This window comes from Pelobates fuscus, chromosome 13 (assembly GCF_036172605.1).
Source record: "Pelobates fuscus isolate aPelFus1 chromosome 13, aPelFus1.pri, whole genome shotgun sequence".
In the NCBI taxonomy this organism is placed as follows: domain Eukaryota; kingdom Metazoa; phylum Chordata; class Amphibia; order Anura; family Pelobatidae; genus Pelobates; species Pelobates fuscus.
In genome coordinates this window covers 98,195,071-98,328,156 of record NC_086329.1, presented here as the reverse complement: position 1 = coordinate 98,328,156, position 133,086 = coordinate 98,195,071, and the positions used below count along the sequence as shown (strand labels likewise).

The following is a 133,086-nucleotide window of genomic DNA, read 5'->3' as shown; positions in this document are numbered from 1 at the left end:
GCCGCCAAGGAGTGATGGGAGTTTGAGCGCAGGACTTGCTTTTTTGTATAAATATACTCCAATGTTTGGTCCATGTCAATACAAAACTCTGTGGTACTCGAAAGATAGACAAGCTGTAACATATCAAGATGATGTCGGGGAGGGTTACTCAGATAAAGCATTGTTTAATGACTGTTTCCAGGACAGAGTGGGCAATGAGATAAAATAGGGTCTCGGCCACCTATACAGCCCAAGATCCAGTTATATTGTGTGGTGGACTAGAGCAATATGGCACCTAGAACAATGTTTCTAATCCTTAAGCCATGACTAGCACATCAATGTATCTTTGGACGAGATATTTGGAAGTTTGTTGAAGTCCGTGTTATATTCTTGTTACCATCTTACCAACTATAATGTTTTCTCTGAGAATTCCCTCAAGTCATTAATAAGCGAGATTATACGGGAGACGCTGACATCAGTCCAAGCCAAGTTAAATCATAGTTCTTCAGAAACAACATCATTTTTGGCTACGAGTTTACTCCTCAGCTGAACATGTGGGAGTAAAGTTCAGACACCTGTGGATTCTGGGTAGTCAGTTCAAATTGTAATACAATTTTACAGGGGTTGTTAATCTTGGGAAAACAGCTCATGAGTGCACTTCAACAAGTGGGCGAAGGAAAGGTTACTGATTGCAAAGATTTTTTTTTTTACGTTAAATCGTTTGTGTCAGGGGTCCGCGGGCGGCTAGTAGGGGAGGCTGCTCGCAGCTCGCAGCACTCACCCTCAGTCCATCGCCGCCCGTGGTCTCCCCTCCTCCTACCTGTCAGCGAGCGGCGTCTCCTCTCCGCCGCTCGCCGCTCGCATCCGTCACGCCTCCCAGCGGCAGCATGTATAACGCTGCACGCTGGAAGGCCGTTGATTTATGCAAACGCCGGGGTCACGTGAGTGACCCGGCGTTAAAGCAACAGTACCACAATCACAGTGGGAGGCTTAGATATCTCCCACGTGTGATTGTTAATTCTGATTGGAAGTTATCCAATCAGAATTTAACCTAGGGTATTTATACTCACCTTTCCTGTTCCTCCCTGCCCTGTTGTGGTCTTTGCTGTATAGTATTGATTCTGAACTTGTGATTTCTGGTTACGTACTCTCTGGCTTGTTATTCTGACTCTGTGACTTTCTCCTACCCTTTGACCTCGGCTTGTTTATCGTTATCCTGTTTTCTGGTTCCCCTGACTCGGCTTGTCTCCTGACTATTCTGTGGGTGCTTAGCCCGGCCACTCTAAGGTCCGGTACGGCATCTTTTCTGTGTGTGTGTGTGTCTGTTAGCGTGTTGGGTTCCCGGAATCGTGACATTACAACAGGGCCATTATGGAACCTGCTGACATTCCACAGCTCCTAGTTAATCAGGAGGCTAGAATGGATGGTTTAGACCATCGTATGGATCAGTTTTACAAACCATACTGGCTCGTACTGCCCACTTGCAACCTGCCGTTCAAGAAGTTGTTGCTGCTGGGCCAGAACCCAGCCCTGATCCGGTAACCGCTCCTGCTCACGTGGTTCACATGACGCCACCTCAGCGCTATAGCGGTGATCCAGCATCGTGCCGTGGTTTCCTCAACCAAATTGATATTCATTTGGTGATGAATCCGCGCTCATACCCCACTGACAGAGCCAAGATTGCTTTTCTGATCAACCATTTGTCAGGAAAAGCTCTAGCATGGGCCAACCCCATGTGGGAGAACACGTCCCCAATGTCCTTTGCAGACTTTCTAACAGCTTTCAAACGTACGTTTGATCAGCCCGGCCGGGTTGCTTCTGCTGGCAAAGCTCTGCTCAGGATCCGACAGGGCAGTAGATCAGTAGCGGATTATACCATTGAATTCCGCACTCTGGCAGCTGAAGTGGTTTGGAATAACGACTCCCTCGTAACAGCTTTTCAGGAGGGTTTGGCCGCTTACATATTAGACGAAATAGCATCCAGGGAATTGCCTATTCTTCTGGATGATCTAATAGATTATATCATTCTAATTGACAACCGTATAAGAGAGAGGCGTAGTCAAAGAAGAATGAATACACAGGGGTTACCTGCTTTACCCAGTACTGCACTACTAGCGTTACCTCCCCCTACTCAACCACCTCCCGAACCCATGCAATTAGGTGCTGTAGGCTTATCTGAAGCTGAAAGGACATACCGCAGAAGGGAGGGTTTGTGCCTTTATTGTGGTAAGAGGGGGCATCTCCGAAGTAACTGTCCTAGTTTGCAGGGAAACTACAGCACCTAAGGCCTAGAGAGGGGTCGGCCTCGGGAGTTATGGTTTTTTCCCCTCATGTGTCCATCTCCAGACCATTCATTACGGTTACTCTTTTGGACAATCAAACCACGATTACAACTAAAGCCTCGATCGATTCAGGTGCTGCAGATAACTTTATCGATGAGAACTTTGCTAAAACCGCAGCCTTGAATCTGATCCAAAAGGCCACACCCTTGGCCGTTGAGGCCATAGATGGTAGACCACTTGAGAAACCCCTGGTGACCCATGAGACCCAAGAAATGGTAATGGCCGTGGGTGCCTTACACAAAGAAAGGATAACCTTCCAAATAATTGACTCCCCTACAGCTTCCATCATACTGGGCTTCCCCTGGTTAGCTAAGCATAACCCGGTACTTGATTGGGGTTGTTTGGATATACTCTCCTGGGGGGAATCCTGTCAACGAGACTGTATGGTCCGTTTACGTCCCGTTTGTTTACTCAATGTCCCTACAGCTAAACCCCTTTCTGTTTCTGTCCCCCCTGTCTATGCAGACCTCGCATTGGTCTTTGAAAAAAGGGAAGCTGATAGACTACCCCCTCATCGGGATTATGATTGTGCCATAAACTTGTTACCTGGAAAGATGCCTCCTAGGGGCAAGGTCTACCCGCTTTCTGAGAAAGAAAACCAGGTCATGGAGGAGTACATACAGGAATCCTTACGTAAAGGTTTTATCAGAAGGTCCTCCTCTCCGGCTGGTGCTGGTTTCTTTTTTGTTGCCAAGAAAGAGGGCGATTTAAGGCCATGTATAGACTATAGAGGCCTGAATAATATAACAGTTAAAAATGCTTATCCTATCCCTCTCATTACTGAGTTGTTTGACCGTGTCAAAGGTTCTAGATTTTTTACCAAACTAGACCTCAGGGGGGCTTATAACTTGGTTCGCATAAAAGAAAACGATGAATGGAAGACAGCGTTCAATACACGCAGTGGGCATTACGAGTATCTAGTCATGCCTTTCGGACTGTGTAATGCTCCTGCTGTCTTTCAGGACCTCATCAATGATGTCCTTAGAGATTTACTACATGTCTGTGCCGTGGTCTATCTCGATGATATACTTGTATTTTCTCCTGATCTGGAGTCTCATCATGCCCATGTGAGGAAGGTACTTAAGAGATTGCTACAAAATGGTCTTTATTGTAAATTGGAGAAATGTTTATTCGACCAAACATCAGTACAATTCCTAGGGTACATCATTTCTGAACAGGGGTTCAGCATGGATCCTTCAAAATTAGAAGCCATGTTGTCTTGGCCTCTTCCTCAAGGCCTTAAAGCAATACAGCGGTTTATAGGCTTTGCCAATTATTACCGCAGATTTATTAAAAACTTTTCATCAGTCATTGCTCCTATCACTAAACTGACTAAAAAGGGTTTGCACCCCAGGGTTTGGACTCCTGAAGCCATTAAAGCCTTTGAGACTCTCAAAAAGGCATTTGCCACTGCCCCTGTATAACACCATCCCGATCCTTCCCTTCCCTTTGTAATGGAAGTAGACGCTTCAGAATCAGGTGTGGGAGCTGTATTGTCACAAAGACTATCCTATAACGAACCCCTCCATCCATGTTGCTACTTTTCTAAAAAACTATCTGATTCGGAGAAAAATTATGATGTCGGGAACAGGGAACTATTAGCTATTGTGATGGCTTTTAAAGAGTGGAGATACTTATTGGAAGGAGCCAGACACGAAATCCTGGTTATCACTGATCATAAGAATCTCTCCTATATAGCTGATGCTAAAAGATTGTCCTCTCGTCAAGCCAGATGGTCCTTATTTCTTTCACGCTTTCAGTTCATTATCACATATAGGCCTGGGTACCGTAATGTCAAGGCTGATGCTATCTCCCGACAATACGAACCTTTGGAGTCTATTGCTCCCGCTCCTGAACCCATTGTACCCACGTCTAAGATAATAGCCGCTACCCATTTGGTTATTTCGTCCCTTTTCCTGGATGGTATCAAGGCATACCAAACCCAAGCACCCTCTGAGACACCTGTTGATAGATTATACGTGAAAGAAAGAGATAGAAAGAAATTGTTAGTTTTATTTCACACCACCAAAACGGCTGGTCACCCAGGGGTTACCAAAACATACAAAGGTCTCCTTCAACAATTCTGGTGGCCTTCACTTAAGAAAGACGTAGTGGATTATGTGCAGGCTTGTCGTGTTTGTGCACAGTGTAAGTCCCCTACTGTTAAACCCCAGGGTCTCCTGATGCCTTTGTCCGTACCCAAGAAACCATGGACCCACCTATCCATGGACTTTATTGTTGATCTTCCTTCATCCGATGGAATGACAGTAATTTTGACTGTGACTGATAGGTTCTCTAAGATGGCACACTTTATTCCACTCAAAAAACTACCTTCTGCGGTTCAGTTGGCTCGGGTGTTTGCCAATGAGGTTTTCCGCTTGCATGGTATACCACAGGATATCGTATCCGACAGGGGTCCTCAGTTTGTCTCTCGGTTTTGGAGGGGCTTTTGTGCTGAGATGGGGATTTCCTTGTCATTTACCTCCTCCTATCATCCACAATCCAATGGAGCTGCCGAACGGGCGAATCAATCTGTGGAGCTGTATTTACGCTGCTTCACGAATGCACACCAGGACAACTGGTCTCACCTCCTTCCCTGGGCTGAGTTTGCCAGAAACACTGTGACTCATTCGTCCACTGGCTTAAGTCCTTTTTTGGTTGCTTATGGGTTCCAACCCTCTGTCCTTCCCGGCGTATTCTCCGACAAGGGAATACCCGCTTTGGACGAGCACCTAACCTCCTTATGGAAGATGTGGGATCAGGTCCATGCTACTCTTTCTCGAGTGGCTGTTGCTCAGAAGAGATTTGCTGATCGCCGTAGAGGTGCTGCTCCTTCTTATGTTCCGGGTGATAGGGTTTGGTTGTCCTCTAAGAATCTCCGCCTCAGGGTCCCCTCTCTGAAATTCGCACCCAGGTTCCTTGGCCCCTTCAAGGTATTGCGTAGGGTCAATCCTGTGTCCTACTCCCTGGACTTGCCTCCTTCCATGCGTATTCCTAACACCTTTCACACCTCCCTTTTGAAGCCCCTGCTCTGTAATCGATTCTCTGGTCCTCTCAGGTGTCCAGTTTCCATCCGCGCAGCCTCTAGTGACGTGTACGACGTGGCTGCCCTGCTTGATTCTCGTTTTTCTCGGGGTCGCTTGCAGTATCTGATTGACTGGAAGGGATACGGTCCTGAGGAGCGGTCATGGGTTTCTGCCTCTGACGTGAACGCGCCCTCTTTGGTCCGCTCCTTTCATGCGCGGTTTCCTTTGAAGCCTTCGGCTTCCCGCCCGTTGGGCGGTCCTCGAGGGGGGGGTTATGTCGTGGTCTCCCCTCCTCCTACCTGTCAGCGAGCGGCGTCTCCTCTCCGCCGCTCGCCGCTCGCATCCGTCACGCCTCCCAGCGGCAGCATGTATAACGCTGCACGCTGGAAGGCCGTTGATTTATGCAAACGCCGGGGTCACGTGAGTGACCCGGCGTTAAAGCAACAGTACCACAATCACAGTGGGAGGCTTAGATATCTCCCACGTGTGATTGTTAATTCTGATTGGAAGTTATCCAATCAGAATTTAACCTAGGGTATTTATACTCACCTTTCCTGTTCCTCCCTGCCCTGTTGTGGTCTTTGCTGTATAGTATTGATTCTGAACTTGTGATTTCTGGTTACGTACTCTCTGGCTTGTTATTCTGACTCTGTGACTTTCTCCTACCCTTTGACCTCGGCTTGTTTATCGTTATCCTGTTTTCTGGTTCCCCTGACTCGGCTTGTCTCCTGACTATTCTGTGGGTGCTTAGCCCGGCCACTCTAAGGTCCGGTACGGCATCTTTTCTGTGTGTGTGTGTGTCTGTTAGCGTGTTGGGTTCCCGGAATCGTGACAGTTTGGACAGCACTGAAATAAACAAAGTCCATTTACTGCTGTGTTCGTGCTCTTTCTTGCAGCAGGTACAATTCTCTTTTTTCCCAAGACTAGAAACATCTTTAGTTCTAGAACAAAAATACACAGTGGGTGCTAACAAAAGAAGTGTAAAACACTCATCCTAATACTCAGGGGATAAATTTGTCAGCAGCAATCTAACAGAGAATCCTCACTTACCTTGATTCTCCCAATGGCCACGAATCCTGACTCACAGTTCTCTGAAGAATACCTATGATTGATCTAGTATTTTGTCCACCGTTGCATTGCTTAGTATCACCTGTGATTGTTTGCTTTCTCGACAAATGACACAGCCTGCTGTAGACATCAAGGTGAGGCAGGAGAAGTAGATACTTTGGAAGGTAGACAGAAGAAGATAAAATATTGTAATAGGAAAAACATTAACTTTTTGGACATTACCACGAGCAATCATTTATTAATTTATAAAACAGAAACTGCCACTTTATGAAGTCAAAGAAACACTGCAAACACTATAGCACACTGTAGAGCAGGGGTGCCCAAAAGGTAGATCCCCAGATGTTTTCAAACTACAGCTTCAATGATACTTGGGATTTGTATTTGTAGTTTGACAATATCTGGGGATCTACCTTTTGCTACCACTGCTGTAGAGGTTATAGTGTCAGGAGTGCCCTGGTACACCCCCCCCCCCCCCACACACACACACACCACACCCGAATGTAAGAATGGCTTGGACTTCCTATCTAGGGTCCATCAGACATTGTTCATGGCTTGCTCCTCTACTGGGCTTAACTCTGGCAGAAAGCGTAAACTCTCACGGAGGCAGTAGGTGGAGAGGGGAGGTGGTGCCTGGCAATGGTGAATGCTCCACTAGCAGTGTGGTTTTTGAGGGGTGAGTTATATTTACCTGAACATGCCCATATCGGGTGCTGTCACCTTATTCCCACTGGTCCTCTTTAGCTCCTGGCACTTCAGCTTGCAAGAGTACAACTCTAAGGTCTGTGAAGGATGCTGCTTGACTGCAGGATCCTCCATAGACAGAGGCTTTTCCACCTCAGCCATCACTACATTCACAGTCATATAAACCAATGTATGCACACAGTCACATACACTATCATTTTACCCATGCATGCTCATGTATTTAATGATACACACATACAGTAATTTGCACATTTTGACAATTTGTCATTTTCCGATGTGTGCAGTGTAGCTCAATCATTTGATATCCTAAATATGGACATTTTATATATATGAGTCACACATAAAGGGAGCTAACTAGTAAACAAAACACTGATTTGCTATTCTTTAATAGGCAATTCTATATAAGGGTAGCACATTAGAGTAGCTATCTACTAAACAGTGCCCTAATTTGGCATCCTTAAATAGGCAGTCCCACATAAGGGTACCAAATTATGAGAGCTATCTACTAAACAGTGACCTTATTTGGTATCCTTAAATAGGCAGTCCCACATAAGGGTACCAAATTATGAGAGCTACCCACTAAACAGTGTCCTAATTTGGTATCCTTAACCCCTTAATGACACAACTTCTGGAATAAAAGGGAATCATGACGGAATATATCCGTTGTCTGTCCTTAAGGGGTTAAATAGGCATTCCCACATAAGGGTACCAAATTAGGAGAGCTACCCACTAAACAGTGCCCTGGGCATCCTTAAATAGGCAGTCCCACATAAGGGTACCAAATTAGGAGAGCTATCTACTAAACAGTGACCTTATTTGGTATCCTTAAATAGGCAGTCCCACATAAGGGTACCAAATTAGGAGAGCTACCCACTAAATAGTGACCTTATTTGGTATCCTTAACCCCTTAAGGACACATGACATGTGTGACATGTCATGATTCCCTTTTATTCTAGAAGTTTGGTCCTTAAGGGGTTAAATAGGCAGTCCCACCTAAGGGTACCACATTAGGAGAGCTACCCACTAAACAGTGCCCTTGTTTGGTATACTTAAATAGGCAATTTTCTTTATAAGTGTAGCACATTAGAGTAGCTATCTACTAAACAGTGCCCTAATTTGGTAATCCTTAAATAGGCAGTCCTACATAAGGGTACCACATTAGAGTATCTATCTACTAAACAGTGCCCTAATTTGGTATCCTTAAATAGGCAGTCCCACATACGGGTACCAAATTAGGAGAACTACCCACTAAACAATGGCCTTGTTTGGCATTTCTACATAAGGGTAGCACATTAGGGAAGTTGTTACCTAAACAGCGATATTAGCTGCACTTTTATTGTTTTTTTTTATTTGTTTTTGATGTTAAATTAACTTTAATATCTGTAGCACTGTCGCCAGCACTTTATTACTAGGATCAAGATGTACAGCTGGAGGAGTGTCACTCCACAAATTGACACTAGGTGCATAACCTTAGAGCCAAGGACCTGCAGGCTCTAAATAATGTGAGCATCCATTTTTAATTATATCCATAATAGATACAAAACTTTGTCAGACATACTGGCCTATTGTGATATTCCTGTGTTTTCTCTGAGTGACACGTCTCTAGATAGAAGAGAGGTGGAGTGCTACCTGGAAAGGCACAATTATCCATTAAGTGAGCTTATTATTTGTGGCTCAATTACATGTGAGTGTTTACACCCGTTTCTTCACGATTACCACTTTGAGGATTGCCAATTGTTACCACCTGCACTATTTGTTGTCTCTGTTTTCAACTTTTACATGCTGCTGTTTTAACATTGCTATTGTACTGCCTATTGTAAGGGAGTAGGATACTCCTTCCCACATAGTGCTCCACTTTGTATTATAAGTCGTAATATACATTGCTATTTCAGATTTTTTTTCCATGTGCATATGTCCACACATAAAAAAAACAATATCTGCTATTTAATATTTTGAAGATATATATGTTAATTAGCTAAACTAAAAAAGTAATGAGCACTGTGAGAAGTGTGCAAAAACCACCCCTTGTTTCAAATAAACCTAAAAACAGGTAAAGTGCTATAACAACTGCTAAACCAGAAAAAGACACCCATTGTAATATCTTATATGATAAAAAATAAAAAATACTGGTAGTGCTAAGCACATATGAAAAACTGGTAAAACCACTAAGTCAGTGAATTACTGTGTGGTTGGTAAAACCTCGCAAGATGTTCCTACAATGTTCCTAACCTAGTTTTTACGTTTCTTTTGGTCATGACTATGTATTGCAAACCACACCAGATGTTTAGGGTTGGATGTAATTACATCTTTTATTTTATATTTTTTTTAATTGATTAGATTTAGCTTTCAGTATGTGTGTGTCATTTTTGTCTGTAGACTTGCATGGTATACAGGTACTACATTTTTTATGTAAAAGTGTCGCTCCGCAGGTTGTTGTTGTATTCTTTGTATATGTTTAGTAAGGCACGCATTTAGATTTGTGGCGCCTCTAGAAATATTGGTAGGTCTATCTGGAAGGTGGAAAGATATTTTTAAGAGTATCGTCTTCTTTAGGATTTCCCTGTGAATATGTTACTGAATAATCTTTCTCTGTCGAGTTGTCCAATGTCCTCTATGAGTGATTCAATCTTTTTTTCTCCAAGTTTATTTTTAAGCAAGTTTGCCTGTTTGTGAAGATTTCTGTGATGCTGCAATTTCTCCTTAGCCAAATTAGTTGGCTTTTTAGGATCATGTTAAGTGAAGGAGCTAGTAGAATGAATAAATAAAGATGTAGGTATGAACTTTTTTTAAAAGGACTCATTGTTTAGTATATTATTTTCAATATATATTTCAAGATCTAAAAAATTGATATTAGTTTTACTAAGATTGGAGTTAAGAATTATTCTTCTGTTTTTGTTTAAAATAGTGATAAAATTATTAAAATAAGTACTAGAGTCATTCTAGATAAAAAAAATAAATAAATAGGTCATCGATGAAAAGCACCAGGACCAGGTTCTCCTTCTTACCTATGTTTGGTCCAGATTGAAATTTAAAGAGGTTGGCGTAACTGAGGACAAACATCATACCCATAGCCGTCCCATGTTTTTGTAGGTACAAGGAATCATAAAACCAGAATATATATATATTAAAAAAAAAACGAAAAAACCTTTGCACTCACGCTTAATTAATTCCAGCGCCGGGTACATGCACCAGAGCTCCAATAGACACAAATAGCAAAGAAGAATGGCTGCTCATCGGACTTAAAAAACAACATTTTTTATTGAATAATGTTAAAAAGTGACCAACGTTTCAGTCCCCGTTCGGGACTTTCTTCAGGGTCTAAATAACAGGACCTGTTGTTATTTAGACCCTGAAGAAAGTCCCGAACGGGGACTGAAACGTTGGTCACTTTTTAACATTATTCAATACATTTTTTGTTTTTTTAAGTCCGGTGAGCAGCCATTCTTCTTTAATATATATATATATATATATATATACACAATTGTGCTCATAAGTTTGCATACCTTGGAGAATTGGTAATACATGAACCATTTTTTAAAGAAAACATGAGTGAGCAGGCAAAACACATTTCTTTTATTTCTTATGTGATTCATATGCAACTGTAGGTTATAACAGAATAGCACAATCATAAAACAAAACATGGCAACAAAGAAAAAAATGAAATGACTCCTGTTCAAAAGGCTGCATACCCTTAGTTGTTAATACTGTGTATTGCCCCCTTTAGCATCAATGACAGTGTACTGTCTTTTGTAATAGTGGTCTATGAGGCCCCTAATTCGTGCAGGTGATATAGCTTTCCAATCGTCTTGCCACATCGCCTCTGGGTCATGCAAAGTCTTTAGACGTCTTGCATGAACTGCACATTTGAGATATCCCCAGAGTGGCTTGATGATATTAAAGGACCACTCTAGGCACCCAGACCACTTCAGCTTAATGAGGTGGTCTGGGTGCCAGGTCCCTCTAGGATTAACCCTTTTTTTTATAAACATAGCAGTTTCAGAGAAACTGCTATGTTTATACTGAGGGTTAATCCAGCCTCCAGAACCTCTAGTGGCTGTCTCATTGACAGCCGCTAGAGACGCTTGCGTGCTTCTCACTGTGAAAATCACAGTGAGAGCACGCAAGCGTCCATAGGAAAGCATTGAGAATGCTTTCCTATGCGACCGGCTGAATGCGAGCGCAGCTGCTGCCGCGCATGCGCATTCAGCCGATGACGTCGCAAGGAAGAAGGAGAGGAGGAGGAAAGCTCCCCGCCCGGCGCTGGAGAAAGAGGTAAGTTTAACCCCTTCCTCCCCCCCAGAGCCCGGCGGGAGTGGGTCCCTGAGGGTGGGGGCACCCTCAGGGCACTCTAGTGCCAGGAAAACGAGTATGTTTTCCTGGCACTAGAGTGGTCCTTTAAGGTCAGGAGACTGTGATACCACTCCAGAATCTTCACCTTTTTCTGTTGTAACCACTGGAGCGTCAACTTGGCCTTGTGGTTAGGGTCAATGTCATGCTGAAAAGTCCAAGAGCGTCCCATGTGCAGTCTTTGTGCAGAAGAATACAAATTGTCTGCCAGTGTTTTCTGATAACATGCTGCTTTCATCTTGCCATCAATTTTCACAAGATTCCCCGTGCCTTTAGAGGTCTCACCCCGCAACACATCAGTGAGCCACCACCATGCTTCACAGTGGTGATGGTATTCTTTTCACTATAGGCCTTGTTGCCCCTCTCCAAACATAGTGCTTATGGTTGTGACCATAAAGCTCTATTTTGGTCTTGTCACTCCAAATTACAGTGTGCCAGAAGCTTTGAGGTGTGTCAAGGTGTTGTCAGGCATATTGTAACCATTGGGCATTGTTGTCGGGCATATTTTTTGTGGCATTGGCGCAGTAAAGGCTTCTTTCTGGAAACTCAACTATGTAGTTTATCATCGTATTGTGCTCCTTGAAACAACCACACCGTCTTTTTCCAAAGCAACCTGTATTTCTCCTGAGGTTACTTGTGGGTTTTTCTTTGTATCCCGAACAATTCTTCTGGCAGTTGTGGCTAAAATCTTTCTTGGTCTACTTGACCTTGGCTTGGTATCAAGAGATCCCTGAATTTTCCACTTCTTAATAAGTGATTAAAAAGTACTGACTGGCATTTTCAAGGCTTTGGATATCTTTTTATATCCTTTTCCATCTTTGAACAGTTCCATTACCTTGTTACACAGGTCTTTTGACTGCTCTTTTTTGCTCCACGTGGCTCAGTGTCTAGCCTGCTCAGTGCATCCATGTGAGAGCATACATTCATTGCAATTTAAAAAGTCACAGGTGTGGGAAATTAACCTTTAATTGCCATTTCAACCTGTGTGTGTCACCTTGTGTGTCTGTAACAAGGCCAACATTCAAGGCTTATGACCAGGGCAAGTTCGATGATTTCTGTTATCATTAAGATTTAAAAAGGAGCCAAACAACTAAGTGATAATAAATGGCTTCATATGATCACTATCCTTCAATAAAATACATATTTTTGCACGATCAGTCATATTTTCGAAATCAATGCCCAAATTTCACAATTTCTGCCATGGTATGCAAACTTTTGAGCACAGCTGTTTGTGCCCTTCTGGCGCCCTACGTTTGTGAGTGCAATATTTGGTTTATATTATATTGGTCTATATGGTTTTACACTTTATGTATTTTATAAGGTTTAAGTTTTGAGAGATTTGGAAGATTTGTATCTTCACACTTGTGATGTTTATGTGGATCCTGAATACCATACTAAAAAAAATTGCATGTGTAAGCAATCCTTATAAATTTGCACTTACTATAACCTCCACAAGTTTTTTCCGTAAAGACACACCACACCAATTAGTTTTTCTTTTATATTTCTGTATAATTCAAGTTTTTTTATCGTGATCAGGGGTGTTGGTGTTTTTTGGTCACTATTTATGTGTGTTTTGGTTTCATCAAATTACAAGAAGCAGCAGATGATCGAGGGGATGGCAGAGACAGATACCCAATTGTGCATCCGGTGATGACAGATGATGAGTCGCTCCCTGAAGTGCAGCAACAGGCTAAAATATAGTGAGTTTGGTTTGGATATCAGCAGAATATAATTCAACATGGCAGCCCAGACAGGCTGACCTGCCAATAATTGTAGCCATCCACTGAGGGCAAGGCATGCATGTGGCACTATTTCAGTGCTTCCTTTACGGTCTCAGTGTCCTGAACACAGCATTAGTGCATGATGCGCTTGTGCTATGATAATTGGGGACAGTTCACTGGTGTCCCCAAAAGCGGGACACTAGAGAACTAAGGTGGGAAAAGACTAGAAAATTTGGACTGTCTTGCCAAAATTGGGACGGTTGGGAGGCATGCATATTGTTGGTGTGTCTGAGTGTATAACAGAGCTCCACAGCAATAATACTCCCAGTAATGTGTCTGAGTGTATAACAGAGCCCCACATCAGTAATACTCCCAGTAATGTGTCTGAGTGTATAACAGAGCTCCACAGCAATAATACTTCCAGTAATGTGTCTGAGTGTATAACAGAGCTCCACAGCAATAATACTCCCAGTAATGTGTCTGAGTGTATAACAAAGCTCCACAGCAATAATACTCCCAGTAATGTGGCTACAATGTTTAGAAATCAGTCTGTGTAAATAAGATCCATTATTCTTGTTAAATTACATTTCAACTGTATAAATTGTTATTAGTAAATCACCTAACATTTCTCAGAACAGCCCGGCACCTGGTAACACCCTCACTCACACTCCTAACATTAACCCCTTAAGGACCAAACGTTTGGAATAAAAGGGAATCATGACATGTCACACACGTCATGTGTCCTTAAGGGGTTAAGGGGTTAAAGGACCACTATAGGCACCCAGACCACTTCAGCTTAATTAAGTGGTCTGGGTGCCAGGTCTATCTAGGTTTAACCCTTTTTTTAATAAACATAGCAGTTTCAGAGAAACTGCTATGTTTATATTTGAGTTAAGCCAGCCTCTAGTGGCTGTCTCATTGACAGCCGCTAGAGGGCTTTCGCGTTTCTCACTGTGAAAATCACAGTGAGAAGACGCCAGCAGCTCTTGCCGCGCATGCGGATTCAGCCGGTGACGGAAGAAAAGGGAGGAGAGGAGGAGGAGAGCTGCCCGCCCGGCGCTGGAGAAAGAGGTAAGTTTAACCCCTTTCTCCCCCCAGAGCCCGGCAGGAGGGGGATCCTGAGGGTGGGGGCACCCTCAGGGCACTATAGTGCCAGGAAAACGAGTATGTTTTACTGGGACTATAGTGGTCCTTTAAAATGCCCCTCATTGTCCATTTGAAATGTTGAGAGGTATTGTTACCTGAAGAACTCAATATGCATGATATAAATAAATTAAAATGAAAAAAAAACAGACCAAAAGTCCAATAACCTTTTACAAGCGTATATTTAAAAAGTGAATGACAATTTTCCTTTAATAGTATTACTGTAACATCGCTGCCTTGATGGACGATAATGAGGATTTAAAAAAAATATTTATATATATATATTATTTGCCAAATTTAACAAAATGCTGCCCTGTATGTCTTAGATTTGTACATTATGTTAGTAAATATTTTAGGGGAAAAAAAAAAAAAAACTTCCAACACCAAATCCCACAATGCTCAGACAGCCATGCATAGATCCATTGGTGGCAGAAGCCAACGTCAGCTAGCTACTACTGGAAATCTAATGTTGGAATGTCTACTTTTGTAACAAAACATCATACTGTTCATTTAAATAAAGCTTGTTCGTAAAAAAAAAAAAAAAAAGAAGGGAATGCTTGCTGCTGCTTGAACTACAACTCCCGTGATGCTTTGCAAAGCTAACCTACAGAATCATGCATTTATCAAACATTATCTTATATCAAACCATTAATTTCCTTGGACTAGTGAATATAGTCCAAACTACTATGTGATAGTTCAGTAATGAGCTGCGGCTGCTGTGACATTGCTGAGGGCAAAGGGCAGCCGGAAGTGACGTATGACAGTTCCTGGGTCAGGGCAGAGCTGCATGCTTTGCACTGTGTCTGAGCTCTGTGTCCTGTAATAGAGGTGAGACCATGGACATGTCTGTGGGTGAGACAGGAGCCCTTTACCTCCTCACAGCAACTACATTACCCCCAGGGCATCCTGGCTGGCTGGCTGGGATTAATAGGGGCTGCAGAGGGCACTGGTTAATGTGATACACAGAGCTATGGGATATAATGCACCATTAATGGATCATGATCTGTAATATATACTATAATTATTACATTTAAAGCACCCACTATCTAGCTGATTTCACATTTTAATGTAGTTTTATTTTGGAGCAGCCTATACATTGGTGTTAGGCAGTAGAGTGGGGTAAAATGGATCATTCTGATTTACACAATATATTCCCAAGTACAAGTGTTCACCCATCCTTTGTACAGCGCTACGGAATCTGATGACGCTATATAAATAATAATTTGCAGTAGTGCAGGATTCCCAATAATTATCCAGAATCTTTCTGATCTCTAAGGAAATATGGTCGAAGTATATAACCAGGAAAGGTACAGAAAGCTTTAGGCCATTGGGTTCTTAGTAATATTTAATTCTAGAATTTACAGTTTTGTTGTATACAGTAATAATCTTGGAGCAAAAAAAGGTAAATGCTGCAGGTTAGGAGTGAGGGATAATATTTATAGATTTTTTTTTTTTATAAAAACAAACAAAAATAGACACAGCATAATGAAGTGTAGCCAATTGGGGTGTTAATTTAAGCATCAATTCTCTGCGTATATTGTCCGTAAATACTGTAATTTAATTTAAGATTTAGAACTCACTTGTCCATTAACAGTATATTTAGCTGTACATGTCATTTGTGCGGGAGAAGCAGAGTAAGCAATTCCTACCTAGAAAATAAATTGCTGTAAACTTCAGGTCACTACAGATACGTACTATTAAAAGGTATAAACAGTCATTGTGTTTAAATGAACTGTTTTGGGGATTTTTACATAGTATATTAAAGCTGAATGTTAACCCTCTGTGTACCAGTGGCATGTGACATTTAATCCTAAATTTAGCTGCATTTCCTTTGTATGGACAAGTTTAATAAGAAACTGGTCAAATATTCTAGCGCTATTTTTTGGCCAATATCTCAGCTATTTTAATTCCTTCTATACCAGATTTCTTCAGATTTCCATATTTAAAGACCATGAACATGCAATTATCATTGAAAACTCTTAAGTAAGCAATCATGCACCCTTAAATTAGCATCTATTTTAAGTGTTTTCCCTTCTTCTTTATGCATTGCTGTTTCCTGTATTGGTAAAACATTCTACAGAATGCCCAAACAATTTTTCACTCTTTATGTAGGTAATGCATTTTATTACATGTCTATAGTATGTGACACAGGAAGAATGCTAACATCCAGTTGTGTTCTGCAGACTTGTCCTCGACGGAGCACCTATTTTCCAACCTTGGCTTGAAGACATGCGTCTTACTCAGCTCCTCGCCGCTTCACATAAGATTACCCTTCCCCGTGATTATCGGTTTGGGATGAGTCGACCATCAACAGCGGCGGCTAAAAAAAAAAACCCTCCTGCAAAGAGACGAAACAAAATATTTGTAGATACCGTCAGCGACAGGGAGTGGAAGTATTTCCGTGGAGACACGGTAAGTCGAGGTGTTATTGGTAGGTTCATATGCATACAGTGGTGGTATCCTCAAAATACATTTCTGTAAGTTGCGGATTTGTGTCTTTTAGTTAAAAAGTATTGATTTAATTCACTTCTTAATAAGATTTTCAATTTAATTGTTTTCTTTTTATTTTTTCTTCAATTTATATACCATCTTCCAAATATTAAATATGCGCAGCAATAACTTACATTCCTTCCCTAACGAGACAAATAAGGAATGAGGATTCTCCTCCAAAAGAGTTTGCAATGTACAGGCAATAGAGAGAGGAGAGAATGCATAATATAAGTTAAATTGGAGTCAGCCTGATATCCGGTCAGGTATATTGATACATTGTTTCAAAACTCAAAGTTTTTACAGATTATTTGTGAATCATTTTTTTCTTGAAAAAAATAAATAAATAAAAGGCTTCACCCTTAAAGATCTTGTTACGTGCCTGCAATCTGTTAAACTCTTGTGAGTGCGATATATTCTCCAATGCTGCTTGGGGTCATACAATATTACACTATTACATTCTTCTTTCTATTTTAGATTGTATTTTTTTCTATGTGTTTATTCAGAAGATAAGAGGAGTCTTCTTACAATCTAAAGCTTAATTTAAAGGGTAAATTTATGTTTACCATTTTACCACTGCATATATCCACTGATTGTGTGCACTTTGTTATAGAGAGTGTTTTTGAATTTGAATTATCTGGACATGTTGCAAATATCTTTGGTCTGTTATATACAAGCAAGAGACCTGTTTATTATAATTATTATTACTATATTATCTGATTAAATTCAAATCTATCACTTACATTTCAAGGTTGAAGTACTATTTGGAAAAGATACCGGGAAGCAAGGAAAGGTCACACAAGTGGTGCGAGCACGCAACTGGGTGGTGGTAGACAGTCTAAACACGGTAAGATTGTCATTTTAATCTACGAATTCTTTAATCAGAATAAATCATTTCACTTGTTTTTTTTTATTTTTTTAAGTATCATGCTTCTGCTCATAAAACCTGTTAGAACATAGAGCGAATATATATTTTTAATGAATTAGTAAATGAGAAAACTGGCACTACTAAGTTTTTTTTAATATTTTAACATTTTCTCAAATAAAATAGTTTCCTTAATAAAAAAAAAATAAAAATGGTCATCTGATAGCATGCTTGATATGAGCTGGTATTATGAAATTTCACAAATCGGCTTAGACCAGAAGTGGCGCAGAATTCCGACAAAACCGGGTAAATATCAAGCTGTTACATAGCTGAAAAGAGACTTGTGTCCATCAAGTTCATGAATGGTTTAACAGTTTACTGTCTGTTTACACCAGTGAACTCTTGGCACCTTAACTAATAGAGCATGCTGATGCACATTTAGAGGAAAACTCCCCACCCCATAACAACGTCAGCAGATTGAAGTTGTTATGGAGACAGGAGTGTCTGGGTGATAAGCTGAGAACGTTACCTGATTCACAGCCTCTAACTGGCCATCCATTTATATAGCTATTCCCTTTCATGGGACTTCAAGAGAACATATAGGTATATACAAATGTCCGTTTCTAGGTTCAAAATAGTCAGAAAAATGTGCTTCCTTAATAGTGTTCTTTTCTAGAATATGCTTACCTGGTAAACCGTGGGGGCACGGGCTAAAATAATATTTTTTTCTTTTTTTTTTCATCTACCAGGTTTAATTTACAGACTTTTTTTTTGGGTGGGGGTTGGGGGGAGGAAGAGGAATGGAAATATGTAATGTACGATACACTGTGTACTTCATTTTTCTCCCTCATACAGCATTACCGCTACATTGGTCGTACTGATGACTATAGGGGAACCTATGTAGCGAGTGAAGCCCCTCTTCTGCTAAGCCAGGTCTCTCTCGTTGACCCCACAGACAAGTAAGACACAATCGTTATTAAAATCTGGTCCTAATCTGCAACTAGAACACTATAGCATTAGACATACAGGTTTCGATGTCTAATGCTGTAGTGTTTCTTTAAGTGCGTATTAACAAGGATGGCTACTAGTGGTGGCAACTGAACGTGAGAAGTACAAAATGCCACTTTACAGATCAATGGAAAGAGCATTTAAACGGTATGCGGTTTAGACGAGTATCCCACGATACAAGAAGAGAGGAAAATCTTGATCCCGTAGGGTACCCTGTGCTTGAATGGTCTCATGGGTGTATGGACAGCTGGTAATGTAGTCTGCTGCGTGGGTAGTTAGATCATGAGGAGGGAAATGATTCAATGCCAGAACTCCAGACATAGTGCATTAAATCTGAAGTAAAAAAATAAATGTCCGGCCATCTTGGGAGTCAGGTGATTTTTATTTTCTGTTGGATTTGGGTAGTGGAATGTCCCTTTAAGACTGACTTAAATCAATATGTATAGAATATATGGGCACGACGAAAAATAAAAAATATGGATTTCCCTTTTTCCTGGTCAAAGCCCCCCAAAAATATTTACATTTTAAACCCCTTAAGGACCAAACTTCTGGAATAAAAGGGAATCATGACATGTCACACATGTCATGTGTCCTTAAGGGGTTAAGGAACAATTTTGCCTTTGATACATAAAATGTAGTTTTTGAAACGTAGAACGTAGAAAAACAAGTTACTAAACGATTGTTGGTAAACGATTGTTGCCGCTGGGGTTGGTACAGTCCTATTGCATTTGCTTCTTGGTCAGCCAAATAGTTGAATGTGCTTGTACTATTGTACATGAAGTTACCATCAAAGAAAAAAAGCATCTTACATAAAATTGATAAAGAAATGAACTAAAAAAAAAAAAATCTTAATTGTAGATTGATCAGCAATACTCACAAGAGACGCATCTGTTTTTAAATTGTCGTCTAGACATTTTTTGTTTGTTGGTTATTTAGACTTTTTCCATGTAGGCATTGGGTCTGTCTTTGACAAATCAAACGGCAGCTAAATATTATTGAATATTTTTTTACTCGAGGAAACCTACAGATGTAGAATGGCGGTATACAGAGGAAGGCGAAAGGGTGAGAGTGTCCTTGAGAACTGGACGCATAATTCCAAAGCCTGTCTTGCAACGACGAGATGGGATCATACCCGAGCAGTGGAAAGGTAAATCTATAATCAGTTTAACAAAGGAGCTGTTATAGTCCCTTTGGTACAGCCTGTAGATTGAGCAAATAGATTTGTAAGAAAATGTACTTAAACAGTTCATTCCACCAAACGTCTATTAATTCAAATGGTGTTTCGCTAAGATTATTTGCTTATTGGGCGTAATGGTGATGGCCTTGAAGGGACAGAACATATTTTATTAATTTCTTGATCTTCACCCTTAGAAAGATTTCTACCGAATCCAAGATATTTTGTAGCTTGGAAAAAAAATAATTGGGGTTTAAATTCATGTATGACTTTTGCTTTCATTTAATTATTGAGCTTGGGAGATTATCATGGTGTTTTTTTCATACATTACAGAGATATTAGGTTTGTTTGTGGATATGAAATTGTGTTTTGATGTACTTTACCAATGCATACATACAGGCTGTACTCCATCTGAATATGCATGTAAAAAAACTTTATGGACTGTTTAGTGCAATTCATTTTTTTATTTTTATTTTATTTTATCGTGCCCAGCACACTTAGCCAGTTGATGCTCTCAAATCCATGTTTGATAGAATTGATCTTAATTTAGAAATGTAAATACCGCTGGAGCAGGCAGGTTTCTCTTGCATGTTTAATCCATATAGGAATGCATAGTCTTCTAATCATTGTTATTATTTGTATTCATTTAAGATGGCCCCAAGGACACCTCTGTAGAAGATGCCCTAGAAAAGACTTACATTCCCTCCCTGAAGACCTTTCAAGAAGAAATCATGGAGAAACTTGGCATTGTAGATAACCGCCGTTTCAGGAAGTCCTTCTGGTATTAATGTACTTTGACTTAACCGTGGCCATTGTTTGCACATATCGAAACGAATGGATACAGGCAATGAGTCAAAACCGTCCCAGGAATACCTCCAGGTCAGGTCAAGTCATTCGTTCAAAACATCTCACCTTCTGTTAAAGACTTATTGAACTTCACCTACACAGATATTAAAACCAAAGTGCTGGATAAGACAGAACTTTTGAGTGTTTCGTGGTTATGGATTTAGTAAAACCGCGAACTCTCATAGTTTTCAAAACACACTGAGACTATGCTTTGATGTGCATGTAGGCTCTTTGTTACAGACTAACATCATTTTATTTTGATATTCATAGAGCTTTTTGACTTTGGCAAAATATTTGTTTCTTTAAGGACAGTAAACAATTCCTCTTCTTTCTGTTGTAAACATATTTGTGGGAAATGTATTGCGTTCTGGCCATATCTGCAGAGCAGAATTCCCTTATCTTATCTATAAAGGGGAAAAATGTAAGATGTAATTATAAATTAAACAAAGATTTACCTTCATGAAAAGTATTTTTGCTAATTTAACAGACTATTTGGGTTGTTGAAAAAAGTCCAAATACTTTCGGATTGGCAAAATTTGGTGAAAATCTACATTTTCTGATTTCTTGCAAATTGGTTATTCTCTAAAGTCCAGTTGGTTGTTTTTGGTGAATAGCACCAACATTGCACATCCACCTTAGAATAATTTCTAGTCTGCAATAAATAAATCAACAGAGAAATTGGTTGAAACCCATACAAAGTGTGAAAACCAGATATTAAACACTGAAAAAATGAGCAAACTCAGTCCAACCTGTTGCATTAAAAGGCACGTTGAAAAATAATTTTTTTTGCAAACTCAGCCACATAAACCTGCAATATTTGGCCGCTTACCAGGCAAATGGTATAAAATAAATGTGGGTACCAGAAACTGTTATGCTTTTATTATTTAAAATAAAATGCATGTATTATAGCCTTTTTTTGTGTGTATATACTTATAATGCATACATGTAAGTAAATATTTTTTTAGTGTATATATTTACTGAGACTCCATGAGCATGGCTATATTTAAAGAGACAGCCCAAATACAAAAATAAAACAAACCATTGTTTAGTAGATATATTGTCAATGAAAACAGGCATGCAATAATTGTGCTTTTTTTAGTGGAGTTATATCCAACAGCTTACAAAAGCTGCAGATCTATTGTCTACAGCCTTTACAAGCCTTCCCCTTATAAACCCAGCCCAGACTTTCTGTGGATGTCTAATCAGTCTTACCAATGCAGCTGAATGAGAAGTCTTTGCAAGGCATGTGTAAGCAGGTTCATTAATAAAAGTGCCAATTTGTATTGACATTGAAAAGAACACACTCCAGCAAGCTAAAGTGATTTAGGGGTCAGGATTGTCCTTTTAAGCCCTCTTTGTTCCGAAGTTTATCCATCATAAGATAAGTTAAAATAGCTTGTGTATATGGTTGTAAGGTGGAGGACAATTTCATCCATCACTAATCCCAATGTGCAAATAATGCCAATCTGTAATTCATAGAATGTTAATTTAGAAAAAGATTTCCCCGCAGTGAGAAGTTCATTTTTTCATAACCTAAGAAAATTAGCAAAGAGACTCTTAGGAATCCTTAGAAGTAGCTTTCTACTGAAACCAAAATAACTTTTAACTTGGAAAAAAATCGATTATGATCAGGAGTTAAGTTAAATGTGTGCAGTGCTGCTTTTATTGACTTACTTAAGGAACTATCGAGCGTGTAATAACAGTAAGTTTTATTACAGTATTTTATCCATAAATGAGTGATAGATGTTTGTTTTGTGTATAAGATGTTGTGTTTTTATGTATTTCATAGTTTAGATGGTGGTCATTATAAAAAAAATTGGTAGAGATTTGTGCAAACGTGAACTGCTTGGTAAACAATGAAAAAAAAAATCTATAGACCGGGCACAAGAAGCCACTTGGTATCTCGGTAACTGTCACCATTCCTGATCACGGGATTCAAGTTAAAATGTGTCTCGCTGCTCACACATGCAGAATATAGACGCGAAATTTCAATCACGAAGTAAATCTTTTGAAAGTCTAATGCCACTGCATTAGACTCCTCAAGCCTGCTGCCAAAGTATTAACAAACCAGACATGCCCTTATCACCTAGGTACACAAAAAGTGTTAAAGGTGCCAGTTAAGTTTAACAATTGAGGGCAAACTTTGTTGGTAGGTTTCCAGCTACCTACCCTTAAGAGTTAAAAAGTAAATCAACACCAATAGCAAGTGGCCATAATCCCTTCTTACCAATATGTACTCATATAAACTAATCGCGCAAGAGGAAAAGGACACTTTCCATATCCTCCGTATCCAGGCTTTAAAGAAAATATTAATAGGAAGTGGGTTCTACTGTTGACTTTTGCTCAATCCACCACAGATTGCAAATTAGGGAAACTGTTAACCTTGTGCACACCATATACAGTAACACAAGGTTCGCAAATAAAAGGGCACCTTAAAATTATCCGAACTTCCATCACTTCGATCCAGAGTAATACAGCTCTGTCACAATAGGCTACCCAGATATAGATACACAAGTACAAACTTATATTGGTCTTCATCAGAATTTAACTGATCCTCTTGCAAGCAAAATGAATAAATGTCAATAAGTCAGACAAAAAAGGGAAAGTTTTTCAATAACACATCACCGTGTTTATCTGGTGTGTCCTCCTCTCACTTGCTTTCCTCGTCCATGAAAATAGCACAGCCACTAAAAAATGGGGGCAAAACATGTTTTAGATACATAAATGAGAAAAGGAAAGTAAAACAAGGATTAGTTAGATTAAAAACAAAAGATGGAAGGTATGTACAGGTGATACTCGAAAAATTAGAATATCGTGCAAAAGTTCATTTATTTCAGTAATGCAACGTGAAAGGGGAAACTAATATATGAGATGCATTACATGCAAAGCAAGATAGTTCAATAAATAGTATGTGTTTGTGGGGAAGTTTCAATAACCAACCATCTAAACTACTCCAAATTGGAACATGGACACAGAGTAAAACTTCAAAGTTAGAAAAAAGCTGAATGGCTGCGTCTCAAATGCGCCCCTTCAACATCTACATATACCTGGCAAAGGTACATACGGGGGTATTGCTGTACTCAGACGACATAGCTGAGCAATATATGAAGTATTATACAGTCGTAGCACACATAAGGTTTGCAAAATATACTGTGCAAACTCACTTTGTGTGTCAAAAAGGCAGAAAAAATGCTTATTACCACTACACTTGGTACAAGCTAGTGGAAAAATGATCCCATTCTAGGGTTCAAAATATGGCTTTTGAAATACCCTGGGATGTCATCTTTAAGAAATGGTATGGCTTTATGGGGTATTTGGTTTATATAGCCTGGTAAAATACTCTAAAATGGGACATGGGCACATCGCAAAAATGTAAAGTTTGAAAAAAACTGGAATGGCTATGTCCCAAATGTGCCCCTCCGATGTCCACATATACCAGGCAAAGGTACATACGGGGGTAGTGCTGTACTCAGCCGACATAGCTGAGCAACATATGAAGTATTAAACAGTCCTAGCACACATAAGGTTTGCAAAATATACTGTGCAAACTCACTTTGTGTGTCAAAAAGGCAGAAAAAAACGCTTATTACCACTACACTTGGTACAAGCTAGCGGAAAAATGATCCCACGCTAAGGTTCAAAATATACCTTTTGAAATACCCTGGGATGTCTTCTTTAAGAAATGGTATGGCTTTATGGTGTATTTGGATTATATAGCCTGGTAAAATACTCTATAATGGGACATGGGCACAGCGCAAAAATATTACGTTTGAAAAAAACTGGAATGGCTATGTCCCAAATGTGCCCCTCCGATGTCCACATATACCAGGCAAAGGTACATACGGGGGTATTTCTGTATTCAGCCGACATAACTGAGCAACATATGAAGTATTATACAGTCGTAGCACACATAAGGTTTGCAAAATATACTGTGCAAACTCACATTCTGTGTCAAAAAGGCAGAAAAAACGCTTATTACCACTACACTTGGTACAAGCTAGCGGAAAAATGACCCCATGCTAAGGTTCAAAATATGCCTTTTGAAATACCCTTGGATGTGTTCTTTACGAAATGGTATGCTTTTATGGTGTAGTTGTAATATGTAGCCTGCTCAAGTGCTCCAAAGTGGAACACGGACGCATCAAAACTCTCCATGAAAATTCACACTTAAAAACGTTAACTTGTCACGTCTCTTTTACAGCACTGTAACTTCACAAAATATTGCCAAAGACATACAATGGGGGTGTCATTTTACTCAGAAGACTTAGCTGAGCATAATGTGGAGGGTTTGAACTTAGTGGCACATATGAAATATACAAAATGCCCAGCAAAAATGTAATCCGTATGTAAAAAATGCCCAAAATAATTTTTTACCACATACTTTGGCATATATTGGTTAAAAAATGGGGGCATGTTAAGGCACAATATGCACCATATGAGATACCCTGGAGTGTCTACTTTTACAAATGGTAGGCCTTTGTGGGTTTTTTTTAACAGTCAAACTGTTATAATACCCCAAATGGAAGCATAGGCTCATTAAATCCGTCTCTCAAAATTCTACTGTGAATACTGAAAAGGACAGATCTCCTGTATGGCACTGTAGCTTCACAAAATAGTGCCAACGACATACAATGGGGGTGTCATTTTACTCAGCAGATGTAACTGAACACAAAATAAAACTATGTACGGGAATAGCATACACCAACTTTACAAAATACACATGAGAAGTTCTTATGTTATAAGTTTGTGTGCCAAAAAAAAACACAATTTTACTCCAATATTTAGCAGAGGTTGGCGGTGAAATGGCTACGTAGAAAGTGTCAAAACAACCTTAGGTAAATAGCCTGTGATGTCTACTTTATATAAATATATACTTTTGTGTGGCAATTTTGTTTTCTTTTATGGCTATTAAGCTTACAAGACAAACAGACCAAATTCTAAAATCGCTCCACATTAAAAGTTTATTTTACTCCTTGTGCTTTGTGACCTGTAACTACCAAAAAAACCCTGAAAATCCCAGACCCATTATATATTCTGTAAATTAGAACAACTAAATTAATTTATTTTTAATCACTTTCTTTAACCTGCACTAATTATGCACACAATATTATTGCAAAAACTGTAAAAAAGCATTTTCTGTATTTTTTTGATAATAAATAAGCATATATATATATATATATATATATATATATAACATCAAATTAAAGCCCTTTCTGTCCTTTAAAACACAGTATATAATATGTGTCGGTGCAATAATCAAGAGAGATGCAAATTGCAGTTGAACGCAAACAGCAAGAACATGTAAAAATTGCTTGTGTCATTAAGCGTAAGACAAGCTTCTGAAGCTGTGTCCTTAAGAGGTTAAGAACGATCACGAATAAGGAGATATTATTAGCATGTATGAGGGAGATAACATGGGGAATACAAATAAATCTTGTTAAAAGTATCTACGATAATCCAGAGAATGGCATGGCCCTCAGACAAAAGGTGAGATGATACCGATCTGATGTTTAAAATAAAAAAATAAAAGGCTTAGTATTGCTTATTAGTGTCTGCTAGAGTGACTGGAGGCATGTTAGCCCAACGCTTCCCGAATTTCTAGATCTTTTAAATAATATTTAAATCATACTTGTCGTGTTAAACATTTTAGCAACTAGCCAATAATACCACTATACAGTTTTATGTTCAGAATTTTGACCACCTTGCCATCAGCATAGCTCTAAAGATATCATGGATGGAGAACATGTTCACCGAGGTGTACAGCCTCCCGATCAGTCTAGTTTACCCACCACCAGTTCTCCCCTGCTCATAGATCTTGTTCAGGAATCAAATGGACAAGTCATCAAAGGAACGAGGCATGTTATCTGGATTCATGTCAATGATGTAATTTGCGTCAGTAACGCACCATCACGTTGGACCACGCTTCACACAACCATTCTTACCGTGTCATACTTGACAATGTGGCAAGCACACGTATGTTTATGTGTGTGTCAGTTTGCCTTTTCCATTATTTACTGGCAATCTTTGAAAAAAGGGATTTTCCTTTTCTTTCTTCAGTACACCCGAAAAACAAACAGACAAATAAACAAAAAAAAACAGGAAGTAACATCCAAGACATTAAGTTCTCCTTTCTTTAACTTAGTAATTAGTGAAGAAAACACAGTCATTCACCATGTCCCTCCTGGCATTGATCATCTTTCTCTGTAAGTGCACAAATGTCTTTTTATTTCTTAATGATTTTCACAATTTTTTTTTTGTTGTGTTGCTCATTTGTTAACAAATTAGTTAGGAATAGATAAATCTGTAACTGGTTAAAAATTGCATTTTTTTTTTAATTTGTGTATTTTTATAGAATTGTGAATTGACTCAGAATTTTACTTCTTTTATGTTTAACTAAAGTATGGGAATATTTCAGGGTTTATATTATGCTGAGGCTTATTCACTGAAGTGCATTTTACAATTTACACCAAAATGATAAATAAACTGAAAGAATGCTACAAATCACAAGTTATAGATGATTTTCAATGTTTTATTCAATTATACAAATTCCAGAGAGGTGGCAGTTCCTCTTTAAATGCCGCAGAGCAATTAGTATGTTTGAAAAGTACTGAATTAAAGTGAAATAGCTCAGAAAATTCATCACTTTTGAGTTAATGGAAATGTTAATTTTTTTTTTGTGTAAAAGGTAAGACTGGAGCAATGTTTTCAAGTACCTGGAAAGCAGAGTAATCTGAATGTACCTTTCCTGGTTAAATACTTTGTTATTATTACTATCATTATTAAGTAAAGCAATCACCATGGAAACCAATGGAATGTTTTTTTTTCTGGTTGTGCCACATTTTTGGAACATTGCCCAGAATTTCTGCTTATACAAGAAATCTTATTTGTCTCTGTAGATGCATCAATAATAAGTGTAAAAAACTATTATTATTTTTTTTATGAAAAAGCTAAGATGATATTAATAAAGTTATGTTCGGTAGAGTTATCTCTCTGTAAACCAGTCTGCAGTGTCATATAAAAAAAATATTAGGTCTCATTTCTATATTTTGTGTTTCCTATATATCAAAAATCACTACTTGATTTATCCTGTGCAGTTATATTGAGTAGGATAGAAAGGACATTGGAAATACGTAGATTGAACGATCTCTGAAACAGTGCAAAAAGTGGCATTTCTCAGAAAATATAAAAAAAACGCGAAAATATTGCACAAATTCTCAGCCAGTCGTTCTGTGTTGCGTGACCTCAATGCATGTTGACATCTCAGTGTTGGACCACAAGTTGGTGCCTTTCCTTAAACTAAATTGCCTAAGCCAATGAGATACAATTTCAACATCTTCCATATTGGTATCTGACGACAATATGTGGGTTTGTTCTCTGAACATTGAATTGTATTGAACTGAACGAGTATTGTAAAATTACACGGAAAATGTGGGTTTTGGCTGGAGCTGCTTTGGAGAAATGTTCTGCCTCCATTTTTCAATTCAGTAAAAAACAAAAACAACAAGTAAATTGTCCAATAAAACCATGTTGAAAAATGAAAAAATGTGATTTAATGTGTAATCAAAAAGAGGAAATAATATGTAAAGAAATGATTTCTTAACATTGCCACTTCTCTGTTTTCCTGTATAAAAGCTGAAATTTTAGGGTAACTATGCCTTTTTTTCTGCTGTTTATAAAATATTGGTCTGGGTTTGCTAATTCCATAGGACTTCCTGTGGTTTGTGTGCATTCAAAGAATATGAGGATAGTCTAATGGTCTGTCATGCATGCAACCTTCCTCTTCCATAACATTCTTGCAGCCATAATGCTGGCAAAGCATCAGGGGAGATGTAGTCCACAACAGCTGGAGTGCCCAAAAATTGTCTACGCCTGGTCTACCACTTTACTTCCATGCATTGCCCCATGTTGATTTTTAACTCCAAAATATCTTATAGGGTACTTAGGAAGTATGTGGTGGTACTCGAAGAGCATGGGGGCTGGCAGTACTTTATCTTACTATAATTTAGACAAATTAAGTACAAATTAAATACGACAGAATTTTTTTTATTTGTGGCGCTGTCCCTATAAATAATTTTTTTTAGTACCTTGTGAACGTACCCCCGTTTTGCACATATTTGTAAAAGGCAGAAAACAAAATATCACGTTCCTTTGGTTTTCTAGATAAAGCAACATGTACTTGTAGATATGACTAATTTGGACTTATGCAAATGCATTTATTTGAATTTATTAAAACAAAAAAAAAAAGTCAAAGTTATTTTGACTTTCATGCACATGCAAGTTGGGCTGATGTATTTTTAAAAGTCCTACTCCCGTTTCCATGATTGCCAGTTTATAGTGTAAGGAGGTACATCAATGAACTGAAGTGAATTGTAAAATTTGTGCTCTGATAGTTGATTTCCCAAAAAGTATTTAAATCAATTATAGTCAGATCTTGATTATTTCAGCCTATATTTCTGAATTCGGTTTTCAGTTGACTATGATGACGTATTTCTATGTGCTAGTTTTAATACTGAATTAACTTCTGTTAATCAATAACCCATATTTATTTATTGAATTCTGTAGGTGGTATTTATGGAGCTGCACCCTGTGGAAACACATACATTACGGGAGTAGAAGAAGAAAGTGTAATTCTGCAGTTGGGTCGGACGGGAGTTACTTGGGAATTATGCACTGGAGATGGGAAACAATCTTTCATAGCTCGTACCTACCCTCAGAGACCAGTGGAGGTTCTTAATCCCTTGTATAATGGACGACTCTTTAGTACGCCCGATGGATCTCTGGTTATTTCAAAACTAACCATGAAAGACCAAGGAATCTACAATGCAGACCTATTTGTTGGGGAATGGACATACCTTTGCGATCATCGCTTTAATCTCACCATTATCGGTACGTTTTTTACATGATTGTTTGTACTGTCTTAGTTTTCTTAATGCTTGGAGAATAAACAGCATGAACAGGCAATAATATTGGTCTGTATAGCTGAAAATACTCAACCAAATAATTTCTCGGATATCAGTTATCAACCTATTAAAACTTGATATGAAAAATATTAGCATAAAATATGTCCCTGTTTGAGTACTGTTGCTGGGCTGTGACTCCCATTGCACTCAGCCAGCATTTAGCTAGGAGCAATGAGAGTTAAATTTTAGGAGCAGCAATGTTAGGTTTCAAATACAAAAAGAGAAGTCCTGCGCTTAGTCCCATTACTGCTGGGCCAGCAGCAAGAACTACAATACACATCAGCCCCAATATATGTAAAAACCAAAGAAAAGAAAATGTTACTTGCGCTTTCTCCTTAATCCCTATGTATATCTAGACAAATGGAGGTCATTTAGTTGCTCCAATGGCCATTGGAGGGAATGCCCGCCTGCCAACGTCAAGGCAGAGTTAAATTTTAGGAGCAGCAATGTTGGGTTTCAGTTATAGACTGTGGATGGTCGATAAAATACATGATAGAAATCCAGGCTGGAATTAAATAAAATTAAAGTGTAACTTCCACATTGTCCAGGCAGCAGAAGAGGGGTGTGTTCTGGGTACCAATAAGAACCCAGTTTTGTTGAGAAACTGTTTCCGAACAGTTTGATTCTAAATTTATAAACGGGTGAATAGGGCCCATAGTCTATTGATAGTATACATACTACACTGAGTTGTAGTGGTTTTGGTGTGTGAAGTATACCTTTAAACTTTTTCATGCGTTTTTAGTAGAATTATTATTATTGTGACGTTGGCTTATCTATAGGCATTAAATATGCAGTATGTCTACAAGCCTGGCATGAGAAGTGCAAGAGGTTTTCATGGAGGTTTGTTAGGGGAATGCCAAATTAAAGTTCACCCGTAACACACTGATCAGCCCTGGTAGTCTCCCTGTTTCCGACACACTGATTGGCCACAACATTAAAACCACCTGCCTAATATCCTGTAGGTCCCCCTCGTGCTGACAAAACAGTCTTGATCCAACAATGCATGGACTCAACAAGACCTCTGAACATGCCCTTTGGTATCTGACACCAAGACATTAGCAGCAGATCCTTTAAGTCTTGCACGTTGCGAGGTAGGGCCTCCATGAATTGGATTTATTGTTCCAGTACATCCCACAGATGCTCAATTGGTTTGACATCTGGGGAACTTGGAGACCAAAGCAACACCTTGAACTCTTTGTCACGTTCCTAAAACCAATACTGGACAATTTTTGCAGTGTGGATTTGTTACTTTTGGGGGTGTTTGCATGTTTTACTTACTTAAGGGTGTCCATCACAGCTGCCTCCATCTACATCCTACTGGTCCTAGTCAGCTTATGGTGCTTTATTAGCCAGAATACAACACTGAGGTCTATGGAGGATCTGGAGACACAGCAGGAGCCTCCATAGATAGATGCTTAAATCCCACAACCATCACTTGTGGCAACTGCTGTATTTGGACAAAAGTTGACGATGGAGTTTTGCCTTTTGCCAACCTCTGGCAGGCTGATCAATAAGATAAAGTAGTCCTAATGTGGCGGGACCCCTGGCTGTGGTGTGGGCCCTCAAAAAACTACAGCCCTACCTCTACGGACAGCATTTCACCCTGCTCACAGATCACAACCTGCTGGTATTGCTTAACCGGGTCTCTGGGGACAATGCCAGGCTGTTACAATGGAGCTTGATGCTACAACCATATGACTTTACCATCCACTATTGACAAGGTAAGCAAAACGTCAATGCCGACGGATTATCAGGACAGACAGCCCTAGAGAAGTGATCCGTGAGCACCCCCCGGACATCCACAAGCCGATCCGTTGGGATCACACTGTGAATGCCGGCTTGTGGTTAAGGGGGAGCTGTGTGGTGGGACCGCTGCCTGTTCGTGAATTGTTATGAGATATTCCCAGTGTTTTCCCCTGTATTGTGTTGTTTTCATATGTTTTACCTGCTCCCCGTTCGGGTTCCATTCGCCTCCCAAATGGGGACCACCACGAAACCTCAATTAGAATGTTGTCTCGTAAGGAGGTGTCGAAACCACAAACCGCAAGGGAAGCCTTGGCGCGTGCCGACCCTGGGTGGCGGCCCGTTCGTTAGACAATCGCCATCTAGGGGGAGCATTCGTGGACTGCTTCCCACCTCGTTCGGTTCCCGAACGGGGATCTCGCCAGTGCCCTTGGAGTATTCACGCCAATCAATTTGAACCTGGGCAACTTGCAACATACAGTTGCAAGAAAAAGTATGTGAACCCTTTGGAATGATATGGATTTCTACACAAATTGGTCATAAAATGTGATCTGATCATCATCTAAGTCACAACAATAGTCAATAACAGTCTGCTTAAACTAATAACACACAAAGAATGAAATGTTGCCAATATTTTATTGAACACACCATGTAAACATTCACAGTGCAAGTGGAAAAAGTATGTGAACCCCTAGACTAATGACATCTCCAAGAGCTAATTGGAGTGAGATGTCAGCCCAACTGGAGTCCAATCAATGAGATGAGATTGGAGGTGTTGGTTACAGCTGCCCTGCCCTATAAAAAACACACACCAGTTCTAAGTTCGCTTTTCACAAGAAGCATTGCCTGATGTGAATGATGCCTCGCACAAAAGAGCTCTCAGAAGACCTACAATTAAGAATTGTTGACTTACATAAAGCTGGAAAGGGTTATAAAAGTATCTCCAAAAGCCTTGGTGTTCATCAATTTGTTCATAAATTTGTCCACGGCAAGACAAATTGTCTATAAATGGAGAATGTTCAGCACTGCTGCTACTCTCCCTAGGAGTGGCCTTCCTGTAAAGATGACTGCAAGAGCACAGCGCAGACTGCTCAATGAGGTGAAGAAGAATCCTAGAGTGTCAGCTAAAGACTTACAAAAAGAGATATATAAAAAAAGGTTGTGTCATGCGCAATATTTAGTGTTCTCCATGATTGTACTGTACATGTATATGGACTTTTTTAATATTCATATTTATTTTTATTCTTTATATTTATTTCATTTTTATTTATTTTAATTTTTTATTTATTTTTATATTTATTTTATTTTTTTATTTTTATTTTTATGTATTTATTTTCATTTTATTTTATTTCATTCACATATTTTTTCATTTTTCTTTCTTTCTTTTTGTCTCCTTTTTTATTTTTACATTTTTTATATATATATTTTTTTATATATATTTGTTTATATTTTTTTATATTTTTTTTATATATTTGTTAGAGTATGTTTCTTTACATATAGTTACATAGCTGAAAAGAGACTTGCGTCCATCAAGTTCAGCCTTCCTCACATTTGTTTTTTTTGCTGTTGATCCAAAAGAAGGCAAAAAAAAAGTTTGAAGCACAATTTTGCAACAAGCTATAAACAAAATTCCTTCATGACCCCAGAATGGCAGTCGGATTTATCCTTGGATCAAGCAGTTATTACCCTACATTGAACGATTATATCCGTAATATTCTGTTTTTGCAAGTATGCATCTAGTAGCTGTTTGAACATCTGTATGGACTCTGATAAAACCACTTCTTCAGGCAGAGAATTCCACATCCTGATTGTTCTTACAGTAAAAAAACCTTTCCTTTGCCTTAGACAAAATCTTCTTTCTTCCAGTCTAAACGCATGGCCTCGTGTCCTATTTAGAGTTTGGTTTGTGAATAGATTTCCACACAATGGTTTGTATTGGCCCTGAATATATTTGTATAATGTTATCATATCCCCTCTCAGGCGACGTTTTTCTAAACTAAATAGGTTTAAATTTGTTAATCTTTCTTCATAGCTGATATGTTCCATTCCTTTTATTAATTTTGTAGCCCGCCTCTGCACTTTTTCTAGTGCCATAATATCCTTCTTTAGAACAGGTGCCCAAAATTGCACAGCATATTCAATATGTGGTCTTACCAGTGATTTATAAAGAGGCAAAATTATATTCTCGTCCCGAGAATGAATGCCCTTTTTCATGCATGACAATACCTTACTGGCCTTGGCCACTGCTGATTGACATTGCACATTGTTGCATAGTTTGTTGTCTATAACAATTCCCAAGTCCTTTTCGTGTGTTGTTATCCCTAATTCACTTCCATTAAGGGTATACGTTGCTTGTGTATTCTTTACGCCGAAGTGCATAACTTTGCATTTTTCAACATTAAATTTAATCTGCCATTTGAGTGCCCAGTCCTCCAGTCTATCTAAATCCCTCTGCAGCAAAGTAATATCTTGCTCACATTGTATTACTTCACAGAGTTTTGTGTCATCTGCAAACACTGAAACATGACTTTCAATGCTGTCTTCAAGATCATTTATAAACATGAAGGGGTCCCAGAACAGACCCCTGAGGGACACCACTTGCCACCTCTGTCCAGCTTGAAAATTTACCATTAACGACAACTCTTTGTATTCTGTTTTTAAGCCAATGTTCTACCCAAGAACAAGCATTTTCATCTAGACCAATTTCCTTGAGTTTGAACACTAATCTGTTGTGTGGAACTGTATCAAATGCCTTGGCAAAATCCAAATAGATCACATCCACTGCAACACCCTGATCTATACTTCTACTTACTTCTTCGTAGAACGCAATCAAGTTAGTTTGACATGACCTGTGCTTCATAAAACCGTGCTGATTTTTGCTGATAACCATGTTCTTCTCAAGGAATTCTTGAATATTATCCCTTAATAAGCGTTCAAATATTTTACCAGCCACAGAAGTTAAGCTCACAGGTCTATAATTTCCAGGCAAGGATTTTGAACCCTTTTTGAATTTAGGAACCACATCTGCCTTCCTCCAATCCTCCGGAACACTTCCTGAAAGAAAAGAATCTTGAAAGATTAAAAACATCCCTGTTAGCAAATCTACAATACGTAAAACACTAAACAAGAATGGATTTCACGGGAGGATACCACAGAGGAAGCCACTGCTGTCCAAACAAAACATTGCTGCACGTTTACAGTTTGCACAAGAGCACCTGGATGTTCCACAGCAGTACTGGCAAAATATTCTGTGGACAGATGAAACCAAATTTGAGTTGTTTGGAAGAAACACACAACACAATGTGTGGCGAAAAAGAGGCACAGCACACCAACATCAAAACCTCATCCCAACTGTAAAGTGTAGTAATGGGGGCATCATGGTTTGGGGCTGCTTTACTGCATCAGGGCCTGGACGGATTGCTATCATCGAAGGAAAAATGAGTCCCAAGTTTATCAAGACATTTTGCAAGAGAACTTAAGGCCATCTGTCTACCAGCTGAAGCTCAACAGAAGATGGGTGTTGCAACAGGACAACGACCCAAAGCATAGAAGTAAATCAACAACAGAATGGCTTAAACAGAAGAAAATACGCCTTCTGAAGTGGCCCAGTCAGAGTCCTGACCTCAACCCGATTGAGATGCTGTGGCATGACCTCAAGAAAGCGATTCACACCAGACATCCCAAGAATATTGCTGAACTGAAACAGTTCTGTAAAGAGGAATGGTCAAGAATTACTCCTGACCGTTGTGCACGTCTAATCTGCAACTACAGGAAACGTTTGGTTGAAGTTATTGCTGCCAAAGGAGGTTCAACCAGTTATTAAATCCAAGGGTTCACGTACTTTTTCCACCTGCACTGTAAATGTTTACATGGTGTGTTCAATAAAAACATGGCAACATTTCATTCTTTGTGTGTTATTAGTTTAAGCAGACTGTGATTGTCTATTGTTGTGACTTAGATGATGATCAGATCACATTTTATGACCAATTTGTGCAGAAATCAATATCATTCCAAAGGGTTCAAATACTTTTTCTTGCAACTGTAAGTGTGCAAGGGAAGTAATTAATGAGTATAGACGAGTGGCGGCAAAGGGGAACATTCGTGTCCCGAAAGGAGACACTTCCCTTGCTTGGTTTCACCCAGAGACCCCACGAGCTGAGGCAGTTAACGTTCTGGGGGTCCCTGAGATTGGTGGGGACACTCTTTTGGGGACAATGGTGGAAGCTTTCCCACGCTGGGACTCCCAGGTACAAAGGCTCATGGCATGAAGACCTCCTGGTCTCCGGAGGTGGGAAACCCTGAGGATGAGTGGCGGGAACAGGGGACAAAGGGACTGGAGTTCCGTTTCCATCAGGAGACCCCTGGGAGGGGGAGGACCCTGGGAGATGGCACTGAGTGGCGGGAACAGGGGACAAAGGGATTAGGGTTCCGGTTCCATTATGCGACCCGTGAGAGGGGGGAAGACCCTGGGAGGGGACATTGTCATTATATGTGATCCATCCCTTGCACGGGGAAAGTATAAAGCCAATAAAGTTGTCGTTGTACCCCCAGGACTACGTATCATCCGGTTACTGGGTGGGAAATGGGTCTCTCTGTACTATAACTGATTATCTTCCAGGAAGAAGACATGGCTGAGCAAGGACAACCGGTCGGGTTGTCAGCAGGCCCGCTACATTCCCTACTTTACCTTATGGTATATTTGGATTGCGTTGGATTTCCAAAGCAGTCTTGATCATTATTTCATAAAGAATACATCTGTATCAAATATTGAAAAATGACAGATGCACTAAAATACTATACTTGTATGAATGTACATGTTCCTATCTCACTAAACCTTTCTTTGTCACAGGCCGAAGTCAACATTATGGGAATGGCAATCCTACTACTGTTGGGGAAGCATTTTCTGATGAACTGCCATGCCCCCCAAAAGCTAGTAGCTTTGATCATGGTAAGGTTGAATACCATCTAAAGGTTCTATAGTTGGGGACATTTCTCAACCCATTCATAAACTATATGCTTTAACTTTGGCCTTATATACTACAAATCAACCCTGTCAAGTTTGAGATGTTTTTATATTTTGCATTATTTTTGTAAAGACAAGAAATTGTTAGCACATCCAGAATAAAAGACAAGCCACCTTTTTCAAATACAATCCATCAACAACAACAACCTAAACACAAGAACAATTACAAAAGTGCAACAGAAAGCCGAGTAGCTCAGTATGTCAGATGCCTATAGGCATAGTATTCTACTGCTCCCACCTCTCCCTCCCCCCAAAAAGAAAGAAAAGAAAAAGGCCCATAAAGTAGAGTTTATTACATTGTGAGTTTTTAGGGTTATTTGCAAAAAACTCATACTCCTATCTGTAGCCCAATCAGTCTCCTAAGATTGATATTAGAACTCTTATACAGTGTGTATCACTCAGTTCTGTCTATTGTTCCTGCAAGGCTTTTTCCATGAGAGAGGCTGATAGATAGCAGATGGGGCATGATCCCTTCCTGTCCAGCCTCACACACAGACAGTGGAGGTTGCACAGGAAGTGGAAGGAACCATGTCTCATCTGCCCACTATCTGCTTCTGAGGTTTACACGCTCTTTGATTGCTCTTACAGCTCTACTATCAAACATGGAAGGGTGACTGGGCTACAGAGGACACAGACAAAGGCTCCTGGTACTTCTCTCCCCACCAGACCATTTAAGCTCCGAAAAAGTCACATTATTAGTGTTGCAAATAAGCGCCATCGACAGGACATGCATCTCTAGGCAGGTACATACTCTGCCTGATGGGGAATTCAGTCCTGCAGGTGGGATAGAACACTCAAATTTATACCTCGTAGGAAATCCAGGTCTCCCATGTTGAATGGACCAAGTCAGACAAATATTGCAAAAGATCAGTCAAATAATACATTTGATAATTACCATAGATTATTTATCAAACCCTTTTGAAATGGAAGGCATATCGTAGTAGAGCAAGCACTCCCCCAATATTCTCAGAGCACGTTTACCAAACACACGGTTCTCAGCATCAGTCAAGAGGCCTTAAAAAAAGGAAAATCCTTGAGTCCAGCTTAAAGTCTCAGCTCAAAGTTGTTGATTTTTTTTTTTCTACTATGGATTCACCTTTGGGGATTATCATTGCCACATATCTTAAAACAAGTGTAATTTTTATTTTTTCCTTTCATGTTACACAGTTTGATTAGGGTTGTACACTAGTACATTATAATTTTGTGAAAACTTTACACCAAATAATTCTCCAGAACAAATATATGTGTTGTTGATTTTTTTTGGAGAGTGTTGTCCGTCTTTCCCTAAGCCTAGTAACCTTACAACAAGTCAGTTTTTTTTTAGAGATTCTTTGACAAAAGTCATACATTGCTGAACAGTTATCAAATAGAAAATGTTCGTAAAAATATAGGACAAAACCCAAGAGAGGTCTTTATAAATGTCCAAATGGTATTTAGAGTATTAAAACTATTAATTGTCTTTATTCCATTTTACACAAATACAGAAACCCTGCCAGAAATGTTAATCTGTCGTTTAAATCAAACATCCTCAAAGGAAATGTCTTATGTGTGTTGTTTCAAACCATCTACTTATAAAAGTTTCTTGTTTTCCAATATTATAATTGTGTATTAGACATATCAAGTCCAACTCCTTGTAGAAACCGACACGTGACCGCATTTGAAGGGGACAGTGTTACTCTCCAGTTGGGTCAGACAGGCATCGAAACCACCACTTGGGAAGTTTGTATCGGAGATGGGAGGAGATATTTTATAGCTAATACTTTGCGCAGGGGATCATTGGAGATTCGAGATGTCCTCTGGTATAATGGAAGACTCTCTAGTGCACAGGATGGATCCTTGATCATTACAAAACTAACCATGGAAGACCAAAGAATCTACAACGCAGATCTATTTCGGATATCATGGCAATACCGTTGTGATCAGCGATATAATCTCACCGTGATCCGTAGGTTATTGGCTGATACTCGTGTGCTATGATGAATTGACATAGATAAATGTTTGTTGTGTACTCTGCTTAAAAATATGACTTAGAGGGCCAAATTATTTATCTTAGATACTTTTAGGCTCCGAAAAATATTAGACGAAACTAAACACCCACTCAGAAAAAAATTCTAATCCAACCCTTAATAATTACTTATATGAATTGGATATTGTGAACATTTTTATGATAAGAGCCTTTTTCTTGTACACACATAAAGTTAACATGTTGGTGAAACACAAAACAACATTTGTTATGTCATAAAATCATGTCATCATAAATGTATCAAGCCAACTGCGCATTGTAGACATATATAAGCCTATTGTATTGACATGTAGAAAACTATCTCATACACATATATAAACTGGCTTTATTGGCATTCATACAAACAGATTTAAAAAAGTTAAATGAAACACATTCCATGCATGTTTAAATATGAGTTAACGTCTTTTATAAAACCCTATCCTGTGCCTTTATAAAAATACTTTTAGTTATATAAAACTATTTCCCCGTTAATTACTAGCATATAGAAGCTGATCTTAAAGGGGAACTGCCACTTCCCTGGACTTTTTAGACCATTGAAGATAACATTGACAATCACGTCTAAATTTTATTTTAAAGGTTTACTCCAACCACCATGACCCCTTATGCTTTTAAAAGTAGTCACGGTGATAGAATGCTGGATGCGCAGTGTTGTGCTTGAAACACTGCAAATCCAGAGTTATTCGCAATTATGTGTTGGGGGCTAATTAAACTGCCAGCGCATGTGGCAGGCTGCTTAATGTCAATTCTGTGCATATTTTATAGCTGTCATCAGCGTTCACTGCAGGAGCCAAGCCTGCAAGAGAAGCTTGTGTCTATGCTCCCTCCTTAACGGCAACTTTGCCTCCAGAATAACCCCTCCACTGTTTTTTGTTTCCTCCTTCTTTCCCTCAACCCTCTCCCTTGGTTGGCAGAGAGTGTGTGCAAATGGTAAATGGTCCAATCAAAGGTTTGTCTATGAGAATCCTTTGAGCAGACCTCTGCGTGATTAAAGTAAATAAAATTTATTTGAAAACTTTTTAGGGGGTGTGGGTAGAGAATAGGGACTATTATCTAAATTTATGTGAAAATATTTAGCAAATTGCATCATAATCTATATCAGACAGGGCAAACATTGCAGTAAATTAGGAGAAACTGAATATTTTTTTTCGTTTATTTTCTTCCTTTTATTCTTTCGCTAGGCTGACTGCTATGCATAGTATTACTTTCTTAGCAGCTCTGTTTTTATGCGTCGCACCTCTTTATATTTTTTTAATACTATTTAACAGTTAATGGTAGTTTTGCTCAAAATTCTCCAAATTGTTTTGTTTTTCTTGCAGGACGACCTCCAGTTATCCCAAATGCTCCAATCAAAAATTCTAATGTTGTGTTTCCATGCCCCCGGAAAAGTAGAGGTAACAGCGTAAAACATATCTGATGGTATAGGGAATGTGCCCATTATAAAAAAAAGTATGTTTTTTTTTTTATCTCTTATCCATCTGATTTATTCCACAGAACAGATCTCACACTGTTAAGCTTTCACATAGATTTACATTTGTAAATAGATTTCATATGCCATCAGGCATAATTATATGTAATGTTATTCACTACTGGACATGTGCTTATTTTTTTCAAAATAAGACAAAAATGATGCAGTCATACCTAAATTCTATCACTGCTTCTCTTAGGATCTTTGAGATGATCACTAACATTTCTTATTAACATTATACCAGGTTCTAATTTCTACTCCGAAAGTGACAGATATACGGACTCACCGCAAGTACAGGAGAGTACAGGTACTGTTAATTCATCTTTAGGGACACCTTTATATCTAAACATTACAAGGTCTCCCATCCTACATAGCATATGCACTAATCTAAAATACATACATTGGCATCAAAAAATTATTCTTTCTCCATTTATTTTCATTAAGATGTTGCACGTGGTCAATGGATATTCACAGCATCCTTATATTAGAGTGTCGTGCTTTTATTTATTATGCATTAAGTGGAGTAGCACTCACTAAAGAAATTTCCACCCGTAGTGCCACCAGACCATATAAATATTCATGAAGAAAGTTGGACCGGGCTCATACAGATATAATTGGAAAACCATACAACGTTTTGGCTAGAACAAGAGACTTTATCAAGCTTTATCAAACCTGGTCTATCATTCTTCATGTTTATTTAATTAGTATCCACACAGATATCATAAAATTTACTGCACTATGGTCTATCTTCTCTTTAAGAGATCGCTAAGCAGTAATAAAATAAGTATAAAATAAATACAATAAAACAAATAACTTACCTTGTATGATCAGGGGTCAATGGATTTTCAATTAGGCAGAATAGACATCTACCTACAAGCGTCTGTCTTGTATGGGACACCTATCTAGAGCATTTGTAATGAGCCTATTTGGAACTTAGATGGGCTGGTGAGTTGAGATAAGTACCAAGAGTGTTTCACATACATAAACACTCCGGGTATCGTGACCACTTCAAAACACTGAAGTGGTCATGGTGTCTGGCTTACTGATAAAATGACAAGCTTACTTGTCCACTTTTGGTTGTCATTGAATTAGTCCTAGTCTTGTCTTGCATATGTTAAACTAAAAAAATAAAAATGGATTTTCTTCATGAGCTGAATGTTCGAACTACCCTCGGCAAATTAAGTAGATGGTAAATCTTTTCCATATTGATGATCATGGGGGGGCTGGGCATGAATTTTCTGATAAATATGCAGATTATGGAATATGCAAAATGTGAAAATTTAAGCCAACTGGACAAAGAATACCCTGCTACTTGTCAGACTAAAATAAAACAGCCCCATGACAATTACGACCAACATTAGCAATATTTTACAGTGAAACATTTTTGCCTATATTTTGGCATTCAGATTTAATTTGCTAAAACACAGAGTTCAGTGAACATAATTAACTGTAGTGACAAAACGGTGGCATTCTGAAACTATATTTATGAAGGAACGAGAGCATTTATAAATTCCCAAATGTTAAATTAACAAATATAAAACTGTTGTATCATCTTGCTATGTGGCTGGGGGTTACGCTGCTTATTTTAAAGAGCAAGAGGTAAAACGGTGGCATTATGAGGAAAACATGCTTGTAATATTTTGGGGGGTCATACAAAGTTTTTATTGACACACAAAACTGAGATTAACACGATTTTACAGTAGCAACATGAACATTACCATACATATAATGAGTATGCAAGCATCAGTGTGTGTGTGTTGTTCATGTAGTGTGTGTAGTGAATGTAGCGTGTGTGTAGTGCATGCAGTGTGTGTGTTAATGTGAGAGGTGAGCAGTTTTGTTTTTTTCATTTTTAATTCTGTTTATTCCCCCTTCCTACCCTTAACCAGTGGGAACGGAGGGGGGATACTTGATTACCTGATGGTCCGATGGCTCAGTGGAATTGGAGGACAGTGAAAAGGAAGCCTAGAAGTCTAATCTTCCCCTCCAGCAGCAACAGCAGACACTGCCGGATCCTCCCGAGTGCACGACTGTGGGTTGCCATGACAATGCTCCAGTATGCATTGGTAACATGCAGCAACGCTCTCGCGGCCCACCAGAGTGAGAGTGCCTGCTGCTGCACAGGAAGATTAGACTTATTGGTCCCCGCTTCATTAGCAAAGGCTGTAAGGAGCCTGGAACTGCATATATATATATATATATATATATATATATATATATAGTGGTAATAGCTATAGATATATGCATAGATATATGCACAGGGGCCCCTTACAGCCGATATGTTAAAGGTACAGGGGCGGCAAAATGCTGCCCTGTGAAAGTGACACCTGGAGCCATGATCCCACCAGGACCTATAGACGGGCCAGCGCAGGGTGTTACTGTATGAAGTTCCCTTGTTAAGATCAAACAAGAGACAAGATAATTCTGATTATATTGCAATCCAAATAATCTAATTATATTTTTTTATTTTTTTTATTTTTATTATTATTATTATTATAAAGTTTGCCATTTTAACTGATAACAATTGACAGTTCACTTGGACTTTTTTTTTCCAGACCGAACACCAGACAACGAACAATTTCCAAAGAAATTCTCAATTATGACTATTGTGCGGCTTGCGTTATCTGTGTGCATCCTTGTAATTTCATTATGTTTCTTTATTCACCATGTGAAGACAGAGGTCCTAAAGCCTAAAAAGGACCCTGTTTTATGTAAGTGGTAAAGGTTATTAAACAAACACATCTTGATACATTGTTTTTCTAGGTTAATGTCTTAAACTGCAGAAATTTACTCTGGCCACTAGAGGGCAATCTAATTTAATACATTCTTCATTTTGGGAACATGTTATCAACGCAATCAGTCCTTGGTATATTTATGTCAAAACAAAAGGATATATCCACTAATGAGAATAAATAAATACAAATAAGCGTGTGATCCCAAGTGTCCCTCACATACACCAAAAACCAAATGAAATACAAAAAAGTGGGAAAACAAGAATACGTATAAAAAGAAATATAACCACCTGGAAAAGGTAGAGTGTAGAATGAGCCTGGGAATTACTGGGATAACTAAAAGGCTGGTTTCATGCGTGCGCGCAGTGTTCACACGTGAAATCAGTCGTTCGCATGCGCACAGACTTTGGATCCCATCCACGCAAATATATCATTGGCTTGCTCCACCAGGAGACGCATAGGATATGCGTCAATGGACTTCTGGGTGGAACACATGCCGAATTCAGGTGTATTCCATCGTCCATCAACCCAAACATATTTAAGGAATACCCATGGTGGAAAGAATTCATATCCCTGAGGAAGTCCCAGCTACAGGACGAAACGCGTTGGATGCATTCTCTGTCCTGGACTTTTACTTTTGTTTATTTGTTTCACTGTATTGATTCTGTATTTATTTTATACTTATTTTATTACTGCTTAGCGATGAACTTACCTCTCAAGATGGAGGACTTTCCATCTGATCCACTTTACAGTGCACATAAGCCTCGTGTTTCCTTTTATTTATCTCAGTAATTCCTAGGATCATTCTACACTCTACCTTTTCCAGGTGGCTATATGTCTTGGTATATTTATACTGATACTACAATGGGGATATTTAGAGAGCATCAAAGAATGAACAAACACTTATACGTTGAAATATAAATAAACAGTAACTGATTTTTATACCATTAAATGTTGCTAACAAGTTGTGCAAGTTGTGCACTGAAAATGTAAACGGAGCCGTGAAGCACACCGACAGCCGGCTACCAGCAGGACCACGCTAAGCTCACATGGGATAATGGCCAAGAAGAGACATAAGCGGACTTTGGTATATGTACCCCACTGGCCCAAACATACTCAGCACGGGTAGAGCACCAACGAGATCCACCTAATCACGCTCAGCCACCCTCATCAGCCATACCCAAGCGTGGTTATAAGGGCCTGCAGGGTGATCCACTGTCCCTAGCGGTTAAAGCAGCCACCCAGCCACACATAAGCAGCATGAACTGCCTTTATACAACGTTTGATCTAGCCTGTATAGCATAATTCTTCTCTTCTTGTTTTATTTACACTGTTATGCCTGCTATCACTTACAAAAAATTGTGCTGTATATTCAAATGCCATGTAACAGAAATGTCTTGTTTTATTAATATTTCTTGCCAACGCTGTTGTGGCATTGGAGAAAATCTATGTTAAACTCATGCACACAAAAATAAAGAATAAAAAAAAAAAAAAATTTAAACTTACCCTTCAAATTATGTAAACACTGGTGAGACTTCACTTGGAGTATTGTACGCAGTATTGGATACCGTATCTTCAGAAGGATATTGATACGTTAGAGAGAGTTCAAAGAAGGGCTACTAAACTGGTTCATGGATTGCAGGATAAAACTTAGAAGAAAAGGTTAAAGGAACCTAATATATCAGGAAGTATTGCTTTACTGAGAGGGTAGTGGATGCATGGAATAGCCTTCCAGCTGAAGTGGTAGAGGTTAACACAGTGAAGGAGTTTAAGCATGCGTGGGATAGGCATAAGGCTATCCTAGACTTAAGATAAGGCCAGGGACTAATTAAAAGTATTTTGAAATATTGGGAAGACTAGATGGGCCGAATGGTTCTTATTTGCCGTCACATTCTATCTTTCTATGCATATAAAAAGAAAAGAAAAACAGAATAGTGTAAGTTAATAATTTAAAAGGGAAAATAACGTTTTAATCATGGGAGTAACACACTCACAAGAAGACAAATAATAGATCTTCTCTAATCGTATTGAAATCTGTGTTTTTAAGGTGACACACAACCTACACCTGGTGGACCCAAGATATGGACCACAAAGGAAAGCAGAGAAGAAAGTGCCAAAAAACAAAACAAAAATACAATTGTCCTAGTGCAGCATATGTATGAAAACTGCAATATTTAATTCAACAGAAACATGAAGCAAATAAACTAGATATAACAGTTGCTTAGTTGAAAGGGTCTACTTGTGACACCAATATTTAATGAAGACGTTTCTGGACTCCTGTCCTTTTTTCAATGTATAAAATAATAGCACTCACCAGAATATATAGCAAACACCAAATGAAAACCCTCCACCCACCAAACATGTTCCCTCCAGCTCTGGATAACAGGGGAATTGGGAAGGAGGACTAGTGAATTCAGTAATTGGGGAACTAGAGGTCTAAAAATAGGACTGGGTACAGATACTGTGTTATGGCTTTCTGGGGATGGAGAGGATAGAATGGAGGTAAGTGGTCTGGAGATACTATTGATCTAGGATGGAGTCAGGACATAGTCAATTTCCCAGTAACATAACCTATATAAACTGCCCTAGTCCTATAAAGTTCTAACCAACTCTAGCCCCTCTTACATTTCTTCACTGATTTATAGATATATCCCTTCTCTGACTCTACGCTCTTCCAGTGACCTTGTCCTGTCCGCTGCTCGCACCCTTACTGCTAACTCATGTTTGCGGGACATTTTGTGTTCCTTTGGAACAGCCTGACTACCCCCATCAGACTTTCCCCTAGTCTTCAATTGTTTAAAAAGTCCCTCAAACAATGCTTATGGACTCCCAGAGTAACTTATCTATACCTATCCATATCTGTCTCTTGCTCTCCTAAAGAGCCACACTCCACTCTCTCCTCCAGCTCTGCTACTTTTCCACCTTGTATGGTGGCTGTCACCCTTGCTGCCCTGTTATGTATTTGTACCCCACTTCCTCTACGCTGTAAGCTTGTTTGAGCAGGGCCCTCATCTACCTATTGTTCCTGTGTAATTGTCTCATTTATTGTAAATTACATTCCCCCCCCCTCCCCCTTTATAATATTGAAAGCGCTGCAGAGTTAGTTGGCGCTATATAAATACCAATAATAATAATTATAATAGTTCTAGAGGTGATAAACAACAAATAAACTGCACCAGTCCTAGAGGGAGAGTATATAAATTACTGCAACAATCCCAGAAGTACCAGACTCTGTATAAACTGTGTCAGTACTAGAGGTGACAGATTCTGACAAAGAAATAAGAGATAAGAAAATAAGAGATTTAGGGAGTTCTCACCCCATTTGTCCCGTAGAACAGATATTTTGCTGCTAGTTCATTCGATATATTTCCAGTGACTGACTCTATGTATCACCATAAGCATTCAACACTTTATATTGAACCCTTGCATACAGTAAGCAGGGAATATAGATTGTGCATGATATCAGCCATAGAAGTTTCAGCAAAATGGTAGCACTTCTATTAGATGTTTTTTTTTCTCTGAAGACTTGTATAATCTGTTAGTAATTCACCTTTTAGTACATAGGTTATCTGTAATACCCCATATCGAAATAGTACCCATAGGCTGATGGCATCATAAACACTATAGTTAACTGTAGTGGTTATGGTGCTTAGAATGTCCGTTTCAATTTGTCCAGAAACTGTTTTAGAATTCTGTCAGATTAGAGTACTTTGAGCACGTAGGCTCGTTGTTACTGTGTTGTCATCATTTTATTTTGATAATCATAGAGCTTTTGGACTTTGGCATACATTTTTCTTTAAAGGACCACTATAGGCGCCTAGACCACTTCAGCTCAATGAGGTGGTCTGGGTGCCAGGTCCATCTAGGGTTAACCCTGCCTGCTGTAAACATAGCAGTTTCAGAGAAACTGCTATGTTTCACTGAGGGTTAATCCAACCTCTAGTGGCTGTCTCATTGACAGCCGCTAGAGGCACTTCCGCGCTTCTCACTGTGATTTTCACAGTGAGAAGACGCCAGTGTCCATAGGAAAGCATTGAGAATGCTTTCCTATGGCCTGTCTGAATGCGCGCGTGGCTCTTGCCGCGCATGTGCATTCAGCCGATGACGTCGGAAGGGGGAGGAGAGTCCCCAGCGCCGAGGGAGCCCGGCGCTGGAGAAAGGTAAGTGATTAACCCCTTCCTCCCCCTAGAGCCCGGCGGCCATGAGGGTGGGGAGGGGGGGCGGACCTATTAACACTTTAGTGCCAGGAAAACAAGTTGGTTTTCCTGCCACTATAGTGGTCCTTTAAGTAAAAAAATCCTCTTTGTTTTATTGTAAATATGTTTGTGGGAAATGAATAACCTTTTGACGATCTCTCCAGAGCTTGATTTCCCTGTCTTATCTGTAAAGGAAAATAAAGAAGTCCAATGTAATTATAAGTTAAAACAGAGGATAACCCTCTTTTTTTTTTCATTATAGGGAAAACATGAATTTTCTGTTTTCTTGAAAATTGGATATTTTTTTTTAAAGACCAATTTGGTAAAATTGATGAATAACACTGAAATTGCACATCCGGCTTGGAACAATTCATGGTCTGCTGTAATAAATAAATCAGCAGAGAAATGGACCGAATCCCATGCAAAGTGTGAAATTCAGATATCGAACACTGAAAAAAAGTACTGAATTCAGTCCAACCTGTTGCATTGAGGCACATTGGAAAATAAATGTACCTGTCTTTTGCAAACTCGCTACATCACTCTGCGTTATTTGGCCACTTACCACACTTAACAGGCAAACGGTCAGCAGGTAAATAGTTTAAAATAAAATAAACATGGGTCCCAGAAACTGTCATTTTATTATTTAAAATAAAATACGTATATGATACCTATAATGCACACATGTAAGTAAATACTTTTTTAGTGCATATGCCGTCTTACAAAGACTCCACAAGGACAGCCGTTTTTAAAGGGACTCCCTGCTGCCCAAATACAAAAATGATAAAATAATAAATAATAAAAAATCTTTGTTTCGTAGATAGATCCTCAATGAAAATAGGCATGCATTGAATTATTGTTTGTTTTTTTGTTTGTTTTTTTTTCATTGGGGATATATCCAACAGCTTGCAAACACATCAGATTTCTTGTCTGCTGCCTATGGATGTCCTCCCCTTTTAACGCAGTCCAGACTTTCTATGGCGACAGTGGAGGACCGTTTCATCCATCACTAATCCCAATGTGCAAATAACGCTAATCAGCAATTCATAGCATGTTAATTTAGAAAATGATTTTACAGCAGTAAGAAGTGAATTTTTTTTAATAACCTAAGATTAGCAAAAGGATCCTAGGAATGTTTAACTATAATTAAGGGTTAAGTTCAATGATGTGTGTAGCCTCTTCTTTTATTGACTTAGAGGACACTATAGGCACCCAGACCACTTCAGTTAATTTTGCAATTGTGTGAAAGAACCCATGGGGATTGAAATGTTGCACTTTTCCAAAATAAATCAGCTGTTTAACTGATCCTTAAATTCCTGGACCACAATTGTGTTTCACTATCATGGTAGGGGCAGTCAACCCCAGGTCTGGTTGCACCAGGATTTTAATAAGAGTGCAGAATTTCTCCTTTTGTTTATATATTAGAGGACACTACAGGCACCCCTAGACCACTTTAGCTCATTTGGCAAAACGTGTGAACTGGTTGGTACACAATGAAATAATCTATAGACAGGGCACAAGAAGGCACTTGGTATCTTGATAATTTTCCCCATTCCCGATCAGTGGCTGAAGTCAAAGTTTGTGTCTCTCTGGTCACGCATGTAGCATGTAGATGCTAAATACATATTTTATGGAACTTACAATGGAAATCTCTTGAAAGAAGACTGACAGTGCATTAGACTCATCAAATTATTAGCACACTAGACATGCTCTTACATAGTGTAACAATGTCACATAGTTACACAAAATAGTGTTAAAGGTTCCAATTTAGTTTAACAAAAGCGAGCAAGTCTTGTTGGTAGGTTACCTTCTACCTACCCTTAAAAGTTAAAAAAGTAAACAAACACTAATAGCAAGTGGTGATAATCCCTTCTTACCAACATGTTCTCATATCAACTAATCACCCAATAGGAAAAAAATTTTTAGACTTTCTATTTGTGTCCCTCTTCTATGCCACTTTTTCTCTTCTCTCACAAAATGAAACATTCAAAATAGGAAGCCTCCTGTCATGTGGTAAAATTGAAGATTATGCTAGCTTTAGTGTACTAATAATCTTAATTTTAGTAAGGACAGGAGGCGAGTATTTTCCCACTTTTTTTTTTGTTTTTTTACTTTGTTTTTACGCAGGGTGTAATTTGGTTGTTGGGTGTATTTATTGTGACTTCCTAATTTTAGTGTGGATTTTGTGTGTCTTGGTTATCATTCTGCTATGAGATATGCATACTTAAAATTAATTGACAGCTTGCCTTGTTTTATTATTTCATAAGCTTATTTCTGTAAGACTAAGCCTTTTATCCTCGTTCTACAAGATACTGATTCATGTTTTCTGTTTGTTCTGTTTTCTCTGTTTTGCCTGTGATGTTGCATAAATAAAGAGGAAGTGCATGGGATCACTGTGCCTTAAATATACATTACTTGTTTCTGATTGGTTCCCATTTTTCTATATTTCTTTGCTGCTATAATTTTAAGTAAAGAAAGATATGCAAAATACTCGCCTCCTGTCATTACTAAAATGAAGATAATTAATACCCTAAATCTAGCAAAAATCTTCAGTTTGAGCCAGTAGGTGATCATCTATCTTACTTGTGGTCCAAGGTGTTAAAAAGGTTTAATATCACTTATTAGTGGCTCGAGGCATGTAAGCCTAGCGCTTTCACAATTTCTATATATTTTAACGGCAAATACACTTGTTGTATCAAACATGATTTAATATTACTTTGGAGAGAGTAACCTTTAATCTAAAAATTGTGCAAGTCATCGTTTTAGCAATTAGCAGGTTATATCACTATATATTTCTATCTTCATAATTTTTACCACCTTGCTATTAGCATAGCACTAAAGTTATCATAGATGAAGAATAGGTGCACCAACGTGTACAGCCTCCCTGATCAGTCCAGTTTACCCCCCACCAGTTCTCCCCTGCTCATAGATCGTTTTTTTTTTTTTTTTGCCAATCTCTTTTTATTTTTTTCACGTCATTATGAATAATATATGAAAATGAGGTACAGATAAAACAATGATATGAACATACATTTGAATACAAATGAGAAAAATGTTTACAAAGCACAGGTCCAAAGCATAATTTCACGTGACATAGAAGTTAGGCTGATGAAACGTAGTGCATAATATACAGGGAGTGCAGAATTATTAGGCAAGTTGTATTTTTGAGGATTAATTTTATTATTGAACAACAACCATGTTCTCAATGAACCCAAAAAACTCATTAATATCAAAGCTGAATATTTTTGGAAGTAGTTTTTAGTTTGTTTTTAGTTATAGCTATTTTAGGGGGATATCTGTGTGTGCAGGTGACTATTACTGTGCATAATTATTAGGCAACTTAACAAAAAACAAATATATACCCATTTCAATTATTTATTTTTACCAGTGAAACCAATATAACATCTCAACATTCACAAATATACATTTCTGACATTCAAAAACATAACAAAAACAAATCAGTGACCAATATAGCCACCTTTCTTTGCAAGGACACTCAAAAGCCTGCCATCCATGGATTCTGTCAGTGTTTTGATCTTTCACCATCAACATTGCGTGCAGCAGCAACCACAGCCTCCCAGACACTGTTCAGAGTGGTGTACTGTTTTCCCTCCTTGTAAATCTCACATTTGATGATGGACCACAGGTTCTCAATGGGGTTCAGATCAGGTGAACAAGGAGGCCATGTCATTAGATTTTCTTCTTTTATACCCTTTCTTGCCAGCCACGCTGTGGAGTACTTGGACGCGTGTGATGGAGCATTGTCCTGCATGAAAATCATGTTTTTCTTGAAGGATGCAGACTTCTTCCTGTACCACTGCTTGAAGAAGGTGTCTTCCAGAAACTGGGAGTTGAGCTTGACTCCATCCTCAACCCGAAAAGGCCCCACAAGCTCATCTTTGATGATACCAGCCCAAACCAGTACTCCACCTCCACCTTGCTGGCGTCTGAGTCGGACTGGAGCTCTCTGCCCTTTACCAATCCATCCATCTGGCCCATCAAGACTCACTCTCATTTCATCAGTCCATAAAACCTTAGAAAAATCAGTCTTGAGATATTTCTTGGCCCAGTCTTGACGTTTCAGCTTGTGTGTCTTGTTCAGTGGTGGTCGTCTTTCAGCCTTTCTTACCTTGGCCATGTCTCTGAGTATTGCACACCTTGTGCTTTTGGGCACTCCAGTGATGTTGTAGCTCTGAAATATGGCCAAACTGGTGGCAATTGGCATCTTGGCAGCTGCACGCTTGACTTTTCTCAGTTCATGGGCAGTTATTTTGCGCCTTGGTTTCTCCACACGCTTCTTGCGACCCTGTTGACTATTTTGAATGAAACGCTTGATTGTTCGATGATAACGCTTCAGAAGCTTTGCAATTTTAAGAGTGCTGCATCCCTCTGCAAGATATCTCACTATTTTTGACTTTTCTGAGCCTGTCAAGTCCTTCTTTTGACCCATTTTGCCAAAGGAAAGGAAGTTGCCTAATAATTATGCACACCTGATATAGGGTGTTGATGTCATTAGACCACACCCCTTCTCATTACAGAGATGCACATCACCTAATATGCTTAATTGGTAGTAGGCTTTCGAGCCTATACAGCTTGGAGTAAGACAACATGCATAAAGAGGATGATGTGGTCAAAATACTCATTTGCCTAATAATTCTGCACACAGTGTACAGACTCAGACATATATTTACTTTGACACTTTGGTGTAAGACATAAAAATGCTCTTGTGACCCCCAACTCCATAAAGAAATATTGCATGTGAGGTGCGGTAAGACCTAGGTTGACAAGCATCACAGTGAAATAAACATGGAAACATTCTGAGAGAGAACAGCTAAGACATATGTTATTAGGCACCTGTCATATCCCCGTCCAGGCACCTCTTCTCTCCCTCCCATCCATTCTCCATACATCAACTCCATACATCAAAGTTCTGATCTACGGGGAAAACCAGCTATTCCATTGTATCAGACATGAGAAAAAGAAGACAAAAACTCACATAAGTAGGGAAGGAGGAAAAAATATAAAAGAGGAGAAATATAGGGGGGAGGAGGAGAGCCCATCTGCCAACCCAATTGTAGCAGACTCTGGAACCGCTTAAAGTATAAGGACATCCATTACCCCCAGTAACTGGACGAGACACAGCTCTGGTAGTACAACACAATTTTACAATTTTATAATGCCACACGTCTTTTATGCATAACCCCTTGCAAGGGGTCTTCCACACAAACATACAGGGGTTTCCATTCCAGGATCCTCTGTACCTGGGAGCCCGGGCATGGAAAAGGGACCTAGTTTATTTGTCTCCCAGGTCTGAAAGCCTACTACACATACAAAGGGTCGTCAACCCCAAATGACAGGGGTCTTCATCCCAGGTTCTTCCGTGTCTGGGAGCTTGGGCAGGGAAAAAGGGAACTTATATCTTTGTCTCTCAGGCACAGAAACCCCACCAAACTAGCCAATGCCCCAAAAGTGCCCCCACCAACCTCAGGAACCCCCACACTGTACATTACCCTGACTGGTGTCCATTCATGAGGCCCCTGTGCAAACCCCAGGCAAGGGAAGCGTCTCCTTTCGGGATGCGAATGCTCCCCCTGGTTGGAGTTCGTCTATATGCCAGGTAGCTCCACGCTGACACATGCTCATAGGTTTTATACAGGTATCAAATGGTCAAGTCATTAATGGAACGAGGCATGGTTATAATAGAGACATGTCAATTATGCAATTTGTGAGTGACACTTTCTCAAATTGGACCACCCTCCACACAACCACTCTTCTAGCGTGTGTTTATATGTATGTATGTGATAGATAGACTTTTTTCCTTTATTTGCTGGTAATCATTGAAAGAAATTATTTCCTTTTCTTTCTTCAGTACACCCAAAAAAGCAAGAAGCAAAAAAAATACACCCAGGAAGTAACATCCAAGACATTAAGTTCTCATTTCTTTAAATAGTAATTACTGAAGAAAACACAGTCATTCACCATGTCCCTCCTGGCACTGATCATCTTTCTCTGTAAGTGCACAAATGTCATTTTATTTCTTAATGATTTTCACTACTTTCTATTTTGTTGTGTTGCTATTGTGTTAACAAATTAGTTAGGAGTAGAAAACTCTATAACTGGATTCAAATAGCAGTTATTTGTTTTTTTTTATTTTTTATTTTGACGTGCATTGGTATAATTTCCAAGATTAATGAGACACAGAATACAAAGTAGAAATCAATAGTAACCATAATGCTTTTCTTACCATGTCTTAGGTGAAATATTGCACCTTTTTTTCTTTTTTTTTTACAAGTAAACTATAGTGGCTAGGCATAATACACGCTAATACAATAAGAGAAAACTGAGCTTGTTAGCTAGAAAAGGTGCCTAGACCTGATGATAAGTAAGTTGAGTAGCAATAGTATAGAACAGGCTGGTTAATTAAGTAGTTAAGACAAAACTCAAGATAACCTTAGTTAAACACTGAATGATATCACTGGGTGCTAAGGAGGTTTAGCCTATACCTATCATATAGTGTATACTGTCCAGATGAAATTGGTGACTCAAGTCCATTCATTGCTGTGCGATAATATATTATAGGCAACCAGAGTGGCCTCCGCGGCATAGACTCTGCAGTCTGTCCACAGGGTTAATCAACCGATGCCTGCAGATGGGAGGGAGCCCATATTCAGGTAGATCAGTCTATCAGGCCGTGGAGGGGCATTAAATGGGCCCCAGGGGCTGATCCGATTTAGCACTGTTCTCCTTGGGATCTTGTCAGGGCTCAACCACGATACTAGGTTCACCGACCTATGCGATTTTTGCTGCACGCTCCGCCGAGCAGGAAGCTGCTGGGCTCCATGCCATCAAATATGTCTTGTTCTATAGCGGCTCGGTTCCCCATGTCTTCGAGCCCAGACCTTTTTGAGGATCCCCCTGTCACGGTAGTTTACCCCAACACGCAGGATTTAGTCCAACAAATGGTAATAAAGAGCAGAGATACGTCTACCGGACCTTAGAATGGCCGGACTCGACGTAGAGGAGAGAAATACAGAGTCAGGAACGATCCGAGGTCAAGGGCACAGAGAAACAGCGAAAACAAAAACTTAGCCAAGGTCTGGTACACAGAAATCAGTAAGCCAGCAAACAGGACAATACAGGGATAAGGAGATAAACGGAGTCAGAAACAAAACCAAGGTCAAGAACGAAGAATCACAACTGAACACAACAAGCGCTAAAGGGAACTGAAACAGAAACCACGATAGGGCAGGGAGTTACGGGAGAGGTAAGTTTAAATACCTTCAACTTATTCTTGATTGGCCCCTGTCATATCCACGCCCCCAAAATGTGAGATTATGGGGAGTGTGGGATGACAGAGGCCAATGGGAGACCATTTTAATTTTCGGCTCCCACTTCCCCTTTAAGAGCGTGCCCGTGCCGCGCGGCACGCTCTCAGAGCTAGGCGGGACACGTGACCGCATCCCGCAGTCAGCACCCGCCGTCATCGGTGCCCTGAGCGCGCCGGGAACAGAGGACCTCGGCCGGCCCCCGGACAAGGTAAGTACCGCTACACCCCCCATTCCATGCGGCAGAATCTCGGGCCTGCGGATGCTCCGAAATCCTGGCCCCTTGTTGGGTGCATGCACGGTGGACTGGGTGCGGGTCACTCGGCCTGGAGGGAGCACATGGGGTGGCAGTTAACCCCCTGTTCGTATCAGCAGGGGTCGGTGGATCACGAGGACGGCTGCTTATACGGAGCAAAAACGCTTGGTAGACTGCTTCAAACCTGGCCACAAAAGTCTCCTCCCATGACTGGCTCATTTTAGATGAAGACTGCAGAGATGTGAGTGTGTCCAGCTGGGACCGGGATATCCCCCACCGGTCCTAAGGGGGAGGGGGTGATGGAGCCGCAAGGGATCCGCTGGAACACACAAGCCCAGTGTTGGGAGTGTAAGATGTTGGGAGTGATGTTATATATAAAATGCAAAATTAATCTGATAAAAAACACAATACAAAAAAATGCATTGTCAAACCTAAACAATTAAAGTGATAGTGATTTGATGTATATAATCACAATGCATATCATGCATCTGCTTTATACTAAATTAAAATTATAATTGAGGTGACATTACTAGCCAAAACCTCCTCAAATTTATACTTTTCTGTGGTAACCTCCAAATGAGCATCTGAAGCAGGGATGTTTTTTATTGTGCAATGTTCCTTAATCTGTATTATTTGTACATTTTGGTCTCTATGGTAGAACCATTCCTGAGAGGTGCAAGTTCCGGGTGTGCCCCAAATTCCATTTTTTTCTTTACCGTGTAAGTTTGGAGTCCAGACCAGATTCCTTTGGGTTGAGCACCTCACCCTACCCCCAGCTTCACATGCCCCTTTGGAGGTAACTATTTAATTTGAGGAGTTGTGGATAGTAATGTCACTTTATTTAAAATGTTCATTTTGTATAAAGCAGATATATGATATGCATTGTGAATATATACATCAAATCACAATCACTTTAATTGTGTAGTTTTGGCACTGCATTTTTTTGTATTGTGTTTATCACATTCATTTTGCATGTTCCTTTTTAAATTCCTTTTTGTCAGAGTCTATACAGATGTTTAAACTGCAATTGGATAAATGCTTGCAAAAACATAACACACAGGGATATCATTTCTAATTAGTGGGGTAATAGCTGCTTGATTCAAGGAGACATCTGACTGCTATTTTGGGGTCAAGAAGGAATTTTTTCCTAGTTTGTTGCAAAATTGGAAGCGCTTCAGACTGTTTTTTTTGCCTTCTTTTGGATCAACAGCAACAACATGCGTGAGGAAGGCTGAACTTGATGGACGCAAGTCTCTTTTCAGCTATGTAACACTATGTTACTATGTAAATGCCACAGAGTAATAAGTGCATTTGAAAAGTACTATACTAAACTAAAATATCTCCGAATGTTCATCACTTTTGAGTTAATGGGAATTTTCAGTTTTCTTTAAAAGGTACGTCTTGAGCAAAGTTTTGAAGTAAAGCAATCACAGTGGAAAGCAATTGAATGTTTTTTGCTGATTGCACCAACTTTTTGGAACAAAGTCCAGAATTTCTCCTTTTAAAAGAAATCTTATTTATCTCTATAGATGCATCAATAATAAGTGTGAAACTTTTTCTGAAAATATGCTTAGATGATATTAATAAAGCTATGTTCTGTAGGGTCATCTCTCTGTAAATCTGCAGGGCCTGGTAGTAGCAATCATATAAGACAATATTAGGTCTCATTTCTGCAATTTGGATTTCTTATGAATCAAATATTATTTCTTGATTTCTCATGTGCTGTTATATTGAGCAGATAGAAAGGAAATTAGAAAGAGGTATATAAAACAGTGAAGAAAGTGGCATTTCTCAAAACATAAATAAACCATGAAAAGATTGAACAATGGACACAGCCAGTGTCCAGTTGTACTGTATAGCATGACCTTAATACATGTTGACATCTCATTTTTTGGACCTCAAGTTGGTGCTATTCCTAAAAATAAATGGCCTAAGCCGCACCAGACTGCAATTTTAAAATCTTCCTTATTGGTATGTGCTAACATTATGTGGGTTTGTTCAGTGAACATTGAATGATATTGAACTGAAACAGTATTGTAACATTATTCTGAAAAATTAGAGTTTTGGCTGTAGCTGTGTTGGAGATTCTTCTGCTTCCATTTTTCAATTCAGTAAAAAAATTAAATATATATTAAAAAGAAAATTTGCAACAAAACCATGTTGAAAAATGAAAAGAGAATGTGATTTAACCAACGCTATAATGTGTAGTCAAAATGAGGAAGTAACATAGAAAGAAAGGATTTCTTAGCACACTACCACTTCTCTATTTTCATGCATAAGAGCTGAAATATTCAGGTAACTAAGCTGTTTTTAATGCTGTTGATAAAATGTTGACCTGGTTTGATAATTCCCTTGAACAGTGGTTCTTAAACTAGTCCTCACGGCCCACCAGCAGTCCAGGTTTTGTCAGTATCTTGATTGGAATAAAAAAGGGAAATACATAAATCCTGGATTGTCGGTGGGCCATGAGGACTGGTCTGTGAATCACTGCCCTAGAACATCCCATTGGTGGGTGTGCATTTCAAAGAATATTGAGAGAGTCTAGTGGTCTGTTACACGAGTATGCAACCTTTATCACTCCGCACGTTATGGACTACATCTTCCATAATTGTATTAAAGCCATAATGCTGAAAAAGCATCAGGGGAGATGTAGTCCACAATATATGGAGAGTTGAAGATTGCCTACCCCGGTTCTATCACTTTCCTTCCATCCATTGCCCCATAATGATTTTCAACCCCAAAATATCTGATATAATTCTTTTTACTTATGACGGAGTGTGCAGAACAGCCTTTGGGCTGGCGATACTTTATCTTACCAGTACCAGTGAATACAATTTAAATATGGCAGAAAAGAAATTATTTATGGCGCTGTCCCTTTAACCCCTTAAGGACCAAACTTCTGGAATAAAAGGGGATCATGACGTGTCACACATGTCATGTGTCCTTAAGGGGTTAAATAGTTTTTTAATACCGTTTGAACAAATACCATTTTTATTACATATTTGTAAAGCAAATACCATTATATCATGATCATTTGTTTTTCTAGAGAAAGCAACATGTACTTGTAGACAATTACTCATTTCGACTTATTCAAATGGATTTATCTGAATTTATTTTAAAAAATCTTCTCTTCAGTCGAAATATTCTCAAAGGTTTGAATTGTTGAGAATGTAGAGTAAATTCAAAGTTAATTTCAAATTTTAGGACCAAAAAAAAAAAAAGCCCAACTGAAGACATAACTGACTTGGAGAGCTGTTCCAAATTGGGTTGTTATGTCCTAAAATTTTACATTTACTTTGAATTCTCAACAATTCAACATATTGGGTTTGATGTTGGGCTGAAGTTCTACTCCTGTTTCCGTGATTTTCAGTTTACAGTGCTAGGAGGTACATCGACGAATTGAAATAAATAGCCAAATTTCACAGTCGATTTAAAAAAAAAAAAAAAAAAGCATTTAAATCAATAATAGTCACATCTTGATTATTTGAGCCTATATTTTTTAATTTAGTTTTCAGTTCTCTACGATGCAATATTTAGTAAATACATTTCTATTTGCAATTTTTATTACTAAAGCAACTTTTGTCAATCAAGAACCCATGTTTATTTATTTGATTCTGTAGGTGGTATATTTGGAGCCGCACCCTGTCGAAACACATATATTACGGGAGTAGAAGAACAAAGTGTAATTCTGCAGTTGGGTCGGACGGGAGTTACATCGGCCACTTGGGAATTATGCACTGGAGATGGGAATAGATATTTCATAGCTCACACCTTCCCTCGGAGACCAGTGGAGGTTCTTAATCGCTTGTATAATGGACGACTCTTTAGTACGCCCGATGGATCTCTGGTTATTTCAGAACTAACCATGAAAGACCAAGGAATCTACAATGCAGACCTATTTGTTGGGGAAGGGACATACCTTTGCGATCAGCGCTTTAATCTCAACATTATCCGTAAGGTTTTCACTTATATAAATGTCCGCACTGTCTTAGTTTTCTTAATGCTGGTAGGATAAGTAGCATAAACTGGCAATAATATTGTAAAATAATATATCACAGTATCCCAGTGAGTAATGCCAATAGTGTTAAATACTCAAACATTTTAGTGAGTTTTCCCTTAAGACCTCACAGCATACAGCAATATACATACAATTTAAGGTGGAGTATTTCTCTCGTTTGTTTTAATTTTGAATGGTTCCTGGGCTAATATTTTCTAGGAATAAAATATAACGGGACAGATAATAGTGCAATATAGCCAATATAAATAGTAAAGTGCGATAAATGGAAGAAAAGGCACTCACAAACGCAGAGCCATAAAAATCGGCTCAGATTTCCAGCTTTGTGGTATATGAGGGTTCCCACTCCCTTCTTTGTGCTGATTGATGATCTCAAACAGGATAGATGTACTCAAAGATCAGTTGAAATGTACAGTGCTTTATTGGTAAAGTGCACAATATGATTAAAATATATAAAGAATAAAATTAAAACCTTACAATTTTGAAGGCAAAGTCCTTTGTGTAAAGTCCTTGTAAAGTGCAAAACGCGTTTCACCTCATATAGAGGCTTCCTCAGTTGCTGCTTCGTCTTGTTCATAAGTTATTTTTATGTATAGTTCTTAATTGGCGGTCGTTTTTTCTCCCTTCTATTTTCGGCCATCATTTTTGCTTCCGATTCTGGGTTTTTGCATTCCAGCCGTGGAATGCATACGTCACGTGGTGTATGTTGGAACGCATCCTTGCGTTCCAAAGCCGTTTTTGCGATCTTTTAAAGCATTTTGCATGGAAGAGATTCATAATTTCATACAATGAAGAGGAGCATATGCAAATAATCTTTTTTTTTTTTATTATTTAAGTTTTTTATTTTGTAATCAGAAAGAGTAACAGAACAACGTGTCGCAAAACACATTTACATAGATTACATAGTTTTCCGTGTGTTAGCATTATGTTAAGCAATAATACAGAAAATTTAAACAGAGAGCGTGCGTGAGCTAGATCAACAAGTAAAACATTTCAAAAGTAAATAATTTCACAATAGATGTGGTAGATTTGTGCGCATTTAGGAAGATAGTGCCCCATTCTTTCTGTGAGATATCTATTTGAAGTTCCTCTACCCATTTCCCTGTGCAGTTTGGCAAAGTTAGTTCCCGTCTCTCCCTTATCATTTTATACATGGTGGAGAGAACCTTTTTTGTGAGTGTGTGGTCTGAACAAAGTTGTTCAAAGTTGGTCAAGGTCCGTAAATCCTTTTGTAAGAGATTGAAACATTTAATAAAGTGGATTAGTTGGTCGTAATGTAAACGTTGGTTACCTGTTGTCGAGCATTAGACGTTAGTTGAGTTAGGCTTTTTAATTTATTGTTCTCAACCATGTCTTTAAGTTGCAGGGCATTGCCAGTATGGTAGAGGTCGTATGTATTCCCGGATTGTCCTCTTTGGAAATCAGGGTTGTGTGTGAGAGGATAGAGAGGGGAAGGGTGCGGGGCAATATTCATTACCCTGGTTAGTTTTTGCCAGATTTGAAGAGTGGGCCTAACTGTAGGATGGGTGTCTATGGTGAGTCGGCGTTGGAGTGGGTTTGTGAATAGCCATGGGCGTACTCGCAGAGGGATCCTAGAGACTGCGTTTTCTATCAGTACCCAATGTAAAGATGGGTTGGTCCTTGTCCAATCGTATATTCGGGCAAGATGTGTTGCCTTGTGGTACATTTCGAGATCTGGGAGGTTGATTCCCCCTTTTTCTCTAGCATTGCTTAGTGTATAGAGGGCTATACGCGAGTGGTTTTCAGCCCAAATAAAGTTAGTGATCAAGGTTTTGACCGTCTTGAAAAACTTGTTAGGTATCGTGATGGGCAGTGTTTGTAGTAGGTATAGTAGTCGTGGTAAAATGTTAATTTTAATTATATTAGTTCTGCAGAACCAACCAAAACATGGTCTTTGCCAGGATTGTAGGTCTTTGGTGATGGACTTCAATAGGGGAGGAAAGTTCAGGTCAAAGGTGCTGTCCAGGTTGGACGGAATGTGAACCCCTAAGTACTTAAGTGCTTTGGGAGCCCGAAGTGAAAATTCTCTCGTAGTTGTCTGTTTAGGGAGGCATATGCAAATAATCTTATGATAACATTTATACAAATGTAAATAGTGCCTTAAGAGGGGGAATAATATCCTAAAAAAGGCACTAAGTGCACATAAGATGTAGAAAAAAGGTTTGTGTTTATTCTGCATGCTGTTAAAGGGCCAGGCAGACATAGAATGATAACTAAAAAATAAATCTATTATGTCAACCTATAGTACCATCTTAATAAAAATGTAGCTCCAATAGAGAAAACATAATATTATAAAATGGTAGTTTTGAACTGGGGATAATCTATAAATAGGCAAATATGCTAAATTCATTGAATAAAAAAAATATAAAATATACTATTTAAAAAATGACAAACTTTAAAATCAGAAGTGGAAGCAAAAATGATGGCCGAAAATAGAAGGGAGAAAAAACGACCGCCAATTAAGAACTATACATAAAAAAAACGTATGAACAAGACGAAGCAGCAACTGAAGAAGCCTCTATATGAGGTGAAACGCGTTTTGCACTTTACAAGGACTTTACACAACATATCATGTACTTGTCCCAAGTGAATACTCACAAGTCAGAAGTCAGGATATACTGACTCACTTTCACAGCGTTGTGCAGATTAGGGACTGCACTCCCTGATGAATATAATGATGCCGGGAACCAGGATCCGTAAAAGCAAATCGATTTATTAAAACAATATAATATATAGCAAATAAATAAAATAGCTGCAATGAGCTTTAAAATCAATCCGGGACGCGTTTCGCCACAACAGACGTGGCTTCTTCAAACCGGGTATAATCGATAAGACTTACTTACTTTAGAGATCCTGGTTCCCGGCATCATTATATTCATCAGGGAGTGCAGTCCCTAATCTGCACAACGCTGTGAAATTTAGTCAGTATATCCTGACTTGTGAGTATTCACTTGGGACAAGTACATGATATGTTTTGAAATATTTTAAACAATACTGCGCAATTGGGTGTACTTTCAATATTTTTCAGACCTCCTGTTTTTCAACACGAATAGGGGTGGGTCGCCTGTACGGACCCAGAAGCTATCCATACCAGAGCTGGGTTCATAGCTCTTTATTTGTGAGTGTGCTAATTACGCCACTATTAACTATAAATACGTTATACAATTTTACACTATGTGTGATTATCTTGCTCAGGTTATGAACTGATTTGATAGTGGATTATTGCTCCAAAATCCTAAAAGTTGAATAATAATTTTTTGTCATATAAGCGCTACATTCTGGATTTATTGTTATTTCACATGTGGATAGAGAGGAATTATTTGAATGTTTAGCAGCTGAAAAATTAACAAATCAGATATTGCCTTATAACTACCTTATAATAAGCGCTGGTTCCATTATAACTTATATTGCACTATTATCTGTCCAGTTATATTTTATTCCTAAAAAATATTAGTCCAGGAACCATTCCAAATTAAAACAAACGAGAACATTTTCCTTTGCTGATTTCAAACTGCTACAATTTGGAGTTTGGTGAATAAACTCCAATGTAAATTATGCATACATTTTCTCATTATATTAATACGGATAGTTAGGAAACGTTATTTGTGATTTAAAGTGTATTTGTCACTTTGGGGGGGTCTTTGCATATTTTTCAAAACTACCCCCAAAAGTGACAGATCCATCATGGGTCTGGTGGCGGCACGGTACAGGAAACCTTACATTTTACTTGCCTGAAGCTGTCCTTTACAGATTCCTCCATTTTCATATATTTTCAAATAAGGTCCAATTCCCCTTATGGTGCTTTATTTGCCAAGAGACACATCATTCTGTACCCTCGCTTATAAGCGAGAGTACAACACAGTTCTATGGAGGATCTGCTAACACTGCAGGAGCCTCCATAAATAAATTACTGAATCCCACAACCATTGTTTATGATAGTTGCTGGGTTTGGACAAACGTTGAGAGCAGAGCTCAGGCTCTTGTCAACTTTTGCCAAAATCAGACTTGTCCGTAAGATAATGCAGTCCCTTTTATGGTAGCTTTGTATTTGGTTTGAAATTCACCTCCATGAAATACTGAAAAGTGACAGATCTGCTGTGACAGTATGTTTGTATGAATGTATATGTTCCTATTTCACTAAAACTTTCTTTGTCACAGGCCAAAGTCAACTATATTTCCCTCCTTCTGTTGGGAGAGCATTTTCCGATGAGCTGCCCTGCCCTTCTAAAGCTAATACCTTTAATCATGGTAAGGGTGCATACCATCTAAAAGTTCTATATTTGGAGCCATTCTTAAGCATGACAAAACAATGTGTTTTGACTTTGACCTTCACGTCATGTACTATTCCATACAATATTCAGTGTATTGTTACAAGACAATGTCAAGATGTCTTTTTCATCATCTACTGTACAACTGACAAACTTTTCAAAACTTTACAAATAAAGAATTATTAAAAAAAAAATACAATCCATCAACAACAACATAATAAACACAAGACAAATTAACCAAGTCAGTTGGCTTAGCTGGATTTGCATGTCAGTTGTCTTAAGGCACAACATTCTAATGCACCTCCTGCTCCTCCCTCAAAAATAAAGAAAGAAAGAAAAAAGGCACATGTGAAGTTTGTAGGGTTATTTGCAAAGCACTCACTTTCCTATCTGTAGTCCAATCAGTCTCCTAAGATTCGAAATAGATCTGCAGGAACTGGTATACAGTGTGTATCACTCAGTTCTGTCAATTGTTCCTGCGAGGCATTTCCCATGAGAGAGGCTGAGAGTGGGCAGATGGGATAGACAAGGACAAGGACAGCTCCAGATTTATGCGCATGGACGGAATATTCCCCGTCTATGGCTATGGTAGTGTGTCCTCGTGCTTTTTAGTTGGTGCTGTTCTTCGTGCTTTTAGTGGTAGTGCCGTAGCCTGGCAGGGAGGTATCCTCAGTATGCAGGAGAAAAAATAAAAACAGAATCTAGTGCTCTCTATATGTAAAAATAATTATAAAAATAAAACAAAGATATATTCACAAATGGGGAGCAAATGGAGGTATTGCTCAATCCCAAAGTGCTTAGGCGGTATTATCCCCACCAAGGATATCACTGTGTGAGTCTTCTGGATAAAAAAAATAAAAAAAAAGCTTTTACGATAGGTCTGGAATCTCCAAGTGGTATAAAATGAATAATAACTTTTTTTTGTAGATAAAAAAAAATAAGAAGAACAAAGTATAAAAGAATTATAAAACACTAACGCGTTTCACCTATAACAGGCTTTCTCAAAATGTTACAGTTTATGAGACCTATCTTGTTTAAATAGCTTTAGAACAGGTGGTGTAATCAGTCATGTGACTAAAAGTAAATTACTTAAAACATGAATAAAACTTAGTTTGCAGCAAAAAGCAGAGAGGTACAATAAAATGATACATTAAAGTGTAAAAATAACTTTATAATAATATTGCATTTTAAAAGAAAACTATTATAATTTTATGTGGTGTAGCTTTAAGGGGGGGGACCCAAGATGGCCGCCGCCATCTCCATAATAGGAGTGTCAAGATGTCTGCCACTTTCTTTTGTGTGTGGGGCAGCTGAAATTGTGAGAAAAAAAAAAAAGGAAGCAAAGGGACTATAAGAGGGGAATGAGGTACTTCTCCCTTAAAAATGAGCACTATAACACTGAAATCAGCACATTGCATGGGAGTACCAATATGGCGTCCATGGCCTGCATCATGTGATCGGCATGTGTCATGACGTCATAGGTGGCGTGGTCTTGGAGGGATACTGTGGGGAGGGAGGGAGGGAGGGAGGGAAAGTGTGTAGAGTGGAGAGGAGGAGGAGTTAGGGGAGTGATTAGTTTAGCTTGCTCTATGGGGCAGTAAGATAACTCCACCTCATAGCAGGGGAATGTGGAAAATGTAGTAACAATAAATGTTTTTTTTGTTGTTGTTGTTTTTTTTAACCCCTTAAGGACCGGACTGGTTTTGCGATGTTGTACATTTGCGACCAGGCATCTTTTTACACTTTTGTGGTGTTTGTGTTTAGCTGTAATTTTCCGCTCTCTCATTTACTGTTCCCATACAAATTATATATTGTTTTTTTCAGGACAAAAGGGGCTTTCTTTACATACCATTATTTATATAATCTCATGTAATTTAATTTTAAAAAAATGAAAAAATATGATGAAAAATTGAAAAAAAATACATGTTTTTTGACTTTTATGTGAAAAATCTTTTACTCATCTACAAAAGCGAATGAAAAAAACTGCTAAATAGATTCAAAATTTTGTCCTGAATTTAAAAATACCCAGTGTTTACATGCTTTTTGCTATTTTTTTGCATGTTATAGGGCTATAAGTACAAGTAGGATATTGCGGTTTCAAAACATACATTTTTAAAATGTATCAATAGTGACATTGTAACACTATTATCTGTCATAAATCGCTGAATAACACCCCACATATACATATTTTTTTTAAAGCAGACAACCCAGGGTATTCAATATGGGGTATGTCCAGACTTTTTTAGTAGCCACTTAGTCGCAAACACTGGCCAAAGTTAGCGTTCATATTTGTTTGTGTGTGAAAAAAGTAAAAAACTAAATTGAACGCTAATTTTGGCCAGTGTTTGTGACTAAGTGGTTACTAAAAAAGACTGGACATACCCCATTTGCAATACCTTGGGTTGTCTTCTTTTGCAAATGGTATGCCATCATGGGGGTAATTCTCATTCCTGGGCTACCATACGCTCTCAAAGGCAACGTAACCAACCTGGCCATTTTCAATGTAAAAATATTTGACCCATATATTTGACCCTGTAACTTTCAAAAACGCTATAAAACCTGTACATGGGGGGTACTTTTATACTCAGGAGACTTTGCTGAACACAAACATTAGTGTTTCAAAACTGGAAAATGTATCACAACAATTATATCATCAGTAAAAGTGCTGTTTGTGTGTGAAAAATGCAAAAAAAGTAACTTTCACTGACAATATCATCGCTGTGATATGTTTTACTGTTTTGAATCACTAATATTTGTGTTCAGCAAAGTCTCCCGAGTAAAACAGTACCCCCCATGTACAGGTTTTAGGGTGTCGTAGAACGTTACAGGGTAAAATACAGTGCTAGCAAATTAAATTCTCTGCAATTTCGGCGTGGGTTGGCAGGCAGGTCCCTCAAATTGCAATTAATAAAATTACTTAATTATGTAAAAATATTACATAAATACGCACGTAGAATTTAAATATATATGCATATTTATATATTTGAAGTCTACATGTATATTTATATAATTATTTATGTAATTTTGTATATGGACATATGAATAGTTCGTATTCTTTTTATTTATTTATATATACATAGATATATATACAATTTCATTCTAAGTGTATTTTGATATAAATATATATATATTAATATCAAAATACAGTTAGAATAAAATTTCGTATAGATATATAATTTTTTTTAAAATTTTTATTATTATTTTTATTTTTTTAATTTAATTTAATTTACTTATTATTTGTATTTTATAATAATATATATATACAATATATAGTTATTATATATATTATATATATGTGTGTAATTTAATAATACATGTATTTTTATATTAATATATGTACATATTAATATAAAAATAAACTTAGCATGACATTATATATATGATATATAGACATATATTATATAGGTATAATATATGTCTATATATCATATATATATATATACACATATATAATAATTTTTTTTTTTTATTCACTATAACTTTAATTTTTTTTTGATTTTACACTGGCAGGGAGACTGCCTGTCAGCACAGACAGTCCCCCTGCAGGCAGATACTTGGACACCTATTGTGACCATGTGGTCGCCCTGTTGGGCGATCACATGGCCACAGGGGTCCTAATCCGCCATGGGGAGACTGTCTGGGCTGCAGGCAGTCTCCCCACAACGGGAGCAACGCCGATCGCCGCCGGGGGAACGACGGCGATCGGGTAAGTACCTCTTAAATTTAGGACGGTTCAGGACCGTCGTCGGTCGGCAACGCAAAAATGCCGATGACGGTCCTGAACCGTCTAGCGTCGTTAAGGGGTTAAATTAGCTAGATTGAAAAACAAAGCATATTATATAAAACCTGCATAATAATGAATGTATAAACTCTCCTGGACTTATAAAAAAAAAAAAAAGTTAAAGCATAAGTGAATATAAAAATAAATAAATAGATAATTAAATAATGGCCAAACTTTGATTGCTGGTGCATGTAAGAGCAGATACATAATAATAAGAATATTGATAGGAAAACAGGCTAATAACTAGAATAAACCATGAAATAGGATTAAAATATAACTTAAATGAAGGTAAAAACATATGAGATGCATGCATTGTAAAACAGTAAATTCTAGAAAATGTAAAAGGTCAAAGTCGGCATTTAACGCTCTAGGTGCCAGTGTGTCCAGTTTAAAAACCCAATTCATTTCTATTTTGCCCAGACAGTTGGGGAGGTTGACACCTCGCCAGGGGGGTGTGACTTTTTCCATAGCATAGAATCTTAGGCAACTGGGGTCTTTATTGTGGGTAAGAAAGATTCCTGGTCGTCATCCCAACGTACTGCAGATTGCATGGACATTCTAATATATAAATAAAAAAAATAAATTTGCAGGTGATAAAATCTTTTATGTTATATTCCTTTGATGAGTGTTTGGATTTGAAAGCGGTGGTTATGGTGTTTTCTTTTTTAGTGCTCGTACATACCAGACATCTTTTACACGTATAGAACCCCTTTTGTTGATCAAAGAAAGTATGTTTTGGCAGGGTTTTTTTCGTGTAGTTTTTGTTAGACATCTTTTTAGGTTGGGTGCCCCTCTGAATACTATTTTTGGTCTTTCATCTTCTTTTATTTATGTACCAGTGTTTTTTTTGATAATTTTTTTCATTTTAAAGCTTTTATTATTATAGTCCAGCACAATTGGAACGGTGAGCTTGTTGTCTTTGTTGATGGTGTGGTATTTTAGAAATTGGTTTAGATCAGTTTTAGCTGGTTCATCGACTTAAGTGTTAATGTCTTTTTTTTTGTCAATCTTTCTTTTATTGAAGCATTTTTGATGGGGTACAGAAGAGAAGGAGGGAAACGTATAGTTTGAATACAGTAGAGGAGTAAAACATTATCAACTTTAAACTATTACATTTCTAGTATAGCGATGCTTCGTTTTTTTAATTTTTATAGAGTTAACAGCCTCGTGTTATATTATACAATCAAGCGTAAAACATGAAATTGAGAGTTTTGACTAGACATAGGTATGGATAGTTTGGCAGGTTAAGTATAACAGTTGCTGTAGGTCAGATATTGAGTGCTAAAAAATATGATTTACTACGTGTCAATGTGACTTGCTGACATAGGATTTGCTTGGTTTAAATGATAAAAAGGAGAGACACTAAGCAGAACAATGCAATCATAGGGCAGCGCTAAAACATTGTAAGTCATCTATGTCTAATGGCTAAGAGAAGATGGAAAGATCATGCTAACAAGGCTGGCTAGCCTTGCACAACGCTAGACTATGAAAAACATGCAAATGCAAGGTATGCTAGTAGGTGAGTGAGCAGTCTTGGGACTGCAACGGTTACTAGCAGTTAGTAGTTAGGACGGTGTACATATTAGAGCATATCACATAAAGGCATGAAGGCACGATCAGGTGAGTAAAAGTCCCGTAGTGTCCCTCAGGATGGGGTCTGGCAGGTCAAACTGGTGGCTGCTTACTGTCCCCAAGTATGAGCATGTAGAATCGCGTTAGGAGGGTAACTTTGCTTCAACATCGGTTGACTGTCTCAGGGGGAGTCAGGTTTAAAGTCTATCAGGGCATAGTCCACTATAGCTGCGTTGCTGAGGTGGCGTGGCAGCAGTCTAGGCCGCGGTGCGGCATTGAGAACTGCCGGGAGTCATCCTATACCTGCAGTCGGCATTGGTAAGGCACATGTTGAACAGTCCCAAGCATTGGAGCGATCGGCACAGGGCGCGGGCCCCCTCCTGCCCCAGGCCCCTTCGGGGGGTGGCATCTTCTGACCACTGGCTCGATGGCTCTGTGAGGTCGAGGCAATCCCATTGTGGGTGCAGTTGGTGCCAGATCTCTGTCGCCGCCAGCGGCAGGCATTCCTCCTGCAGGGTGGTCGATGCTGTGGAGGTATTTCCCTCCTGGCACCCGGGCTGCGTGTGTGAGCGGTTTTCTTGTGGGTAGGTGCTGTGCCCGGAGTGGGACGCCTCTTCCCCGTGTCTCTCACCTCAAGCTTGCGGTCAGGCCTTGGTTGCGGTCTCGCCTTTTTCTGCACGCTGCAGGGTCGGTTCGGCTTGTAAGCTGCCGGTAGGGGTATCTTGCTTGCCCTCTGGGTTTGAAGCCTCTGCTCCAGCTTGCGCCAGAATCTTGCAAATGTTGCGTTTATACGTTAGTGAATATCGCAGAGCTCCCCTGTATCAGGCAAGCGATTTGAACTGCGAGGGTCGCTTGCCACCGCCATTTTGGGTTCCCCATGCATTAGGCTGTCCTGAAGTTGCAGAGTACAAGATTGCTTGATATGCTTATGAAGCCTGTCGTTGGGTGTGGACCGAGATGTCCCCCATCGGTCCAGAGGGGGGAGGTAGGAGATGACTCTTTCGAGGAATCTTTGTCCGGGTCGGTCAGACTGGGGAGCGGCCGTCTCCCTGCTGCCCGATCTCCGGTAGGCCTCTGAGTGTTCTGCCCGGTCTCCGAGAGGTGACGGGTCAGAGTTTGGTACCGGACGGTACCCCCGAGTTTCCCCAACATGCTAGGCGCCGTTCAGTCGTGGTCGTGCCGATATTTGGGGGTATTATCCCCGAAAACTGTCGAGTGGAGCGGGAGCTGAGGCACAGCACGACCGCTCCGTCCGGATGCTAGGCTCCGCCCCCGTGTTAATGTCTTTTTCATCATAGTTTCTCCCTTTTAGTTTTTCTTTAAGTTCTTGTGTTATAAATACCTCATCATTGTTGCAATTACGTTGTAATCTTATCAGTTGGCTTTTGGGGATACTTTTTAGCCACTGGGGGTAATGGCAGCTGCTAGAATCAATGAACGTATTTGTGTGAACCTTTTTAAAAAATGTTTTTGTGAACAACTGGTTGTTTTCAATATAGATGTCTAGGTCTAAAAACTGAACTTTATTCGTACTGAAATCTGTATTTAGTTTAATTCCCCTGTCATTTTTATTTAAAAAACATAAAAAGTGGTTAAGATCGTCTTGGGTGCCCTCCCAAATAAAAAACAGGTCATCAATATACATGCGGTATAAAATAATATTTGAACTCCAGATGGGATTGGACCAGATAAAAGTATCCTCCCAGTTGGCCATAAAAAGATTGGCGTAGCTAGGCACTACCTTTGTCCCCATAGCAGTGCCTTTTTGTTGAAGGTAAAAAGAATCATAAAACCAGAAATAGTTGTTATTTAAAATGATGTCCAGGCCCTCTAAAATAAAATTAATTAGAGTTGGAGGTATATCTTTCTCTTTTTCTAGAGTCCTTTTTATAGCTTCACATCCAAGATCATGGGGTATAAATGTGTAGAGGGACTGGACATCACTGGTAATTAGAATGTAACTTTGCTTCCATTTAAAATCCTTTGTAGGAGACTAATACTGTCTTTTAGGTATGATCTCATTTTAGAAACCAGGGGTTGGAGGCGAGTGTCTATATAGTCTGAAAGATTTGATAAAATAGAGTTTATGCCTGATACAATCGGACGACCGGGAGGTTTTTTTTTCATCGTTATGAACTTTAGGTAAAAAATATACGACTGGTGTAGTTGGGTGCGTTATGTTCATATATGTGTATTCATGGTTGTTAATCACTTGTTCTTCCAATCCTTTTTTGAGGAATGTGGTTAGAGGTTTTTTTAATATTAGGGGTGGGATCTGATGGAAGTTTGCTGTATACCGAAGAGTAATTTAATTGAGAGAGGGCTTCTTTCATGTACATCTCTATAGGAAGAATGACCAGACCCCCTCCTTTATCTGCATTACGATACTCTCATCATTTTTCAGGTTGTCTAGAGTGCTCTTTTCTTTTTTAGTGAGGTTGAATTTGTCGTGTTTAGTGGTGGTGATTTTCCTAAGGTCCCTAGTAACTAGCTTTTCAAATGTATCTAGGCTACTGGATTTGAAATTGGAGGGGTAGAAAGTAGAGGTAGTCTTTAGATTGGTGTATTTATAATCAGATGTGTATTGCCTATTTCTAAAAAATGGTCTTCGGTGTCAGTGTAGTCAGATGATAAAGTGTAAAATCTGTTTCTTTTGAAGAGTTCTTGAGGTGATAAAGGGTCTTTCAAAATATGTCTGTTAGGGGTTCTGGGTTTTAGGAAATGGGTAGTAGTGGTCTGTTTATTGGGAGGAGATAAGTAGTTGTGAGTGGGAGTTGTGGTACGATGGTAGTGGGTGGTGGGATGCAGGGAGGGTTTGGGAGAAAAGTAGGTGGAGGGAATTTGGAGGTGAGATGCTTATAGTGTGTTTGGTGTTTGCGTTTGTAATAGTTCTCGGTTTTATTGGGAGATGGGGATTGGTGCCTCGTGTTTCTTAATAGTTCCCGGTTTTATTGGGAGATGGGGATTGGTGCCGCCTGTCTCTCGTAATAAGAGGGCCGTGGGCGTGATGATGAGTGTTGTGGATGGTGGCGTCTATGGTGGTATCTTGTTCTGTTTGGGGTTCTACCTCTATTTGAGGGGCTGAGTGCATGTTCTCTATTGTTATGGTAGGTCCTTACTTGTTGTTTATGGTAGTCTTGTTTATCTCTGATATATTTTTTTTATTTTAATATGCTTGGTGTCGATCTGTACTTTTTCTATTTTACTTTGTATTAGGACAGAGTTCTGTTTGTATTCTTGTCCATCTTTGAAGTGGGGATAGTTTTTCTTTTAGGGTATTGATTTCCTTATCTAAAAGGACTAGTTGTCTAGTCTTTTTGTTTAAAAGTATTTTCATTAGTCCCACAAAAAAAAACCCTGCCAAAACATACTTTCTTTGATCAACAAAAGGGGTTCTATAAGTGTAAAAGATGTCTGGTATGTACGAGCACTAAAAAAGAAAACACCATAACCACCACTTTCAAATCCAAGGGCAGCACAAAACCAGGATACACCACTGCTCCCATGCAATGTGCTGATTTCAGTGTTATTCAGCGTTATACTGCTCATTTTTAGGGAAGAAGTACCTCATTCACCTCCCCACCTTCCCCTCTTATAGTCCCTTTGCTTCCTTTTTTTTTTCTCACAATTTCACCTGCCCCACACACAAAAGAAAGTGGCAGCCCTCTTGACACTGAGTGCACACTTCCTTTCAGTCCCGCCGGAAACCGGAACCTGAAATTGAAGTTCCAGTACCGCGGTGCGCGCTGAACACCGGCCCATGCTTCAAGACAGGTAAGTAAACCTTCACATTCGCTCCATAAGACGCACAGACATTTCCCCTCACTTTTGAGGGGAAAAAAGTGCATCTTATGGAGCGAAAAATACGGTATATAGGCGTATAACACGCACATATCATTTGCCCCCTATTTTCAGGGAGAAAAAGTGCGTGTTATACGCCGATAAATACGGTATATCTTTGTTTTATTTTTATCCTCATTTTTACATATAGTGAGCACTAGATTCTGTTTTTATTTTTTCTCCTGCATACCGAGGATACCTCCCTGCCAGGCTATGGCACTACCACTAAAAGCACGAAGAACAGCACCAACTAAAAAGCACGAGGACACACTACCATATCCATAGACGGGGAATATTCCGGCCATGCACAAACAACACCACTTGGGAAGATTGTGTTAGAGATGGGAAGAGATGTTATATAGCTGAAACTTTTAGTTATTCCTAGTCTCGTCTTGCATATGTGAAACTCCAAAAAAATTCACAAGATGAATGTTTGGACTACCCTAGGCAAATTATATCACTGCTTCTTTCAGGATCTTTGAGATGATCGCTAACATATCGTATTAAAATTTCTATTATTATACCAGGTACTAATTTCTCCTCCGAAAGTGACAGATATACGGAGACACCGCAAGTACACAAGAGTACAGGTACTGTTAATTCGTCTTTAGTCACACTTCAATACCTGAAAGTTAGAAGGTCTCCCATCCTACAAAATATACACACTAATCTAAAGTACATACATATAGTCCCTATGCTTCCTTTTTTTTTTTTCTCACAATTTCACCTGCCCCACACACAAAAGAAAGTGGCAGCCCTCTTGACACTCCTATTATGGAAATGGCGGTGGCCATCTTGGGTCCCCCCCTTAAAGCTACACCACATACAATTATAATAGTTATCTTCTTTTAAAATCCAATATTATTATAAAGTTATTTTTACACTTTAATGTATCATTTTATTGTACCTCTCTGCTTTTTGCTGAAAACTAAGTTTTATTCATGTTTGAAGTAATTAACTTTTAGTCACATGACTGATTACACCACCTGTTCTAAAGCTATTTAAACAAGATAGGGCGAAAAATACGGTATATAGGCGTATAACATCATTTGCCCCCTATTTTCAGGGAGAAAAAGTGCGTGTTATACGCCGATAAATACGGTATATCTTTGTTTTATTTTTATCCTTATTTTTACATATAGAGAGCACTAGATTCTGTTTTTATTTTTTCTCCTGCATACTGAGGATACCTCCCTGCCAGGCTATGGCACTACCACTAAAAGCACGAAGAACAGCACCAACTAAAAAGCACGAGGACACACTACCATATCCATAGACGGGGAATATTCCGTCCATGCACAAAAACCACCACTTGGGAAGATTGTGTTAGAGATGGGAAGAGATATTATATAGCAGAAACTGTTAGTTATTCCTAGTCTCGTCTTGCATTTGTGAAACTCCAAAAAAATTCACAAGATGAATGTTTGGACTACCCTAGGCAAATTATATCACTGCTTCTTTCAGGATCTTTGAAATGATCGCTAACATATCTTATTAAAATTTCGATTATTATACCAGATACTAATTTCTCCTCCGAAAGTGACAGATATACGGAGACACCGCAAGTACACAAGAGTAAAGGTACTGTTAATTCGTCTTTAGTGACACTTCAATACCTGAACGTTAGAAGGTCTCCCATCCTACAAAGTTTACACACTAATCTAAAGTACATACTTTGCCATCAATGAATAATTATTTCCATTTATTTTCGTTAATGGATGTTCAAAGCACCATTATATCTTATATCTTTATTTTGGTTAATGGATATTCACAGCACCCTTTATCTGATTAGACTTAAATTTAATTAATTTAATTTAAGTAGTATGCATATAGTGGAGTGGCACTAGCTAAATCTTTTTCCATTTGTAGTGCCGCCAGACCATTATGGACCGTGGTGCTCCATTCCCAACGTATCAATAATGATAAAGAAAGTTGGAAGGGTCAGATACAGGTGTTTTAAGGCAGATTTTGTTGGAAATCCATAATACTCAAATTCAAAAAATGTAAACTCAAATAATAAAACACAATAAATTACAAGCAGAAATATTCACATACATTCATATTTGAAGATAATTGTAGATGTTTCTATGCCTGTGATTTCCGGGTAATAGGTTCATTAAATTCACTCAACCTGCCTTTTATTTTCTCTTTTTTTGGGGTGGGGTGGGGTGGGGTCTTAGATTTCTGTTCCTACAATCACCTGACATATAAATGTGGCCCTGTATGTAATTATATAATGAATATAATTGTTTGTCTGCAGCTTATTTTGTATATGTACACATTGGTTTGGTATTCGATTTTATTAAAGACCCGGAGGCTCCTATTATGCTGCACTCTTTCTTTAATTCCCTCAGCAGCAAAGAAAACACAATTGAAAACCGGTATAAACATCATAATGACAATGTCCGCCTAGTAATATGACTATCCAATCAGTGACATCCTTATCCTATAGTAGGCGGAGCATCGATGACCATTTCCTCTTTCCTTGCTGCTCCCTCAAATAAGTAGACCTCTCACAGTTTTCTGACTGTGAGATCTTCTTATGATTATTTTATACGATGCGCTAATTGTATTTATGTTTACATTTATGTTACTAGATTGCTCTCATTATAGTAGTCTGTAATTTCAGTATAGTACTTAAAAAAAATTTCCACTGTTTATTTACTCTATGGGTATCCTTTACCAAACTTACATTGCTTGACCCATTACTATTCTGTGTACATTACTGTCCATAGGACCTTGCAGGTCCTGGGGAGTTTTCATATACCAACTGCCGTTTTTCACGGGCATTTGGACCCTCCCGCTCAGCCGCGCATACATCAGATGCCTGGATACTCAGAGCGGTCCAAGTGTATCTAATAGATTTTTTATCCCTGCCTACCCAACTCTCCCCACCCAGGGAGATTTTATTTTCCCCAGGAGGAAGTTCGAGAGTTGGCACTCAAAGGTGCTATTCAAGAAATCCCGATGCATACCCCGGGTTTCATGAGCAACCTGTTTACTGTCCCCAAGAAGGGTTGCGGAACCCGCCCGGTTATCAATCTCAAACAACTAAATACCTATGTAACTTACCATAATTTCAAGATGGAAGGCATTCATTGCCTACGAGATCTGCTCTAACCATCAGACTGGATGGTCAAACTCGATCTAAGAGACGCTTACCTCATGGTGCCCATTACAGAGGTTCATCAAGATTTCCTGCAATTCATGTGGCAAGGAAGGAAATGGCAGTTCCACTGCCTTCCCTTCGGTCTCTCTTCTGCGCCTTGGTGCTTCACCAAGCTCATGAAGACGGTTATCGCTCTCCTACGCAGTCGAGGGATTTGTCTAATCATTTACTTAGACGACATCCTGCTGTTATCCCAATCGGTTCCCCTACTTCATACTCACCTCGGTTGGACCACAACATTACTGCAGAATCTGGGCATCATTATAAATTGAGAAAAGTCCATCCTAGTTCCCACTCAACGAATAGAGTTTCTAGGCCTCCTATTGGATTCGACCATGCATACCTTATACTTACCAATCTCCAAAATCAAAAATATTCGCAGCCTTTCCCCAACCCTGTCCCAGTGTTAAATCCTATTAAAGATGGACAACATCTTGGCTGTCTGTTATATCAACCATCTCGGAGGCACAAGATCCAAAGTCCTAGCAAATTTGGCTCAAGACTTTTGGCAGTTTTGTCTTCAACACAATATTGTTGTCAGGGCGGAATATTTGCCAGGGTTGTCCAACACTACGGCGGATTGGTATTCCCGCCACCTGCAAGATTTCAGCGACTGGCACCTTGATCCCCAAATCTTCCAGTGCATTTGGGATCTGTGGGGTCCTCTGGCCTCTCGCTTGAATACCCAACTTCCGAACTTCTTCAGTTGGAGGCCAGATCCTACGGCTTCGGCTACGAATGCATTCTTCCAGGACTGGTCCACCGCCAGGAATCACGCATTCCCTCCATTCGCCCTCATCCCTCATTGCCTCCTCCATCTGTGGCGCCAATTGGGCTTCCTTGTGATAATAACCCCGCTCTGGCCATCACAGCTCTGGTTTCCCCGTTTACTGGAGATGGCTATAAATCGCCCACGGCTCCTCCTGGACTCCCACACTCTCCTACGGGACCCCAACAAGACGCTCCTCCCTCTGATGCTCCAGGGTCTCCTCCGTCTCATGGCGTGGCTAATTTCCAGGGTCCCTGGTCGATCGAGGGAGGGAGTTTCGCAATCAACTCCCACGAGACAGTCTCACAAGTCTGCTTGGCGCACATGGGATGTTTGGATCCCCTATCAACTCCTGTGACGACTGTCCTCCTATTTCTGACTTCCCTTAATTTTAGTGTGATTTTGTTACAAGGCCTCTCTGGATCACATGCCTTGTTCCGGCTCGTTTGGTTTATTCGGTTTTCCTGTTCCGAGTTTGAGTTATTCTTTGGGATTTGCAAGAAAGAGGAAATGGTCATTGATGCTCCACCTAATATAGGATAAGGATGTCACTGATTGGATTGTCATGTTACTAGGCGGACATTGTCATTATGATGTTTATACCTGTTTTTCAATTGTTTTCTTTGCTGCTGAGGGAATTAAAGAAAGAGTGCAGCATAATACTCGCCTCCGTGTCTTTAATAAAATCATGACTTTCCGTCATGATAATTGTAAAATCCTTGAATTATGTATATTATATTATTATTTATGTTTATTTTTCTGATAAAAAGACATCCTTGAAAGGCATGCATACCATGAGAAATGTATCATCGTAATGTTACTCTAAAAATACAGTTTAAAAAAATGAGTTACAAAATATATATTTTTGTTCTAATAATCACCAGGTGTGGACAGAGATAGTGCATGCCTATATCTGTACGTAATGGTAGATATCAGTCTGCGTGGATAAGGGTGTACTTATACGTCAACCTGCAATCGAAAAACTAGATAAACATTTAGAGATCAGATGAATGGTGTTACTGTATGACGTTCCCGTGTTACGATCAAAGAAGAGACATATTTTTTTGTTATTATAAAGTTTGCCATTTTCGCTGATAACAATTTACATTTTACTTGGACTTTTTTTTTCAGACCGAACTCCAGACAAAGAACAATTTTCAAAGAAATACTCAACTATGACTGTTGTACGGCTTGCGTTATCTGTGTGCATCCTTATAATTTCATTATGCTTCTTTATTCACCATGTGAAGACAGAGGTCCTAAAGTCTAAAAGGACAGTGGAAGAAGATTACATAAATGGATGAGGGCGCTATATAAAAGTTGTTAAATAAATACATAAATTCAGATTTTTTTTTTCAAAATTAATGTCCAAAATTGCAGAGATTTACTGTGGCCACTAGAGGGCAATCTGAATGAATAATTTCTTTGCTTTAGGAACCCTGTGCGCTATGAACGCAATCAGTGCTTGATATATTTATACAGATACACATCAAAGAATGAACAAACACTTATTTGTTGAAACATTAAATAAACAATAACTGATTTTTAAAAGTTGCTAACAAATATGAAATGGCTAAAAAAATAATTAAAAAAACATGCAAGTGGTGCACTGAAAATGTAATCTTTCCTTTCTTAGGATGTAAACTCAGCATATAAAAAGAAAAGAAAAACAGCAATAGTATAAATTAATACTTTAATTGTAAAAGTTCAGTTTTAGCCATGGGAGTAACACACTCACAAGAAGAAGAGCCTAAAATAGATCTGCTCTAATTGTATGGACATTCGTGTCTTCACACAATCTACTCCAGGTGGACTCCAGATATGGACCCAAAGGAAAGAAGAGAAGAAAGAGACTCCAGTAGTGTAAAACCGCAATTCACATCCAGTAGAGGTGCAAAAATAGGGTCTTGCTCACCTGATAAAAAGGAGAAAAATAAAATAATTTGCAGTGCAAAAAAAGCAAAAATACAATTGTCTTAGTGCAGTATATGTGTGAAAACTGTTAAGGTTCAATCAACAGAAACATGAAGCTAGAAATAAACAAGATATAACACAACGTGCTGTTTAGTTGAAAAGGCCCCACTTGCAAAACCCACATCGAACGAAGTGCACACAAAACAGATGTTTCGGGACTCCTGTTCCTTTTGCAATGTATAAATGCCCTTAAACAATAATAACTCACCAAAATACATAGAAAACACCAAATAAAAATCCTCCAACCACCAAACTCCATCCAAACATTCCATCCAGCTCTGGATACCGGGGAATGGCGAAGGAGTGCTAGAGAAATGAGTAACTGGGGGAAGAAGTCTAAAAATAGGACTCAGGACGGATGCTGGGTTATGGCTTATTGGGGATGGAGAGGGGGTAAGTGCTCTGGAGATATTGTTGACCTGGGAGGGAGTCAGGACAGTACCAGTTCTAGGGATACAGATTCTGTATAACACGTACCAGTCCTAGAGATGACAGATTCTGTATAACATGTACCAGTCCTAGAGTTAAGATTCTGTATAACATGTACCAGTCCTAGAGTTAAGATTCTGTATAACATGTACCAGTCCTAGAGTTAAGATTCTCTATAACATGTACCAGTCCTAGAGGTAGCATGTTTTACATAACCTGCAGGAGGTGATTTTGCTTGTGTATGTGTGTAGAAAAGACAGTGTGTGTGTGTGTAAGAGAGAGAATGTGTGTGTGCACATATTTTTTGTGTGAGTGAATGTGTGTGTGCATTCTAAAATGTTGTCATTGCAAGAGTTATGATATGAGGCCATAATTGAGGTGTTTTTGTAGAGAACCACTACAATAAATATTTTTTTAAACAGTTTCGTCATGGGCTTTTGAAAACTCTGTGACCCTACCAGCCTTGATGTGTGGATTTCCCTCTGGGCTGGAGCATAGTCTCAGGACAGCAAGCATTTGGGGATGCTCTTGGATCTAGCACAGTCTGTGTTATGTGATAGTATGGAGTCTGCCTGGAAATACAACACAGACAAATATCACTAATTCCCAGACAGCTGCCAGCCAATAGGAGGAAATCTCAGCCTCGTCCAATGGAGATTAAGAGTAGTAAGAGCAGAGTAGAGTGACAGGCGGTTTAAACAGTGGGCCTAAGTATAACATTGTAGCCTTTCTGCTATATTTGCATGTGGAAGCTGGCCACGTATCAGGGTTCTTTCAATTAGAAGGTTTAAGACTGTGTTCTTACATTCCCCATCCATACCCAGGGCCGGACTGGGAATTAAAAGCAGCCCTGGAAAAAAATTATTTACCAGCCCCATAATGCATCGCGCCAGCATAGTGTGCAGATACAGAGTTAGAAAAGATAACTTAAAATTAAAATTATTACTCCAACGTGAAAAAAAGCACATATAGGCTTAAAAAAAAAAGAGTGCAGATTTATTTTAAGCAGACGTGCCTTTGCATATAACCAATGTTTCAGTCCAACTACCATGACATATTAAGGAAAGCTTGGTAATGGGACTGAAATGGTGAATGTATGTAGGGCACAACTGTAAAAAATGACGTTATCTTGTTTATTTTGAGGTCCTGTGGGTGCACTCTTCACTTTAAATATGTTATTGTGCTGGATTATGCACCTAGCAACAAGACTGGGCCAATATCTGCTTATTACATATTGTACATATCAATGAAATTTCTTAGTGTATTATGCATATATAAATGTACATTAATATATGTGTAAATATAATAGGCATAATTATATATATTAAAAACCAAAGAAAAGAAAATGTTACTTGCGCTTTCTCCTTAATCCCTATGTATATTTAGACAAATGGAGGTCATTTAGTTGCTCCAATGGCCATTGGAGGGATGCCCGCCTGCCAACGTCAAGGCAGACCCCCCTAAGCGGGTCCTAACACTGACCCTTCAGCCTGCTTCCTTGAGCTTCTGGCAAAGATATCTCTAATGAGACAGAAAGGGGTATTTTTTATATACACCCCTTTACTTATTAACCCTTAATAGGGAACACATGGGATGGGTAGCAGCATTGTAACCAGGCTGTGGGATACAAAGTAAATACAAATACAAAAAGAGAAGTCCTGCGCTTAAGCAGCAAGGACTACAACACACATCAGCCCCAATATATAGTAAAAACCAAAGAAAAGAAAATGTTACTTGCGCTTTCTCCTTAATCCCTATGTATATTTAGACAAATGGAGGTCATTTAGTTGCTCCAATGGCCATTGGAGGGATGCCCGCCTGCCAACGTCAAGGCAGACCCCCCTAAGCGGGTCCTAACACTGACCCTTCAGCCTGCTTCCTTGAGCTTCTGGCAAAGATATCTCTAATGAGACAGAAAGGGGTATTTTTTATATACACCCCTTTACTTATTAACCCTTAATAGGGAACACATGGGATGGGTAGCAGCATTGTAACCAGGCTGTGTGATACAAAGTAAATACAAATACAAAAAGAGAAGTCCTGCGCTTAAGCAGCAAGGACTACAACACACATCAGCCCCAATGTATAGTAAAAACCAAAGAAAAGAAAATGTTACTTGCGCTTTCTCCTTAATCCCTATGTATATTTAGACAAATGGAGGTCATTTAGTTGCTCCAATGGCCATTGGAGGGATGCCCGCCTGCCAACGTCAAGGCAGACCCCCCTAAGCGGGTCCTAACACTGACCCTTCAGCAGGGCCGTCTTTAATATTGATTGGTCCCTGGGCAAGCATTTGCTTGGGCCCCCTGGGCATGCAATCACTCCCTCCACCGCAACCCAGCAGCAAAACTAATGTAGAGAGTGCCCTGGTGCAAAAAAAAATTTAGGCCTCCCCTGTAGCACAGGAGTAAAGAAAAGATAGATCCCCATCTGTCATACAACTCCTGCTATGCTATGCCAGCTGGGGATCTACCATCCTTGCAGGGTTGTATTTGTGAGCTGTGTTTGTGCAATTGAATGTAAGCATGTTTTTTTATACAGTGTATGTGTGCATTTAGGTGTGTATTTGTATGTACTATAACCATTGCAATGCAGTGGTGTACTTGTGTGTAGTGTTTCCGTTTGAATGCAGGGGTGTGTGATTGTCTGTAGTGTTGGCTTTTAAATGCAGGTGTACTTTTGTGTGTAGAGTTGGTGTTTGTATATAATTTTAACGTTTTAATACAGGGATGTGTTTGTATGTAAGGAGGTGTTTGGATGTAGTGTTGTTTTATAAATGCGTTATTCAATTTGTGTGTAGTATTGGTGTTTCAGCAAACTGGTGTGTCTGTATGTAATGTTTGTGTTTGCAGGGGTCTGTTTGCATGTTGTGTGATTTCTGGGATGTATGCACATACATATTAACACATATACACGTACACATTAACACGCAGATACACACATAAACACAATGACACATGCTCACACCTTGACACATGCAAGCACTGGCATAAACACACACACAGACACTCAGATACACACCCTTTGACAAACAGATACAAGCACTTTCACACACACACATATACACATTGGCACATCCACACACAGAGATACATATACACACACACACACACACACACACTGACACAGGTATTTACACACAAACACAGACACACACACACAAAGGTATAAATGCAGGGGTGTATATGTGTACAGTGTTAGCAATGGAATGTTGGAGTGTATTTGTGTGCAGTGTTGGCATTAAAATGCTGGGATGTATGCATTATCATACACCAATATATACATACACACACACAGGTACACACTGACACACAAGCACAAATACACGCAGATACACTGACACACAGACAAACACAGCGACACAAACACAGCCAGATACACACACACATATATGTGTGTACATTTACATATATTAATCTCTGCCCTCTAGCAGCTCCTGGACAGCAACTCCCAGCAACCTTGGCCAATATAATGTCTCAACTCTGTTCTTACATACCCTGGTCCATAATTTGGCAAAAGTGACATTTGGAAATGGTGTACAGCCTTTGATAACACTTTATGCAATAATATTTAAAAATAAATATTTTTTTTTATTTATATTTAATAGGGAACTGTCAGGTTCTTCTAGGATTTTTAACATGTAGTTATCCCCAGTGTGTTACATTACAAACACCAACACATGGGTGTTTGTAATGTCTGATGAATATAAGTGAAATCAGAAATTAGCAAAACAAACAAAAACAATATTTAGCCACCCTCCTGTCTCCTTACCTTTTGGGTTGAGAAGGATGGCTTCCCTGGGGTCCATTGGGAGCTTGCTGGCCCAGGCTGATAGGAGCATGCATTCAGCTGCCCCAGTCCCTCTCCCCCACAATGCTTGCATCCTCTGTGTGAAGTGTGCCTCCTCCCCAGCGGCACTGAGAAGGAAGTGATCTGTTCTTACAGGGTCTGACCTCACTTCCTCCCAGCATGCCACGGGGAAGAAAGAGATTCACAGGGCAGTGTGTAAGGGGGCTAGTTGTGAGTATGTAGTCAGCCAGCCCCATATTACAGAGCAGTATTAAAGGGTCGTGTCTCCTGATTACCTCAGGTGCTGCAGGGGGCCCATGGGGCAGCTGCCTTAGGGCCCCCAGGAGTAACTGGGCCCGGGGCAGCTGCCCCTTTTGCCCCTCCTTAAAGACGGCCCTGCCCTTCAGCCTGCTTCCTTGAGCTTCTGGCAAAGATATCTCTAATGAGACAGAAAGGGGTATTTTTTATATACACCCCTTTACTTATTAACCCTTAATAGGGAACACATGGGATGGGTAGCAGCATTGTAACCAGGCTGTGTGATACAAAGTAAATACAAATACAAAAAGAGAAGTCCTGCGCTTAAGCTGAAGGGTCAGTGTTAGGACCCGCTTAGGGGGGTCTGCCTTGACGTTGGCAGGCGGGCATCCCTCCAATGGCCATTGGAGCAACTAAATGACCTCCATTTGTCTAAATATACATAGGGATTAAGGAGAAAGCGCAAGTAACATTTTCTTTTCTTTGGTTTTTACTATATATTGATAATTATATATATATATATATATACACACATTGCACCCCTCACACATTGCACCACTGCTCCTATACCCTACTACAGCCCCATATCCCAGCAGACCCCAGGTAAGTTGTCAAACTGTACTTAAACGGTTTGACTACTTACTCTGGGAGCGGGTCCCGGCACTCCTGGCACCATACCCACTACACAGAGCAGTAGTGGTTATTGTGCATGGATTATTTCTTTAAATAATCTATAGGTGCCCCTCCTGAGATCAGGCTCTGGATCCGCCACTGATTTATATTATAAATATATATATTATATATATTATAAATATATATATTATATATATTATAAATATATATATTATATATTATAAATATATAATATATATAATATATATATATATATATATATATATATATATTATATATTATAATATAAATCAGTGGCGGATCCAGAGCCTGATCTCAGGAGGGGCACCTATAGATTATTTAAAGAAATAATCCATGCACAATAACCACTACTGCTCTGTGTAGTGGGTATGGTGCCAGGAGGGCCGGGACCCGCTCCCAGAGTAAGTAGTCAACCGTTTAAGTACAGTTTGACAACTTACCTGGGGTCTGCTGGGATATGGGGCTGTAGTAGGGTATAGGAGCAGTGGTGCAATGTGTGAGGGATGCAATGTGTGTGAAAGGTTCAGTGTGTAGGGTGCGTGGGGCAATGTGTGTATGGGTGGCTGTGTGTGTAGGGGAATGTGTGTATGGGGGTCTGTGTGTGTGTATGGGGGGCAGTGTGTGAATGTGTATGGTGTGTGTGGGCAGTGTTTGTATGGGGCTAGAGTTCACTCTCACCACTTGGACCACCAGGAATCCCTGGTGGTCGCAGTGGTGAGAGTGAACTCTAGCCCGTAGCTCCAGGGCTAGAGTTTCCCTGTGGCACTCTCCCTCCCCTTCTGTCTCTCTCTATTTACGCCTCTTTCTCCCCTTGTGTCTCACTCTCCCCCCTCTGTCTCTTTCTCCCTCCTTTCCCTGTGGCACTCTCCCTCCCCCTCTGTCTCTCTCTATTCGCCCCTCTCTCCCCCCTTGTGTCTCACTCTCCCCCCTCTCCCTGTGGCACTCTCCCCCCCTCTGTCTCTCTCTCTCTATTCACCCCCCCACTGTCTCTCTCTCTCTATTCACCCCCCCACTGTCTCTCTCTCTCTATTCACCCCCCTCTGTCTCTCTCTCTATTCACCGCCCTCTGTCTCTCTCTCTCTATTCACCCCCCTCTGTCTCTCTCTCTCTCTATTCACCCCCCTCTGTCTCTCTCTCTCTATTCACCCCCCTGTCTCTCTCTCTCTCTCTATCCCCCCCTCTGTCACTCTCTCTCTATTCACCCCCTCTGCCTCTCTCTCTCTATTCACCCCCTCTGCCTCTCTCTCTCTATTCACCCCCTATGCCTCTCTCTCTCCACCCCCCTCTGTCTCTCTCTCTATTCACCCCACCTCTGTCTCGCTCTCTCTTTTCACCCCCCCTCTGTCTCGCTCTCTCTTTTCACCCCCCCTCTGTCTCTCTTTTCACCCCCCCTCTGTCTCTCTTTTCACCCCCCCCTCTGTCTCTCTTTTCACCCCCCCTCTGTCTCTCTTTTCACCCCCCCGTCTCTCTTTTCACCCCCCCGTCTCTCTTTCCACCCCCCCCGTCTCTTTTTTCACACCCCCCATCTGTCTCTCTTTTCATCCCCCCCCCCTTGTCTCTCTTTTCACCCCCCCTTGTCTCTCTTTTCACCCCCCCCTTGTCTCTCTTTTCACCCCCCCCCTTGTCTCTCTCTCTATTCACCCCCCCACCCACCTGAGAGGAGTCAGGGGGCCGGCCGCATTGCACGCTGCAGCCTCGCCGGTCCGGCAGCACGGTTAATGCTGAGGGCTGAAGGAGGAGGAAGGAGCATATCTCTACCATGCTCCCTCGCGGTTCCCACAATCCCCAGCACGGATGCTGCTGGGGATTGTGGGAACCGCGAGGGAGCATGGTAGAGAGACATGCTCCTCCCTCAGCCCTCAGCATTAGGTGTGCCGCCGGACCGGCTAGGCTGCAGCGTGCAATGCGGCCGCCTGCCGGCCGGTCCCCTCAGAGTGTGTGCCACCGGACCGGGTAGTGGTACAATGGTAGCACTTTTATTATCCTTCTCTGAAGACTCGTTTCTATAATCTGTTAGTTATTTATCTTTTAGTAGCTGGGTTATCTGTAATACCCAACTCCGAAATAGTTTGACAGAAAAGCAGAGGACAGCACGGTTTAAACAGTGGGCCTACGGATGAAGATAATTAAAATTCAGCAACTGTAGACAAGTATAATATTGTAGCCTTTCTGCTACAGTCAGGTCCATAAATATTGGGACATCGACACAATTCTAATATTTTTGGCTCTACACACCAACACAATGGGTTTGAAATGAAACAAACAAGATGTGCTTTAATTGCAGACTTTCAGCTTTAATTTGACGGTATTTACATCCAAATCAGGTGAACGGTGTAGGAATTACAACAGTTTGTATATGTGCCTCCCACTTTTTAAGGGACCAAAAGTAATGGGACAGATTAACAGTCATAAATCAAACTTTCACTTTTTAATACTTGGTTACAAATCCTTTGCAGTCAATAAAGCCTGAAGTCTGTTTCTTCATCTTAACCACTATAATTAACTGTAGTAGTGATGGTGTTTAGAATGTCACTTTATATGAGTTCAGGTAGAACCTGTTTTAGAATATTGTCAAATTTGAGGATATTGACTCCAAATAAAGATAGGCAGAGTGAATATCCAGGCTCCAACCATTAAAAATAAAAAAAAAAGGAAATACAATTTGCTAACTATAGAGTTTTAAAAATAAAGAAACCGGAAAAAGAAGTGAAACTTGTGAAACTGAGATTGTAAGATAGAAGACAGTGACACGAGAAATGAAACAAGAGGAAGCAAGGAAGAAAGGAACATCGAATTGAAATGAAAAGTAAGAGGGATTTGCTGTGAGGGCAATATTAATTTTGTAAATCAGCAGAGTAGGAGAGCAATCACTCCGTCCCATTGTTCTACCATGATACCTCAATCATGGCGAAGTCAAAACAGTGAAGCTTCCACATAAACTCGGTGGCATTATGAGACCAGGCTTTGTGTCCTAGAAGAACCCATTTTTTTGTTAAAAAAAAAAAAAAAATTGAAACTGAAAAAAAAATAACTGGAGAGAATACACCTTAGGACACATTGACTCAAATCTCTCTTAATCTTTATCCCACTATTCCTCTGCCATCTCTCTTCATCTATCATTCTTCTTTCATCAAGTTCTATTTTCTCTTTCATCCACAAGTCTTCTTTTCCTATTTTTACACCAGCTCCTCTTTTTCTTCTCTTACAGCTTGAGTTACTAGAGTACATTTTTTGTATTTTTTTACTTGTCCAGTAAGGGAGGCTAGCAGATGCCTTGTCTATTACAATCAGACAAAGAAAAAACAAAATAACCCTCTTACCTATTGGGTCAGAAGATGCACTGATTCCTGGATCATATTTTATACCCCATGCCAGAGAATAACATAAAAACATAGAATGTGACGGTAGATAAGAACCATTCGGCCCATCTAGTCTGCTCAATTTTCTAAATACTTCCATTAGTCCCTAGCATTATGCCTATCCTACACATGCTTAAACTCCCAAATCTTTTTTTTTTTTTTAGATACTTAGATTTAGAAATTATGAACTGGTCAGATTTTATTCTTGTGTGTCATCATTGTGTCAATTCCTCGGTGATAAAATATGTGATTCAAATACAAATACACTGACGTAGAAAATCAAACTACATTCACACAACCATTTATACCTGTCCCGGCGTGAGAGTGGAGGCGTTAGTTGGAAGGAGTCTCAGGCAAGTCTGTATCCAAAGGCCAGAGTCTCTGCATGTCATTATATAACCCCAAGTTCTCAAGACTAACATATACAGCTTTCTCTATGAATCTCTGATAGTTAAGCTGTGAGACAATTTCAGTCCACTTAGGGATTGCCTCAGATCTCCATTTTCTCACCAAACAGACTTTGGTGGACATTAATATATGCACAATTAACATTTTTATTTCTTCTTTCAATTTTGGGGAAATCCAAATGGAACAAAAAGAGTTGAGGGGTCAGTTCAATATGGGACTGTGTTAAACTTGTAAGTTCATTTTCTAACTAGACCTTCAAAGGTATAGTTCCAGTTTCCCTCTCGCATCTCCAATAGAGATGTCCCGAACAGTTCGAAATAGTTAGCCAGGAACTATTCGCTGGCGAACACAGCTTGTTCGCGTTCGCGAACATATGCGATTTCCGGCCCGCCCCTATTCGTAATCATTGAGTAAACTTTGACCCTGTACCTCACAGCTGACACATTCCAGCCAATCAGAAGCAGACCCTCCCTCCCAGAATGTGTCAGCTGACTGTGAGGTACAGGGTCAAAGTTTACTCAATGATGACGAATGGGGGCGGACCGGAAATCGCATATGTTCGCGAACGCGTACAAGCTATGTTCGCCAGCGAATAGTTCCTGGCAAACTATTTCGAACTGTTCGGGACATCTCTAATCTCCAACAAAGATCATTAATGTTGGGTTGAAACTTACTTAACCTGTTTGGTGTCAGATACCATCTGTGTAAGTTTGAGATACTTTTTGAGACAAAATGCCTTTTGTCACTGGATTGTTAGGTGACAAGCTGCCCTTTGCCCTCGGCTGTTGGAGGAGCCTGATTGCCAGCCTCCTTCCTCATGACTATGGCCCTGGGGTGTATTGCCATTTAAAAATACTATTTGGGGCTTATTGGCTTCTAAAGACTGTTTCTGCCCATTTGAATCCATGGGAAGGTATGTCTCTTCCCCTCCCCGTTTCCTGTCTATTGTTCTCCAGCAGGGCGTTGTCCCAGGCACACTCCCAAACCAGTTGGAACTGACTGCTTTTGTCCCTCCTTGGTTTCTCAAAAGTCCTTGCTATGCTTTACCCCATGGCAAATTTACTCTGTTCATGGGATCTGAGCGCTGTTCACCTAGATTGGGTGCTCAGATCCGAGCTATCTGGGGATAGGTTAAATGTGGGGGTTCTGTGTAATATAATAAGAATTATGTATTTTTATGTACTTTTAGGTATTTTTGCTGTTAGTGTAAAATGTAGATATTTTCTGTACCTGGAGATAATTGAGTTTACTGCAGTGCCTTAAGCCAATTATCTCCAGGATGGAGAGGAGGGATTTCATTGTGTATGTGGGAGTGTTATTATGTTAATTAGTGTTCCCATTGGTTTGTGTCCCTTTTGTCACAGTTTACCACCAGGTCCAGGGGGTGTGCCTCTAGCCTGAAAACTTGTATATAAGGAGTAATAAACGCTCATTGGAGTCAGATCATCTTGTACCTTCATGAAGTTTCGGCTCATGTTTGGGGGATTGGAGAACTACACTCTGAGGATTGCTATAATCATTATACTCCCCAGGGTATAATCACTAGCTCTGCTAAGAGCTTGTTCCTGTTCCTGATCTCTGGAATTCGGAGAGGTTGAACTACTGGAAGCTGGACTCTGGTCTTGGGGGTGGAGACGGCGAGACCCCAACCAAACTGCGGTGGTTCATGGGGTCTGCAGTGGTTATGGTGGTTATGGTGTCGGGCAGAGTGTTTGGAGTCCTCGGGAAGCACTAGGAGCATCAACGGAAGGTACCCGGTCGGGGTGCAAGCGGTTCCGTTACAATTTTCAAACAGTGAAATACTATTGTGACGAAAGCAACTCCACCACTGGGTTTTGGAGGGGCCTGCTTGCCTGCCTCTTACCCTGTGACTATGGCCCCTGGTATGTATTGTGTTCAGGGACAATGTTTGTGCCCTCTTCGGCATTTATAGTTAGCACTTCGAATTTCTGAAGTGGTTCGAAGTGGGACTTCAAACTGTCGAACAGCCCGACCACCCGTGAGTGGAGTGCGCTGCTTGTTAATCTCCCAGAAGCTGTGGTTAACTGCAGCTTAATTGACGAACGGCTGGGTGGTCGCCGTTCGTATAGTCGAACACTTGGCGGCGGCCATTTGTCTAGTCGAACGCGGCCAGCTGTGTTTTGTCGTAGAGCGCATGGAACTAAAATCGGACACTCGATGGCACGAACACCTCTGGGGCTTCCACCTCCAGTTAGGTTAGACTAGAATTGCACGAATTGAACGTTACTTTGACTGTTGAAATAGACCGGCCGCACAGCCTAATTCTCTGGAACAATTTTGAGCATGAAGCCATGCATGGGGTCGGTCAAAAAGAGACTTCCATGGAGTTCTTGGACCCCTGTACTGATCTGGGTGATTTTTGGATATGTTGTTAACTCAGGTCAGGACTATCAGGGGATGTGACATTTATGGGGATATGTTGTGTTTTGGGGTACTTATAAGACTTTGTAAAAAATTGTGTTTTTTTCTGCCTGGAGATAATTAGGATAATGAGGTCAATGCATTATCTGCCTCAATTATCCCAGGCAGAGGGGAGGGATTGTGTATACTGTATGAAAGTGTCTCACTGTATAACTCTGTAATAACACTGTATAACTTTTTATTGGTTTGTTAACTTTGTGTCCCTGTGCCCAACAAGGTCCACGTGGGTGTCAACCTTGTTGTAAAACTTGCATAAAAGGCCAATGTGCCTCCATTAAAATGGAATTTCTCTTCACCCTCAACTTGAGTCTTGTCTCTTGTGTGGAGGGGACAGCTATATAACTACAAGGGATTGGTATAATCATTATACTCCCCTGGATTCTCTGAGCTCTTGTAAGAGCTATTCCTGCTTGACTCTCTGGAGGAAGAGAGGTTCACCCACTGGAACCAGGAGCCTTGTCGTAGGTCCAGGGTGGGTAGGAGATGGCGAGACCCCAACCAAGATGCGGCGGTTGTGGGGTCTGCAGTGCTTATGGTTTCTGGAGGACTGCTCATATTCCTCGGTGAGCACAAGGAGCATCCGTCGGCAGAGGTACCCAATCAGGGTACAGGAATCTCCGTCACAACTGTGAATAGTTTTTTTTGTCAGGTTTAAAGCGGTAACCCATTCACTGGATACAAATTCTGTGCTCAGCTCCCTTTCCCATTTTATAATACCTCGAAGCTTTGTACCCGTTTTGCTCATAATTATTTAATTAATGATAAACTCCCAAATCTACCACTTCAGCTGGAAGGCTATTCCACGTGTCCATTTCCCTCTCAGTAAAGTAATACTTCCTGAAATTATTTTTGAACTTTGCTTTGGAGTTCTAAAGACCCAGTTCCCTTGAAAAGCCGCCAGGCGGCGAAACGCGCGTCGGGACGAACCCGAGGGGAGTGTGAATTTGACAGTTAGGGAGGACGCTCCTGAGAGACTTATTAAGTTTATACACTGTCACCCCCCTCGAGATCTCTCTACCCGATTTAGGTTTCAGTTAGGACAGATACTCCTCGAGCAGGCAGTAATCTTTATTGTTAGTCAGACAAGTGCAGTTCTGTAGTTAGGAGTTAGACATTCCGTCAGGTTGGAGATCTGGTAGCTTTAGGAAAGTGAGGGGACGCTGTTTTTTTCTTGGAGTTTAGACTTTCTCTATTAACCCCTTCCCTCCTGTGCTTCTACTAATTTACCACTATTCTATGTGTGGTATTTTTCCTTTTATGATTTCAGCTACTATATCTCCTATCTCCTTATTTTTGCAAGTTCTGTCATTATTATTTTACATTTTTTTTACCAATACACACAAATTTTTTTTTCTTTTCTATTTTGAGACTTACTTTTTAAATTGATTATTAAAAGTTACATTTTAACTTTGGGACTGCTGACCTCTATACTAGTATCCTGCAGATGTACCAGGACATATTTTGTGTACACCCTCCAGGTTTACTTGTATGTTCTTCTTTATATATATTTCATTCAGTAGGGGTTATTCCCCAATCTCTTTCAGCAGTTTGACACACTCTCTCTATTTTTTCCTTTCTCATTAAAGAAAGGGCTTCGTGTTTAAGAACAGATGCAGCAAAGGGAAGCTTACCGAGTCTCTTTTTTAATTACTTCACTTGAAAACGATTGCTTCATTTTAGCAGCAGCCCAGTTCTTTACACTTTGCTAATCAGTGTGTGAACCTTTATGAAATATCAGACATGACACTTTAAAGTTAGCAACCGAATGTAAGCCAGAAGTGTTTCCTTGTAGATACGCGTTTAAAAAGAATACACTCAGGGGCTATAATAAATGTAATAACAAGAAGAAGAACGTGAAATAGTACATGGGTTGTTACGTTAGTTATAAGCAAATACATGTAAATAGCATTATTCAATTGTCAAAACAAAAAACAGAAGTTTGTGGTTTCTTCTCTGCTCTTGGGCAGATGGTTTATTCTTTTTCTGCAGTGAACCAGTCAGCATGTCGCTCTTGTTGTTAATGATCTTATTCTGTGAGTACCAATACGTTACTTTCTTTAACCGAGAACATTAACCCAGAACCTTTAACATCAGAATATTGTTTAAAATGAAAGAACATATTGTGCTGCATAGTCAACAGTCCTTGCAATTTAAAAAAAAAGAACATAGATAGACAGATAGACAGACAGACAGACAAAGCGAGAGAGAGTAAAATGTGAAGTAATTTAGTTTAATATGTATTAGTGTGATATGTGTTAATGAGTATTTAACATGCTATACACATGGCTGTAATATGTCCTGTGTCCAGATCTCATATTATAAAATATCTACAGTCTGGAATTTGGACATCACAACTTTACATACACGTCTGCATCGGTTTTATCACTTCTTAGTAAATCTGCCAAATGATGATCCATCTAATAATACATCTCCAACACTGCTTAGTGCTTACTACCTGGGAAGACAGATGTTGGTGAATCGGGATTTTAATTTTGTTTAAAGATCTGACATGTAATTCAAATGCATCTTCCTCTTTCCATAAACTCTCATGAAATTAAAGCAATGTAAGATTTCTCTCTTTTCATAAATATTCATTGAACTATCTCATGCAGTACCATAGGTAGGATTTAAAGGGTATTTCATTAAATTAACTGTTTTATTAACAGAGAGAATGTGAAGAAATCATAGTATAAGAATGATAGGATAGTCAGAGTTCTAAGAAGTGAAAACATAGAACCCAGAGATATGGGGTAACCGTACACTATATGCAATACAAACCAACCAAGCATGGCAACTTCCTCAAATTACTTTATCACAAATTATTTCTTACTGTAAAGAAAAGCAGAGAAACAGAGGAAGCTAAATGCAGAGATGGGATAGTGCAGAAATTACATTACGCATGCAATGTGCCCGACCGCTGTGCAGAAAGAGAATTTCTTGGGTAATAATCTAGGTTACACAATATACTAGAATATCGAATTGTTTTCCACGATGATTGTTCCACATTTAGAGTTTTTCACTACAATTACTCATTACACCAGACTCTCAAATTGACTCAATATTCCAAAGCAGGTAGTATTTTTATTTTCCATTAATAATTTATTGTAATTTTTTTGACAATTGTACAGTACAAGATGCGTCACACTATTTTCAAACAAGTAAATCACCATGCACAGTTACAAGTATTTCCAGTGTGTACATAAACAAAAGGAAAAAAATAAAGATAACACTATGTGGTCTTAACATATGTTTTATCAATTCAACAATAACCATAAAATTAAAGTACACTAGGCTCATGCATACCGTGTGGGAAGTAGTTGTGTAGTAATGCCCTAGGTGGCTCAGCAGTGTTTGTGCCCGCTCATTTTAAGTTAACAGTTGATTGCCCATTCCAGCTTGGTCTCTCTGGATGTAGAAGGTGCCTTTTAGGAACCTTGAAAAAAATGTATATCATTATTGTGTCCGTACTGTGGGAGTTTTTTTTATATATATATATAATACGTTTGAAACCTTTTCCATGGCTGGTTCTGTCTATCAGCGTCTTTTAGAAGGGGGTTATAGTTTGTTTCCAGTTTAATGTTTTAAAATGGTGGGCTGCAAGGGATACAAATTTGCGTAAAGCATCTTGTGAGAATGAGCCAACACTTGTAGGCACAAAGAGCAGGTAATTGGGTTCCATTAGCACTGGTGGCATTTTCAAGACAGATAGAAGTTTCTCCACTACTACCATAGTGGTCCCTTCCTCCAACCCGCATCTTCAACACATAAGGGACATCGTGGGGAAGATTTTATGCAAACTAGTGAGGGTTAATTACCACTGGTATATGATTTTGTGATGTGTTTCCATGTGGTGATAGCATCGGGTCATCCCCCTGAGAGCATTTAAGGAGTTTAAACAGTCCTCACCAGAGAAGTCAACACTAGAGTTGACCTGGACACCTGGATGTTCGGGTCCAGCGGGTTCGGCCGAACTTTGAAAAAAAGTCCGGGTTCGGGCTCGAACTTGACCCCAAACCCAAACCCCATTGAAGTCAATGGGGACCCGAACTTTTGGGCACCAAAATGCCTCTAAAAAACTCCTGGAAAGGGCTAGAGGGCTGCAAAAGGAAGTAAAATGGGGGTAGGAGTAGGACAAGTGCCCTGCAAACAAATGTGGATAGGGAAATCACTGAAAATAACATAAAATACATAAAATAAGCAGCCGCTTAGTAGATAACTCCCTAATTCCCACGGTATTAGGGAGCTTCTACCAAAAAGCTGAAAGACCTAAATTGGTATTTCAGCCACATTTACTAATACTAAGTAAAGATTACTGAGTATTAGTAAATTCAGCCCCTACTCGCTATACCGTGAGTAGGGGTGTGTCTAGTAAACAGTGAGCAGTCAGTGGCTGCTCACTGTAAAAAAACTAAATAAAAACCTATTGCCCCCACCCCTGTGCCCTAAATAAGAATGTGGAGGGGGGGACCTACTCTCCTCCCCGCCGGCCCGCACCCCTGAGCGGTGGGTGGGGGCCCTGAATAACAATAAGGAGGGGGACCTACTGTCTTCCCCACCGGCCCCCACCCCTGAGCAGTGGGTGGTAGCCATAAATAAGAATTTGGAACTTGAAATCCAGCCAATCACAGTGCTCTGTGTCATTTTACACAGCGTGGGAAAGTTATTTGGAATTTTCCCACGCTGTGTAATTTGACTCATAACACTCTGATTGGTTACTTAATCCACCAATCAGAGTGCTCTGTGTCATTTTACACAGCGTGGGAAAATTCCAAAGAACTTTCCCACGCTGTGTAAAATGACACAGGGCACTCTGATTGGTGGATTTCAAGCCAACCAATCAGAGTGCTGTGAAAGGTAAATGTAGAGACTTACCTGTCAGTCTCTTCATTTACCTGTCAGAGCACTCTGATTGGATGGATTAAACACACCAGATAAGGGTCCCCCCTCATTAATTTTAATTTTAGGATGAGGGAGGTAGGTAAGGGTATTTTTTTGGGGGGGAGGGGGGTGACTAGGGGTTTGGGGACCCCTAGTCACCTGGGGGGGGTACATTTTTATTTAGGGTCCCCACCCGCCGCTCAGGGGTGGGGGCCGGGGGAGGACATTAGGTCCCCCCCCCCCATTTTTATTTATGGCCCCCACCCACCGCTCAGGGGTGGAGGCCGGGGGAGGACATTAGGTCCCACCCCCCAATTTTTATTTATGGCCCCCACCCACCGCTCAGGGGTGGGGGCCGAAAGGGAGGACATTAGGTCCCCCCATTGTTATTTATGCCCCCCACCCACCGCTCAGGGGTGGGGGCTGGGGGGGAGGACATTAGGTCCCCCCATTTTTATTTATGGCCCCCACCTGCCACGCAGGGGTGGGGGTCAGGGGGTTGGACAGTAGGTGTCCCCCCTTATTGTTATTTAGGGCCCCCACCCGCTGCGAAAGGGTGGGGACAGGGGGGAAGACAGTAGGTCCCCCCTTATTGTTATTTTGGTCCCCCACCGCTCAGGGGTGGGGGCCTCGGGGGACAATAGGTCCCCCCCCTTATTGGTATTTTTGGCCCCCACCCGCTGCTCTGGGTGGGGACCGGGGGGGGGGGCAATAGGTCCCCTATTAAACTTAAACTTTCGCGTCGCAGGTGGGGACTCAGGAGGCTGCTCACTGTTTAATAGACATGACCCTACTAGCTGGGTCGCATGCTGCACTGGCCAATCACAGCCATGCTATTAGTAGGCATGGCTGTGATGGCTTCTAAGGGCACATGAGTCAAACGCTTGTTGATTGGCTGCCCTGCAGCCTTTAAAAACGCGTCATTAAATCGCCGAACACCGAACTCCAACCCGAACATACAGTGATATGTCCGTGTTCGGGGTCCAAAAAACTTAATGTTCGGTATGAACCCAAACTTTTCAGTTCAGGTTCGCTCAACTCTAGTCAACACCACAAGCAGTTGCCTATTCTACTTAGAATAACAATTTGTTATAAGGTAAAGCATCTTATAGCAGTCTGTAGCTTAGATAAAGTATTTGTTTGTTTCAATGGGTGCTTCCAGCACCTGTCTATGAATAGTTTTAGTTGGAGCGGGGTAGTCCAAGAGGGGCGTATTAGCATAACTAGGTGGGAGTGGAGCAAGCCCTTCATTTGAAGGTACATTGGCATATAGGTATGTGGAAGGTTGAATAAAGAAATAAGGAATAAGGTTAGGAAATGTATTTATTGTATGGCCTGTTAATATTTAGGATATGTGAGTAATCTGTACTTCACACTATCTCTGTAGTGGTAACCATGGAGATAAAGTTATCATGATTTGCAGGGGGGCCACGGGAAAAAGTTTCCCAAGGCTATAAGTCTTGAGCAATTTGTCTCATGTCTGAATGTGATGGACCGACTGGGTACCTCTGTCAAGCTCGCTTCCTAGCTCTCCTCTGGAACACAGGAGTGCCCCAGCCCCTAGCCGCCGCAGCTTGGCTGGGGTCTCTCCATCACTTCACACCCTGAAACAGGGCCCTGGGCACAGCGTCAAGTGACTAAGCTCTCCTGCAGAGAGTATAGCTGACCACCCAAACACTAGCCCAGACTGAGTGATGGGTGTAAAGGAACTGGTTCATTATGGCCAAGTTGCCTGCTTATATACACAACACCCAGCAGGGGGTCTCCACACAATACAATGCAAGCCATTCCCAAAGATCTCTGTGCATGGAAAATAATTGAGTTAAAGACCGGTAAGCTAATTATCTCCCAGGCACAGTGTCACGATTACCAGGAGAACCTAAACACGCAGACAGATCACAGACACACAGAATTGCAATACCGGTCCTTAGAATGGCCGGGCTATGCAAAAGAGATAGAGTAGTCAGGGTACAAGCCGAGGTCAAGGACAACAGAGAGACGGAATATGGAAGGACAAGCCGAGGTCAAGGATCACAGAAAACAGAGTAAACGAGAAATGAGCTGAAGTCAGTAACCAGAGAATCAAGCACAGTACAAATGCGCTATTGGGCTATAAAGGACCACAACAGGGCACAGCTTATATACACACAGGGTGTGTCTGATTGGCTAACTTCCAATTAGTGTTAATTACAACACGTGGGAGGAGTTTTTTTCCCTCTCTTGTGATCTCTGAGGTCATTACTGTGTGCCGGGTCACATGACCGGGTCTGGCACACATATATGGAAGCTGCCTTGGAGCGTGCAGCGACAGAAACAATGGGACAGCCGCAAGACGTGGACAGGGACCGGAAGACGCCGCTCACCGTGATGGGGTAAGCAAGGACGCCGTGAACGGCGCGGGGGCAGGGTACCTGACACACAGATAGGCAATCATAAAATATAAAACATAAAAATACCCCAAAACATCATACAAATATTAAATAACCTTACAAATAATACATCCCCAATTAGCCCTGATCTGAGTGCCCAAGTTCTCCAAATAACACTCAGATCCATGCAGTGTAGGGGAAATGCCACCGTGTTATTAAAGTTCTGACCAGCCACCAGGGCCGGCCTTAGGCATTTAGACGCCCTGCGCGAAAAATCTTCACAGCGCCCCCCCCCTGTCATCCATGTATGCTGTAATGTTTGTGTTGTCTGTGTATGTGATAGTAGGTATGATGACTGTGTGTGATCATACCTACTATCACTCTCCACCTCAGGGACTTTCTCTAGTCCCCTCCTTTCCTCCTATGTGTGATATTTGTAATGGGTGTATTAACAGTGTGTGATATGCGTGTATTGGTTGTATGTGACACACACACACACACACACAGAGTCAGACGGCCATACACACACACAGGAAGACATCCACACACACACACAGGCAGACAGTCATACACACACACACACAGAGTCAGACGGCCATACACACACACAGGAAGACATCCACACACACACACACAGGCAGACAGTCATACACACATACACACAGAGTCAGACGGCCATACACACACACAGGAAGACATCCACACACACACACACACACACAGGCAGACAGTCACACACACACACAAAGGCAGACAGTCTCACACACACACAGACACACACAGGCAGACAGTCAGTCATACACACAGACACAGACAGTAATACACACAGACACACACAGAGGCAGACAGTCATACACACAGACACACACAGTCATACACACAGACACACACAGAGGCAGACAGTCATACACACAGACAAACACGCAGACAGCCATACACACAGAGGCAGACAGCCATACACACAGAGGCAGTCATACACACAGAAGCAGTCATACACACAGACACACACACAGAGGCAGACAGTAATACACACAGACACACAGAGGCAGACAGTCATACACACAGAGTCAGACAGTCATACACACAGAGGCAGACAGTCATACACACAGACACACACACAGAGGCAGACAGTAATACACACAGACACACAGTGGCAGACAGTCATATACACACACACACAGACAGTAATACACACAGGCAGAGAGTCACACTCACCTGACAATCCCACAGTTACTTGTGGAGTTCATTGTGGAGGCAGTGCAGCTCCTGATGACTGTTTGGTGGGGAAGCAGGGACTCCTTCCTGCTTCCCCTGCAGCAGTTTTCCGGCGCTTTTAGCTCCGCCCCTGCCGCGCGGTAAGCTCCGCCCCCGCTGCAAATTTAAAAAAAAAAAAAAAAGAATTATTATTTTTTTTTTTTTTTAAATCCCAGCCGGCTGTGCGGCCGCACGGCGCCCCCTGCTACATGGCGCCCTGTGCGGCCGCACAGCTCGCACACCCCTAAGGCCGGCCCTGCCAGCCACACACATGGTCTTATGGCCAAAACAGTTCCAGGGAGTTTAGTGATTTGGATGGTCAACTTTTGGGAGCTCCCATACAGTGTGCTATGCCTTGGTCTCTGGTAGCATTTGTTCCCCTTAGTCTCAGGCAACTTCCCTCCAATCCAAGCAATCTACTGGTGGATTCAAAACCGTGAACCAAGTTGTCCAGGAACCACAGGGTCATCTCATGCCGAAAACAGTTCCATAACATTTGCGGTAAAGTACCGTTGAGGTGACCGGGAACCCACAAAATCCTCATGGTGAAATTAGTTCCATAGCTATTGCGGCTAAGTACCACTGAGAACTATTTGTGGATTTGGTTCATGCAAACGTCTGCCAGAGAGCCAGCGTTCGGTACCATCTACATGAAGGGAAAGTGCTGAACCAGGGGCACCCAGGGCAAGCTACTAATGGCAGCTGTGGGGATTTCACTCCCAAACAGGGTCTCATAGTCCTTGGCAGGAGGCTAGCTAGCAGGCTCCTCCAGGAGCTTGTGGCATAGGCAGGTTTGCCACACTGGTGGGGAAGAAGGTAGGCATTTCTGGTCCATATAAGGTGTGTCGAGAGGCTTTCCACTAAGGAAGGCCCCTTTGAACTTTTTTTCCATATCCACACAGCCCAGTGCTCCATCGCATGCAGTATGGCAGATTTATAATATATGGAAAATGTTGGTTACCCCCATACCACCTTTTGAGGTAGATTGTTGGAGGAAAATTAGTGGTAATCTAGTTTTCTTGTTTAGGGTTGGATATGGGTTGGAAATTAGCACACTGAGTCAGTGGTTTTCCCGGTTTGGGGAGGGTATAGTTGTGCTTGTAGAATTTCCATGGGTAGGTGTCCCGACGAAAAACTGGTATTAAATATCATACAGATGTGGGGGGAGAGAACATCTTTGAATGTCTGGTAGTATAAAATTAGTTAAGCGGGGGTGGAGCCTGCGCCTGAACCAGAGTGGACACAACTCGTACCAGCTCCGCTAAAAACCATTGGAAAAAGCCCTCAAAATCAAACCAAACAGCCTACTTACACGGGTAACTCACCCAAACATATCGTGAGCACACCCCCGGCACGACATATGCCATTCTTCCAGGCTGCAAAGGCGCCGAGGAAGAAACGGAAAACAGGGGCCTAACACGCCGCCCAAAGCCTGGATCTGGTGACGCTGTTTGGCGCCATCGCACCAACGGGTACACCAAGAGAGAGACTCGCAACCCAGACCGAACTAGCCGCTGAGATGAGACGTCGGTCCCAGAAATCACCACCCCACTCACCATCAGGGGCACAGGACATTGGGGCCCAGCTCCAACGTCAGCCGCAATCCACAATGGCGCCACCCGGGAACAGCATGGCTGAGAGCCCCCCACAGGCCGAAACACAATCACAACCTGAACAGCCGCGCACAGGGCAAAACACACCGGCAGCACAGGACGGGTCAGCCCCGATCACCCAAAGGGACTTCCAGAACCTGGTAGGGGAAATTAAAAACCTGCTAGTGACCAATGTAGCAGTCATAAAAGCTGACATGCAGAAGGTCACAGAATGAATAAGAGCGGCAGAAGGGGACATTGTAGACCTTAAACAAGATATGAGTACCAAACAGGGGGCTATCCAGCACCTAAATGCCATGCAGCAAACACTCTCACAACACCAAGCCACAATGGACGACAGGTCCAGGCAAAATCATCTTAAAATAAGGGGCATTCCGGACACGGTAACCTTAGAAGAGCTCCCCCACTACATAAGACGACTGATAGCAACCATCCTGCCTACTGCCCAAGCCAGAAAAGTTGCCCTTGATGGGACTTATCGCCTGCCAAAGTCCAACAGGGCCCCAGCGGCCGCCGTACAGGACACCATAGTGCGCTGCTCACATTCCCACAACAAAATCGCCATCTGGTCGGCACTACGGGGCAAAACGCCACTCCTCTTCGAAGGCGCAAGCCTAACATTCTACCAAGACCTTACGAGGTCCACCCTGCAGTGGCGGAGATCTCTTCAACCCCTCACAAACCAGCTGAGGACAGCCGGCGTCAATTATCGATGGATGACCCCCCCAGGTTTCTCGAAGTACACCACGAAAGGACAGTATGCAAAATAGCATTGCTTGCTGACACCCCAACACTCCTCGTGGCACTGGGCTTACCATCCTACACAACAGCCAACGACAGGCGAGAGAACACCCGTGACTGGAACCCTGCCCAAATTACACCGTTCGTACCAGCCGCCACACACCCAGGGACTTGACCACCTTTGGGACTAAACAACCGCCTGCAAATTGATATACTATAGTTTAATAATATTACATACAGTTGCTAACTGCATGTTCAATACAACAAATACATGAGAGTCCCCTACAGAGGACTCAATATACTTTGACCTCCAACCCCTGACATTAGGGCACAACCCTGTGGGTGCATGGCTCCACACCTGCCAGCTTTCCTCCCCTCCCTCCCCCCCCCCCCCCCCCGCAACGCCCTTTGGTTAGGGGTACCATCACAGAAGGGCATGTTCACTTAATCCCATCAAACATAACACACTTTATAAAAAGACAACCCCATATTGAACGTCCCGCTTCGTCTCATAACACCACTCATACCTAAATCACCACACCACTCAATATTTCCAAATCCATGCAAGCAACCATCCATACCAGTTCTCATATAAACATCCTTTATATAGAGCTATGTATGACATCAAAGTTTACTTAAAGAAAATAATGTACACAATGAATAAAAAAATATATAACTTTTAGAATATAAAGTAGTGATCTCACAAAATTAAATATGCAATAATTGGATGGAAAATTAAACATGACTATATTATGAATATTTTTTCAGAAACCTTCTCTATTTTCTCTTTGTTTTGCAGCAGATGGTCTGAACTGTTCAGGTGAGTAGTGTATACAAACAGTATATCTCTATGTCTATAATTTAAAGATTGCTATTATCATGCCCACTATCATGTCAAAAGAGATACAATCCTCCTCCAGCAAAGATAACTCACCTGAAATAAATCTAGTGAAGAAGACTGATGTTAAATCAAAACAGTGTTAACCACACACTGATGTCACAGCTCCATTTAAAGGAACTTGTTATAGTTGCGGTGGAAAACACAGGTCGTTTTCGAAATGCAGTTTGCCACACATGTAAACGTACAGGTCACATACAGACAGTTTGCCAAAATCAAGCCAGTGGAATTCAGACCAAATATAAGAATGGGAATTAAATACAAACCACAGCACACTCTTTTAATACTCCACAAACCGTTTCAGATAGTGAAATGACTGCAGGTGTTTACTCAAATGACTATGTGAATAAAGTGGAAAATTCACCATCAGGACTGAAGGTTTACACTGAAATTGTGCTTCAAGATGTTCCGTGCAAAATGGAAGTAGATTCTGTGTGCGTATATTCTTTGATTTCAGAAGAGACATTTACATTGTTATGGCCTCATAATTCTCCTTCAATAGTACCTTGTGATATTCATCTCGTGGACTACAACAAACAGGCTGTGGATGTTAAAGGGGCTTGTTTTATACCAGTAAAATATGGTAAATTCAGAGGACATTTACGTTTAATAATTACTAAGGGACAAAGAGCAAGTTTGCTAGGTAGAGAGTGGTTTGAACCCTTAGGAATTTCATTAACTGGAGTTAATAATGTATCCACAGATATTCTACAGAATGTGATTGATAAATTTACTGCAGTTTTTGAAGAAGGTCTTGGCATGTTTAAAGGCCCTCCTGTTTATTTTGTATTAGATTCAAAAGTACCCCCAATTCGTATGAAGCCTCGCAAAATTGCATTAGCTCTCAGACCAAAAATAGATGCTGAGATTACACGTCTTGTGGAACAAGGCATACTTGAGCCCATAACACCCCCAAAGTGGTGTACACCCATAGTTCCGGTCATGAAACCAAATGGGGATGTCAGAATCTGTGCTGACTACAAATGTACAATAAATAAAGCGTTGCAAGAGCATCCCTATCAAATTCCAGCTGTTAATCAAATTCTTACTACTTTGGCAAAAGGAAAAGTATTTGCTAAGTTGGATATGGCTCAAGCCTACCAGCAGTTACCTGTGGATGATGAGGCTGCTGATGCACAAACGATAATAACACACAAAGGAGCTTTCCGAGCACGACGTTTGCAGTTTGGAGTTTCCATTGCTCCTGGCATATTCCAGAATTTAATGGAGGACCTCTTATCTGGACTTCCAGGTGTAGTGCCTTATTTTGATGACGTTCTTGTTGGAGCAGATTCTATACAGTCATTGGCTGCACAGCTACAACTTGTTTTACAACGTTTTCTTGATGCTGGTCTAAAACTTAAAAAAGAAAAGTGTGTTTTTGGTGTAAGCAGCGTGGATTTCCTTTGTTACCGAGTTGACGCACAGGGCATTCATCCAACTGATTCTAAGGTTGAAGCTATCCATAGAGCTCTGGTTCCAACAAACAAACAAGAACTGCAAGATTTCCTAGGGTTGCTTAATTTTTACCATTCTTTTCTGCCTGATAAAGCCACTGTTGCTGAACCTCTGCATCGTCTACTAGATAAAGATGCTCCATGGAAGTGGACTGATGTTCATACTACCGCTTTCAGCGCTGCTAAAAAACTGTTGTCTTCTGACAGTTTGCTTGTACACCATAATTTGGAGAAACCACTCAACCTCACCTGCGATGCTTCTCCGTATGGCATAGGGGCTGTATTAAGCCACACTTTGAGAAATGGGGTTGAGGCTCCTATTGCGTTTTATTCACGGACTTTATCTACTACAGAGAGGAATTACGCCCAAATTGACAAGGAGGCTTTAGCTATTGTGTCCGGTGTAAAAAAGTTTCATGACTATTTGTATGGGCGGAGGTTTACTATTATAACAGATCATAAACCTTTACTGGGTCTGTTCACCAGCAATACTCCCACTCCTCAAATAATTTCACCACGCATGCTCAGGTGGTCCCTTCTGCTGAATGCCTATGATTGTGAGTTCAAGTATCGTCCTGGCAAGGATATCACACATGCTGATGGATTAAGCCGATTACCTTTGCCTTCTCCTGACTTCCTTGTTCCTCCTATGTCTGAGGTCCTCATGTTGGAATCCATTCCAAACCCTCCATTACATGCAAGTGACATTGCTTGTATGCCTGCCAAGGATCCTTTGCTGTCCCGTGTGCTCAACTGAGTTTGGAGGGGGTGGCCAAAATCAAAAGTGGAAGACAAGTTCAAACCATTTGTAGTGCACTAACATGAACTATCTGCCTATAAAGGGTGCCTATTATGGGGAAACAGAGTGGTAATTCCAAATGCAGGACAAGCTTGAGTATTGCATGCTCTTCATGAAGGACATCCTGGAATAGTTTGCATGAAAGCTTTAGCCAGAAGTTACGTTTGGTGGCCTAAAATGGATGAAGTTATTGAAAAGTGGGTGAAGAACTGTGTACCATGCCAATCTACTCGTCATGCTCCACCTAAAGCCTCAGTACATCCTTGGGATTCTAAGGAGGCTGTTTGCTACACATGGGTTGCCAGATACAATTGTGTCTGATAATGGAATACAATTTACCTCATCAGAATTCAAAATGTTCATGGCAAGTAATCTTATTCGACATGTTACTATTGCACCATTTCACCCATCATCAAATGGTCAAGCTGAGCGTATGGTTCAGACTACCAAAGACTCATTAAAGAGAATTATTGAAGGAGATTGGAATCGTAGACTTGCAAATTTCATGTGACACCTTGCTCAAGCACCGGTAGTAGTCCAGCAGAGCTCCTTATGAACCGGCGTCTTAAAACTTGTTTGGATCGTTTACATCCTGATTTGACAACTGAGTTACAAGAGAAGCAAGAATTGCAATTCAATAAGAACTATAATGCTTCTACTGTCAGAGTATTTGCACCTGACAGTGATGTCTATGTCAGGAATTATGTTTCTGGGCCTAAATGGATGCCTGCAAAAGTACTTATGGCCACAGGACCTTTGTCATACAAAGTACAAATTCCTGATGGTAGAATATTACGAAGGCATGTCGATCAGATTCGGGAACGGAGTGATGAGATTGTGCCTGCTGCCAGTCCCAGTCATACTGGGTTTTCTGTGATACCAGATGATGTGGAACCACTGGATGATACAGGTCTCAGTTCTCCAGGAGTTGTTATTGAAGAACCAGTTCTGTGTGGTCCATCTGACAGAGCACAGGAAGAAGGGATGGGCACAACTGAAGGTCCAGGTGAAGCAGATCCAAACATGATTTTGGGGCGCCCAAGACGAAATATTAAACCTCCCAGTTATCTCAAAGACTTTGAGGTCTAGGGGGGAGGAGTGTTATGTATTGAGGTTTATGCAGTCCACCTTCCAGTAGATGGCAGCATAGTGAAGTTATGCACTTGTTCTGTTGTGTTTAGTCTCTTTTGTGTTATGTCATTATGTGTGTGTACTGAAGTAAAGAGAAGTTCTATTTTACTACAATGTCTGAGAGCCATTTGTGAATATATAACATGCTAATACACTAAAATTAAAATCAGCCTGGAATGATCCGTTAAGATCACCAACAAGTTGACACAACCAATGTACTTTCCCAGCATTCCTAGGGATAGGACATGGATTGGTTAGATCAGTGTCTACCTGCAATGGGTGTGGAAAGCATAAGAAAGAAGAATTAGGTAAATATGAATGGAAAAAGCTCATATTTACCTGCTTTATCCAGTCTGCAGACTAAGGCAACTATATCATTCACAGCTAAAGCTTTTGAATGAGACGGTTTTCTCAAAGTTATGTATGTCCCTTATTGAGACTTGAATGGCTGTTCAAACTGTGGAACTTGAAGTTTACAATGGATAAGATTGGATCAGCAAAGAATATTATGTATATATAGAGGATACATTTTGGCACTGTATGTGATGGTAGTCACCATCTCTGGAACCATATAAACTCTGCCCTTCTCTCTGGCAGCTATTTTAGTAACTGTTGGCCTCCACAGTCTTGCAGGATCCCCCATAGACCTCAATGCTGTACTTTTGCCCATTCATGAGAGTACAGCAGTGACGTCAGCGCCAAGGAGGACCACGCCGGACCAAGATGGCGGAGACCTTGAGGTACAGGTTCAGGTTAGTAAACTCACTTTTACCTGCCTCCTTTAGCCACCAGACCCTCGTCAGCGATGAATTTCTACTAGCTAGAGTCTTTTTTAAAATGTATATTTAACTGTAAATTATATTCTACAGGAGCTACGGTGAAACCTGTTGTTTCCTTCTCACCAAACGTTGGAAAGATCTTCATAAAAGAATCTATAACACTATATTGTAAGGTGGATTCCACGTATCGACAATCCCAGAGATACTCCTGGTATAAAGATAATAAGTTTATAAAGAACAGTCAGAGCTTTATTACTACTAATTCTGCTCGTTCAGAACACAGCGGAGATTATTCGTGCAAGTTTGCTGATAGTGATATGAGTGATTCTCTCCGACTAGTAGTGAGTGATGGTGAGTTAACGAGATTAACTGAGAACATTTGGTAAGCGATGGTGTCTGTCATTGATCCTGATGTCTTCTAATGTGTGACAACATTTTTTTTATGTGCCATCCACATGCTGCAACTCATTGAATGGGGAAGAAACGGTTTATTTATTTAATACGCAATTAACTAATATATAAAAATAATCACAGCCCTCTATTCCCAGCTAATAAAAATAGGGTTGTTTGATTCACGTACATATTTTACATTCTACACAATATGTGTCACCTTGTCCTTGATTTAAACAAGAAGTTCAACTCTTTCATGAGGATAAATTTACTGAGAGATTATAAACCCCAAAAATAAAATGTCCAGCCTCTGTAATATATATGATATCAAATTGGATTTCTAAAGCAATAGTGTCTTAGTCCATGCATAGCGTTAGGTCGTCTCACCCTCCCACACATTTAAAGTTAAATATATATATATATTTACATTTTCTTCAGCACCGAGACGTCCTTGGTGCTGCCCCTTGCTCCTCCTTGCTTATATTGGCTGTCTGGAAGACATCAGGGTTAAAACGATAGAGTCACTGTACACAGACCCCACATTATTGCCATGAGTGAGTATAGTATTCCTTTAAATGTAATGTAACAGAATACAAAAGCAGGACATCCTTTACAGTATTTGTCCAGATTTCACAAAAGTGCCTCTAAATTATTCTGATTCGGATTTGGACTTAAGCCAGATCAAAAGGTTGAATTCCAGATCCAAAAATAAGAGTCTGGGCTCAGAATGCTAAAATCCAGACTTTAAAAAAAAGTAGTAGCAGACAGTAGTTAAAAGCCCTCTGCTACGTGAGGGTTACGTTATGTGGTAGGTGGCCAGTGCTTACTAACCAGTCTCCACAGTAATAATACTGTATGACCCCCCCTCCTCCCCCATCTAACATAGGGAGATTAAATACCTTCCTTATATTTCCGCCTGCAGCATGGCGAGGCGAGTGCGGTTACTTACTTTTACCAACAGCAGCTTTGCTGCCCAGTTGCTAAAAAAGCTCCATCACATGAATATAAGGCCAGTAGATTATTGGGAGGGATCTGGCACAAATCCCTACATGCCCTCACATTAGGGTGGGAACAAAGTTTTTATAATGGTGGTGGACATGTCATTGGGACTCAATAGCAATACACGCCATCTTGGTCCAGCGTGGTCCTCCTTGGTGCTGACGTCACTGCTGTACTCTCAAAAATAGACTGTATGTGATACCTTTATAATGACATTGAGGGGACATACCTGTGTCCCTCTATCCCCCACTAATGAGCAATGGGTGAGGACTAGAAAATACACAGAATGGGATTATTCCTCTCATGTGCCTGTTAACCTGCTGGATGCAGCCTCAATTTTCTCTCAATACGCAGCCAGTGACAGGATGAGAGTATCAGCTGATGCCTACTATCTTCCTGGTTAAGCCTTCCTCATAATGTAGAGCCAGAGAGGAATGAAGCTGGGGGGCAGCTGTGAGGGTCAAATGACAGCCGGACACTCCTGACTCCGTAATAACGTAAATGAGCTGAAGTTCTTATAGGCATAAGAGTGTTCCTTTTAAAATAATGACAGCAAAGAAATTATGAAAACTCATATTATAAAAAAACAATAACAACAAAGTGCGGAGCAGAAAAGAAAGGGAAAAGGGAAGATCAACTACCATGGCGAGACTACTAGCAGAACCAAACTCGAGACATAGGTAAGGACCTTAAGCCTTCAGCTGATATATTCTTCCCATAATCCCCATGTTTTGTGAAATAAGGTTAAACTGACCCAGACATTCAATGTCAGCTGTCGTCCATAACTTGGTTATCTCTCAAAGTAATATTTCCTTTATCTGCTACATGGAAATAAAACCCACTGTCTCCTGTGTGATTTGCTGACATGTTTCTGTTTTAGGTTATGTCATTCTGCAATCACCTGCCACCCCTGTGTATGAAGGGGACAACCTGACCCTGAGATGTCGTCACAGGAAGGGAACGCCTGAAACAACCACATTTTACAAGGGCGGCAACATTTTATCATTACAAACTGATTATTTAAATCTTGAAAGTGTGGATAAAACTGCTACCGGTACATACAGCTGTGAAAAATATATAGCGTTTACATTTTCTAAAGAAAAATATGAAGACTCAACATATATCACCGTTAGAGGTAAATACTAACATTTTGCTTGTGTTCCATTATGTATTCTATGACTGACTCTGTCATGGTTTTACACTAAACACCAGACTTAGTCCGGATGGATGAAATCTGGTGAAAATTACCGAATTCAGACTACAATGGCAATTCTCATATTTACTAAAGACAAATACAGTTGGAATTCGTTCAGCCTGGGAGAATCTGCAGCATTCATCCTGATGCATTTGGTGTCCGAATTAAAATTGGTGTTTTCGCATCTGAGCCCTTGCAAGATATAGGATTTGGAAGATTCATAAAGCACTTGTTTTTATAAAATTTGGTACCGAATGCATCCAGTAGAATGAAAAAAAAAAACACATGTAAAAACACTTAGTGAAAATATAAATAAATATTACTTTCCTGGAAATACAAAAATCCCCAGGAATCCTCTAAATGCCATACAACTGGGGAGATACAAAAAACAACCCAAAACATATCATAGGGCAATATGTCTAAATAGAAACTCTAAGTGCCACCATAAATGCACTCACAATGTGAAAACATTTAAAGGCATATCACCAAATGTCTTGGCCAACACTTTTCGTGCAATGTCTTCTGGATATATGGATGATGAAGGCAGCACTTTTTATGAACGGATGGCAGTATAATCAAACAGGGTCTTCTGGTCCATAAACCAAACGCATGTATGTAAAGCATCACAATAGTGATATGTCGCTTATAAATGGAAAAATATAAATGGAAAAATATAAATATAAATCTAAGCATATATAGGACTCTCAGCTGACACAGTCTCAATCCCCCTGCCACTCCTCGCGATGAGCAACAGAAGTGTAGTGAAGGGGAGATCCGATCCACAGGCATAATTCTCAGTACAATCCCAGAGATAAAAGCAAATACAACTTTGTTTTATTGTACTATTAGTCTACTGATAGTCTTATATATGCTTAGTTTTATATCTGTTTGTAAGTGCAATGCAATAAATATTTTTTCATTTATCAGCTGTACTTCACTCTTCCACTTACAATTTCTTTTTAAATATATTATCCATATGATATGTTTTGCTGTTGTTTTTTTAGAATCTCCCCTGTTGTATGATATCAACGCATGCATGATATCCCACGCATGCTTAAACTCCTTTACTGTGTTAACCTCTACCACTTCAGCATTTGCAAATTATCATTCACTTGCTTTCATGTTAGCAAACAATTTTAAATGAAGCTCTTGTAGGGCAAATGGTTAGTCCTTTTGAGATGTGGTAGAGCGTCTCATAGACGTAGGAGGAGAACAAAAAAGAAAAAAAGGATGGTGTAGTATGTTCAACATAATATATTCTGAAAGAAAATAAGTAGATATACACTCACATTTTATGGAACCTAATAATGGCTCCTAAAATATAGTGTGGAGTGGTATGATCCTCACTCTGGGATATATGTGGGTGGTGAAGGTCATCTCTGTATTAAATAAGGAACAAGAGACTATAACAATATAGTCCACATCATTGAGTAAGGGTATAAAAACTTAGTTACATGAAATTGAGCAATTATAGTTTGCTCAATCTTAGCTGCTTAGGTATACATCCCCACCAAGGATATAGAGATCAGGAGGTAAGCATCAGTATTGGAAGGTCCAGGATAAAAAGAGTACTTTATTGGAAATAAAACAATATAATAATAAAATAAAGCTGACAGAAACAAAGAAACATTGAACCTTGGAATCTGATGGCAGATAAGAACCATTCATCCCATCTAGTCTGCCCAATTTTTTAGATACGTTCATTAGTCCTTGGCCAACTGAAGTGATAGAGGTTGATACAGTGAGGAAGTTTAAGCATGCGTGGGATATAAGATAAGACCAGGGACTAATAAAAGTATTTTGAAAATTGGGCAGACTAGATGGGCCGAATGGTTCTTATCTGCCGTCACATTCTATGTTTCTATAAAAGCAATATCTGTAGCACACTAAAGAGTCTCCCCTTACGATAGGCTTTATTAAAGTGTTGATAAATGATAAAGCCTATCAAAAGGTAAAATGCAATAGTGTACTACAGATATTGCTTTTATTGTTTTGCTATATTTTGGACTCTATATGGTCTTTTTGGTACTTGGACCTTAATACGTATTCGTTTTTTTATCGATTTGTCCAATTTAGATTTATCTAAACTTACTCACTTTATCTACAGTGTGTTATTACAGCATTTTATTTAGTACTTCCACGTATTATTTTACATATATATTATTTCCCTTCTCAATCATTTCATTTATCTGATTTTATCTATTTCATTTTATACCCTTGCTACTATTTATTATTTTACCTCTCTTATTCTCTAAATGATAGCTCCTGGATACTACACTTCTAGTAGTTTTTACATTGATTTTAACCCTGGTTATGCACTAAAGTGAGAATTTAAAGAGAATTTCACATTATGGAGGATTTTTCCAGTTCGGCTATTTTTAACGTAAATTTGACAGTCATTTTGAATTCTCACTTTCGTGATTAACCCTGTTTGTGTTTGCAGTCCTGTGTCACCTTTTGACATGGCTGAGCTTATCAAACTTGTCAATTTCAGGTTAATTTCTTCCATTTCTCTCCGTAGAGGTCCTGTGCATTAAGCCCGACCACTCTAAGCATTGGTTACATACCGCTGTCCTTTCTTCTCTATGTTTTAGTACTGGTCTGTACTTTGCAAGTATGAGTTCTAGGTTCTCCTGACACTAGATTAATCTTTAAGTTTCTTTATTGTTTTTTTCTAGATCTATTCTCTGACCCTGAAATAAAAGCAAGTCAATCGAATCAGCTGATAAAAGGTTCTGCCATGACCCTGACATGTGACACAAGACTTGCCCCACCCAGGGCAGATACACAACTACAGTTTATCTTCTACAAAAATGAGCAGAAATTGCAGGAATTTGGTAAATCCAATCAATACCAAGTTAACTCAGTTCAGCCACATGATTCCGGAGATTATACCTGTGAAGTGAGAACTGCAACTGGCAACGTCAAGAAAATGAGCAGAGAAATTCAGATTGAGATACAAAGTAAGCAAAGGATTAAGTTACAAAGAGTAGTTACAAAGTATTAGACTATGTAATACACAGTATATTGCTGAAATGAATGTTGTTAAACAAATGCGTTAAGTAAAAGATTGTAATAACCATATATTGTGAGACGTACATTACACATATAGGATATGTACTACCATCCAAACCTGAGATATATAACACTTAGCTATCCTTGACGTCTTAATGAACCATTACATCCCTGTAGTTTTGATTCTGCTTCCTCCTCCAGAACTGCATCAATCTATGTCCTGCTATTAAATAGTGCTCATGGCGGCATTTGGTTAAAGGAGTGCGGCATCTTGTTGTCTATCTGTATCTCCAATGCAATGCTTCTCTTTGTGAAGCATTGTATTTGATGACATGGTGGAAGATGTTAGCAGGCATCCTGGTGTCTTTGGATGCACAGTGGGTGCCTTTAGCAGAGGAGTCTCAGCACTGGAAATGAGGTAAGTAATTATCTTCGTTTTTTCAAAGCAAAGTGAGATGGACAAGGGTCTCAATGATAGAAATGGAACCTACAGTCCAGGAAAAAACTATTGTTATTTTGTGGATTATACATTCCCTTTAATAATAATTATTACAAAGGTAAAATAGTTGATATTGGAAAGAAAATAAATATTTTAGATAGTGGTAACAGAGCTGTCTATACTCCGGGCAAGATGGACAGTTTATAGACGGTAAAGATATGGATCTAAGAGTGAATACATGACAGACCGCCTGCCAATTAAGCAGGCCAGGCCACTTAGAGCGGACAAGAACTGTTTCAGTGCTCTCTGCATGGCCCCTGTGCACTGAGTGTAGACCTAGTGTCCTGAGTGTAGATACACATTTTGGTGACAATTCCCTGGTGTCCCGAAAAGTTGGACACCAGGGAACAAAGTCGGGATGTCAGGACATCCCTGAAGTCCCTGCTGAAATCAGAACTGCTGGGAGAACTGGAGTTCCCAGTGCAATTATGCCACCTTGTCTTCTCCTTGTGAGCTTAGTATAGACAGGCAGCAGCATCCTTCTACTGCCACATGTCTGCTAAGCCCAGGTACTCACAGCAGCTCAACATAATGATCCCATGTCCACAGATTATGAGGTCACTGGTTTGCATTAGCAGCTCCAGATTGGATGTGGAGTGGTTTATTTTAGCAGCTGTTCTCTCATATTTATCATTGGCTAATCTGAGCGTGTACACGATGTACATCCAAACAGCAAGATGTTTTGTAAAAAGGAGAGGCATGTTTTTTTAGAAAAACCTGGTTAACATAAAGAAAAACATAGTATGATTGTAGGACCAAAGTCTATCAAAGGTACCTAAAGGAACATTATAGGCACACAGACTACTTCATCCCAATAGAGACCATGCGATTGGCGCTGTACAGTGTTTTTCCGCGCATATGCACTTACATCCCATCACTTTCCTATGGTTAATCATTGGCTTGGCTAAGATATTTGAGCTTGATGATCTCAGCCAAAGAGGTGGAGCAGCATACTGGAGACCAGCACTGCAAGGGAGAAAAGGTAAGTAAACTTTCCTTTTTAACCCTAGCACTGAGGGTTCGATCACCTAAGAGGTAACTAGAGCAAGATAGCATTACAAATATACATGTGTACTTCCTAACGCTCTAGTGTTGTGTTGGTGCTCAAAATGTACCTTTAAGAAAAAAGCTTAAAATAAAGAAGCGCAAAAACACAACTGAATTGATAATGAAATAAAATATTTCGATAACAGTTTTCCTTAATGAATTGTTATCACCCAGAGTGTCTTTTAATACTAAGTCCTTTGCATTACATTCATACATCAGACTCCACCAATACATAGTATGTTCCTTCGCAGGTCTTCCCCCAGCTAACGTGATGGTGAGCCTAAAGCCACCCAAAGATATGATCATGGAAGGAGAGAGGCTGGAGGTGACTTGCTCTGTAGATATACGGCCGGAAACATTTGAATTCTGCTGGTGTAAGCAAGATGCGGAAAGTTGTGATGGGAAGCAAAGTTCAAATTCACAACAGGTCCAATTTGCTGTGGATCCTGTGTTGGAAAGCTACAGTGGAATATATTACTGCTTATTGATTTCTAACAAGTTTCAGACATCGATCCGAAGTGAATCTGTAAGGATATCTGTGAATGGTAAGAGTACAAATCACAGTCACCTTTATAGTTACAGAGACATAGAAACATAGAATGTGACGGCAGATAAGAACCATTCGGGCCATCTAGTCTGCCCAATTTTCTAAATACTTTCATTAGTCCCTGGCCTTATCTTATAGTTAGGATAGCCTTATGCCTATCCCACGCATGCTTAAACTCCTTATTTTCAATAACTAGAACCTGGTGCAAAAAATATTGCACTAATTAAACAATTGCATCGAATACGAATCGAATTTCAAGAATAAACCATCACATTCTGGGATCAGGTTGGGATGCCTGAAAATGTGCTGTTACGTTGAAAATAAAGCTGCCATCAGATGTTTAGTTGCATATAGTGTCTGTGTAAGGATTTTTGCCATCCTAGGCAAAGATCCATTTTACCACCCCTTTATAAGTGTAACACTAGACTCTATTTGCACGTTATTTACAAAGGTGAGTTTAAGATTTTAAATAGTCAAATTTAAAAAATTATCCATGTCAGTTCTAAGATCTAAAATTCACTTTGAATTCACAACAATTTACTGTTTCACGAATAACTATGTTTCTGTCTCCTACCAAATCTGTTTATTCTTTCAGCCCTATTCTAAAGTCTGCGCCGTCAGACACCATCATATGGTTTGACTACTTATCCTCGGAGGAGCCAATGCAAACCTGAGATAGTGGTCTGTAGTAGTTATGGTGCTTGGAGTGATCCTTTAAATACATCCGGCTTTTCTTGTTAGAGACTTGGATCTCATACTTTTCTACATGTAGTCGAGAAGCTGGAATTTCAATAATATTCCAGTACAGTCAATATTAAAAGATCATTTTGAAATATTCAAAATGTTTGGTGAGATGACTTTTTAGAGTGAGGACTTTTTAGAATGCGGAGTTATGACTAAGGGGGCAGGTTTTAGCCACTTGACCCATATGAACATGTTAACATATCAAAATAGTTCTGCATTCTCTTTAATTTTATTTCAGTTATTTTTGGCAATTAGTCAACTTATTTGTTACTTATTCATACCGATATTGCTTTTCTAACAGTGCCTGTGACTGATGCACAAATCCGTGCCGACAGAGACATTCTGGAGATGGAGACTGGCAACAATGTGACATTTACCTGCTCAGTGGAGCGAGGGACTTCTCCTTCCTTCAAATGGAAACATAACGAGGTGCAGGTGAATAATGTATCCGGATTGTACCAGATCCAAGACTCTGGAAAGATATTATATATAGACAATGTCCAGGCTCAGCATGGAGGAACATACCAGTGTTGGGCCAGCAACCAATTCTCAACCAACATTTTCTTCACTGTCAAGAGCAACATCCTGACCATCACGGTCTCAGGTCAGTCCTCCAGGGGGAGTAATAATCTACTAATAGATTGCATTAAATGTGCATATTTTGTAGGTATTCTCATGGGCTTTAAGAACTGGGGGGAACAGATCCCCCCAGATAATTTTATGGGTTGTATGAAAGAGGGCCGAACCCTCTATCCTTCTACTTAGGTTTGCCATCCGAGCAATGTGCTCACAGCCAGAAAATATAATGATCTCCACTTTTTAAATGTAGAGCCAGGCACTGGTTACAGAGATCTCCCCAACAAGCAGCCGGGCACTACTATATTAAATCTATGGTGAAGCTCTGTGCCCTCCTCTGTGCAGAGCAGAGTGTGCAAGTCAGCATTGATTTGGCTTGGCTCTCGGCACTGCTACCATGTGGGCTCAGCTTGTGAGATGAGTGGTGGCATTACATTCCTCGCTCTCTATACACACACATGGGAAGCATCCATAGGAAGGATGACAAACCAATGCTGACCATGTCTTCTGCCACAGCTACTGGTACAATATGGGGCACATTCAGGATGGGAGGAAAGTGCAGGGGGATAAATAAGATATCAGGCTGGGATAGAAATATGAGGAGATAGGTTGTGGGAGAGAAACGTTGTGTTATGGAGTAAATGAAATGAAAGAGACAGTGATACAAATGGACAGATGTAGGCAAAGGATAGGAAGAAAGCACATTTGGCTAAGGATTGATGAAAGACAGCAAGTGGTCAAATAAAATATTGTGACAAGCAAACATATACTTGCACTTGTACTTGTATTCAGGAGCCGCTTGATCTAGAATACATAAAAGCAAGGAGCTAGTGCAATATTATACAGAAATAATATAAAAGTATATACAGAAGTATTCAACTCACAATTGTGGAGTGGTTGAAGTACCACTCCAAACTATAAGGCACTGGGAGGATCAGCCCCTTGAGGACGTGGGATCCAAATGTAGTGTACTTGATGAACTCACTCAGCCGAAAAGTTGAAGTAAAAGGTATTTTTCTTTATTTCCAAATAAACATTAAATAAGTAATAAAAAATGCTGTTAGAGTAGATAAGATAAAGTCCTTGATATCAGTGGATACACCATCCAAGTTCTATGCCACTGTGTGTTCCAGCTGATCGCAGACTCCCTATACACGTGCCGTTACTTCCGGGTTCAGTGTGCTCCGCCCCACCTATCAGGGCTTTCTCAAGCATGAGGATTGATGATAGTCACCAGTGTGCAGCAAGAGAATGGAGGGATAGACAACAGAGACAAGTGGCAAGGTGGGTCAAAGAGACAAACATGGTGAAGGAATAGGGAGAGAGACATGTGGGAAGTAACGAAAAAGAGAAGGGGAGAGACATGAAAGAAATGTATTCATTTACATTTTTTACAGGAGATGCACACACTACAGTCCCGAAACTCACACTCAGCTGTAGATCCATGACTCCGATAACAGCATTGGTTAGATCTTATAGTATATCTCATGTCAACACTTCTGTCACAGGACATATTACCAGCAACCAATTGTTTACAAGTGTGAATTAACATGTGAGCCACCCATGCATTATACATGTTTCCTCTCTCACACACTAGATAACCTAGTATATTGATTTAGTTTAAAATAATTCACTTTTTCAGGTTTATTTACACACAACAAAACTGAGGTTCTGTTATTATTAAGTTCGTTAACTACACCCATGTAATTGTGTTCAACCTTAATGCATTAACATCCTGCAATATTATCGTATGCAATAATTTACTGTAATATGTTCACATTCCTAACTGCAACTGTATGCAAATTGATGCGATCTTAGTTTTATACTTGTATTGATGTGCTATTTTTAGTACTGCAACCATGATAAACATTAATGCATTGTAATACTGCAATACTATTTTATACCAGTCTATACTATAACATGTTAACATGTCCAACTGCACTGTATGCAAATTGATGTGATTAAAAGCATTTTGAATGAAAAAAAACTGGGAATTGTCAAATGTCAGCAAGGGAATTGCAACTATTGGGCCAATTGGTATTTGCAGTAACAATCACAATATACAACACAAAAACTATAAATCTGACTATAGAAACCCTACCTATAGAAGTTTGAGGAATATTCATTGTTAAAAAACTGTGTGGGGGTTTAGGTGGCAAATTGTGTTTTTCCATTGTCCATGCCCATACACAATAAGTTTGTCAAACTTACAGGACTCCTGAACATATAATGAACAAACTACATATGCAGGCAATGAAACAAATTGTGGACCTAATTGATTATTGAAGGATAGCATTTTTTTGTGTCTGCATTTTATTATTGCTTCTGATCTCCATTTTGCCATTCACACCCAACATTCACATATTACCACCAACATACATCTGGTCCTTTGACATTCATATGTGGTTTTTGTGGAGTATGGATCATTATTTAATGTGCAGTTTGCAATATATATGTGTATTATATGGTGTGGCGCATACATATATATATATATATATATGTATATATATATATTTAATACTAATGTACATTTGGTTGTATGAAATACTGACTGAATGACTATTGACTGAAATAGGCTTCTTAACTTAGCTTAGATTTGAAAAACGTTACACTTTCAATGACATTTCCACAAGGTTAAAATTAAATTAGAACAAACACATGTACTGTCAGTCAAATGTATACAAAACTCGTTGTAAGCTAATTACAGGCAAGAGCCTTCTAGAGAATATTCCAAAAACACATGTGCTGTCAGTTAAATGTATACAAAAACACTTCGTAAGCTAATTACAAGCTCGAGCCATTTAGGGAATATCCCAAACTTAGATATGCAATACATTACATCATGTAACAAGTTAGAAAACCTTTTTGGGAAAATCACACAGGTGGGGGCTGCTTTATAGAGAACAAAATGGCTATTTAACTGAAGGAGAAAGGATAGGACGTTGTCATTCTTTAACATTCATTCATTCAAACATTATTCCATTCTCACTTGCACGCAGAGCATCATACACAAGGACATAAGCTGCAATACTTTGGTAAGATTAATTATTTACTGACTATTTTTGCATTCTGTTACATTCATCCAATACACTTTTATCTTATATTTATTTGAGTCATTGTTTCATTTATTACAATATTATTACAGTGCCGTTTGGGTTTTCCGACACTGAATTATTCTAGTGGTAATTATCATCTAGAATGGTTAAAGAAAACAGTATTTATAAGTAATTTGGAAACGGAAGGGTCTACTCCGTATATAGCTATAGATTGCATAAAGACACGCTAAGCTTAGAATGACCCGGAGTGACCTTTTGTCGGTAAAGGTCCACATCATACCTGAAGCGAGCCATAACTATCAAAATTGAAGTATCACCGAAACCGACAGTTTTCACATTCATATCTGGTTACAATTACATGTTTGTTAGTCCATCCATTGTAAAGCGCTATGGAATTAGTTGGCACTATGTAAATATAATAATAATAATAACATGCACTTACACAAACTACAAACATATCTGGCATTGGTCTGATAGTTTAGATGCAGAGCATGATAAAGCTTACGGCAACTTAGGCACATATTCACGGAATGATATTTTCTGTGACAGCGAATCAAACAGAGGTATTTTCAGACTTTCTGGTCGAATCCCACCCATAGAATGGGAATAAATACCATTGGGAGCAGTGAGAGGGCAGATCTGAGGAAGCCGATTGGATCGGCAAAACATGTCGTTCTGAGTGGTGTCATGCTGTGTATGACGCCATTGCCCCTCCTCCTGTCATTTTTGTTTTAACTGTTGGCAGCTGCCTAGAGTCTACATGTTAGACAGAGGCCCTGGAACCAACAATTTGTTTGGTCCCAATAATCAACCCTACGTGAAGAATGAAAAGGGAGACAAACAGGTAACCTGCATAGCACCTCGTGGGATCTTACTCATTTTCTGTATAGCTGGGGCTTTGTACAAGGAAGAGTTGAGTGTGTTTTAGGGATTAACAAGGATGGAGTGTTTCGAGGGAGGGAAAGGTACAGATACTTGACAATGCCAATGACTAAAAAAAAAAAAAAAAAAAGGCCAAATACATCACTGTTGAAATATAATGCGTACATTTCTACCCACAGAAAGAATTTCTGGAATTCTGGCTTACTCAATCACATTGTTTGTTCTGGTGTTACTTCTGATTATAGCCATACTTCTTTTAAAATATAGACACAAACTACCCATCCCATGTGGTAAAAGGCATCAACCTGAGACCACAGCAGGTAACTGAAATCTTCAAACACCCTATATTGTGCCTGTCTGTTACTCCATAGATAACAGAATTTAGCAGAGAGAAGATTCTCAAATGAAAATGAATTTGGTGACTGCAATACGATAATAAAAAAAATACGTAGGAGCTCAATGGGGGTTTGAGGTTCCTGACTCCTGAGATGTATTCCAATATATTCAGGCTTTCAAACTGATCAATCAAACCTCAAATATACCTCTCCAAAAATATATATGAAAAACATAGATACTATTGAGGAAAGATGAAGAAACACTCTTAAAATGTTCAAATGGCACAGTTGTTAGGCTCTAAATACCAATATAATTGTTAATGTATTAAGTGCTGTTTCAATGGCATTGCACATCATTATTAATATTTAAAGGACTATCAGAATTGTTACAAGTTTGTTACTTCGATCATGTTTCGATCGTGATAAGAATTACAGTCGATGTTATCTCAGTGTCTGTGTTTAGTTTATGCAATTATCCCTAGAGCTAGGGGTGTACACTGCTTTTTGACTACACTGTACTCTGCACTGTAACATGCCATAATGGGCAGCAATGTACCAATGCACACCATTATGGCCAATACTGTAATAATGCACTCCATTTTAGCTTGTACTGTAACAAGGCACGCCATTGTGGCCAATGCTGTAACAGCGCATGTCACTACGGCCAGCACTGTAACAACGCACATCATTTGGGCCAGCACTGTAAGAACGCACGCCATTTTGGCCAGCACTGTAACAATGCATGTCATTATGGCCAGCATTGAACACGTCATTTTGGCCAGTACTGTCACAACACACACCATTATGGTCAGCACAGTATTGTAACAATGCACACCATTATGGCCAGAACAGTAGCATGCATACAGTTATTAGAACAATGCACCACAATGGCCAGTGTTATATTTTAGAATAATACTAATTCGAAGTATTTAGGAAGTGATTTTGTTAAGTCTTCACTCACGTTTTACATTAGTTAAAGCAGTTTTTATTTCTTCTTCTACAGGTGTTGCACACAGTAAACCCCACGTCAGGTAAGTATTGACAAATACTGTAGGTTATATGATCATAGTCACCCGCCACTCCCCCCTTAACAAGACCCATATCTCAGTCATCAATATTTTTACTATTTTTTATCACTTTCCAATCAGTTAACATTACCAAGAGATTTTTCCAGCCATTTGTGTCAAATATTGGACTTTTTTAACACACGCTCTAAACAGTGAACTGTGGTGAATGTGAGGTAGACATTAGTAACATTTAAGCCATAAAAATATACTACATTTAGATTTGATAAATTTTGTTCAAAATGGCTGTCTTTCAACACTCTACACTTTACTAAGTACCTTCCAACTGAAAATAAAATGTAATGGTAACTTAACAGCCATTTAGGTAATTCCATCCCACCACATTCCACAGCCTAGGGGGACGGGAGGAGGGGGGAGTTCTGTGCTCTGTCTAGTTAAACAGCTCTCATTATAATCAATACTTCTATCAGTGCCCAATAGTTGTTGGGCAGACACTAGGGGGACGTCATGGGATTAATTCTGCAAATGTCTTTTATGTTCTGACATTGAACACCCCCTATAGAGATGCTTTGAATGCTCCTCAAAGAGATGTATTGAGTTAATGCACATCTATGAGGAGATGCTGATTGGCGCAGAATATTGATTTGACGCACGTACACACTAGCCTCCCATGATTTACCATGGGATTGATGATCACAGAGACCAGGGCATCAAATTTTTGTCAATTATACATATGTTTTTTTATATTGAGTTTAACTCCTTTGTACTGATGAAATATAAAATTGTGCACATGGGAAAATAGGTTTTATTTTTTTATATTGCTTTACAGAAAATGCAATTATAGAACCATTTTAGTTATTTGGTGGAATGCAATTTGTATCATGTTTTAACATTTTTGTTCAATAAAATGAAGCTTAGGAAAAATATACAAGTAACTTTTTTTACTGCTATACCTTGCTAAATGTTTACTCCTTGTGTTATAATTGTTATATTTACAAGGCACCATAACTACTACATGCTGTTGTTAGGTTGCGGATGCCATCCCCAATTCTTGGTCAAATATTTTTTGAGCGCTTTGACCAAACTGGGGGTCTTTGATTCTCCTACAGCCAGGTCCCTTGCTCAGCTGTTACTAATGCAGAATAGTTTCCTCCATATTTTTAAGAAATGCATTAACTGAGTGGGTCTGCTGATGCAATGACATTAAAATATGAATGCCTATGGGCCTGTTAAACCTTTCCAATGCTTCAATTCACCATGCTCTCACTATAATTACAGGGATATACTGATGTGACTTAGGGTTTGGTGACCCTTAGCCACCTGGTGTGGTGGACATAATTTGTAAGGGGGGTGGACCATGGAATGTCCACCCTCCCTTCTACATTTAATTGTAGTCACAAACTGCCGCCAATACATGTTGGCTGGGGGGGCATTAGGTACCTCCGGGTTTGCACCCGATGGGTAATCGGGAACGGATAGATTGTCAATACCTTTACTGACTGGATAGTAATTAAGGCCCTAGTTAGTAAAACGTTTAACTAAAGTCCACAAGTTCAGTTTTTAATCCTTCCACACATACCAGGCCCTATAGTCTATAATCCTTTCATACGACAGCCTAGGAGGAGGTTGGGATAGGGATCTCAGGGTTCTTGACTTGTTAAAAAATTTGATCAAAAATTGGGAGACCGCAACCACAACCCATTGACACCATAAAACCTACATTGCCATGTAATGGTCATAGTGCCTAGACTGTTCGTTTAAAATAAAGTTAATCATTTCTGGACTTTCTAATTGACAGGATTACTCAGAGACCACGAAATGAAAGTTCCGATGAGGACCAGTTGGATTACCAGAATAGTAAGGACATACTCTTTGGAGGACCGTTTTTTTTATTACTTTTTAATATCTGAAATATATATTTTCTGGGTGACTCATATCTGCTCATATTACCTGTTATACTATTTATTTGCCATAGCTTCCATTTCTCCTAAAAACGATATTATTCTCTAAAATATTGTGTTTTATGATCTATTGGTATTCAATTTATTTTTTTCTGAATAACTCTCATGTTAATCCATTTCCATTTTTGCAGTACAGTTTTTTTTTGTGGAAAGTGACTACATACTGAATACTTTTTTTTTTTTCTAAATTTGAGAATTTTCAAATTAAAACAAATTACTTTGTTTTGCTTTGTTTTAAAAGAATGTGATATCTTCAAATCTTTATACAATTATGATTCTTTAGTTTATTATATTCTGGTAATTAATTTTATTTCATTTCCCAGAATGGAACTTAATGAATATCTTGATTTTTTTTAAAGATTACACAAACATATCACCTGTAAATAATTAAGCCAGCATATGTATGGGTGTCTCATCCTCTCCCTTTAAACGGATTGTATTGTGATTTCTTGCAGTACCCAGCAGGCACATCAATGTGGAAGACAATGTGTCGTACAGTTACCTAGATATCTGCAGCATGCCTCGAAGTAAGTTCTACTGGCGTAAATATTTGTGTTAACGCACACGAATCAACTTTAGAGTTCTTCTTACCCGATAATTATTTAGGAAGAAAATTCTTAGCAAAGAAAACACTTATCACTTGTTTACTTTGCAACACACACTTAAATTAGTCATCTTTACCCTAGCCAATGTCAAATTAACAACAGACATTAGTCAGTTTTAATTGTCATCAGGATAGCAATACAAAAAATACACATTATTGAGTCTATCATGCCCCCAGTTCCCTTGCCTACATCCAAAAATGAATAAAGAAATAAATAACTTCTGTCTAGCTCTCCCTCTCCCTGTACTTAGTTGTTTACATGTTTTATATATATAGGTTGTATATATATATATATATATATATGTTGTGACGTAAACCGAGATTTAACAGAAATCGCTATCATCTTTTCTTCTTTCAGACACTCTGACTCCCAGGAATGTAAGTATCCCAAAGAATTCTGCAATATAATTGATTTAGTGGGGGTTAGTATAAAAAATAATATTAAATGGATACTATAAGCACCAAAAAAACGCTAACTTAAAGAAGTGGTTTTGGTGTATAGATCATGCACCTGCAGTCTCACTGCTCAATTCAATGCCATTTAGGAGTTAAATAATGTTGTTTATGCAGCCCTAGCCACACCTCCCTGCATGTGACGTACACAGCCTAACTAAAGACTTCCTGCGAAGTGAGATCTAGTGTTTAAAAGTTCGTATTTGTGCAGTCAGTTTAATTCAGAATTTCACCTAAATTACCACCTACTAGAGCCTGCACAACCCTCCTGTTTGTGATTAAAATTAACTTAACAGCAGGAGATAAAAACATATAAAGCAAACACACAGAGATGTGTGGGCTAGGTCTTTATAAACAGAAATAGAAACAAAAGTGATTTAACCCCTGCGGAGAATTGAGCAATGAAACTGCAGGGGCATGAGCTATTCACCAAAAATGCTTCATTGAGCTAAAGTTGTTTTGATACCTACAGAATCCCTTTAAAGCTGCTGTTTGTACAAAATCATATTTGACTTGGATCAGGAAGTATTATGAATCGTATTTAGTTTTAGATGTTGCTGAACATAATTGACATTTTTTTTATTTATTGTGCCCTCTGGTTTGTAAAGAGTATTTTTGCACTCACAGACATCTACCTTTCTCACCAAATTGCATATTCCAAAGTTGTACTTCTACATCGGCATTATCACTTATGTTGATATTTGGACTGCATTGATTGGCTGAGCACTTTAGCTGAAACTCCTAGCCAATCAATGCCATCCTTAATTAACTTTCTCATTAGAAATATGATGATTGAGGAACAAGGATCTGTGATTTATGTCATACTTCTCAACAGTTCAATCAACAGTTTGATTTAGAACCAGAGGAGGATACCAGCCGCATCCTAGCACCTTAACTACTACACTGGGATATGGGTGTTATAAGGCTTAAGCTGCTCCTTAAATCCCAGTAATTAAAGATTTTATTTTTGTAAAAAAGTGGTACTTTTATTTGAGACAAAGGATGCACAACTAGCACAAGAAATTGGTGTTTTTATATATATATTGCTGTTCGTTAATACCTTAAAAAGAATATTGACTTAGATTGTTTATGTATACGTTCTTTGCAAATACATTTGGGGATAAAGTACAAACATGTTTCACTGTGTTTTAATATTTTCAACAAATAAAAAAAAAATATTCCAAACATTGTCACAGAAAATAAGCCGTTTGCATCACATACAGTGAATCAAGTTTCTATAAAAAAAAAACAGATGTTTGTATTTAAAAAAACGACACTGTAACCTGCAGGTACGTCCTGATTTGTGACAGCAACCTACCTCTAATTGTTATGAAGTATTACTCTACAGATTGAGTCATGTTGCCTGTGTCACTGTTTAACCCCTTAAGGACACATGACATGTGTGACATGTCACGATTCCCTTTTATTCCAGAAGTTTGGTCCTTAAGGGGTTAATGAATTTATAACCACATGAACGTGAATGTGTCAACCCCAAACAATTTATGAGAATTTTTTCTTACCCTCAAACCCTTGTCCACATCCTTTTGGTCTCATTTTTAGCATCAAACCCTGACCGTTTACATAACCTGAAACCTTGATGTCATTGCTTCCCTTTCCCAACCTCACCCTTAGTCTCAATCTATGATCTAGATTAGTCTTTGCCTTATTTTTAGACTGAAATCTCAAACCTACGGTGACATTTCACAATTTCACCACAATTATTATCCTAAAACACTAACTTCCTTCCATCCTTGACAGTTTACGAGACTAAGGCTTTGATTTCATATTTTTGGATAAGATTTTGAAATGATTTGATATTTTTGATTAACCTTTTTCAACAGTTTATCCAAAAGTCACCAGACGTCACCATTGAAGTCTATGGGAATTTTTGTAGGTTAATAATTTGAAGTTTATCCAAAAATATTAAATCGTTTAGAAAGCTTATTCAAAACTATTAAATCAAGGCCTAGTTTAGTTACCGACTCACATGACCAACAGAGTGCCTTTGATGTTATGGTTATAGAGTTAAAGGGACACTATAGTCACCTCAACAACTTTAGCTTAATGAAGCAGTTTTAGTGTATAGATCATGCCTCTCAGGTTTCACTGCTCAATTCACTGCCATTTAGGAGTTAAATCACTTTGTTTCTGTTTATGCAGCCCTAGCCACACCTCCCCTGGCTATGATTGACAGAGCCTGCATTAAAAAAAAAACTGGTTTCACTTTCAAACAGATGTAATTTACCTTAAATAATTGTATCTCAATCTCTAAATTGAGCTTTAATCACATACAGGAGGCTCTTGCAGGGTCTAGCAAGCTATTAACATAGCAGGGGATAAGAAAATCCTAATTAAACAGAACTTGCAATAAAGGAAAGCCTAAATAGGGCTCTCTTTACAGGAAGTGTTTATGGAAGGCTGTGCAGGTCACATGCAGGGAGGTGTGACTAGGGTTCATAAACAAAGGGATTTAACTCCGAAATGGCAGATCATTGAGCAGTGAGACTGCATGGACATGATCTGTACACCACAACTGTTTCATTAAGCTAACGTTGTTTTGGTGACTATAGTGTCTCTTTAATCTGTATTTTATAAAGCTTAAGAAAATGTATTTATATAATATGTTCTTTGCTGTGAATATTTTCTGATTTTATTTATTTTAATCAGGATGAAAACATCGTAAAATATGCTGCTGTGAAATGCGCACATACTACAAATGATGAACAAAATTCTTATGAAGACATGGCCAACCACTCTCCAGAGATCTATGAGAACTTTAACTCCAAGTAGTATAACAACAACTCTGTATATGGAAAATGTAGACTGGATATTGCTCTATTAAAAAGACACTCTTCTTCCCAAATTAAAAAAACACTCTTTAGTAGATATACTCCTGATGCAAACATACATGCATCTAATTATATGTTTTAACATTGTGGTATATCTAAAAACAACTCTTGCCTGCAGCTTCTGCAACCCTTTTCTAGCTAACTCCGCCCAGACTTTCTGTGGGTGACCAATCACAGTCTTCCCTATGCAATGAGAAGTCTTTGCAAGGCAGGTGCTCTGGGCAATTGTTGCCTCGTGAGTTTAGTTCCACTGAGCTAACCCAACCAGGAATTAACAGGACTGGTTGTCGAATTGACAGCCAGGGGGTGTAACGAGGTTCATTTCATCTATTGAAATCTTTTGAGTAATAAAAAAGGACACACTCTTCACACATACAGCACTTAAACAAATTGAAGTGCTTAAGGGGGTTGGTTGGTATTTTTTATTTAAAGGGACACTATAGTCACCTGAACAACTTTAGCTTAATGAAGCAGTTTTGGTGTATAGAACATGCCCCTGCAGCCTCACTGCTCATTCCTCTGCCATTTAGGAGTTAAATCCCTTTGTTTATGAACCCTAGTCACACCTCCCTGCATGTGACTTGCACAGCCTCCATAAACACTTCCTGTAAAGAGAGCCCTATTTAGGTCTTCTTTATTGCAAGTTCTGTTTAATTAAGATTTTCTTATCCCCTGCTATGTTAATAGCTTGCTAGACCCTGCAAGATTAAAGTTCAATTTAGAGATTGAGATACAATTATTTAAGGTAAATTACATCTGTTTGAAAAATAGATTAAACTCCTAAATGACAGTGAATGGAGGAGTGAAATTGCAGGGGAGTGATCTATACACTAAAACTGCTTTATTTAGCTAAAGTAATTTAGGTGACTATAGTGTTCCTTTAATAAATACATCAATGACATTAACATTCTCTCACTTTTTAACTTAAAGGGACATTGAACTTTCCAAAACAACTTTTAAAGAGACAGCCATTTACACAGCACTGCCTGGAAGTTGTAAAACTGATATGTATCTTAGCAGATATACCCAGTGTCACACTTAGAACACAGCTCCAGCGTGATCAGCTGTGAAGAAGTATTAGTAGCACTAGATTGTAGTAGGCTTTAATTTTAAAATGCTTTTGGTAGAAATGATCTGATTTGGTTCCCATCTATAAACTGCGTTTACAACCAAGAATCTCTTGCATGCTGGTCTGGGATTGGGAGAAAAATTGCGTTTATAACTGCATTTTAAGAGAACCATGTTGCTTTAAGGGAACAGTGTCTTATGTTAATATATATTGTATTCATTTTATATTTTCATGACCCTGGAATAGTTGTTGTGTTTTTTATTTGCTAGACATGGAATAGCCATTAAAGAAGAGAAAACAAATTTAAGTATCTATGTATAATTGGATTTTTAATATGATTTGTTCTATAGACACAAAGCTTCTAACTGAATGAAATATCATTATTTGTAATTAGGCACCAAGGAAGATAGGACACTGAAAAATTGTCTGCAACATTTTTATTTATAGAATTAAAATTGTATTTCAAATGTATTTGAGTCTTTTCCAGATATTCTTAAATATCCGGGTTACAGGTGGTATGTTTGCTGAAAGACATTGATTTATCCAAAACTGTTGTTATGTGCCACGTGTAAATATTGATTACATTATTGGTATGGGTTATTATCTGCGTATCTTGGCCATGTGCCGTACTACCAATAAACATAAAGGGACAGGATGAAGATTTTTATTCCATAAGTACACACTAAGAGCAAACTTTATGGTTGTAGGGGAGCAAACCTTTCCTTTGCAAACTCATTTATTGTCCAAAGCCTGATGTTGTTTCACCTTAAACAATTGATAAAATAAACAGTAAACATCTTGTATATTTAACAGCATTCCTGAGCTCTCCTGCAGAGGTAACCAGCCAATGATGGGTTTTGGTGCCAACTTGTCACTGTGTATTAGCTGGTTGTCAGTTATATAATACAGAGACAGGATATAATGTATTATTGGGGGTTTATGGGTGCTTTGTTTTAAGGAGTGGCATATCAGTGACTAATTAAAGAGAAACCCTAATCGCCATACTCACTATAGTGCACAATTAAGCATCTAGGGCACAAATTAAATCAAGAGACAAAATACAATTTGGATAGCATTTTTAAAATAATTTTGCGTATTCCAAAAAAAAGGGGAAAAGGACGAATCATAGGGGTATTAATAGTATTATTATTATTAATAAAACTATTGTTACGGCTCCCCTGGTAGGAGAGGGGTTAATGCCGTATGAGACGTTCCCTTCCCGAATACAAAGGTAGCCACTGAGCGCTCCAAACTGCCGAACAGCAATGATACGAATTAGGTATTCTCCCAAACAGCCGAACAAGCGAACTCCATACGAATAATCCCCCCAATAACGAGACAAAGCTCCGTGTTGAGTGTCAGCAGGAATCTGGTTTACTGAGGGCTACCTGCCCGGTATTTATGCAGGTCTTCCACCTGGTGGACACTCCCCTAGGGGACCAGATGGAAGACTGTGACAAGGACATTACATTGACCAAATCAGAGTGTTACACATGTAACCCTGCCCCTTTAATTACCCAAGACCCTCTGCTCTGTCCGGGAGATAATTGTGAAGTAATTCTTTATCTCCCTGGACAAAGACCACCCGCCATCTTAAATGACTTTGACAATATTGGTTAAAAATATATAACTTGACAATATTCCAACATAACATAAGTGTTAAACGTGTCCCCAGATAGCTGGGATCTGAGCGCACAAAAGTACCGAATAGTGCTCAGATCCTATGTGTACAGTCCAATCGCCGTGGAGTCAAAGTATTCACCAAGTCTGTTCTCTATACGAATAGACTCCATGGGATGGCTATCTGGGGTATGGCTTTTCGGGCATAAAAATACCGAACTTAGGATTTTCGTGCATTTTATACCGAATGAGAAGGAAGGTCGGCGGTTTCAGCGGTGTTCGTGCCAAATACTGTCCGTTTTGAGTTCCATAGTTTCGTCGTCGAACACCGCTGATAATTCGTGTATTTAAAATGGCCGCAACCTCGTGTTCGGGACACGAACGGCGACCACCCAGATACAGGTACCAATTAAGAGGTGTCTGCGGTTAACCTCAACGTTCTAATGGGGCCAAGTCGTTAACTGTGTTACTGGGTGGTCGGCCGTTCGGGAGTTTTGTTCGGTAGTTTCAGTGGAATTACATGAAGTCCATACGAACGAGGAAAATGTCTACAAAATTTAAATCCCTAACAGGGCTGGCCCAACCATGAGGCGCACCAGCCCGGGGGTGCACTGTCCAGGTTAATGGCAGGATAGGAGTGCAAAGCACTCTTCCTCCTGCCATTTACTTCATGTAGAGGGCCACCCAGACCACTGTAGAGAATTTTCTGTATCCTCTACACAGGGCTGGCGCATCCCTGGGAAGGGGCTCTGCCAGGAGCGCTGGTCCCCCTCATGCTGCAGCCGCACTCTATAGAGAGCCTCAGGCGGCTGCAGCTCTGCCCATGCCATCGCGTCCATTAGGGCACACCGGCCCGGGGGTGCAAGATATGAGGAATCGGGGGGAAAGAGACCATGTAGGGAAGGAGGTGGGTGGGAGAGACCATGTAGGGAGGGAGGGGGGGAGACCATGTAGGGAGGGAGGGGGGAGAGAGATCATGAAGGGAGGGGGTGAAGAGACCACTGAGGGAAGGGTTGTGGTGGAGAGATGACTAATAGTGATGTCGCGAACATAAAATTTTCAGTTCGCAAACGGCGAACGCGAACTTCTGCAAATGTTCGCGAACCGGGCGAACCGCCATAGACTTCAATGGGCAGGCGAATTTTAAAACCCACAGGGACTGTTTCTGGCCACAATAGTGATGGAACAGTTGTTTCAAGGGGACTAACACCTGGACTGTGGCATGCCGGAGGGGGATCCATGGCAAAACTCCCATGGAAAATTACACAGTTGATGCAGAGTCTGGTTTTAATCCATAAAGGGCATAAATCACCTACCATTCCTAAATCACAATGGATATGGATTGACACCTTGACATATGGACTGACACCTGTCCTCAGAGACCCTGATACACACTGACACAGAGCAGAATAGGGACTGTTCCCCCTACATAGGGTCACTTGGCAGATATGGATTGACACCTGTCCTCAGGGACCCTGATACACACTGACACAGAGCAGCATAGGGACTGTTCCCCCTACATAGGGTCACTTGGCAGATATGGATTGACACCTGTCCTCAGAGACCCTGATACACACTGAAACAGAGCAGAATAGGGACTGTTCCCCCTACATAGGGTCACTTGGCAGATATGGATTGACACCTATCCTTAGGATCCCTGATACACACTGACACAGAGCAGAATAAGGACTGTTCCCCCTACATAGGGTCACTTGGCAGATTTGGATTGACACCTGTCCTCAAGGACCCTGATACACACTGACACAGAGCAGCATAGGGACTGTTCCCCCTACATAGGGTCACTTGGCAGATATGGATTGACACCTGTCCTCAGAGACCCTGATACACACTGACACAGAGCAGAATAGGGAATATTCACTAAATGCCAAACATTGTTATACAGGGGAATATTCAGTAAATAAGGATAAGGGGGGGGAACTACTGTCCTCCCCCCCCCCCGGCCCCCACCCCTGCACGGTGCGTGGGGGCCATAAATCACAATGGGGGGGACCTACTGTCCTCCCCCCCACCCCCACCCGTGAGCAGTGGGGGGGGGGGCATAAAAATAATGAGGGGGGGGACCTACTGTATGATGTTGTATCGATCAGGTAGTGTAAGGGTTACGCCCGCTTCACAGTGACAGACCAAACTCCCCGTTTAACGCACCGCAAACAACCGAAAACAGACTATTTCCACAACCGCAATCTCCCCATTTGCACAAGGTTGGATACCAAGCTAGCCATGTCCTGTTCCTTGTCCTCACTGATGTCATTGAAGGTCTCTTCCTCCACCCAGCCACGTACAACACCAAGGGTCCCCGAAAGGTGACAACAAGCCCCCTAGGACGCCTGCTGTGTTTGGTCTTCCACCTCCTCAAACACAGGAAGCGCAGATGGTATGATAAGGGAGCCAGGGACCGCAGCTTTAAGGTGGGGCAAAAGGTGCTAATTTTGCGACCCGTCCCCAAGGACAAGCTGCAGGCTTCCTGGCAGGGCACATACAAGGTAGTAGAGCAGGTTTGTGATACCACCTTTGTGATCGGTCTGGTCACAGGCATGGGAGGCAAGCGCATGCTCCATGTGAACATGCTCAAGCCATACCACAAGCGCACGGAAGAGGTAACCGCGATCTGTGCACCTGCCACTGAAGATTATGATAATTTGCCACTCCCAATTCTTCTAGACCAAGAGGGCCAGAGCGGAGACCTGGCAGAAGTACAGTTAGGAGAACGGTTAGACCCCCAGGAGCGAACCCAGTTCCAAAGACTAATCCAGGACAAGGGGGCCACGTTTTCCAACCTACCTGGGTACACTCCGTTAACCACTCACAAAGCAGAAACCCTACACCAGACCCCCCCTTCGCCAAATCGCCTATCGCATACCCGAAGCGCTTAAAGAAAATATGCGGAAAGAAATTGAGGAAATGATGCAGTTAGGGGTGATAGAATACTCTGACAGCCCCTGGGCCTCCCCGGTAGTACTAGTACCAAAACGGGACGGCACGACCTGTTTCTGTGTGGACTACCGGAGGCTAAACGATAAAACAACCTCAGATGCCTACCCTATGCCCCGGATAGACGAGCTCCTAAACAAAATGGGCAGACGCCAGTACCTCACCACAATAGGTCTGTGCAAGGGGTACTGGCAAATTCCATTAGCCGAGGAGGCCATCCCCAAGTCGGCATTTGTCACCCCGTTTGGCCTGTATCAGTTTAAGGTAATGCAATTCGGGATGAAGAATGCCCCGGCTAACTTTCAGAGGATGGTAGATCGGCTACTGGATGGGTTTCAGGAGTATGCCTGCGCCTACTTGGATGATATAGCCATTTTTAGCTGCTCCTGGCCCGAACACCTGACCCACATAGGAGCCGTACTAGACCGGATTAGGGAGGCCGGACTGACCCTAAAGCCCAGTAAGTGCCATATAGGAATGGCAGAAGTTCAATACTTAGGGCACAGAGTCGGGAGCCTGCTACAGAAACCAGAACCCGCTAAAATAGAGGCAGTCGCCAAGTGGCCAACCCCCCGCACTAAAACCCAGGTCCTCGCATTCCTGGGTACCGCAGGGTACTACAGGAAATTCGTAGCTAATTACAGCACCTTAGCTAAACCTCTCACGGATCTAACACGTAAAAACCTCCCCAAGATAGTAGTATGGACCCCAGAGTGTGAACAGGCCTTCCAACAGCTCAAGACGGCGCTCATTAAATCACCTGTAGTTTCTGCTCCTGATCCAACTAAACGCTTTCTCGTCCATACAGACGCTTCTATGTTTGGATTGGGAGCAGTACTGAGCCAAGTCGGAGCAGATGGCGGCGAGCAACCCGGGGCTTATCTAAGCCGGAAACTTTTGCCCAGGAAAGTAGATACACTGCCATTGAATAGGAGTGCCTGGCGGTGGTGTGGGCCCTCAAAAAGCTGCAACCTTACTTGTATGGACAACCGTTTACCTTACTCACAGATCACAACCCGTTGGTGTGGCTGAACAGGGTGTCAGGAGACAATGCCAGGCTGTTGCGCTGGAGTTTGGCGCTACAGCCTTTTGACTTTACAATTCACTATCGCCCTGGGAAGCAAAATGGCAATGCTGACGGGTTATCCAGACAAACAGACCTTGAACAGTGATCTGTGAGTACTTCTCCGGACATCCCCAAGCCGATCCTGGCCTGCTTCAGGACGTCCTGTAAGCCTGGGTACTTATGCACAAAGCATTGTACGATCAGATTACACACATGTGCCATGCACGGCACATGTGTCAACTTGCCCAAATTCAATGCCGCCAACAAATTTCTTACGTCACAAACCACTTTGCCGATCTCCAGTTGGTGCGGAGTCAGCCACTTTTCCACCTGTGCGTTCAGGGCGGACATGAGTGCTGGTCCGGTGTGACTCTCTGCTTTCAGGCAAGTCAACTCAAAGACGGCGTGACACTGCCGTATCCGGAATGTGGAATAGTACCTGGGGAGCTGGGGGGGTGCCGTTGATGTGGAGAAAGATGCAGCAGCAGAAGAGGACTCAGCTGAGGAGGTTATGGAAGAGGATGGAGTAGGAGGAGAAGAGGAGGTGGCAGCAGGCCAGACATGCCATTACTTCCTTTTGCACAATCGAGTACAGGTTGGGGATTGCCTTTTGTGCAAAGAAATTTTGGACGGGTACCTTCCACTGCGGTGTCCCAATAGCTACAAATTTTTGGAACGCCTCAGACTCCACCAGCTTGTATGGTAAAAGCTGGCGGGCTAATAGTTCAGACAAGCCAGCTGTCAGACGTCGGGCAAGGGGGTGACTTTCTGACGCTTGCAGACAACTAACTGCTATTCAATCTATAACAGTGAAAAAAGTTTTTGGGTTTTTAAATGCAATCTATTGTGACACCAGATAAGAGTGGCACTGTGCAGTGGCAGAGGTTGGCAGAGTAGACGCTGTAGGCCTGACACCCGCTTGAAGATCACTAACTGCTATTCAATCTATAACAGTGAAAAAAGTTTTTTGGTTTTTAAATGCACGCTATTGTGACACCAGATATGAGTGGCAATGTGCAGTGGCAGAGGTTGGCAGAGTACACACTGTAGGCCTGACACACAGACGCTTGAAGACAACTAACTGCTATTCAATCTATAACAGTGAAA

The 133,086-nt window shown here is 40.1% G+C and overlaps 3 protein-coding genes across 5 annotated transcripts; all 3 read left to right on the top strand.

Annotated features, from left to right (window-relative positions):
- The first annotated feature begins 15,083 nt into the window (after nt 1-15,083).
- On the top strand, nt 15,084-21,616 carry MRPL24 (mitochondrial ribosomal protein L24). Its single transcript, XM_063439836.1, has 6 exons — nt 15,084-15,156; nt 16,512-16,740; nt 17,567-17,662; nt 18,536-18,639; nt 19,705-19,835; nt 20,514-21,616. The coding sequence occupies exons 2-6, from the start codon at nt 16,558-16,560 to the stop codon at nt 20,648-20,650; spliced, it is 651 nt and encodes a 216-aa protein (XP_063295906.1). The 5' UTR covers nt 15,084-15,156; nt 16,512-16,557; the 3' UTR covers nt 20,651-21,616.
- A 4,930-nt stretch (nt 21,617-26,546) lies between these two features.
- On the top strand, nt 26,547-77,201 carry LOC134583076 (uncharacterized). Of its 2 annotated transcripts, XM_063439832.1 has the most exons (10): nt 26,547-26,911; nt 29,271-29,594; nt 36,261-36,359; nt 38,047-38,379; nt 39,774-39,848; nt 40,167-40,229; nt 58,049-58,381; nt 62,623-62,712; nt 72,453-72,515; nt 76,995-77,201. In XM_063439832.1, exons 1-10 carry the CDS (start codon nt 26,881-26,883, stop codon nt 77,165-77,167), a joined length of 1,584 nt encoding a protein of 527 aa, XP_063295902.1. In that variant the 5' UTR covers nt 26,547-26,880; the 3' UTR covers nt 77,168-77,201. The 2 variants fall into 2 exon arrangements, with proteins under 2 accessions (XP_063295902.1, XP_063295903.1); XM_063439833.1 differs by lacking the exon at nt 58,049-58,381.
- A 13,974-nt stretch (nt 77,202-91,175) lies between these two features.
- LOC134583075 (Fc receptor-like protein 3) lies at nt 91,176-125,471 on the top strand. 2 transcript variants are annotated; one of them, XM_063439830.1, is made up of 13 exons: nt 91,176-91,209; nt 100,831-100,851; nt 105,186-105,446; nt 107,365-107,619; nt 110,358-110,642; nt 112,492-112,785; nt 113,833-114,135; nt 118,225-118,365; nt 119,384-119,411; nt 121,204-121,262; nt 121,822-121,893; nt 122,329-122,348; nt 125,091-125,471. In XM_063439830.1, the coding sequence occupies exons 1-13, from the start codon at nt 91,179-91,181 to the stop codon at nt 125,211-125,213; spliced, it is 1,893 nt and encodes a 630-aa protein (XP_063295900.1). In that variant the 5' UTR covers nt 91,176-91,178; the 3' UTR covers nt 125,214-125,471. The 2 variants fall into 2 exon arrangements, with proteins under 2 accessions (XP_063295900.1, XP_063295901.1); XM_063439831.1 differs by lacking the exon at nt 112,492-112,785.
- The last annotated feature ends 7,615 nt before the right edge of the window (nt 125,472-133,086 follow it).

Excerpts from the sequence above, each read along its gene's own strand:
- MRPL24 (XM_063439836.1), top strand. The coding sequence starts at position 16,558 with ATGCGTCTTACTCAGCTCCTCGCCGCTTCACATAAGATTACCCTTCCC. Across the intron at positions 17,663-18,535 it reads TGGTAGACAGTCTAAACACG|CATTACCGCTACATTGGTCG; the intron begins GTAAGATTGTCA and ends TCCCTCATACAG. Across the intron at positions 18,640-19,704 it reads CTCGTTGACCCCACAGACAA|GAAACCTACAGATGTAGAAT; the intron begins GTAAGACACAAT and ends TTTTTACTCGAG.
- LOC134583076 (XM_063439832.1), top strand. The coding sequence starts at position 26,881 with ATGTCCCTCCTGGCATTGATCATCTTTCTCT. Across the intron at positions 38,380-39,773 it reads ATATAATCTCACCGTGATCC|GACGACCTCCAGTTATCCCA; the intron begins GTAGGTTATTGG and ends TTTTTCTTGCAG. Across the intron at positions 40,230-58,048 it reads GCAAGTACAGGAGAGTACAG|GTGGTATATTTGGAGCCGCA; the intron begins GTACTGTTAATT and ends TTGATTCTGTAG.
- LOC134583075 (XM_063439830.1), top strand. The coding sequence starts at position 91,179 with ATGTCGCTCTTGTTGTTAATGATCTTATTCT. Across the intron at positions 100,852-105,185 it reads AGATGGTCTGAACTGTTCAG|GAGCTACGGTGAAACCTGTT; the intron begins GTGAGTAGTGTA and ends TATATTCTACAG. Across the intron at positions 114,136-118,224 it reads CCTGACCATCACGGTCTCAG|AAAGAATTTCTGGAATTCTG; the intron begins GTCAGTCCTCCA and ends TTCTACCCACAG.